Consider the following 119,397-nt stretch of genomic DNA (forward strand, 5'->3'; position numbering starts at 1 on the left):
CCAAAATTTGCCCTTTCTGAAACAAGACACCAACTGAAACCTTTGAAATAGGCACTTCTTCTGATTTGACAATGCAGTTCTCCAGCCAGGTAATGTGTGCAAAAATGCAAATGTACATCAATATGTGTGTATTAGTGAAACTAACATACATGAATACACAAAATTGCTTTGCAAAAATGTGTTACATTAGGCCAAAATTGCAAACAAATGTGCTTATTAGGAGGAATTCTCTGGTGAATTTTCACAAGGACTTCTTAAAAAATAATAATCCACAAGCTGGTGTGGAGATGTGGGTAACTGAACTAAAATGCAGTGGAGGTGAAATGGAGAAACTGAAATTAGCAGATTTATCCATCCCCACTTTGGCGGTGAGCAGGAGTGTAGTTGCACATAGACTTGCAAGTGTGGGTACAAAAACAAGGAAATACAGACAGTCTTTTTGACAAACCCTTTACTGAAATCCATATGTTACAATTAATGGTGTTTTACATTTCTCATCTTCTAAAATCACATCTTTGGAGAGAGAAAAAGAACACAGCTTAATTTTAGAGGCTTCTTCAACTTCTTGAAGGTGTGGATGAGAAACAAATGATTGAACATGTTTGAGAGCAGGATTCTGTGCTTTCTGGACACAGTTAAGGCAAAGAACCTCTCTTCCCATTCTTGAATTCCGCAGGTGGGAAGAGACTGTGGCGGCAGCAGCAGCAAGCTGCATAAATGGCAGCACAGGTTTGATGGATGTCTTATAAAAGGCTCATAGAATGCAGGAAAGTCAGATTTAACGATAGACTCTCTTCTGAACATCTTTGGGGTTCTGGCAGGCAAAGGCGCATTCTTCACTCAACACACCGAGGCGGGGCTTCTTCCTAAGCTGATTTGCCACATACAAAGCACAGTCCAGCAATGCCATCAGGAAGGTTCATCCGGAAGGTTCATTACCCTCCCTTGCTTAAAGTCTGAAATGACTATTGCCTACATCTGCAGTAGCTTGATACCTGAAGTAGCTTGATACCTGAGAACAGAAATCACCCCAAGTTAGTTCAGCAGACCCAGGATATCTGGATCAATTTCTCATGGAAGGCTTTAGCAGACATATCACAGCAGAGGTTGTGGTTCTATAATAGAACCATAAAGGCCTTTTGATCGTTTATCAGAAGCATCAGCTAGCATCCTTCGCATTGTATTAATTGGGCTAAAGATAGAAACCCGCTTAATGTGAAAAGCAACATTCCTTGGGGAAAGGAGTAACCTTTCTGTAATTTTTTGAAACTTGTATTGCACAGGGCCTTCATACCATAGGCAAACTCTGTTAAGTATGTTTCTGACTTTTGGAGAGAGGACAATGGCTGGATAAATGTTTTCCTATGAATATGCAGATCTCTCCCACATCACTCTTCCCGGATAAAAAGTGAGAGCGAAGACAAGCATGACTAAACATTACATCTGAATTGGGAATTGTGATCTGAAGCCAATATTTCTTCTTGGCTTGCCATGCATGGGTCATTTGGCACCACAGTCCCCAGGTCAGATGTAACACTAAGCCAAGGGGGGGGGGGCGGGGGGGGTTGCTTCTACTAGCTGCTAGGGAGAAGCATAGCAGAAGTGCTCTGTGTATTAACAGTAAACCATGACTTAGCATGATGTGAAAATTCAGCGACAGAACTATGAATGTCAACACTTCTTATAGGCCAAAGACTGGAGCGCTGGAGATGGTCTGCCCCACATATATCAGGAGCTGGAGTCAGTGGCTGTTGGTAGTGGTTGATGGGGCAACACTGCTTGCCCGACTTCCCACCATTGTCATTGCTGTGGCTTATCAGGAGGGGGAGTGGCAAGGCTGGCACAGTGCAAATGGAGTCGTGGATCTGGTGCTCCCACTGGTGCATTTCCACCATGCCAAGCTCACTTGGCATGCCCAGTGGATGGGAGGTCAGGAAAGCAGTGCTCCAGGACCAACTACTACTATCTATATGAATGCCTTTCTCAACCTTGGGTCCCCAGATGTTGTTGACTACAACTCCCATCATCACCGGCCATGCTGGCTATGAATGATAGAAGTTGTAGTCCAACAACTCCTAGGGACCAAGGCTGGTCTATATGGATTTCCCAAAGGGAGTGGTGAGGGCAAGAGAGGGGTAGGTTTGGAAGCAACCATGTGGGGGCAAAACTTGTGATTTTTACTACCAAATTCAAATTTGCTTCAGTTTTCCAGCTTCCCATCACTGGAAAACTGAAGCAAATTTGGATTCACTGGTAAAAAATGTATTTCTTGCATTCTGTTTTTAAATGTATGCTTATTTAAAGCTGAAATTTAAGAGGATTGTGTGAAGACACACACTATGCCTTAAGCCACTGCATAAGGATATTGGGAGCCCAAGAGGCCACTGGAAGTTTCATTTCTGAGCACCATCTATGTACAACCCTTCTAAAAAGCTATCTGCTATTGACAGTACAGTTTCATTGGATATACCACCCGGTGTCTGGAATCAGAGTAGCAGCACATTTAATGTTCACCCAAGGTATAGATTTGCTTGATAAAAATCAATACATCTTTTTCCAAGCCTCGCCTTCGACATGTGCAAAATGGTCTCATATACACAGAACTGTGGGTGCCCAATTGCTGTTATTATTTCAGCCAAAGAATCTCAGAAATGATCATCAAAGGAAATCCTGCCAGAGTCCTGTTTCCTTACTTATTTTGATTTCTGCGCTCGGCATACTAAGAACGAGACGAGGAATCCGAGGAACATCACGCTGCCGGCAATGATGAGCACCGCTTCCAACAGATGCAGAAGCTTGATCTTATTGGTCACTTTCTCTCGGAAAAACTCAGCTTTCTTATCATCAATAATGGCCGTCTGGAGGAAGACGAGGGAGACCAAGAGCAACATTATTCCACACAGAAGTCCACAAGCAGTTTCCTCCCTACATGTGGGAACTGCAATGTCAAGTTATTTCCATCTTGGATCTACGAAAAGGAACCTGCTCACATCCCTGATTACACCCAGTTCCATTGCATAAAAATAATAATAAATGGAATGGTGAAAGGAGGGGGAGGAACAACAACCAGCTGATTGTCACATCTTCAGAAGCCCCTTTCAAAGTGCTACCTAAGGCCTGCAAACCTGCTCGTGGCCATCAGGCTTTTATCTGCCCCACACTTGGCATCATGATGGGCGGGTTTGCTCAGTGAATACAGCATTGCGGGACAACTGGGGAGGCTCAGTGGGCCTATAGAGACTCATTTGTTGGAGATTCCCCACCCAGGAGTGGGTGCAAGAAGAGAGTCAGGGACTTAAGTGGTTATCCATACATTGCTCAACATGTTTTACCAACACATGCTGCACAGAGTGCAGTGGAAGATAAATGTCACATCTATCTATCTTATTGATTGAAGTTATTCCTTTGGGAATGTGGTTTCCAGGAGGTCTCCCATCTGGGCAATGACCCAGACTCACACCTACTCAGTCAACAAAGTGATGGTCTCAAGGCCACACCCTGGGAACCCAGGTGCTTTACAGCAGTGTTGGCCTTCAGGCGCTTTTGGGACTTTCAGCTAGTATGGCCAAGGGTTAAGGATCATGTCATTCAGCAATTTCTGAAGGGGACCAGATAGATAAGACAGACAGACAGACAAGACAGCTGGCATAGCCAAACACAGAGGAGAAGGCTGTGGTAAACATCTCTAATAGGGTAGCTGGTTTACAACACAAAGCATTCAAAAAAGATGAGCCCCTGAAGGGAAGGGACACCATCCAAGATTGTGCCACTTCAGTTCACCCAGTGGTGTCGGGATACGGAAGGTTGGATTGGAGAGGGTTAATGGAGCCAGGATGACGTCAGGCCAGGCATGGCCAAACTTGGCCCTCCAGATGTTTTGGGACTACAGTTCCCATCATCCCTGACCACTGGTCTTGTTAGCTAGGGATGATGGGAGTTGTAATCCCAAAACATCTGGAGGGCCATGTTTGGCCATGCCTGCTTTAGGCATTTCTCATGCAGTGAAGTTTGCAAGGCACATCTTCCATCTGGGAAGCAACAGAAAAGTGGCCCAAGGCGACACTTGAAGATAATGACTCAGACTTATTTGCCCATCTATCCAGCCATATTGCAAGCAAGTCTAAGCAGAAAACACAGGAGAAAGAATTTTGGGAAGAGGCTTTACTCAGAGAGAAACACCGGAGAGTGTCCTTGGGAGCAGCTACTGCTCCTCTGGGGATCTGATGGGGAGCAGGTGGATTTGCTGTCGCCAGTGCCTCAGCTGCAAATAACTTCCAATATGAAAAACTAAATTCCACCACTGCTGCACCCATGGAACTCGTCAACACTAAAGAAGTAGGACAAGCATAATATATAGATTAACTGTGATAGAAAGGAAGTCTTCAAATCTTGGCCAACATTTTTAAAGGGGTAGGAATAGCTAGTTACAACAGTACTTATATAACTAATGAAGAGCAACATAGAAGAACAACAAACAGAATTTACCTCATTCAGCCACAAAATAGGAAAGAGAAATGGCAACTTGATCTGTTTTAGGACGCTGAAATAAAACATATGAAAATATAATTAGAATGAAAAAGGGGACAAAGATCCGTAAGTCAGAATAGCATTTATGCAGCAGTTTTTGCATGTTCAACAGGAATAAACCTAAAAAGAACTACATACATCCTGATATGTTCAGATGATCACATCTTATGAAGCAGTCTTTAATAATAATTAAAAGCCCACACACATACCCTTTTCACAGTGTGAGCCATCAAACCATAAAAACTCTAATCTTAGTGTCCGAGGCTGGTAACCATAGTTCCCTGCTTTGGACAGAAGAGGAGGCTATGGTTCCAGAGGTTTCTTGGTTTGATTGATTGTGCTGCGAAGGGAGGAGCAAAGGTCCTGTCACCAGGCAAAAGACTCATTCATCTCTCTAATAAACCAAATTATTAAATTATTTGCATACATATATGGCTATGATCATTGGAACCAGCCCAGTATGAACCAGCCCTAAAGAGAATGATCTGTATTTCCTATTGCATTTTAGACCATATTGTCCCTATTGTGTGCTGTCCTAAGGATAGACCTGAATATTCTTCAAGGCAGCATGGAAGAAAAGAACTGTATGACTTGTCACAAATTTCCACACATTTTTCACCAAGTTAAAACCTAAAAAAAAAGATTCTCCCAAAATTTCACTTCAGCATGTCTGGTGGGAAGCTACAGATGTCCAGAGCACATGTGATGCTTTTCCTTTTGTTTTCCTCAAAATGATGTTGCATTAAGCAGGAATAGAAGTTCTTTCTGAAGTTTCATCTTCAGTAGAAAATCTAAAGCAGCAGGAGCCAATTGGGTGCCCTACAGATGTTGCTGGACTCCAACTCCCATCAGCCCCTGCTGCCATCACAGGATGGACGTGCTTTGGTTTGTGTATTGCTTCAGAAAGTGCAACTTCAGCAAGTCTGGCTTTAACTGGAAACTGTATCTGATTTCTCTCCATTCCTATTCAAGCCAATAATATTGACTTGAATACTGTGTATTCTTCAGAAAGGAGTGAAGTACCAGGAAACTTCTGTCTTTTTCCTTGTCATCTAAACTCTACCTTAGATTGCAGGGGACCTGGGATAGAGTTGGGTCCAGTTATGTCACGCTACAAATTGGAATTAACTGTCCAGACATACAATGAGTGATAATTTCTACTGTATCCATAACATGTTGAGGAACGAAGTGTCCACCCCTGAAAATGATCAGGTCCAAGTATGCAGAGGGACTTACAAACCCAACACTGAGAATTTACGGAGAAGCACATGCACCACTTTTTAATTCAATTAAAACAGCAACTTACGTAATTTTTGTAGAAGGCCTCACCAACAAATTGATTTGCAGTCTTTTGGCAAACTGCAGTGTAAACCCTGTGGTCTAAAAAACACAACACAAATAAATATGAAGTGCCATGAACAATTGATGCCGAGGGGGCGGGGGGGGCGGACACTAGTAATTAGCAGCATTAAAATACAGTGACATGTTTTTATTTGGATCCAAAATTAGAGCATTTCCTATTATAAGAGTAGCTGAACAGGAAATGGCCAAAGTTACATGATTTATCTTTAGCTGCAACTAGACATTGGCAATCACAGCTCCACTGCAATTTCAGATTTCCCTAGTTGCTCATTTTTCCAATCTTAGGTCTGGTTTTTCACATTTCCACAGCTTTTTGAAACTCTCATGAATGTTTGTCAGCATTTATGTGCAAATTTATCTTAAACTACATGTCTGTATGCAATTTCCCCAACTATAATGCGTCCTTAAGATGTTTTTGGCAATATATGCATTGATATGTAGACTTAATTGTCGTATATGCATTTCTGTAGACAATACTTGGCGAGATAACTGCATTGCAAAAATCTGGAGAAGAGCTATGAAGAATTTTGAAGGACTGTGTTTCAATCCACTTTTTCTTTTGGGAAGAGTGAAGTCCTAGCTGCAGCACCTTGAACAGAGGCTATTTATCATGATTCCACATGAGTTACATCAAAGTAGCTAGGTTCTTGTTTGACCTGAGGGTTATAGTCAAACCTCCCAGGGCTAAATGCCTCCAAACCTGCACTCACTTGCTCCCCACCCCCACCCCACATGCCCCTGTGCAGTGCTGGGTGGGGGAACACAGGCAGCGAACCCCCCATCCCATCTGCATTGCTGGCCTGGAAGTGCTGTGACAGGGAGGAGGGCTGCCATGCCTGGTCCAGCTTGCAGGACATGGGCTTGCCCGCCCCACACAAGAGGAGGTGTGCATGAGCCCACAGTGCAAAATTCGGCCCTAAAGTGATGGCAGCCAATTTTAAGACATTTCGCTTTAAGATTTGTATCAGGCTTTTGTTCAATATGGGAAGGACTTTGTGTGCAGGTCCAATCTCTGGCACTGCCAGTTAGGGCTTGAAATATTCCGCACCTGGAACCACGGAGAGCTGCACACAGGCGGCATAGTCAGGACTGAGCTAGATGTCTCACTTGGTCTAAAGCAGCTTCCTATGTTCTTTGATATCAAGAAATGGGGCAGGGGAGGCAGGGGAGACCTTCTAAGAGTGGAGAATAACTCTCCGTCATCTCACATGGCTGAAGCAAACTAGGCCCTGCCCAGCTTCAGAAACATCTGGCAACAACAGGTCCCTCAGGGAGCTTTTCCTGAGGCAAACACTCTGGCCACTCTTTCACGAACCCCAAAAGTTAATCCCAAGATCACATGCAGTATCCATAAGTTACAAGCTGCTACTGCACCAGAGCGCTGGTGCCAAGATCCTGTGTGACAAGACAGAAGATGCTGGGATCCCACCTCAGCCCCTTTGTGGGGCTACATTTAAGTTATGTTTAAGTTATGCATGAAAAGGATATCAGTCTGAGCTCTACTGCAAGCCAAATCCTAGTTTCTCTAAATGACAGAACTGAGGCACTTAGGGAGGGAGAGCGAGCGAAAGGGTACAGTGTAATTACTTACTGGCTCTACATCCAAAAAGGTCATATGCTCAGGTGGATTTGGGTGTAAGCCTTCAACGCCTTGAGCAATTTCTTCACTTGCATAGAGGAAGTGGGGGAGTGTGACATATACAGGTTTTCCTGTGGAGGAAGAGGAGAAAAAACATCAGTACAATCCCACGGCTTCTTCTCTTTCTAGCACCTAGCATGCTAAAAACCATGCTACTCAGCCTATATGGGGAAAACTACATCTGTTCCAGGGGCCACCACCAAACAGCACCCTATGCAGCAGCATGCCAGGGGCTCAGAATGGAACTGAAGGCCATTTTCTTCATGCTTGCAGCTGCCAGAGTGCCAACAGTGGTCAGGTTAATTGGGTAAGAGGTGGAGGGGGCTCAAAGGTATGCAGGTAGTGAGGAAAGAAAAGGCAGAAGTCCTTGAGTTATTCTCATTTTTAAAAACTGAGTTGGAAAATGATTTTGGACTCACAGTAAGCATTGTGGCAAGTATAATGACATCTCTACTTAAATTGCACAAGACGTTGCATTGTGCAACAGTGACAATTTAGATGTACATTAATTTATACTGTAAAAAAAACATGATGCAACCACAGATGATAAACCTTTGACATTCAACCACAATTCAGGTCTGTTTTGCCCCCACCACACGATCAGATATAAGTTTTGAATGTGTAGTGCCAGTATAGCTCAGGATGCTAACATGGCATAACATCAAAAATTATTTGCAAATTATTTTCATCTCACCTTTTCTCCAGTGGGAGTCCAGGCACACCTGCAATTCTTATGAGTAATGTTGTACAGGTTGTTGTATATGCAAGCAAAACTTTTACAATGTGGAATTCTGCTCCGTGTACACATGCACACACCTATATGTAGATGTATGAATGTGTGTACATTTTAAGTATTAAAAGTTTGTGTACAGTGAATGAAATCTGTTGCCTTTTAAATGATAAAAACAAAACTCTCACAAGTATTTCAGTTCTCTTTTTTCAATTTACCCCATTGTTGAATTTTACTCAGCTTTACTTTATAAAGCCTCAATCACAACGTGCCCTCGCAAGTGAGTTCAGATGCAGCCCTTAATAGATTTACTCTTAATAGATCAACTCCATTTTAGCAGTATTGCTATAGAGAAAGGGCTGTTGGTTCCCTTTTGAATCTAATGGGACAACTTAAGACATGACTTAAGCCCCAATGAAATCAGTGAGAACTCAGTGCAAGTAACATAATTTGGACCCAATACAGAGCCTTGCCCCTGGCGCCTCCGTTCTCACCAAAGAGCTGTTAGTTGGACAACAGAGGGCACAGCCTTATGGCACGACCACTTCCCAAGTTCATATTGTCCAGACCTCCAAATCTTTATATTAACCACTCCAGTAGCTTGCTCATCTCAAATTGCAGGCAGATACCTTGTTTGCAAGAACTGATGTCCAGTGCCCCAGCTAATGTGCAATTCAGGGATATCTCTTTCTCTGTGCAGAAGCAGATGTTGTCAGGATTGACAAGAGGAGATGCAAAAGCACCTGGAGGGACAATGAAGCGATAGAGTGGGATGTCCTTCACAGTCTGTTCACTGTCAAAGTTGCTGTAGATGGATCTGGATATGAAGTGGGACAGGAAGGTAGTGTCTTAATTTAGGAGCAAACATACAGGCACCTGTAATTTCATAATTTCTATTATCCTAATCTGCTATCCATATACTTCCCATACATTTGGTGGCTATCTGCAAAATTAAAATACGAGCCAGAGATTTCAACCTGCCCATTATTTTCAAGCTGTGCCCATTACTTTCAATGTGTTTTCAACACCTCTCCAAACGCATGAGGTGACCAAAACAAGCCTGAACACATTTGAAGAGCTAATTTAAATTTGCAAGCCTTATGGATGATTTTCCTCCTGGGAAGGCCTGAAGAAATATTGCTTCAGTAGTACTACCTCACAGCAGTTTTTGATACAGTGGGACCAAAAATTTGACAGGCTGCCATAAAAAATAACTGGTGGAAAGAATGGCACCAGAGGAGTTAACACACTAGTTTTCCATATGGGTAAATAGTAACTTTGGGGGACGGTTTCTATTGGCAAATAGCACTGTAGTTGTGTGATTTGGGGCATTCTGTGCCTGCCTTTAACTTAAAAAAATGTGGAAGAATTTGGTCATTGATCTCTCATATGATGCCCAAATTTGGCCCAAACAATGCAGAAGCTTTGCCAGATCAATGTTGGTTCTCTTCAGTGTTACCCCAAGCTGACTATAAGCCAGATTTTTTTAATATAAAAAACAAAAACAAACTTTTAATCATTATATCCTTCCTAACTCAAGCATAGAAAAGGACTTTATGATGGTCTTTACCTGCAAATATCAGAAGAAAATAGGTCAAGTCTTGCAGTCTTTTGGACAAAAGGGGGAAAGGAAGCCCCATCTGCAAATAGAATGAGAAATATCATATAAATTCCCAGCTTGCGCTCAGGTTTGCACAACACACATGTAAGTGCAGAACTCAGCTGCCAGTTCACTTGTGGTCATCTATCTCATCTGGCCAATTTTCGCAACTGGATTAAGAGACACTGCAAACAGACGTTTCAGAGGAAGGCAAGAAAAGCATACATCCGACATCTTCCCATGGCTTTTAACGTTAGAGTGCAAGATATGAAGCTTTTTAATGGTACTTTTAAAAATATTGTCTGAGTTAATTTGGAAACCACCCATTGGCTGACCTGAAGCCAAGATACAAAAAGTCATCTAAGGTTACACAGAGTCCATGGCAAAGAAGAAACCATTCCTTGGATTTAAACAAACACCACCCACATCTTGTTGACTAGCAAGTGAGGCTGATTCCACATCTCAGCCATCCCAGATATCAGGGAAGCAGGATAATGAACAGACCAGTTCGCATGTTATTGTAATGATTAGGGGTGACAGATATTTTCTTATTTTTCTACTCCACTGCCTTGGGGGGGGGGGGGCAGGAGGGGAGACACCCAATGACTGGAGACATGGATCATAAAAAGTAGGCGAGATACATTCTGTCCACATAGGTAGGATCTTTCTAATAATTTAAATGGGTTTGTGCTCTCCAGATATTGTGGACCACAGCTCCCATCATCCCAGGCTATCGGCCATGCTGGCTGGCCAACATCTGAAGGTTACCATGACGACCTCTTGTTTAAATATGAGCACACATCCCAGCAAAACTGCAGTGCTTACTGCTTAAAATGCTGACCAGCCTGCTTTTGTGTATCGCACTGAGCTATTGTTCAAAACCCCAAATGACAAAATGGTGAAAGGAGTGCAGAGGTATGTTGTCACTGTTTTTCTCACCAGCTGTTTAAAAATATCAAGCTTTGGTCTGCAAATCCTGAGGGCCTGAAGGAACAATCAGACTTCCCTCAGGTCCTCTCCCAGGGGATTTAAACAGCCCCCGACACCCAGCTCTTCTGCGTCAGATCAACCCACCCACCCACTCCATTAATTTCGTATTTCACTTAATGAATTGGCCTTGCTATGGGTGGTGCGGTCGCCATATTAGCGGGGCCAGGTAGGAATTTGTCTATCAGGCGAACTGGCTATGGCCTGGAGGTTTTGCTTACCTCATAGCAATCATCACAACTTTGGTGGTTTAGGCACTGGGTAACCTTAGTCCTGGTTGGAGGAGGGGTTGTACCCTTGCTCCCCCCCCAAAAAAAAAATAGGGTATCCCGTTAAAGGGATCAGTGAAGGAGTTGCTTCTGTCCATATGCCCTGACAGGGTCTTTGGGCCTCAGCAGTGATCCTTGTGGGGATCCCTCTGTTTGATGTAAGTCATAGGAATTCCCACTATTGGGTTGACCCTGGTGTCATTTCTGGCAGGCGGGTGGGAAATAAATGGTTACCCATTGCCTATCCCAAGTCTCTTGATCTGTAGTCAATACAATTGTGGCCTGACTTCAACTCTTGTGTCTTTTGCTGGCATTTTATTTGAGGGGAAAGTGTGCGGCCTGGGCCTGCACTTAAATGGTCACAGGATAGGAACTAAAAAGACCTGTGGTAAGAGAACTCGCAACCTCCTGGTGTGTGTTTGAGAAAAGCAAGTAAAGAGTGCTTGGAAATCATTCACTGAGCACAGCTACCAATTTCAAATGGTAACACCATGCAGAATGACAGAAGGGACTGTGCTACCTTCTTACCACCCAAAGCCACCCTTATTGTAGGATATGGGGAGAGCAACAGCAATTGCTCATATCTGCAAACGTTTTCAGTCATGCTATTTAGTGGCTTGAAAATAGACTGAGGAGGGAAATCAAATGTACACCGACAAAATTGGAGGAAAGGCTATCATGACGCAACATGCACCTACAGCAAAACAATCTACAGTAGAATAAGAAAACTGATGTCACCTGATAATGCTAGGTTAATTTATTGGTGCCAGTTCAGGAACTAAGGCTGGGTAATTTAGAAACCCCAAATAGGTGGAGTTCAGCCAAATAGAAATTTCATAAGCATTCCTAGATGACTCATTCCTTTAAGTGAATGGGACTTTACTACCTCATTGAACTAGACTTGTGGGTACTTGTTTGACTGGAGCATTAACAACTCATAATTGGTGCCAACAGTAAGAACAATTACCATTCTCTAGGTCAGAAGTACTCTGAACCAATTCCAAGGGTAAGTAGTGTTCCTGTTTGTGATTGTTGAAATAAATGAGCTGCAGAGGTAGCACCACCTTTTTTGATCACATCTAAATCTGAATATTCTCTGTGATTTCACAGCAGAGCTATGGCTGCCAGCCCCATGGCATAAGGAGCACTGTCTCCATTGACTAATAACAAACACACACTCCTTCAATTCCCACAGGCTTCCATGGCCTGCAGGGAACAGACAGCCAGTGCATCTGGCTGAAGGACAAACACAGGGAGGAAGAGACAAGCTCAAGCAAGGTAATGATTCTCTTGGCAGAGTGGTTCCTGCCCAGGAAGACCTTTCAAAGCTTTCACCCCAGGCTTTGTGTACTACTTAGTATTATTTGTTATATTTTTCCTACTTGCCCTGCACCAGCGAGTCTCAGGGCAGGCCACAGCACATTAGGGACTCAGCTACACCGCTGCAAATAAAACATTTTAAAGGTGCTGTAATGTACAGTATACAAATGTGACACTAGAAGGCGACAGTGAGCTGTGCAAGATTCAATGTATTTTTTAAATGTCTTAAAATAAAGCATTTTCACAGCATTTTTATGTGTGTGTAGTTTCCACCAAAAACACAATGCAAACAGCAGTGCAGAATACAAATTAAAAAACCCTTCTGATACAGTTGTTTGTTTTCTGTGCTCATCAATGCACTCGAATTGGTCACCAGGGGAAGGCCCTACCAGCACTATTTTTTGTGCCCCTAAATCCAAAGTTGTAGAAGAGCGCTCCTGTGTCCGTCCCCCCCACCCATGGGCCTTATTTTCAAGCAAACCTCTTCAGGGTGTGGAGCATCAGTTTGTCATGCACAGCACTGTGGGAACAGGCAGATCTGCTGCTCCGCCTTCTATCTACAGAGATCCGCAGTGCAGCCCACAAATAACCCCATGGATATGACAATGCATTTGCAGGACAGAGTCTGTCTTTGCAAGGTGCATGACATGTAGGAATGTGCTTGGTGGCAACCTGGGACAGATCCATATCAAAGAACCATTAAGTGTACTGACAATGCAGAACACTTGTGCTCTTAGCCCTCTGGCTCAAGATTTTTAGTAAGAAACTGGTCCTAAATATCAGTAGTTTACACCAACCCACGCTTACTTACCTGTGCCGTTGATCATAGCACAACCTCCGGGCCAGTATGGAAGGGTGCTTTAAAAGAAAAAAAGGGGGATGATACAGGTCAGGTGACAAAACTTCAAAGAAAGATCCATTTTGCTATACATTTTTCTACATTAATATAGGAGTCAGATTCAGGCCACAGTGCTTTCGTTCTAGAAGGATTCTCTGACGCAATCCAAGGCCTGATTCATTTATGCAGTTTCCTAACCCAGAGTCTAGGGCTGCTACAGGATTCACAAGCCTGGCTTGCACTGGCAGGTGTCAGCCATGTCAAGCATGGACAACCCGTGTCATGCCTCAGGCACAGCTAAATGGAAAGGAGCCGTGCATGTTGGAGAGCTCAGTCAGTAGAGCATGAGATGCTTAATTATTTCTCCATTGCCCTCTACACTACTTGCTCTTTCAAGAACTGTGAAACCAGCCTAAGTGAAACATTTAACAAAACAGAACTGCCCAAACCAGTGCATTAGAACGGTGGGTGCTGTGCTATATACACACATTGCATTTGAAGGACCTGCCTCTATGAGCCAAAGGTAGGAATGGCTTTGAAGGTCTACAAAACTCACCTCTCTCAAGAACACTAGTGCAAAAATCAAGGCTTGGCTTTAGTGTGCTGTTGATCCACAAAATTACAATCTCATCTGTATCCCTCCCTCCAAAAAAAGAACTCAGGAAGGCGTACATAGGACATTTGATTTTATATTTAAAACCATCTTGTGAGGTAGCCTATGCTGAGAAGAAGTGATCCCCTTAAAGTTAATTTTTGCTCCAGAACCTTGGTGGTGGCAAGTTTCATTCTCCTCCATAGCTTCAAGGCAGGGAGGCAGATGGACCCAAAGACAATAATCTTGGCCCTGTGTCTGCTCATAAAGCCAACAGAAAATATTTATCCTGAACTAGTGTTTTCTGCAGTGGAGTAGTTTTAAGCCTAGGAATCTCCTGTGTTCCATCTTTCTGCACTGAAATAACAATCTGAGAAGAACCTGCTGGATCTGGCCCAAGGTCAGCATCCTGTTTTCCCAACCGGATGCCCATGGGAAGCCTGAAAGAAGGACTTGGGCACAACAGCACCCTCCCTGCAAGGGCCATTCAGAAGCATCCTGCCTCCAACAGTCGAGGCAGCACATGGCTTCATCCCCAGTATCCAATCCTCTTTCAAAGCCACCCAAATCGGTGGCCATCACTGCCTCCTGGGGAGGAAATTCCATATTTCAACCATGTGCTGTGTGAGAAAGTGAGAAAGTCCTTTATTCTACCCTGAATTTTCTAACAGGTGGCTGTAAAAGCATGCAGAGACACAGACGTTTGCAACAGCAAAGTGAGAAAGGATCCACAGTACATGATTACGATCTTTTACAAAGCATTAAAAAAAAGCTATGTACATTTTTCAGATATACATTACGTTTTTTCTTTATAAGTCTCGATGAGTGCTGTCTTGCTTGTGTCATTTTTCCCATTGTGGATTCTATAAAGGCCGTCCAATGTCTCATTATACTTGGGAGAGGAGAGAAAATACACAATTTTCAGTGCAAACGGGTTTGATAATGAAGGTAAATCCCAGGGTTCTTTTCTATGTTCAAATAAATGTACACCATTCCTCATTTCATGCTTCTTAGCAATCAGTTTATTTCTCTTGCAGAGATACCATACCATTCTAAAGTATGGATTTGCCAAAACGGAAGGCAAGAAAAGTAGATATATCAGCAATATATCTATTTAAAATGGGTTAGACACCACCAAGAATTTGCATCTTTTAAAAATAACCCAAAGTGAGATACTGAAATACTAATGTTCAATTTAAAGCCTCAACAGGATGAGACAGAAATGAAAATCACTCTATTCATTTCACAAGGGTGGGCACTAATGGAACTTGACCACCTGCTCCTTTTGCATCAGAATTAGCCAATGGGGTGGTGCCGGACTACAACTCCCAACATGCTGGCTGAGGCTGATGGGAACTGTGGTCTGGAGAGGCCAGGCTGGGTACATGATCACTGTTTAGTTCAGCGGGGGTGGAATGAGGCAATATGGTGGCCTGTGGAAAGACAATCTTTGCCGCTGTCCCCAGCAATGGCGGAACAAGGCCCTAAGGAGCAGGTTTGCTACTTTAAGGCTGAGAAAGAGCAAGCTCAGCCGAGGAAGACACAGCTGAGTTGTTTCACACTCCCCTCCCCTTCTTCGACCCTAGCCTCTCCTTTTCCCCAGCCTGGTTGTAAGATCTGATTTCTAAGGGCCTTTCCATTCTCCCCCAGCACCAAGACAAGTGGTTTATTTCCATTTTGAGACACATACGTACAGGAAGGAATACGCCAACCACCCTTTCAACTCCTGGAAGTGGAATTTTCTTCAAGAAAGGATCTTCATAGCCCCAGAGTATTTCTTTCACAGTTCTGTTTTGAAGGAATTGGGACTTCGATGACTTCACCCAAATGTCCAACAACGCTTGTATGAAGCCACTTTGATACAAAGCAGGTGCAGCCTGAGACAAACACAAACACATATACAGTCATAACTCGGGTTGAATATGCTTCATGTTGAGCGCGTTCGAGTTGCACTCCGTGGCAACCCGGAAGTAACGGAGCATGTTATTTCCGGGTTTCGCTGCTCGTGCATGCGTAGATGCTCAAAATGATGTCGCTCGCATGCGCAGAAGCAGCGAATCACAACCCGTGCTTGCGCAGACGTGCCGTCGCTAGTTACGTTTGCTTCTTGATGCAAACAGGGCTCTGGAACGGATCCCGTTCGCATCCCGAGGTACCACTGTATTCCCTCTGACTAACCTTCTTGCATTCAGGTTGTGACCAAGATGCCTCCCCTCTTTTTTGGGGGGGGGGGAGGCTGCAATAACCCAGCCAGAGACCAGGCAATGAAAACTTTTGAACATTAGTGATAAGCATTGTGGTTGATTGGAATCAGAGCAGTGACATGGTTCAAGTTTTGGTGCACTGTCTGCTGTATTTCATTTTGGAAGGAAATCTTGAAGCACTCCCCAATGTTTTAAAAGCCCACCATGTACAAAAAGAACTAGAAACCTGCCCTAGTCTTCTAGGGGAAAAAATATATGGATTTTTAAACACACACACAAATCGAAGATCCTTCCAACTTCTGATTCTACAATGAATCTAATTGCTTGACATGATTTCATGCTATTAAGTATGACAGAATATGGTGGTTGTCTACATTTGGGATATCTATTCTGTGGGAAGGAAAGAGGAAACTGAGGTTTAAGACTCTAAGTGTGGAGCCACATGATAAACAGCTTCACAGTTCTCTTCCATTTGCTACAGAATTTATTTATAGGCTGTACAGTGGTGTTGTTGTTGTTTAGTCGTTTTGTCATGTCCGACTCTTCGTGACCCCATGGACCAGAGCACGCCAGGCATTTCTGTCTTCCACTGCCTCCCGCAGTTTGTACAGTGGTACCTCGGGTTAAGTACTTAATTCGTTCCGGAGGTCCGTTCTTAACCTGAAACTGTTCTTAACCTGAAGCACCACTTTAGTTAATGGGGCCTTCTGCTGCCGCCACACCACCGGAGCCCGATTTCTGTTCTTATCCTGAAGCAAAGTTCTTAACCTGAAGCACTATTTCTGGGTTAGCGGAGTCTGTAACCGGAAGCGTATGTAACCTGAGGTACCACTGTATTATGAAAGCTGCTCATCATTCAGACAACGAAGGGACAGGAGGAAACTTCTATTTTGGCAACTGCAAGGCCAGCTGCAAACTTACCCTGGCTTCTCTAAAGAGCATATTCTTAGGGCCTCACAAAATTACAAATTCCAGGATTCTTTAAGGGGAAGCTGCTAGAGTCAAGATGCAATAAAAGGCTGCATCAAAACTAGGCTCATTCTCACCTGGGTCAAAGACCCAGTTTGGCTGGAAGCCTCAATGGTGCTCCTTGGGGGGCTTCATCTGGGATAGCCCCCCCGCCCCGGTAGCTACAGCTCTGCGGAAAGGTGCATAAATCCCACCTTTTCTCCAAGAATTCTAGCCAGTATGATTCTCCCCCCACACTCCCTTGTGTCACCACAACAACCTGAGAGATTGGTGAGGCTGGGAAATGGCAACTGGCCTAAGGCCACCAAGTGAGCTTCGTAGATGAGTGGGGAATTCAGCCTTGGTCTCCCCACTCCTGATACAGAACCCCCCCCCCCCATCCTGGCTCTCCCAACTATAATGGAGAGCCCACAACACCTTTCATTTCTGCCCCTAAAAATAGAATGGAGCATTATAATTCCTGAAGGGATATTTATGGTAACTATTGGAGAAGGGAGAGACAGCCAATCGATGGAGCAACTGCACCACAGTTGACAATCCAATCTTACCTATGACACTTAGCTACTACTTTCTCAGCCTCAGAAGAGAGAGGAGAGGGGAGGGGCCTATTACAGGGATGCTCAAGATTTCTGAGATAATTCCAAGCCCTTCACATAACTATATTCATCTAATCATCAATAACTATGCAGCTTTATCATCAGTTCATGAAGAAGAAGAAGAAGAAGAGTAGTAGTTTGGATTTGATATCCCGCCTTTCACTCCCTTTAAGGAGTCTCAAAGCGGCTCACATTCTCCTTTCCCTTCCTCCCCCACAACAAACACTCTGTGAGGTGAGTGGGGCTGAGAGACTTCAAAGAAGTGTGACTGGCCCAAGGTCACCCAGCAGCTGCATGTGGAGGAGCGGAGATGCAAACCCGGTTCACCAGATTACGAGTCCACCGCTCTTAACCACTACACCACACTGGCTCTGTGAAAAGTAGTCTCATTAGATCAAGATAATCACCAGATCTCTAACCGCAAATTCTAATCTGGGAAAATGAAAGCTATTCCCAGCCCTACCTGTTTTAGCAGTCAACTCTGGAAGAAATTAGCGCTACTGTGGCGCAATCGGAGGGTTTAAGGAGGGTGAAACACTCTTCCCGTATAAAGAAACAAACAATTCAAATTGATGCAAACATGCAGTGTATCGTTCTACAAATCAGGCCCCAAGGGGGTTTGGCAATGTGCTTTTCTTAAGAGCTACAGTCTCAGTAGGGCTGGATGGCTCTGGAGATGCCTCACTCTGGCACTAATTGGCACCATTGTTAGTAGCCTTGTCATAGAAGCCAAGTATAGGCTGGGCAAGGGATTTGCAAAAGGTTCGCCATCCCCAGCGGCCAAGGCAAAGAGGGCTCAAGCAGCAGAGCATGGCTACAATCACGCAAACTCCACACAGTGCCTTTTCTGTGGTGGAAAAAGAAAACAAAAAGACAACCACACTATTTCTAAACTGATTTAATTTTGTAGCTGGAGGACAACTTTTGTCCTCATTACTCAACCTGTGCATTTGGAAAGATGCATGTGTGAGAAAAAGGCAATCTGAAGATGAGAAAGTTTGAATGTTACATAATTAGGTAATTTGCCTGGCTTACGTACCACAACGGCAAGGTTGACTATTGTGAAAGTGTCGTTTTCTGGCCCAACTGAGAGATCAGGCTGAAAGAGAGCAATATTTGGCTGGTAGAAAGACACTGTGGAGTCGTTATGTTGAGTGATGTTTTCTTTCGGCAAATAGCGCACCCTTAGAAATCAAAGAAGAAATTTAACTGCAAAAGCTGAATTGAAAAAAATGCCGATTTAGCACCAGCCAGCTGAATCAGCATTTCTTCCCAGTGCCAGAGCATTCCCTCCACCCCAACACTCTTAACATCTTTAGGGTTCCTTTGGGTATAAGTTTGCATCGCAGTGCTTTGTTCAAAAAATATATAGGTGGTATCCAACTAAGTTTTACTCCGAATAGACCCACTGAAAGTAATGAACATGACTTATTTTTATTATTGATTATTGGTTAATTTCAATGAGTCTGCTCTGAGTTAAACTTAGTTGAATATCACCTCATGACAACACAGACATCACCTCCAAAAAGTGCTCCTATGCTTTATTTTTATTCTTACCCCGTTACGGTAAAGAACCTTTGTTACAAGTGGGGAGCAGCAGGCAGTGAGAAAATAAAGCCGAGCAATGCATATTTAAGGCCGCATTAAATTTGCCCTCATAATGAGTTTTATATAGTAATCCTGAACATGTATCTGTGCATAAATCCAGCTCAAGTCAATACTTTCAGAAGAGTTCCCCCCAAAAAAATTTACATAAGAGCAGAAGAGCCTGCTGGATCAGGCCAGTGGCTCATCTAGGCCAGCATTCTGCACTCACAGGAGCCAACCAGGTGTCTGTGGGATACCAGGGAGCAGAACATGAGCACAAGAGACCTCTCCCCTCCTGTCGTTTCCAGCAACTGGTATTCAACAGCATTGCTGCAGAGCCCAGGCATCTTGGCTAGTAGCCACCAATAGTCCTCTCCTCCAGGAATTTGAATAATCCTCTTTCAAAGCCATCCAAGTTGGTGGCCACCACTGCCTCCTGGGGGAAGACGGTCCATAATTTACCGTATTTTTCGCCCTATAGGACGCACTTTTTCCCCTCCAAAAATGAAGGGGAAATCTGGGTGCGTCCTATGGGGCGAATGCAGGCTTCGCGGACCTCTCCGCAAACAGCAGGAGCGCTCCCGCTGCTGGCGGAGAGGTGCCTGCATGCGGAAGCCTGCGCGCGCTGAGCTCAGCGCGCCCAGGCTTCGCGGACCTCTCCGCTAGCAGCGGGAGCCAGCACTGGGCTCCCACGGCTTGCAGAGAGCTGCCTGTTTGGGGGCTGGGGTCGGGGGAAGCTCGGGCTTCCCCAACCCCGCGCCTGGGGGGGAAATAATTTTTTTCCTTTATTTCCCCCCCAAAAAACTAGGTGCGCCTTATGGGACGGTGCGTCCTATAGGGCGAAAAATACGGTATGTGCTGCGGGAAGAAGTCATTTCTTTTACCTATTCTAAGTCATAGGTTGGGTGCAGGGTTTTTGTTGTTCTGAGGTGGTCGAGGGGTGCTGCACTTGTTTTACTTTACAAATCATCTCTTCAGTGACCTGAACTGTTCAGCCTTCCCACCCACTTGCACTTCCTGCCACCTCCCCAGTGCACCAGCCAGTCTGTCCCATAAGCAGGGGAAGGCAGAGGTGCCAGCTACTGTGCACCTGACTGCTGGGCTTCATTATTATTGTTATTGTTATTTTTAAAGTGAAGAGGAAGGTTTGTTCTCCTTCAAAACAAAGATGAAAATGGTGCAATGGAGGTTGGTGGCCAAACTCAGTTTCCCCAACTAAAGCTCAGGGAAGGCAACGAAAAGTAGTTCCTCTCATGGAGATTAAAAATAAATAAATCAGGAAGTGAAGGCTGCTTGGGAGTCTGAATGAGTGTTTAATAGAAAGATAGCCACCTCACAAAGGCAGGGTAAACTCAGTCCTGAACCCAGCAAGATTATTGTACAGTGGTTCCCCGCAAGACAAATGCCTCGCAAGACAGAAAACCCGCTAGACGAAAGGGTTTTCCGTTTTGGAGGTGCTTCGCAGGACGAATTTGCTATGGGCTTGCTTTGCAAGACGAAAATGTCTTGCGATTCCTGGGGTTTTTTTCCTGCTCCCCACCCCCTTTTTCTAAGGCACTAAGCTGCTAATAGCCTTTTAGCAGCTAATCCGCTAATCCCTTAAGACTTTAATAGCCGCTAATAGCCGCTAAACCGCTAATAGCGCTAATCTGCTAATCCACTAATAGGGTTGCTTCGCAAGACGAAAAAACCGCTAAACGAAGAGACTCGCGGAACGGATTCTTTTCGTCTTGCGAGGCACCACTGTAAATAAATCAGGAAATGAAGGCTGCTTGGGAGTCTGAATGAGTGTTTAATAGAAAGATAGCCACCTCACAAAGACAGGGTAAACTCAGTCCTGAACCCAGCAAGATTATCATATTTTTCACTCCATAAGACGCACCAGATCATAAGGCGCACCTAGTTTTGGGAGGAGGAAAACAAGAAAAAAAATATTCTGAATCCCAGAAGCCAGAACAGCAAGAGGGATCTGGCTTCTGGGATAGCCGTGCCAAGCCTCTCCCGGGTAGCGGGGTGAAGACTCCCCCTGCCTGAAGAGGCTGCACGTGGCTAAAGCAGAAGCCAGGAGAGGCGTTTTGTTGAAGGGGCGCTGCACAGCTCTCCCTCTCTGCGCAGCGCCTCTCCTTCGCAGGAAAGGTGCTGCAAAGAGAGGGAGAACTGCGCAGTGCCCCTTCAGCTAAGCGGGAGAAGGAACAGAAGGAGCCTCTTCTGTTCCTCCTCCGGCTTTGCAGAACAGGCGTGTCGCTGAAGGGGCACTGCACAGTTTTCCCTCTCTGCGCAGCCCTTCTTCAGCAAAGTGGGAGGAGGGGCTCCGTTCCTCCTCCCGCTTCGCTGAAGGGGCGCTGCGCAGCTCGCTCTCTCTGCACAGCGCCATTCACTCCATAAGATGCACTCACATTTCCCATTACTTTTTAAGACGAAAAATGTGTCTTATGGAGCGAAAAATACGGTATTAGGAAAAACACAGGGGGTGGGATGGGTGACTCATTTTTCACAGAAGACTTTTGTGTAATTGGAGAAGAGGTTTTTGGCACAACACTAGAACCAGCAGATTTGGAATAATCAGGTCTGCCCACCAACCCACCCTCAAAAAAGAACAGAAGGAGAAACACATTTAACACAAAAAACTTTGCCTACCTGTAAGTGTAAGGCCCTTTCTGCTTGAGTATTGGATGTGATCCATTTTCCATCACTTCTTTTGGGTTTTGCACATCAAAGAACCAAAATTGCCTATAGACTGGACTCCCGGGTACAAGCCAGTTCTCATATGCAATTGTACCATTTTCAAGGACTGTTTCCTGGAAGAAGAAAAGAGCAAGGAGAAAAGGAGGAGTGTTGTGTGCTGTGCTCCCTCCAATCAGGCTAATACAGTAGTGTGAACCTTCACACATTTCAACCTGATGTAAAAAAAAGAGTTACTTAAAAAAAAAAGACACAAGAATTGGAAAATACATTATAAAAGTAGATTATAATTGCTGATTAATACATCTTAAGAAACATTTTAACTAAGTGTTCCATTTATCAGTGCAGATTTAAACTGTGTTTCTTTTTATTCCAGGTCAATATGTAGGTGTGAGAAGGGGAGAAAGGGGGTGGGGAGCTTCTAGTGAAGTCAAGACAAAATATTTCAACTACTACATTAAGGAATAGTGGCCTTAAAATTATCTTATTTGATATGCAGTAGGAATTGTGGTGGTTCTAGCAAGATTCTCCTTCAACATTTCCTAAAATAGTGCTCATCAATGACAAATAGCTGTTCTAGGACTGGTCTTTCCCAAATGGACACCCCACCAATCTTCTGTTGCTTATAACTTTTGTATTTTAGATCCCAGGAAATTCAGGTCAAACTATTATCCTTCTGAAGGATCAAACCTGCAAAATTTCAGTCCTATTTTATATCTATTCACTGCTCCCCCTCCTGACACCATCTTTTCTGACCTGTATATAGCTGGTTTCATTTCTTCATCCCAATAGAAAAATCGGTTTCCATTCAGAACTCATTTGTCTGAACTACCATTATTTTTTTCAAAACAACTGGAAAAAAGGAAGGATTTTCACATGTCTTTTCAAAGTTTGCAAAAGAGCAACTTTTGAGCAAGTCCTCATAAGGCTCCTGTGGGAAATTGCTTCATCTTTTTGCCAAGGACTTAACCTTCACTCCAAAATATGCAGCAAAGGATTGTGTCTGTACAGCAGGCATACACTGCACTGAGCTGAACTTCAGCTATTCAGGGTCAGGCAGTGCACTTTGTGTGTGTTTCCCAATGCTGTCAAAACATGCTAAGCAAATGCCACAACTCCATCGAATGCTGGAACCACTGCACTTCAGAGTCCATAGTCCCTTTACAGAGAGCCAGACAGAAAGGAAATGCAAGATGCATTGGGGGGGGGGGGGAGGTAGCAGAACCTGATAAAGAAGGCAACCCATTTTTGTTATTTAAAAAGCTTTGTCATAGGATCTGCCTGAAGCGCTCCAGAAGGCCAAATCCTGATGGCAATAGACTTGCTCGTTCATGTACTCTCTTACAAACTCGTGTCACCCTGACTCAACGTTTGCAGCTTTTCAACACTGAGCAGGTCCCAGGAGGCCAGGGATTATGTGGAGCACTGGGAAAGAGGAGGATAAGTTGAAATGAAAAGTCAGGAATCTACTGGGGAAAGGTCAACATGCTTTGTCTGGGACTTTGGATAAGGCCTTCAGAGGGGAAAAGGCCATCTTTACATGACCTATGAGACACAAACATACAGAAAGTTCACTAGCACTAACTGCGGCTAAACAGCTGACAGCCGTTTTCTCCTATTGCTCATCCCATGTTAAGAGGGTACAGTTAATTCCTTGAGTGGGAAGTCAGGCTGTTTGGTAAACACATCTGGCAGCCTGATTTGGGCCACAACTGGAAGGGATGGAGCAACAGTCACCCCGATGGAAATTCAACATTCAGAACCAGCCTATAGCAAAGGTCTCCTTGCCCTTTCCAGAACAACCCTTAATCTCCACAAACAGATTAAAAGGGTGTTAACAGCATCAACATGAAGCAATAAAAAGCCAGGGTGCACATGCTAGCACTTGCCATTCTGATCATATCCCTGAAATATACATCAAAGAAAATGCTCCCCACTCCCCTGCGTTGTGAGGTTGGACAGGAAATTCAAGCCTTCTGTCATTTTATTTAGAGAATTCTGTGACGGTATTCCTGAGACGCAGGTCTCCCACTTCAAGGTGCAGGTGGGACCTCAGGTTTTCCCTATGATCCACACAGAGAAAAGCAGCCTGTTAGGAAGAACAACTTTCTCCTAGAGCTTTTTCCTATGAAAAAGGCATCTAGATTTGCATGGGGAAACCTGCAATAAGAAGCATCTCATTTACACCATGCACCCTCAGGGAGAGTTTATATTATATTCTTATCAAATTACTCTTCTAGAACTTGGGGACATCCAATGAAACTGAATTCAATTTTTTTTTTTAAAAGCATAGTGGCTATTCTGCTTCATCTCCTGGCTGATGTAAAGAAAAGTTGGGACTAGTCCTACACTGGCCTACCAGGGAAGGAAACACATTTCAAGATGCAGAAGGAAGGCAAGAGGAAGACCAGCCTAGAGAGACCCACCTTCTCAAAGCACTCTTTGTGTCAACCGTCCACTGATGTTGCACAGTGTGTCATTCCTATTCTACAGAGAGACATCATCTTTTCCTTAGCGGTCAGCTTAGAAGCCTTGTTGGAGTCAGAGAACTCGGGGTGGGTGTGCAAGGCAAGTCAGAAACCAAGCAAGAGGGAGGAAGCACCCAAGATGCAAGAGAACATTCCACCCGTGAATACGGAACCAATGAACCTGCCTTAAATAGAGCCAGACCAATGGACGAGTCAGTGTTTCCTGCACTGACTGGCAACAACTCTCTGGGGTATCAGACAAGAGGCTTACACAGTCTGACCCAGAGACCTTCTGCTCTCCAGCACTGAAGGTTGGCCTTTGAATGAGTTGGTAAAGTTAGCAACATCCTCATTAATTCTGAGCACTCTTAAAGCAGGATAAATATAAAGGCTGGATCACATTCAATGCATCACATTGTGTGTGTGTCTGTATCTGCACATACACATGCAGCTCCTGTGTATCCTATTTTTCCTCTTTTTTCTTGAAACAGTGAAACTGTGGCAGAGGTAAGTGGGCGAGAGAGACTATTGTGTTCTTGCAATTCCTGGCAAAAGGGCTTTGAATATTCTGCAAGACCAAGCATTTTTTTGTGGGAAGAAAAAAAAAAGTAAAACAAGATTGTTACTTTCTACTTGGAAGTTACTTATATGCCATTTTAAAATAACCTGCTAGTAGTGATGGCTATTGCCTGAAACACTTTGAGGCTTGCATTCCTGTGGCTACGCTAAATGTTGTCAGTCTCTCATATGCAATAGAATTCTCAAAGAGAAATAAACTAGGATTGTTAGGCTAAACCTGGGATGGGGAACTTGTGACACTCCAGGTTTTGCTGAACTTCCCATCAGACCCAGCCAGCAAGCCCAGTGGTCAGGGATGAGGGGACCTGCAGTGCAGCAACACCCAGAGGGCAACAGCTTTCCCTTCCCTGAGCCAAAATGGCACCCAGTGCCAGAAAGAGGGCTTGTTCTAAAATTAATTTAGATGAGCATTCTGGGCGCCTTCCTTTATTTACTCAGCACTGCCAGAAGCAACTCCAGTTCACTGTACATCTAGTTAATGACCTACACATGAGGTTTTTTTAGCCTGCAGGGGAAATCCTACTGCAGCAGTCAAAAGTGGGGGATGGGTGAGAAATTTTATTCGGTTCACATTCAAATGTAGATCTATCAAATTTGCACTTGCCAAAACCATATGAAAACTGCCATCTTTCAAAATTTGCACTTACAAGTTTTGCAGTGGATTTCTCCAACCACACAATATTTACAAAAATGCATATTTTAGGGGAAAGTGTGCTAATGTAAAAGTGAAAGTAATAGTATACAAAAATGCATTATATATTTGGGGGAATGTGTACGTTAGTCAAAATTGCATGCAAAAATGTGTTGCTTATGAGAAATTTATACTAAAATGCTGGCAAATTTCCCAGATTGTTTTCTATTTTTTAAAAGTTGGCAATTGTTCAACCATGTTCACTTGGTGTATTTCTACCACACATGTAGCCATTCTTCACAGGTGAGGAGTCAGATATGTTCCAAAAATGTTTCTGAAGATCTTTCAACATTGCCAAAAATTGCCTCCAGTTTTCGACAGTGTCTTGCAAAAATGTACATTTAACCTATAACTGATTGTTGCTCCACATCAGTTGCTTTTGTAAAATGAACTATATTGCAATGTGAAACAGCAGCAAAGTTGTGCACGGTGCTCAAACGCTCCTACAGCAATCCTGTCATGCCGCAAATGAAGCAAGCCAAAGTCTGGCTTGTTGTGTCATCTGAATCTGGGCTCATGATTGGTAAGTCAAAAACAAACCTTGGCTACTGCTCACAGTTTGGAGAGAAATGAGCCAAGAGCCCAGATTCAGTCTGTGGCTTCTTTCATCTGCAACATTACAGCAGCACTGCAAGAACTTCACAATAAACTGTGGCTTGTTTTACACTAGTTCAATGTGACATTTGTTCTGGGCTGCATAGTAGCACTTGACTCAGTGCCAGACAGATGTATGCAAGACTTCGCAGAGGTCCAGAGAGGCCCAGGCCACTTTCAATCCTTAAGGTATCTTGCCACAATAAAAATAAGAAACAATGACTCGTGACTTTAGTGTAATTTTACTGATGTTAGCCACCCTGAGCCTGGCTCTGGCCAGGGAGGGCGGGGTATAAATAAATTTTATGATGATGATGATGATGATGATGATGATGAAGACAGAATAAAACTGCAAAAAGAAGACTGGGAGACATACTAGCTAAGAGAATAATTCTGCCTTCTACCAAATCACATCTCTTATTTGCTATAATTTGCAGCTCAAAGCTGAGAGACCGTGTCACATTTTGGTCCAATGCACATAAAAACAAGTTGCAAAATGATCAAATGCCAAAACATTAACAAGTGTCTACATTTGAGGTCCACTTTTGAGCTTGAGGCCCTGGTCAATTAGCCCTCCTGCTGGCCACTCTCCCTGAATTGGCCCTGGATCTAAACCCCAGAGCCTAGGACTTGCCGATCAGAAGGTTGGCGGTTCGAATCCCCGGGACGGGGTGAGCTCCCGTTGCTCGGTCCCTGCAGTTTGAAAGCACGTCAAAGTGCAAGTAGATAAATAGGTACCGCTCCAGCGGGAAGGTAAATGGCATTTCTGTGCGCTGCTCTGGTTTTGCCAGAAGTGGCTTAGTCCTGCTGGCCACATGACCCGGAAGCTGTACGCCGGCTCCCTCAGCCAATTAAGCAAGATGAGCGCCACAACCACAGAGTCGTTTGCGACTGGACCTAATGGTCAGGGGTCCCTTTACCTTTACACACCCCTAACAGAAGCAAATATGGAGATGAAATGGAAGAAGAAGTGGGGAATCACCCACAATTCCATTATATAGAACTACACATGACATTATTTCTTGGATCAGGAGTCTGAGGCAGGACACTCATGAGCTGCTTTTTCTCACTTTTGTAGAACAGAGATTAGTTAACTGTTACAAGTTTTGGTAAGGGCATCTCAACTACACCCCCCCCTCCCCAGTTAAACTGAGTAACCCAAGTCAGTTACGCAACGCAAGTCATTATCTCAGAATAGCTTGCAGTCATTTTATTTATCTAGCCAAGGGCAAAGTCAGGCCACTTTTTCAAATCAGTAGATAGCAGTGTGCAGAATAAGTTTTCATAAAGAACTGCATTCTTTGCAAAACAAAAAACTCACCAGATACTGCCTATCAGATATGAAAATCAAGAAACTGACCCGAGAGTGCTATGGATAATATTGCTTGTTATGTCTTGTTTCCTTTAGAGTGGGGCACTTAAACATTAGTGTCAGTATAGTGACGAAAGGGCTTGGGCCGTGTTGTCCCTGGTAATCCGTAAAGCTAGTCAATCTTCAGCAAGCCACTATTTAAAGGTCAGAAGAGGAGGCCAAAACTGATAAAATAGCACCACACATTGCAATACTATTGGTATGCCTTCCAGTAGTGCTAAAGAATTATCTAGACTGACAATAAAAATTTGGCTACTTGGCTGCTCATTCTGGAGTAAGCAATTCAAGGAAATATGACAAAAATGCCACATTAAAAAGCCCCTTTTGCCAACCCATTTCTAAACGAGAACACAGGAACTCCATCCATCTAGTTTAAAACCTTTGTGCCAATTCCACTTAGCAATCTCCTTCCCTACTTCCAAAACCCCAAACAAGCCCGTTTCAGTTTCCTTTACATTTTCTTGCCACCAGCCTCCGAAACTTAAGCTGGTTAAAGAAAATTACCCCTTACTGGGAAGCTTAATTGCAGTTCAGCCTCTTAAATAATAGAGATATGGGCACACCTTAGTTTCTTGGATGATACTCTATACACACCTGGACATTTCAGGTTGCCCTGGAGTCCTACGCTTTAATTTGAAGCTTCTGTTCACAACCACCAGCCTGCTATATTGCATTTGTTTAAACGCAGTCAAGTATTGCAAAGTCTCGGAGGACAGTGTTGCTACCAGAGTTTCCCCAACACAGATTCTCAGAACAAGGATGAAGGCTGGACATTGAACACTTTAATGCAGTGGTTTTCAACCAATGTACCTTGGCACCCTGGGGTGCCTTGAAGGTCGGTCAGGAGTGTCACAGGCAATACTGGCCTCTGTCCCTCTTTCCTTCCCTCCCTTCTCCAATGCCCTCTTGCGTCTCTGCCTCCCAAAGGCTTGCACAGCAACCCTGGCTATAAGCTCAGCAGGCAATTGGTGCCTCTGGGAGGTGCCTCTCTTTAGGGTGGGGGGGGGGTGCAGCTCAGAGACCAGGGATGGAAGCAGGAGCTGCCCGAAGGACTCCCAAGGAGAAGGGAGAGGAGAGGAGGCTGAGAGAACATCCCACAAGGAAGGGTGTTTGGAAAAGGGTGAGAGGCTGCCAGCTCTGCAGGCAAGGGCTGACACAACTGGGCTCCTGAGCCCCACAGGGCTGCCACAGAAATAATGCAGTTGGTCAAGGGAGCCGTGGACTCAAAGAGGTTGAAAACCTCCGCTTTAATGTATGTAGCTCTATCAGCATGTGTGATGCTTTACAGAGCATACAAATGCAAAGAGTCCAATTCCTGCTCTGCGAAGCTTGCAATCTATATTTAGACATTTCCAAGATGGCGCAGAACATCTAAGCAGAAAGCACACAGGCAGATGAAGATGGGGGACTGGGTGGAAGGGGAGGTGGGGGCAGAAAATCTGACACATTAGCAAAGCTGTGTTTCATCGGCGCACAAAAATCACAGGAAACAAGAATACTACGGTGGAGCCACAGATGACTTAAGGAAGTTCTATGCTGAAGAGACCTCAGCTTCCTTTGGTAGAAAAGCTGATGTCCTACAAATAGTTCAAAGATTTCCCCTAAAAATACTGGTCAGGATTCAACAAGTCCCATCAGGGGAAGCCCTGTGCAATGGCATCTGCTTGAGCAATGGGGTTGCCTCCTCTCCTCACACCATGTCCTGCTGTGTCCCTGAAATTGACTTGGAGGGTTGGGGAACCCCCGGAACAGAACACAATGGGAGGAAAGCTGGGATAGTTCCATCTGACAAGCAAAAATGCTTACCCTGGCAGAAAGAGCACCTTAGGACAAAGTTGAATTCTTCCCTTTGAACTTTTTTTAAAAAACAAAACAAAACCCAAAGTAATTTAAATTGCAAATACAAGAAAGCCCCAGTAGAACACAATTTCATCAGTGTTTGGGCAACACTTCAAAAGTATTGACTGAGTGACTGTTCAAGAGCACAAACACAATCAGCCAAGAGATCTGTACAATGCTGCCAATCCACTTCTGAGTCCTAACACCGAAAGACTGCTCTTCATGTGGGTCACAGTAAATATTTTAAAATGTGCTCTTTGTGGGTGTGTTCAGGTCCTAAGGTCTACTTTTTTCCAAGCACTGTGGCTCCCTGCTCATACCAACTCTATTTCTCACATGCAGTGCCAAACATTTTATATGGAACCCCAGTATCTAAATGTGGAAGAGATATAATGCAGTTTTTGGATTGGCAATGGTATAAATCTTAAATGGATGATTCCAGACCCCATAAGCACCACTGTCATATTACAGAGGTCCAACTGGCCTCAACTAGAAGTCAGGTGTTTAGTGTCATGGTCAGGATCAGCCTGGCAGGTCAACTTTGACATGTGGGAGGGATCGCCCACCTGTCAGTCATGTGATATCATCATTGTGTGGCAAGATTGGCATGTGGATGGGACCCTCACCACAGCACTTGGGGAAGACTGATACTTGCAAAAGCAGTTCTTTTTCTACTTTCCTGGGGAGCTACATGCAGTAAAACTGAGCAGAACTTAACCCTTTTTCAATACATGCCTCCTAGGGAAAGGAGAACGATAAACCATTCCACACAGTCCAGCCTCCCCAAAACAGTTCTAAGGAGATGGTACTTCTCCTTTCTGCAATGATGTATGCTTGCTTTCATCAGTCGCCCCTTCCCAGAGACCAGGTGCATGCAGTTAAAAGCAAGCAGACCCGGGGGGGGGGGGTTGCTGCTTCCTTTGGCTGTGTACATTTTTCCCAAAGATGGCTTGGCCAAATTATGCAGGGCTAAACCATCACCTGTAGACTACTAAGCTGTTTAAATTTTGCTGGGATCAGACACCCACAACAGTGCAGAATTGAGCCCCACACTCCCACCCACCAGATGATATCACAAGTGATGTCAACTGATTGACAGGTGTGCGTGGTTTGGGTGAAATGACCTGATCCATGGCTCCCCCCCTGCTTTAATCGACTGTGCATAAGTCATTCTGAGAGCCTTCTTGGCTAAAAAGCAGGCAGCAAATGCTCTAAACAATATTAAAAACAGGTAAACATAAAATATCATGTGGATGCTTCAAAGAAACTTTAATGCTTGAAGAGCACTAATCCCACAACATCCACCCTCTGGGAGCACCCGGTGTGTTTCAACAACAAAAAACATTAAACAAGTAACTAACCTGCTGAGTAACGCCCAGCTTCCTGGGAAGTGTTCTAGGAAACATATAGTTCATATGGAGATGTAGCCAAGCTTGTTGGGCGTAACAATCACTTTGCATGAACTGAGAATGCATCCCAGAATCATCCTCCTCCTCCTCTTCCTCCTCTGAGAAGACTAGTAATTATAGGCAAACCCCTTTGATATTGTCATTGGAGGAACTCCAAGCAGTTTAGGGTAAGCCCAAGGTTTTTTTTAACCCATTTTTTAAAAGCCCATTTGGAAACCACTGTTCAAAGAAATGTATTTCATATCAGGAAGACAAACATACATCAATAGCAACAATATTCTAGCCTGCAGCCTGAATTTAGCTTTCTAAAATTTTAGGATGCCTCAATGCTTTAAAAAAAATATCCATGACATTGGAACTCATTTTGCTCTAAGAGCAAAAAGAGTAATAGAAACCAAAAGTTCTTTATTGGAAAAACACTTTAGTAATAATTCTGCCGCAGCTAATATTGAGCAAAAACCCATTTTATATAGTATCCCACCAGCTGATTCCATTTTCTTGGAGTGAAACCCATTTTATCTGTATTTAAAGTCACGTTCCCTAGCTTTTATGACAGTGTTGGAACCAACCACGGAGCATTGTGCCATAAAGATTAGCTACCGATAAAAAGATAAGTGTTATAAAATGTTGGCTCTTGAACAAGATACCAGAGAAATTCAGCACACAGCAGTACATAAACATGCACTTTACAGTGGGTTTTTTTGGGGGGAGGGGATAGTTTTTAAATTGACTATAAACTCCACCCCCTAAGATCTCACATGGCTTGTTGTAACCGGGTATCAAAAATTTCAAGCAAACCACTTTTCAAATGTCATCTACAGCGCCATAGGTGCCAATTCCCTGGGGCTCTGGATGCCTAAGCACCCACAAAATTCCCCATGAAGGGGCTGGGCACCCACAAATTTCAGGGCCAGGGCCATGCATGCTGCACGGCAGCCACGACCCAGGGCACCTACAGTCACAGGGTCAAGCTGGCACTCCGGTACAGTGCCGATAAAATGGGTCAATGCAGGCAGGAAGAAGAAAATGAAAACTAGCAGATCCCAGATTCAAATAAAGCTTCTGTTCTGTCAGTGTCTTTAGCAACATGGAATAATGCTTTATAAGGCTGTTAAATGATGATTGAGAAAGCATGTTGCTGTTGGCAACTAATATATATTTAAACACTCCATGTGATATCTAGCTGAGACCATCCACCAGCAGAATGGACTTCCCCTGGTGAAAGAGGACTCTCCTTCCTCTCTTCCCTATTGAAGCCCCTTGTGTCCTTCTAAAATCAGCTCTGTAGGGGTAGCAGACCCTCCAGAAAAGGTTATGGAAAAGATGTGGGGAGCAGATAGGAAGGCAAGTCTCATTGCACAAGTGGACTTTAACTCTCAGCATTCAATGATCACCCCAAGTATTTAGTGTTCAAAGAAAGTAGCTGTATGCTCACAGATTTGAGATGTATATTATTAGTGGGGGGGAGGAGTCAAATTAACTTCCTCAATAAAGTGCTCTTGTTAACATACAATTGAATGTTAGGCTGTAGTGTGTACAGTGAACATCTAAACCTTGGTGAACACTGAAATTCACATGTGAATAAATGCCAACAATCCCAAATGAATTTCTCCAAGGACCAAAAATAAAACATAAATTCCTCAGTTTGATCTGCACTGATCTGGTGCCAACCAGAATTCAGTGACAGTCAACATTTATCATGACGTCTGAGTTTCTGAACATAAGCAGAGATTGTCAGAGTTGACATATGCATGCCAACATTCAGTAGGGTGGGGTGTTGGGTTGGGGGTTAGGAATATGCCCAGAAGAAAGTTGTGCGGAAAGTTTCGTCATGTCAGCCTGAAACTCCAAATTTCATTAAATGCATTCCAAATTCATACCAAAGAGCATGGAATGGGATATTAAAGTTTTGATTTTCCGAGCTGAATTTTCTCAGAAGTCATTTTTATATTGTTTTCTTTCACCCTCCTCAAGAAAAAGGGCCACTTCTCACTGTTTCCACATGCCACAAAATGCCCCAGAATGACACTACATGGTGGGCTCCACTTGCAAGGAACTGTTGAATTTCTGCTCTATCTGGATAGATTTGGTAAAATGGTCTCCCAACCCTCTACCCTATCCACAAATAGAGTGCTGAAGTCATTTAAAATGAAGCAAGTAATTGCAATTCAGTATTCTCTCTCTCTCTCCCTCCCTCCCTCATTCATAGGTGTAGATTGATTTGGGGAAAGTTCCTTTATCTGAATATCACAAGTTACATTGGCTGTCATTACAGGACACCGCCCCCCCCCCCCCAAGGCATCGCTGGATTGGAAAGATGAGAGGACTTCAAGCTGGAAACCCAAAGTCCACACGCTAAAGCAGAATGCATAACAAGGGCATAGAATTGGGACACTTCTGCATGCTTCTCAATCATGGAATTCATTGTAGTATTGGAACAGGGGTTACTCTTTTCACACGTAAACCCACTTTTGTTTTAGGTGTGTTTGGGGGATGGATGGCACTGTAATAAGGAGACCAAAGAGGGAATTAAAACAATAGCAAAACATACAGGATTTCTAGAAGCTCATTACCTTTTTTACTGTCTTCTCAACAAAATAGTTTCCAAGTGGTATCAAGGCACCGCCAAGGATGGCTAGAATTGCTCCAATGACTGCTCCACTCAGCAAACCACAGTTCAGCAAACCGCCCATCCTTCTGGTCTGCAATTTCTTCCACCTCTGGGAGCTCTTACAACTTTGTCGTCCAGGAACACATGCACCCCTCTCGGCAGCAGCAGCCTCTAACACAGCAAGGTCCTAAATGAGCTTTCAAAAGAGATCAAAGTACAAAGTACAGTATGAGCAACAGCTGGAGATATCACCCAACACACTCACATCAATCTAACCATTAAAAAAAATTGTTGCACACACAGACACACACACTTAATCGTTTTCTTGCAGGTTGTAGCAGAGAATTCAGTTATGCACCCTTTCGCTTTTATTATTACATTTCGCAACACAGATAAGTACTCAAGCACAGCAAATACTCATGCATACTCATGTGCCGATTGTTGACTACTTAGTCCTAAGCCCTCTCTCCACACAGGAAATTCTGTACCCAAAACTGGAGCAAGAAGCGTCAGAAAAATGGATCAAAAGATTGGTCTAAGGGGGCCAGGTTCACCTGTGGTCACTCAACACTCAACCTGCGGCTGAACATGGGGGACCAACAACACTGAAAAGGCACCGTGCTTAATAAAGCATTTAAAGCTCCAGTTTGAACTATGGTAGCATAACCTGCACACACAATTCTTCATCAATTGCTGCATTCTTCAGCAGGTCTGTATTAATTATTTAATAAATTTATACATGGTGCTGGTGGAGACTCTTGAGAGTCCCTTGGACTGCAAGAAGATCAAACCTATCCATTCTGAAGGAAATCAGCCCTGAGTGCTGACTGGAAGGACAGGTCCTGAAGCTGAGGCTTCAATACTTTGGCCACCTCATGAGAAGACTCCCTGGAAAAGACCCTGATGTTGGGAAAGATGGAGGGCACAAGGAGAAGGGGACGAAAGAAGACGAGATGGCTGAACAGTGTTCTGGAAACTACGAACATGAGTTTGTCCAAACTGCGGGAGGCAGTGGAAGACAGGAGTGCCTGGCATGCTCTGGTCCACGGGGTCACGAAGAGTCAGACACAACTAAACAACAACAACAACAAATTTATACACAACCATTCATCCAAGGATCACAGTATAAAGAATACAATAACAAACAAAGCAATACCCAACAATAAAAATATGGTTTAAAAGACCATAGATTGTTGAATAAGCCAAAGGCCTGGTAGGAGAGGAATGTTTTTGCATGGTGCCTAAAGATAGGTCACAAAGGCACCAGCTGAGCCTCCCTGGGGAGAGGATTCCACAATCAGGGAGCCACTTCACAAAAGGCCTATTCTCTTGTTGCCGCCCCCCCCCCCCCCGGACATCTCATGGAAAGAGCACACTAAGAAGGGCCTCAGATTATGAGTTCAGGGTCTGGGTCAGTTCATACGGGAACACACAGAAGCAGATATCTGCATGCTAATTTTCAAGATTACAGTTGAGAGTTTTTTCCACAGGTGTAATGTTGCTTCCTGGCAAGAACAGAGCACCAAAATGTCTGCTGCAGAGTCAGAGGAGTTAAAATCTATTTTTAAAGTTAATTTCAAGATTCAAATGCCGCACTGGAGATTATGATTATATACACTCCAAACTGTACTTGTGTAGCTTGAGATGCAGGGACATAATTCTACAAAGAGGTTTATGATAGAATCATAGAAACATAGAATTATAGCGTTGGAAGGGACCCTGAGGGTTATGTAGTGCAAGCCCCTGCAACACAGGAATCTCATTTAAAACATCCATGGCAGATGGCCATCTGACCTCTGCTTAAAAACCTCCAAGGAAAGAGAGTCCACCACCTCTTGTGGGAGTCAGCTCCACTGTCAAACAGGTCTTACTGTCAAAAACTTATTCCTGATGTTTAGTCAGAATTTCCATTCTTGTAACTTGATGCCACTGGTTCTGTTCCTAGTTCTCCAGAGCAGCAGGAAACAAGCTTGCTCCATCTTCCATGTGATAGCCCTTGAGATATTTGAAGATGGCTATCATATCTCCTCTCAGTCTCCTCTTTTCCAGGCTAAACATGCCCAGCTCCTTCAACTGTTCCTTATAAGGTTGGTTTCCAGACCCTTGATCATCTTGGTTGCCCTTCTTAAATTGTGGTGCCCAGAATTGGGCACAGTATTTCAGGTGTGGTCTGACCAGGGCAGAAAAGAGTGGCACTATTACTTTCCTTGATCTGGACACTATACTTCTGTTAATACAGCCTAGAATAGGATTAGCTTTTTTTTGCTGCTGCATCACACTGATGACTCATGTTCAGCTTGTGGTCCACCAAGACCTCTAGACCCTTTTCACATGCACTACAGGTGCCCCTTCTGTGCCACACCTTTGTTATCTTAATGACTAGATGCTGGATTTAGAAGGCAGTCTCAGGCATGCAGCCTAACCACTCTCCTAAAATCAAAACAGCAGTGGCAGATTGTGGGGGTCTCAAATTTCAGCAGCGCCCTGTGTGGTGCCAAAATTTGGGGGCCCCGTCTGCCTCTCACCTTCCTTGCTAAATCAGAGTTCCATGCCCAGTGCAATCAAACCACTGATGACAGCGTAGTGCAGATGGGACCCCGGCTGCACCCAGCAATTCCAACACAGGCAACAGCAGATGAACGCAGCAGACAAGTCACTGTAAGGACCACTTGTGAAGTGGGGATATGGAGAAAGGAGAGGAGAGTCCCGTCCTGTCCCCCAGTGTTGACCTCCATGCAGTCACCCAAACATGTGAATGAAGTCTTCATCCAGTTGGACAGTGGGTGAACCCACAGTTATATGTGCGCAAGGCCCCCGTTGGATCATCATGTAAAAGTTAGGTACAGCAGGTGTGATCTCAGTTCTCCTCCTTATAAGTGCACACCTCATAATAACTACTTATTTGGGTCCATGTTGTGAGATGCTTAAGCAGCAATTTGATAGATTAGGGAAAGAAGTCTCTATCCACTGTTCATTTTTTAGAAAAGGTCATCCTAACTTCAGGAGAAGGAAACACCTTTTCCATATTTGTCTGCCCAACACTCTCCTGAACCTGCATGGTAATATACCGGCAAACCACCTCTTGAAAAACATATTAGTGCTAGCAGATAATCTTCTTTTCAGCTACATAATGCAGGGCAGCCTGCTCTGAACTACTGTCAAGTTTTTGCAACAAGCTATTTAGCAAAGTCTGCCAACTACTGAAAGTTCTATCCACCACTGTAACTGTAAAAAAACAGCCAGTCAAGACTCATCCTTCAAGTTACACAATGTTGATTAATGTTTCACAATAGTTCAATGTATTCAGATAGTAACAAGGTTATTGATAACTGCAGTTGAGGGTCAATAAGAGACCATTAGTGATTGAGCTACTGACAACACAGATTACTGTTACAAGGAGATTAAAGAAACAATTCAAAAAATAGACAACCACTGGGGTAAAACTCACAAGTATGCAAACCTTGGAAGGTTTCAGAAGATCTTACAGAAAAGTAAGGAAAGAAAGTAAGGAAGCTTTCAGTACAGTCTCTGTATTTCCATACAGAATTCTTGTGACAAAGTCCAGAGAATCCTACATGATTTTCTATCTGGACAGATATTCATTTAGCTGCCACAGCGCTATGGGGTCCCTGCCAATCATTTGAGCCAGAGAGCATATTGCAGAAGGCTTGTGCAAACCTCATGTTTCACAATATTTATGCATTAGTTTTACTCAAGAAGCTGCAGTCATCTCTCCCCTCATTAGTGACATGCTGCAGACATCCTTGGTAGAATTTCAGGGACACCTTCTCTGTCCCTTGGCTCTGTTTAATAGGTACACTTGGAAATTGAAGCCTTGTAGGGTCTGATTAGATGAGGACTCCTGTACGGCTAAAAGAATTGTACAGGTGGCGCCCACCCCTTTTGACAAGTGACACCTATCTATTCTTTGAGTAGATCTATAGCTTAGTGGCAGTATGCATGCTTTGCACGCAGAAGGTCACAGATTAAATACCTAGCATATCTTCCAGCCCTAGGTAGGAGACCTGCTGCCAGTCAGTGTATGAAATATGGGGTTGCGTGGACCAAAGGTCTGGCTCCTTAGGAGGCAGCTTCCTCTGTTCCTAAAAACCGTGTCTTCCTTTGCACCTGAGAAAGCCAAGTACATCAGGCAGCAACAAAGGGCTAAAATGATATCTGTATACACCTTGAGTTTATTTGTTTTTCTTATAATAAGTTAAGTATAAACAAGTTGAGGTGTTGCCATTTTATATGTGAAAATTACAGCAGCACTAAATGGAGTATTTAGAAAGGTTCCAAATTCTGAGCAACAACAAAAGAGTTTCCAACCCTTCCATTCAAGTTTTGGATTCAAAATCAAAGAGCTCCAGACTTCTGGGCATATCTTGCTTTAGCAAACAAATATGATCTCTCAGTTGCCAAATGGTCAGTAACAAAATGCCAGCACACATAAGCTGCCCAAAACTGAACCCAAATATCCCAGGATATTAAATACAAGTACTCAAATAAAATTGCCAAGCATTTCTTGAGTATTCAGGGAATAATCCAAACTCAGAGAAGAATTCCCTCGGCACAGAAGGTGGGGGAGTCTTTAACTGTATTTCTCCAATTGTCTAAAATCATAAAGGAACCAAGGATAAACACATAGAACAAGCCTACCGAAGCTGCTTAAATAGCCAGATGCCTTCTAAATAATGCAGAGAAACAATTTTTCCAATATATGAAATATCCTAGAAGTTGCCACAAATACTGAATATGTTTAAACAACTTCTAAACACCAGCATAAGAAACTCCTTACCTCTAGAGAGAGGAGACCCCTCCTTTTAAAGGAGTTTGAGAGAAACTTTGTCAAGAGAACAAATGCATATCCTTACTAAAGACAAAAATAAAATCCATTAACTCATGGGGTAGATGGCTGATTTGACTTCTCCATTTATTGCCAGAAGATGCTCTGAACGTGCATTGCCATTTAATGGCTATTTATACCAGCGAAAAAAGCTTTACTGTCAGTGTTGCTTTTTGCAAGGAGGGGGCTGAATTGGTGATCCAAGTAAGGCAAGGGCCAGGGTGAGAGAAGGGAAACTCCTAAAGCAGACCAGTTGTCCCTGTAAGAAGCGTCACACCCAAGGCTGCTTCCCTCTCACACAGTATAGTAAGATGTTCCACTTTCATGTCCCTTTCAGACAGTTTCTAGAGCTTTGTAAACATTTCTGTAAGGCCATTGTTTTGCTAGCTAAACAGAGCATCCTGCAGGCAACCACAGTGCTATCTCAACTCCTTCTTTTGTCACATAAATGTAATCAAATTCCTCCAGAGTGAAAGAGCCAAAAAGGAAATAAGCTATTGTATCCATCTGGCTGCTCAGTTAATTTAGCTAGTCACATGCTTTTGCCCCCCACAGAAAGTTTGAACATGACAGCACAGGCTTCCGTTCTGGAGAAAATGAGATTCCCCCATTTTTAAAAGTTTTGGACAGAAAAGAATGTTTTTAAAAAGCACGGTAGCAATGGGGGACGGAATGGTGAACGTTTCTAGGAGCTGAGGGAGGAAACCAGCTTCTTGAAGTCACCTGGGCTGGCAAATGGCACGTGAGTTGCTACGCAATGCAACATAGTTTGTGTGCCTTGAAGGCTATCCAGTTTGTGCAAAATGCATCCTAGTGGGCACAACTGTTCAAACTCAGACATACTATTGGCATTGAACAAACTGCACCTGCTGCCAAATTATTTCAAAGCCCAAGACAAGGTGCTGATGTGGATATATAAAACCTGCAACATCTTGGGACCTAAATATCTGAAGGAGCACTTCCTTTCGTATCGACTTGCCCATGAGTTAAGATTCCTCTGGATACATAAACTTTGGGATGCGAACGCGACAAACCCAGAAGTATTTTTCCGGGTTTCACAGGCGCGCATGTGCAGAAGTGCTTTACGCTCCACACGCATGTGCAGAAGCGGTCCTCTAGTTGCGAATTCCTTGGGATGAGACCAGACCTCTGGAACAGATCCCATTTGTAACCGGGGGTATTCACAAGGATTTTAAAAGATGTATCACCAAATGTTGCCGAATTCTGGAGAATTGGATTTAAGATTGGAAAAGTGAGAAGCCAAAATTTACAGATTTGGCTACCCTAACATGGACAGGCTTCCTTTGTGGTGGCTCCCTGTCTTTGGATCCTCCACCCACCTGCAAGGAGTGTTGTGTGCAGATTATGCTGCCCTTTCACAGGCAGATAAAGGTGCAGCTACCTTCCCCATGGCTTCAGGAGGGGTTGAGGTTTTGTCTTAGAGAAAGCACTTCTGCTTATGCAAGGCAGGAAAGAGCACTCTCTTTATGCTGACCTCTCTCCTACTTAACCTCTTTGATTCCAAGGAAATGGAAACTATTTGGAAAGAATAGGTTGTGGCACAAAGTTGGGTGTGTGTGACAATATCAGCACATCAGGTGTCTTAACTTGGGCACTTATCTGTAACGAAAACCATCATTGGATAGAAACACACCGGGGGGAAAGAGAAACACCTGCAAGAATAAGAAGTGTTGATGCTGGAAGAACCCTTTGAGCAGATGTAGCCATTGTGGTGGCCCACCAGAAGTTGCTGGACTCTAAGTCCCATTGGCCACAACCAGCATGTTCAAAGATTATGGGACTGGTAGTCCACAGCAACTGGAAAGCACAGTGTTGAAAACCCGTAAGAGTCCACAAGAGGATAGGGCCATACATACAAAGTCATTTCTCTCTAGTCAGATTCTACTTTACTTTGCATAGTTCCTTTATTTTAAAAAATCCCACTGCAATATGCCTAAAATATTTCCAGGTCATTGTTTTCCTGCAGTGACCCTCCCATATGCAAAAGAAATGTTGAATACAAGGGATTGACTCTGCCCTCCCTAGGTTTACGCTTTCCTGTGAGTGAAAATGCTTTTTAAGATGGTAATCTAGCTGCATCGTTCAAATTACATCTTTTAAATTTACTATGTAGTTATAAGGAAGAAAGCCTGGAGAGAGAATAAAACAAGAAACAAGGGGAAAACTTTGCATTGCTCAATCATAGATTTCAAAATGGTACTAACTTTGTAGCAGGCATGTTTAGAATTGCAGCATCACAGATTCACAAAGATAGAAAAGACTGCCACTTGTTCATACACTCATTAGCTTTAGAAATTAATTAGATGAAGTCATTTAGCTCAATCGGATTAGAAACATTAGAAACAAATTAAAACTTAGAATTTGAATGCATCTATCGGCACTTGTTGACCTCTTAGAGTAATTTAAAAAACATTAATGCATACATGATTACCTTCAGGCCCAAATCCAAACAATATTTTGACATAAAAAATACACCTATTCCTAAATATCAAGAGCAGCACATAAAGTTATATGTACGTTCACGTGCACACAAGTTAACATTTTCTCTTAGGAGTCCTCACATGTGAAGTTTCCTTTCATTAGAAATTTAGCTTTCTAGATGAGTTTTGACACCTATCTCCCAGTCCACATAGCCCCTTGGCATCTAAGACCACTACAAAGCTTATCCATTAGTTGAGGGCCTGCACCATCTTTGCCTGAAGATGCCAACAAACCTGGATGAAGAATGGATGAACTTCTCTCTCTCAATAGCCCTGCCAAAAGGAGTTGTAGAGTTGCAGAAAAGCTTGCCGAGCCCTTATTCACAGAGAAATTAGGTTGCTGTAGCAACCCTATAGCAACCTAGGACACCACAAGACTGCCCAGTTCTCCAAGAGTCCGTTGATCTTTCATCAGCCTCAGTAGGGACAAAAAAAGGCAAGTTGCAGAGACTTGAATGCCTGAGTGGCTTAATAGTCTCCAGAGATCAAGACTTACTGCCAGAAGTCAGGACAGTAAACCCTTTCCCCTACTTTTCACAACAAGCACCGACCACAGCAGGGGTGGTGGTGGAATAAGACAAACTCACACTGCATCCAGTTCTCTTCTTCCAGTACAGTGGCCTTTAACCAAAAGGCAAGGTATCAAGTATATATTGGATTGGACAATCCAGGAGAACAGGTTTGAATGAAGAAATTGCACTAATCACACTCAACAATTATGTGGCACTTTTGGTCTACAAAACTCTTCACAGATATTAACCTTAATACTTCACTAATCCTCTCCAATATACATGGGAGGTAAACAAAGAGGGAAGGTACAATATTTATTTCCACACTCAGTATACTAAAGCCTGCTCAGGTTACCACTTGAGAGAGAGGGGAAGACTGAGAGCACAAGACACACGGGAAAGCAAGGTTGCTGTACTGAAAAGTTGGCTTGGTAATAGTCTGAAGCTTAAGAACTTTACACAAAATTAACACGGCTGCCATCCCTCCAGTTCCCTGGTGGTCCATTACCAACCGAGTCAAGGCTTTCCCCCACCCAGTCAGTCTTCCTTAGTGTTAGCGTACAATTGCTACTTCAATCCAGAGAACTGTGATCTCTCCTGCACCTCCCAAGAGGTTTAGGCGGTCTGATAACTCTAGGGTCCCTTGAAATCACTTGGATATATGGCTGAAGGGCACGGCTTTAGAATCATAGAATCATAGAGTTGGAAGAGACCACAAGGGCCATCGAGTCCAACCCCCTGCCAAGCAGGAAACACTATCAGAGCACTCCTGACATATCAAGCCTCTGCTTAAAGACCTCCAAAGAAGGAGACTCCACCACACTCCTTGGCAGCAAATTCCACTGTCGAACAGCTCTTACTGTCAGGAAGTTCTTCCTAATGTTTAGGTGGAATCTTCTTTCTTGTAGTTTGGATCCGTTGCTCCATGTCCGCTTCTCTGGAGCAGCAGAAAACAACCTTTCTCCCTCCTCTATGTGACATCCTTTTATATATTTGAACATGGCTATCATATCACCCCTCATATCACCCCTTAACCTCCTCTTCTCCAGGCTAAACATGCCCAGCTCCCTTAGCCGTTCCTCATAAGGCATCATTTCCAGGCCTTTGACCATTTTGGTTGCCCTCCTCTGGACACGTTCCAGTTTGTCAGTGTCCTTCTTGAACTGTGGTGCCCAGAACTGGACACAGTACTCCAGGTGAGGTCTGACCAGAGCAGAATACAGTGGCACTATTACTTCCCTTGATCTAGATGCTATACTCCTATTGATGCAGCCCAGAATTGCATTGGCTTTTTTAGCTGCCGCATCACACTGTTGGCTCATGTCAAGTTTGTGGTCAACCAAGACTCCTAGATCCTTTTCACATGTACTGCTCTCAAGCCAGGTGTCACCCATCTTGTATTTGTGCCTCTCATTTTTTTTGCCCAAGTGCAATACTTTACATTTCTCCCTGTTAAAGTTCATCTTGTTTGTTTTGGCCCAGTTCTCTAATCTGTCAAGGTCGTTTTGAAGTGTGATCCTGTCCTCTAGGCTGTTAGCCACCCCTCCCAGTTTAGTGTCATCTGCAAATTTGATCAGGATGCCCTTGAGTCCATCATCCAAGTCGTTGATAAAGACTTGGCAACTCTAGTTCTTCATGGGACAGTAAGTTTCAGAAGGCAGCACTGGGAAGCTATTTTGACACCCTATTGGAGTTGTCTTTGGTCCTCCTCAGGGTACCATTTTGTCTACTATGAAGCCTCTAGGCCAGCTTGAGGGCCACCTTCCTAAGTCTAGATGCTAGTGAAGAGCAGAAGCAAATGTGGACAGAGAAACAAATGTGAAATTTAGGCTACTTTCTAGCCTAAACACATACTTCTCTCTATCCAGAACAGCAAGACTTATCAGAATTCAAGGACACATCACAGCCATACAAAAGCACAAGTTGTAAAGCCGGACCAGCAAGGGTTGTGGTTGTGGCTGTGGGATTGCTCAGAGCCAAACTGCAGCCCTATCTTTCAGTTCCCGAGCCTGATATTCCCCACCCATGAGATTCCTCTAGGTCACATAGTTTGAAATATCCAGCCAACAGTATGCTGATTATTTCCAATGCCATTTCCCTTTTCACTGGATTTGGATGGAGCAGTGAAGTCCCTGAAGATGTGCCAGAATCACTCATGCTCCAAACAACTGAGGTAAACTGAGGTTATCACACCTTGATAACACACGGATTAGATGACTGCAATGCACTCTTTGTGGGACTGCCCTTCAAGAAAGTTCCAAAGCTTCAATTAACATACCTTTCCTCTCCAGCAACTGCTTTGGCTTCCAGTATGTCTCATACAGAGGACTCACCTAGACTTACTTTTGTGTTGCAATTCTAGGCACAGGTCCAGACTTTAAAGCTCCATGTCTGAGTGGAGTGGGGCTTTTTACCCCTCCCAGTGCTCTCCCCAGGAAAACCTATGTTTTACCACTGTATCACAGACCTGTACCTGGAAAGCGTAGTACAAAAGGAAGTCTGGGTGACCCCTGAGTCAGTTCACTGGGTCCATCTAGCATGCCATTGTCTATTCCAGGCATCCCCAACTTGTGGCCCTCCAGATGTTTTGGCCTACAACTCCCATGATCCCTAGCTAACAGGTCAGGGATGATGGGAATTGTAGTCCAAAACATCTGGAGGGCTGAAGGTTGGGGATGCCTGGTCTATACTGACCAGCAGTGGTTTTTCCAGGTTTTCAGACAAGGTTCTCTTCCAGCCCCACCTGGGGGTTGAACTTGGGACTTTCTGCAGGAACATGTGCAGAGAAGGGCAACCAAGATGATGGGATCTGGAAATCAAGTCTTATAAGAAGCATTTGAAGGAGCTGGATATGTTCAGCCTGGACAAGATTAGACTGAGAAGGAATAGAATAGCCAAGGGCTGTCACATGGAAGACAGAACAAGCTGGTCTTCTCCTACTCTAGAAGATAGGACTCGAACCAATAGCTTCAAGTTACAAGAAAAGAGATTCCAACTAAATATACAGAAAATATTTCTGACAGTAGGAGCTGTTTGACAGTGGAACCGTCTCCCTCAGGGGGTGGTGGACTCTCCTTCCTTGGAGGTTTTAAGCAGAGGTTGGGTGGCCATTAGTTGAGGATGCTGTAGCTGAGATTCCTGCATTGCAGGGGGTTGGACTAGATGACCCTTGGAGCTCCTTCCTATTCCATGATTCTTGCCTTGCCTTTAGTCTCTTTTTTTTGGGGGGGGGGGGAGATCCTGCTTATTGTTTCACCTTGTTGTTTATTGTAAACCACTTCGTAAATTAAAATTTTGAAAATCAGTTTAAAAACAACTAGACGAATTGAGTACCACCACATTTTGTAGCTCTATAATGCTGCTGGAAAACATTTGTCTTCCTTTTCAAAATGGACATATTCCAGAAATATCAAGGAAAACAAAAGGATAAGATACAAGGCTGGCATATTTTAAAAAAGACCTCTATCCACCTGAGATGCCTAATATAGCAGATGGTTGGTACAGCATTTATTCCTTTTAGGCACTTTGTTCATTTGTCATAAAACAGCAGTGCAGAACTTCTCCCCTGTGGGCCTAATTAGTCTGCCATTGAGTTGGTGAGAGTTTTGGGAAAACCCCACCCCCCGTCATACAATAGATGTTATGATTGGCATAAGATGCAAAGACATTACTTATTAAAAAGGGGGTTGCAAGTACTATCAATCAGCTGATCTGCACCACCTGCAAAGAACGGTGTAGAGTACCCTGTGTAGCTCTTTGGGAGCACTGACAAATCAGGAGATGGTCAGGACTTGCAGAAAGCCCCACACAAAGCTTTGAAGCCCCAATGATCAACAGATTGTTGGGCCTTCAAAGTGCCACACGCCATGCATAGTTTAATTTCGAGTCACCCTTGTAAAATTCATTCAGCATCAGATTGACAGGTGGGGCTGTCAATCTTTGCCCATGGGCAACAGGAGAGATAAGGATCTTGCCCACAGGCCAGATATAATATTCCACCTTGCCAAGCAAACGCATGTGTTACATGTAAGCAAATGGTTGAGCAACCATGGAAATCATTCAAGAACCATTTCCTACAAACCCACAGCCAAGCTAGACTGGGCACCTTCAAAACAAAATTTGCAGCCACTTACCCTTTAAACAGTTCCACTAAAGCTTCATTACTATTATTTTTTCTAAATATGGGGATGGAAGGAAATTGGTACTTTAAAAACAAGAAGGAGCATCCACAATTTCAGCAAAGGCAATAATAAGTCAGGAGTGCTCACAATGGTAAAATTAGCAATTTTTCATTGTCAAAGATATTACAAAGTTGTAGAAAAGTCTATTTTAAGTGTCAAAACAGTATGCCGGGTCCATGAGCAGTGAGCATAGGTTCTTCTGGTCCAGCTGTTCCTTCCCAGATGTTCACTTAACCAGAGAACCTTTTTGATGTTTCTCTCTCTTTTCCATTTCCATTCCCATTACAGTGTGTTGTATCTAACCCGAGTCACCTTGTTTGCGCAAGGACAGTCACTTGTACAACAGAATGTCCCTTCCCTTCCCCATGCTCTCCCTATAAATCCTCAAATCTGTTCCAGATAATTGAGGGAAGGGACATTCCATGGTGTAAATGCCTTGCACAAACAGGGGAACTTCATTGGATAGAACCAATGCTTATATGTCACCCAAAGGTTCTCCAGGCAGCTTCCAATGCTAATGCAGGATCTGAAACCACTGAAAAAAGAGAGCAGAAAACCATATGCAGCAAATAAAACCAGGAACACCAAAATATCATATACCTTAAGAATTCCAAGAACACCCAAAAGATCTTCAAATATTACTATAAAATGTTTCAAGATAGAAGACTAGAAAAGGTCTTCACCATAAGTGCTAGTCTTGGAAGTTAATTGCACAGCCTACCACTGCAAAGATCCTCTTCTCTAATTGCCACCAGCCACATGTCCTTTGGTGAGAGCATCCAGAGAGGCCACACAGGTGTGCGTGGGAGGAGGTGATCCTTTAGGCAACTGGGTCCCAAGCCAACTCTCTGTTTACAGAGAGAACATTACCACTGTCTCAAGTAAACACTCTCCCTTCCCCTCCTTACAGTATCCTCTTAAGAACCCACCAGCAAGATTGTCTCCAGTCCTCTTCCTTTTCTCCACCGGAGGAGAACTGTGGAGCTGCTGCTTCCTTCAAGGAGGCTGATTCAGTTTTGCCTGGAGACTCTGGTCCACAACAGCACTGAGAGACAAGGAAAGAGGAGACACACCTGCTCAGACCAGATGAGCAGGCTGAAGCAGCACACTTGCTAGCCACTCACCTACCTGCTGAACAGCTGCCAAAGGAAGAGATTTCTGCCTAGAGTGATAAGATCTGATGGGAGCAAAGGATGCATCATAAGAGGAAATGGAAGGAAGGAAGGCACAGCAACACAGAGAAATGTCTTGACAGAGACACTGTACGATCCTCTCTCAGCCTGGCTGGCACACAATCTGCTCTCTTCTGCCCTTTTTTAAGCATTCAGTTAAAATGCAACTGAAGATGAGACTGTTTGGGAAAAGGGGGTGTCATTATTCAACTTCACTTTTTGAAATTATATGGGGGGGGGGGGGAATGAGATGAAAGCATAATGAACTGACTGCTCCAGACCTTAAGGTCTTGTAGCCTGCTTGCGGTGTGACAAGCAAGCGCTCCCTGTAATTACATCCCTGTTCCCAAACAGACACACCCTCTCAGGAAGCAGTGGTTACAGCCACACTTTTGCAATGGCATCGGAGTGGGGAGAAGCAAGCATGCCAGCAAAGCAAAGCTGGCTCAGCAAGAGAGCAAGAGAGACTTTTAAAGAAAGCAAAGTCACAAGATCCCTTGGCTCTAGAGGGAGTTTCCTCTTTTTTTAAAAAAAGGAAAAGGGACATAAAGCTTTTCTCTCTAGTTAGGGTTTTATGTATGATACACCATCACCCCACTCAACCTTATTTCATACATGCTATCACAGCTGCCCAAATCTGCACAGTTGCCCTTCTGAAATTCTGTTTCCAATTTTAAACACACCAATTTTGCTTCCGCAAATAAGGGTGCCAAACTGGAAACAGCTGGGGTAGGTTGAAAGACAACAACACCCTAGCTCAAGAGACCTCTTAGGAACCCAAAGAACATGGATTTGCAGTGGTGCAGCCAGCTCAGGGACTTGTCAGGCCGTCATGTCTAAAGCCATAACAAACATGCTCAACAATTACTCAGATCATGAGAACACAAGAGTTCTGCTTGGTCAGAGAAAAGGCAGTTCAGCACCCTGTTTCCTACATTGGACAAAGAACAGCTAAACCCAGGATACCAAATAAACACCATTATATTTCTATCACGGTTGCATACACGGTTGTCTGAAAGTCAGTGTTGCAAAGTTAATACGACTGCTTGGCAATATTGTGATTTTTTAACATTAACGCTATGCTATGCTGCATTTAACAGACTGACACCTTTTCCCCTACAAACTTGCCTAAATCTGGAGAACAGAATTTAAACTTGGGGGAAAATGAGAAACTGGGAAACATCAAAATTGACACATTTTCCCATCCCTAGTGATTACCCAGTATGGACACACAAGTTGTGTGACTCACCAATCTGAAGGCAGCCCACCAGTCATGTGCTTTATGACCAGCCAGGGCTTGTAAGCTATATCTCATATTGTGATTATATCACAAACAACTGGCAGGTCATTAAATGTTGATGCTTCACAAGGTCCAGATGGGTGCATAATGAAGACTCCACAGACTGTAGGGCTATGGACCAGGAAATGGTAACTACTAAAAAAAATCCACTTCCGTAGGAGCCAACTCCTATGGTCTGAGGTCCCTTCACCCGCCAATAAAATATTTGAGAGGGCAGTCCCAAGTTGATGGGCACTGCCATCCAAATGGCATGCATGCGTCATGTCTTGTGATGGATTATGTTGCTCCCCCCCAAATATTTTATTCAAGTTGGCACCCCTGTCCACTTCTGTAGGTTCAGGGGAGAGGAACTATTTCCTAGCCCCATGGTATCTCTGCTGTGTTCTCTGTTTTTATATTGTTCTAATCACCCACCTCTATTTTTTTTCTATTTAAAGGAAGTTGACTGTTTCTGAAAACATCAGAGAAGCAATGAACTGTCCGAAAACTGTGAGAAGACCTGTTACTGCCTTCCCTTTGAGATATGAAGCAAACAGGACAATGAATTCATTTCAAACAGGATAAAGGGAGCATATAAAGGTCAGCACTAGTTTCCAGAAACAGCTGGCAACCAAGAAAGGGGTCTACTTGCAGTCACACCTCTAGAGTGCTCACCCCAAGAAAGCTGACCTAACCTTATCACCTTTAAAAACCTTGTGTCTCGTGATTTTATACAATTGGTATGCTTTTCCAATTTACTTCAGCTTTGTTTTTATGCTATTTTAACATTTGTTACTTCAACTGCCTGGATTTATTAGCTACTTTAAATGCATCTCTGCTGAAAGGCAGGATAAAACTTAAACTTTGCTTCAAATGGAATGAACTTAATTCAGTGGTATAGGGACGACCAACCTGTGGGATGTATCTGACCCCCTAAAAAAATAGGCAAAGGCTCCCCCAAGCTTGTCATTTAAAAATAGTTTTATTCTGAAAAAGATTAATATTTCTGGAGATCCCTCATAGTGATACCAAAAGTGTTTTGCAGGGCCCCCAAATTGTCTCTTACAAAACAAAACAATGAGCAATAAAATGGCTTAAAATACTGTTGAATAGCTGATAAGATCTTCTGGAAGGCAGCTTTGAGAACAGCAGTTCTTGCCATGCCTGTTTCTATTCCCTGGCCACACCAACATATCGTGGGGTGTTAGGGAAAGAGTAGTACCTCTGGCAGGGGACACGTTCCCCACCCCGGATTCAGCTCTCACCTGTGGTTCTGAGAAGCTGTCAGCAGGCCACACCCCGGGAAGTTGCTTCTACTGGCCAGCTAAACCAGGTGAGGGTAGCTGATGGGTCTAAAACCCGGGGTGACTTCCCCCTGCATGCAAATAAAGGCTCTGGTGGATTGAGCGGAGGAGACCAATAGTGGGTCCAACAGTCAAGAAGGTGGTTTCTGAATGTGATGTAGAAGAAATTGAGGGGCAGATGCGGCTTGTCTGCCTGAGAAGGCAGCCCAGGGACATCTTCAGGAGAAGAAAGGACTGAGGAGTAAACCCTACGCAAATCCAAAGTGGAGTGCCTAAGATGGTTGAGTGGCGCCTTGCACGCTTCCTTCTGGCAAGTCCTTCAGCCAAGCTGGTGCCAACATCTTGCTCTGCTTTCCTTTGGACCACATCAGTGAGGCTGAGGGGGGTGGGGTATCGTGTGGGCAGCCCAGGACCTCCATGCCCAGCCTTGCGCCCCAAAGGAGGTCACTTTGGTGCTGCTATCACTTCATTCACCTCAAGACAGACAAATCCCAACAACTTATGATGTTGCAGCCCTTAGTCCCCCAAACATGCTAGCTACCTGTGCTTTGATAAAATAATGGTCATCAGTACAGAAATTTGATCATCTTGTGCTTTTATCTTGTATTTTTATGCTGTGAACCGCCCTGAGATTTATGGGTGAAGGGCAGTGTACAAATTTAATAAATCAATAAAAATCAATAAAAATTTAAAGGCATCTACCTAATTTGCATTTTTCAAAACAAGATGCAAACCGAAAGGAAGCCATTTAAAATTCACACAGCTCTGAATTTTGCAATGCAGCTCTTCAGCCAAACAATGCATTAAAAATGTGCATACTGAGGTAATAATAACAATAATAAATTTTATTTATATCCCACCCTCCCCAGCCGAAGCCAGGCTCAGGGCGGCTAACAACAATAAAATAATACAACATTCTAAAATCATTTCATTATAAAATTAATTCAAATCAAATTGATGGCAACCATTGGGCTAGAGTTCTGTGAAGATTGCCAAAGGTGGGAGTCAGGCTGTGCCCTTGGCCAAATGCCTGGTGGAACAGCTCTGTCTCGCAGGGCCTGCGGAAAGATGTCAAGTCCCGCAGGGCCCTAGTCTCTTGTGACAGAGCGTTCCACCAGATCGGAGCCACAGCCAAAAAAGCCCTGGCTCTAGTTGAGGCCAGCCTAACTTCTCTGTGGCCTGGGACCTTCGAGATGTTTTTGTTTGAAGACCAAGTTACTCTGTGGGACATACCAGGAGAGGCGGTCCCGTAGGTACGAGGGTCCTAGGCCGTATAGGGTTTTAAAGGTTAAAACCAGCACCTTAAACCTGATCCTGTACTCCACTGGGAGCCAGTGCAGCTGGTATAGCACCGGGTGAATGTTATCTCACAGCGAGGACCCCGTAAGGAGTCTCGCCGTGGCATTCTGCACCCGCTGGAGTTTCTGGGTCAGTCTCAAGGGCAGCCCCATGTAGAGCGAGTTACAATAATAAAGTCTGGAGGTGACCGTCGTGTGGATCACAGTGGCTAGGTCAGGGCGAGAGAGGTAAGGAGCCAACTGCTTAGCTTGGCGGAGATGAAAAAATGCCACCTTTGTTATAGCTGCAATCTGCGCCTCCATGGAAAGGGAGGTGTCGAAGATTACACCCACACTCTTGACGGATGGTGCTGGCACTAACTGCGCCCCTGCAAGAGATGGGAGTTGCTCCCCCCCCAATCTCATATCGTCCCGACCCAGCCAAAGGACCTCTGTCTTTGAAGGATTTAACTTCAACCTGCTCCCACATAACCATCCAGCCACAGCTTCCAAACATCTGATCAGTGTGTCTGGGGCTGAGTCAGGATAGCCATCCATCAACAGATAGAGTTGGGTGTCATCAGCATACTGGTGGCAGCCCAGCCCAAAACTCCGGACAAGCTGGGTGAGGGGGCGCATAAAGATGTTGAAAAGCATCGGGGAGAGTATTGCACCCTGAGGAACTCCACACACCAAGGAGTGGCGTGATGACAGTTCCCCCCCCCCAAGCGCCACCCTCTGTCCCCAACCAGAGAGAAACGAGTGCAGCCATTGAAGGACTGTGACCTGGATCCCCACGTCGGCAAGGCAGTGGTCCAGGAGTTCGTGATCGACCATGTCGAAGGCTGCTGACAGGTGTAGAAGAGTCAGCAGCTCCGCCCCGCCTCGATCCAGCTCCCTAGGGAGATCGTCTGTTAGGGCAACCAGGGCCGTCTCGGTCCCATGACCAGTGCGGAATCCGGACTGGAATGAATCCAGAGCCGATGTTTCATCCAGAAACCCACCAAGCTGTTCAGCAACCACTCTCTCAATCACCTTACCCAGGAACAGAAGATTTGAAATCAGGCGGTAATTGGGTAGATCTAAGGGATCTAATGATGTTTTCTTTAAGAGCGGGCGCACCACTGCCTCCTTCAGTTCCCCTGGGAATGTCCCGGTGCCAAGGGACAAATTGATGATATCCCCTGGGAGGCCCACACCTTGTCTGGACACGCTCTAATCAGCCAAGACGGGCACGGGTCAAGAGGACAGGTGGTGGGCTTTCCAGCTCGGAGGAGTCTGTCTACATCAGCTGGGGATATCCGGTCAAAGTGGTCCAATACTGGACCCGAGCTACAGTGTGCATAGCCATGTACATATTAGTGAAAACATACATGCAACACTGCACAAAATTGGGGAGCATAGCTTTGCAAAAATTGTATGCATTTGGCATACAAATATTAGGAGAAACTCACACTGAAATAATGAAATTTCATGAAAACTTTTTTAAAAATCAATTTGCAAAGCTGATGCAGAAATGTGGAAAACTGAAGACTAGAAAAATGAGAAATTGACCTATTTGCCCATCCCCAGTCAAGAGCAGGCAGGGTAGGCTTCTAGCCCTCCCATATCAAGTGCTAATAGAGCCAGCATTTTTTTTAAAATAAAAATAATCCGTTCTATGGGAAAACGTTCTGAATATGCAAGACACGTTTCTACATGCAACCTATTCCTGTTGAATCCAAGTTGCCACAGAATAGCCCAAAGTGAAAACAAACAAGGCCATTCCCACAGAGTTCCCACCAGCAGATATGGGATTTTAGGCAACGTTCAGACCACATTCCCTTAATAGTCTGGAGAACCTGTATTTCTTACAGACACTGCTTTGACACACTTGAGTGGCTACAAGGGATGGTGGATAAATTCAAATCGGGTTTTATTTACAGGCAAACCTACCTAATGTGCACATTCCAAAACAATAGGCAAACTGAATCTCTTTAAATTTGCCCTTCTCCAAGGCAGTTCTCCAGACATGCACACAAAAATACATCATGTTTTGCAAAAATACGAAGATTAGAGCAAAGTTGCATACCAAAATGTTTACAGGATGAAAACTGCTCTAAAATGCTGGTGAATCTTCCAGAGAACTTTAAAAAAATAAATGGATGTGGAAACGTGAAAAGGCTGTATTTGAGACTGGAAAGGTAAGAAAACAAAAGAAAGCAAACTAGTAGATTTGCCCATTCCTACTGGATACAGGAGCAAGTTAAAGAGGGCAAGTACTATGTCTTCAGCAAGAAGGAAGAGCTGTTTACCTGTGTTGGCAAAAGGAAGAACCTTTTCCCCCAAGCTGATTTCTTTAACATAGACCATAATGACAGATATGTTATCAACCACAGCTATTCAACACACGTGTTTTTATTGGGGGTATTGAACAGCCTTTGAACTTTGGCTGGAGTCATGTGCCATTGCATGGCAAGAATCGGTGCCTGAGGCAGCTTTTCTCCCCATCCAGATTTCATTCCGTATTCTGTCCATTAGACCATATAAAGTTATGTTACTTTAAACTGTGAATTGCTTTCAGCACAGACAAGCAGTATTAGACCATATAAAGTTATGTTACTTTAAATTGTGAATTGCTTTCAGCACAGACAAGCAGCATAATGAATCAGGCAAAGAAAAAGAAATGCTTTGACTAGGTCTCTAAGAGCAGAGGCCCATCTAGTCCAGCATCCTGTTCTAACAGAGGCCAGCAGAGGCCAACGGGAAGCTCAACAGTCTTTCTCCTACTTGTGGACCACAGCAACGGGTATTTGGAGACACGGGACCTCTGACAGTGAAGGGAGGACATAGCCAATGTGACTAGCCTTATCCCCACTTAACATTTTCCTTCCCAGAAAATGCTTCCACAGCTAAAACAATTTGTAGTAACCTAAAGAGATCATAAGGAGAAACCCATTCAGCAGTCCCTCGGTTGACAGTATGCCCACGCTGCAAGGCCCTTTTCACTTTGTCAGAATTTGGAGCTCATTGGGGAAGCAGAAACACCGTCGATGTTTTCTTGAAGTGGCAATGAATGATAATCGGAGGACATGCCAAGATTTCTCAAGAGGTCATTGAGACATGTTGACTTGGCTCTTCTTAATCATCAAATTCCAAGCATGTGACAGAAAGCAACACAGAGGCATTATTGCTTGTTATTAAAAGCTCAGAAGAAAAAGGAACAGATTCAATGAGGTCTGCAGAAAATCAAACCGCATTCTTTATCAGGCGCCTGAAGACTTATAAGAAAAACATTCAGATAAGTGCTGGCGCGATAAGGCCTCTTAACAACATTCATCTTTAAGAAATCATGGAGCAATAGGTCCAAGTATCCAAGTAAAGTTACTGGTAATGAATGCATAGTTAAATCTACAAATTTTCATGGACTTGCACCATCCTCAAGATAAGGAGGGAGACCTCCAACTCTCTGCTCTTCCTGGTCACCTGGAGCAAATTCTCACCACTGCAGGTGACTAGGTTAACTGCCTGTTTTTTTTATGGGCTAAAGTAATGCCAATCTAAATATGATAATTTTCCTTGCAATCCAGCCACCACACAATTGGCTGAAGTGATTTGGGTACAATATTTGCTGCCCTCACTGCAAGATTCCCCATCTTTTGGATTGTTTCATACATCACACGGACACGGCAAAACCTTTGTTAGCCAACAAGCCTCTGCTTGTCGGAAACTCCCCGTTTCCTCCTCATGCGCCCATGCAGTGCACGTACATACAGAAGAGGCTTTTTTGTGTGCTTGCAACATCGTTTTACCGCCCACACTTTACAGGCACCCTTAAGGAAACCAACCTAGGCTGTAAAACAGTCCTCAAATATGGAGAAGAGCACACTCACCATTATACAAGTGTGAAAACATGTATGATGTGCATAGATAATTTCTGAAGAAAACAAGATGGAAAGAGTGAGCTGGATCTTATTTCCATTTTGACACATGAGCAAGTGGGGAAAGCCAGTCAAAAAGCCAGAAGCATTTTCTTACCCCTTTCATGTCCTCTGGCATAGTCATAAGTTCAGAAATTTGCAAAATGAAAACCGGATGGAGAGGAAAGGGTAGAAGCAGAAAGCCAATGCTTCTTGAACGAGAAAATGTGCTAAGTGGGACAATAACATTGAGGAACACGTCCCCACCCCTAACATTCTTGGTCTAGCAAAATTTGATCTCATGAAATAATACTATATCAGACGAAGCGAGAAGGCAAGAGAGAGATTCTGTCAGGGGGAGAATACAGCCCAGAAACTATTTAGTCTTTTGTTAAACAGCTAAACCAAAAACCGAAAGAAAACCACCAAATGCCAAAACTCAATAAGCAGCAGCTAATGAAACAGAACACTTATTCCCTAAATGTTTACTTAATAAACTTGGCTGGAAAAGCTTCTGCAATCTAATGTGCAGAAAGAAGATGCATACAATATATCACCAGGGAAACCCAGCCAGATAGGCGGGGTATAAATATAATATTATTATTAATTATTATTATTATTATTATTATTATTATTATTATTATTATTATTTGTTCAAAACATCAAACCGTCTTAGGCAAGTGGACAGGTCACTACACCTCACCCCTCTTCTGCAGATGCTTAGTACACAAATGCAGAGCTCAGGAAATCATATCACCTCCAGCAGATCTTACATATTTCTCCCAGAAATAGGCACCCTCCAGCCCAAGGGAATACTTCATTCAGCAATAAAGTTCAAAGCCTTCATTGCTCACACAATCTACATGAATATCTACTACAAAACAAGACTGTCTCACCAACTCTCCAGCCCTCGCTGAGAGATCGATCAAATCTCCAAACAGGTTAATGGTCTGGTCAGAACATGTGAACAGTGTCTTAGGTCCCCTCTTGCTTGGTCCTTTCTCTTTCCCCCCTCATGCACCACATTGGTGATATAAGCCCTTCAGGTCTATTTGTTGACCAATGAAATTGCTAGGAATGTGACACATGACATGCAGTTCTGGTTCAGACAGATAATGCCAGGCATATCAGCTAACAGAAATCATCCTTGCTCATCTGGAAGTTCCTTCACTCTTAGGTAATAATCAGGTTCAGCAGAAGTCCTCTATTTCAGATAATTTCAGGCAGTTATGCAAACATTTATATAAGTTTGGCAGAACCTGTTACCTAACTAAAGTATTTATGGACCCAAATGAAGAAAACATGATAGGTATGCGTCCATCACAAACTAAAAGTGACAGCTGACCCCCTTTCACCATAAGTCGTGCCCCATTTTAGGATTCCTCTCCCCTCTTATGACACCCCCAAAAAGATTCCCTTGAATGGTATGGCTTTGGAGGGGTTTTGCCCCCAACGTGGGTTTGGAGGTGAGCTTTTACCCTCCATTCAACTGTCATCTCAACCCTGCGCAATAGGTATAGGCTTTGAGACCCCAGATTATTTGCATTTCTAATTAAAACTAACCATTGCATTTCAGCCCATTTGATAACTTATGTTAAATCCCAATGTGGATTGATCCAAAAGCATCTATTCAATTAGAGTCATTTAATAAGCATGTGAGTGGATGGCGGAGAAGCTATGACTCCCTATAAGTGTAGAAAACATTCCACGTAAATGGAAACCTATGAGATGCACTATCACACACACACACACACACACACACACCACTCCTTTGTTGTCATGGAGAGGCTGGATGAAGTGATGAGAGGCACCAGCTGGGGAATCCCAAAGGGAATGCCCAGGGGGAAAAGGCTCAGAGCCAAGGGATTGGTGGTGGGATGACAATGAATGGTCAGAGGGAGAAGAGGGAGCAGACTAGGAGGAGGAGGTGTCAGAAGCTGAAGAGGTAACAGGGTTTAGTGAGCAGGAAGACACTGTGGCAGAGAGCAGTCCGGAATCAGAAGCTGGAGAGGAGGGGGCAAAGAGGCAAAGATGAGGCAGGTTGCTGAAGAAGCCAGGCGGTCTTCTCCTGCTGCTGTGACAAGCTCCCCTCCCCACTAGTCTCCTAGAACACACAGAAAAATGATGGCGGTGGAGCAAAGAGTCAAGCAAAGGAGCTTTAGGCTTCTGGGGAAGGAACCAGGGAAGGAGCCTTAGGGAGCACTGGGAAGGCAGAAACCTTCTGTCCTTGCAGCTGCCTCATTGAGTTGCTGGGATCACTAGGCCTGCACTGTTTTGGTTAACTTCATTGACACTGTGTTTCTCTTTGATTAATCTACCATTGACTCCAGCTCCTGACATTTGCAAACCTTTAAACTCCTAAAGCAAGAGCACAAATGTTTAAAGAAATATATTAGACACATACACAAGTTTAGAAACAAAAAAATAACCTGTTTACTAGGCCTATGGAACAGAAAATACTAGAGCTGTGCCCCTTTCCCTGATCCAATGAGAGATGCAGATCACCACAACCTAACCTGGGGAACACCTGAGCTGAATTTTATTAGGGGCAGAGCTAATTAGGCTTATTAAAACCCTGCACCTCCTCCCAACATCCTGACCATGGAAGGCAGGAGAGTTCTGTTTTGCAAACTGTGAGGTTAATTGAAGTCACTTCTCCTTACAGCGGTTTCACTTCCTGTTTTCTTTCTCCAGCTTGAGATCCTCTTTAGAAATAAAAGTTTCCAGTAAAAAAAAATTCTTTTGGGGTCTACAATTACTACCCACAGTGATCTGTGGAGTCAGCTACTCCTGTTATTTTTCTAGTTTGCATGCCCTCTCACTTACAGTGTTACCCATCACCACCAATACATCCCCCTCTATCCTTTATTTTATAGAGTTAGCATCCTTGGATACTGAACTATCTCCATTCTGACAGGTTTCTGTTTTACCACAGAGCCACCATGAAGAAGACCTCACTTCATGTTCCCGCCATGCAAGGTCTGCAAGCAAGGCCTCTGCAGCTGATCATAGGGCTCAGATTGGGGGAAAATTCTCCACCAACCATCCAAAACATTATTGGCTATTACAGAAGTTATATAATTCCCCAAAGGGATGTAGTGAATTAGTTTTAAAACACCGAACAATGTAATGGGCTACATCCAAGTATGGCTGTGACCCAACAAGTTGTTGCTATACAGTGGTACCTCGGGTTAAGAACTTAATTCGTTCCGAAAGTCTGTTCTTAACCTGAAACTGTTCTTAACCTGAGGTACCACTTTAGCTAATGGGGCCTCCCGCTGCCGCCGTGCGGTTTCTGTTCTCATCCTGAAGCAAAGTTCTTAACCAGAGGTACAATTTCTGGGTTAGCGGAGTCTAACTTGAAGCGTCTGTAACCCAAGGGTACCACTGTATAAGATTTTAAACTGCAGGCTTCCTTATAAAAAATAATTTGGGACAAATTTCCCATGACATATTCTGCCCTCTGGAACATATGATAACATAAAACAATAGACCCAGGTTCTTGGAAGCTGACAGATATGGTTCCTGGCAACCCTGAAACTGGAAGAAGGTCAGAATATTCAGTCCATTAAATAGAAGGGAACTGCTGTCTTACAAACTTTTGCAGGGACAAAACAAAGCACTGGGGTGGAATCCTAACAGTTCCTAGAGTACACAACGTCATGTCCATTAAGCAATCTGTATTAAACCATAATCGCCCCAAGGACTCCACAACTTACAAGGACAAAAGGTCTTCAAATGCTATTGCAAACGTGCGCCCCAATGGCCTTCTCAACAGAGAAATGCAGGAATACAGAAGTTCATAAAAAGAGAAACACTAAACAACCAGCATGCAGAATGGGCAACAATACAACACCCCTCTCATATTTTTAAATGTTTTTACATTCCATTTTAATACATAAACATTGGAAAGGGAAATGTGAACAATGTGCTTCACTGGCCCTAAGTCAGCCTTTTGAAAGAGAGAGATTAAACTGAATTTTTGAAGCAGGTATAACTGTCTCCCTTGCAGCATTTATGTGCCATGGTCATGCTGGATGGAACTGATGGAAGTTTTGGTCCCAATACATCTGAGGGGCTCCAAGTTAGCCAAAACAACCACCTACAACTAGCAAACTACACATTATAACAAGATCCCCTGATGCCACCAACCTGCAACTCTAGTGTGATCTAGGGCTGAGCTGTAGGTTGTCTAGTAAGTTGTAGCCTCTCTTTTCCCCTGCAGTCAGCACCTCATGAAGCTCAGAATAAGGGTGGTACATCTCTATATTTATTGAGGTGCTAAGGGCTAATGATACCCACAATCTTCCCATTAAATGTAGCTAGAAATGGGCAAATGTGTCCATTTTTGTTTCTCTCAGTTTCTCATTCCCCCCCCCCCCAATTTTACGTTCAGTTCTCCACAATTCCATATCAGTTAGTGATACTACTTTTGTTTAAAGTGTGACTCTGTAGGGGGGAATACCAGCAGTTTATTCCAAATTTCTACCTGTATACACATGATATTTTGCCCAATGCATACATTTTTGCAAACCAATGCTAGTTAGTCAAATAGATTTGTCTTACTTAAAGTAATGCATGCATTTTTATGCACACTTTAATGTAGTACACAGGGACACGGGTGGCGCTGTGGGCAAAACCTCAGCGCCTAGGATTTGCCGATCGCATGGTCGGCGGTTCGAATCCCCGCGGCAGGGTGAGCTCCCGTCGTTCGGTCCCAGCGCCTGCCAACCTAGCAGTTCGAAAGCACCCCCGGGTGCAAGTAGATAAATAGGGACCGCTTACCAGTGGGAAGGTAAACAGCGTTCCGTGTGCTGCGCTGGCTCACCAGATGCAGCTTTGTCACGCTGGCCACGTGACCCGGAAGTGTCTGCGGACAGCGCTGGCTCCCGGCCTATAGAGTGAGATGAGCGCACAACCCTAGAGTCTGGCAAGACTGGCCCATACGGGCAGGGGTACCTTTACCTTTAATGTAGTACAGGCATTTGTGTGCACATCACTTGGCTGAAGAACTACATTGCAAAATTAGAAGAAGTGCAAATTTCTCCCTCATCTGCACACATAGCTGCCCCTTAGCCAATGGAAACGGGTCAGGAGTTTTAATGTCTTCCATTATGTGCCTTTGGACAAGACAGGAAAATACTCAGGAACAGCTAAGGAATGCCAAGATCAAAGACTCAGCTAGATTGGTAAAGAAAAAGTAATGTATATGTGTTGTGTATGTGATATAACATTGTGCCACCAGATGGTGCTGTGGAGTCCGGTTTTTCTCTACCCGTTTTCCCTGTTTAAATTTACAACGCATTTAACTGAAATGCTTCTTTGATGTGTCTGGATCCAGCCCAGGATGGCTAATGACAGTGACAGCCAGCTTGTTATCATCCCCAGAGATGGCAACATTAGAAAAAGTCACTGATTCCTGTTTAAGCATTTGGAAACTTCCTCGTTCCCCCCCCCCCTTCACCATCCCAAAAAACTTCAAAGGCTTTTTCTCCACTCTGTCAATGTAAGGGTTTAATCGCTGGGATCTCTTGCATGTGAATGCTAAAGACTGTAATCCAACTGATGTGTTTATAGAAGCAAAATAATTAAACTCACCTCATCAGCCACCAGAGTACCAAGGTCTTTTTTTTCCACGAGAAGACTTCCTTGACTAAGTTGGGTGAGTTATGTACCAATTCTTCTGTAAGACAACACCATCCAGCCCTATCTAAGAAGCACCTGACTATTGAACTGATAAGGAACTTATTGGTAAGAGAACTGACTTAAGACCAAGGCTGAAGAAAAGCGAGAGGCTTGCAGTCACAGTTACAGGCAGCCAACATACAAATGTACAGTGACTTTGGACTTGACACAGTAAGATTGAATACTATTTATTTTATGGAGCTTAAAACAATTTTTTAAAATCTTCAAGTAATCATATAAATATGAGAGGTGCCATAGTATTGCAGGCAGTTAACCAAATTTGCATAGGCTTCATTTACAGTCAATTGACTGAACAACAATCGTGGAAATATTCAAATAGCTTGTTGTGCTCAGTCTATTTTGAACTATAAAACCTACTGGACACAAAGACCAAGACCCCAGCCTTTTCTTTTCACTCTTTTGCAGGACTCTTGTGCCCTTCTACAACTTTTCAACTTATATTTGTGGCTGAAAATCTCTACAGCCTTACCTTGGAGTGAGAACTACTGAACTCAGTTGTGTTTACTTCAAAGTAGATGTTCATAGGATTGCACTGCAAATCTCAATGCAAAGAAAGAACGTCACCTACTGAATCTTGTATCGTTCAGTGAACTGTCAAAGTCATTGAAGCCCTGCTGGAAAGTAGGGTGACTATCCTGCCGACTACCTCCAGTCTAAAATCTCTTCCCATTCCTCTTCAGGTGGCCTGGGGCAGGTGGGAGGAGAGATCTTACTGCACAGTGAAAACTATGGCTGTAAGACGAATTCCTAAGAAACCTTGAGCATTGTGCTAGAAGGCACTTGGAGGACAATGGAAGCCTTTGAAATAACTAATCAATCACTCTCCTTGCCACCATCCTTGCTGATACGGAACAGAGAAAGAATAGACCTTGAAGAAAGAGAACAGAGAAATAACTGCCACATTTTCCTGTTTAATCATGATACATGGCTTAAGCCACATTTACAGGGTGGAGTGCAGATGGTTTCATGGGGCCTGGAACTGCAGCCTATTAGAGGGTCTTGAGATATGGCTTCTGAACACAAAGAAAGCTGCTTGTCACCAGGTGCTTGGCGTCAGCACGTTCCCTGCATCTGCATCAAGTTCAGAATGGCACAACAGGATACCTCCCTTAAACAAATCAGTATGAAGTAGGCAGGAGTAGATCTTCCCAAAAAAAGCTGTCAGCAGAGGGAGAATTAACCTGCCACTACATTCAAATTTCAGTGTATTTTAAATGTAGACTCTTCAATATATATATATATATATATATTGTGTGTGTGTGTGTGTGTGTGTGTGTGTGTGTGTGTGTCATATCATTTCAATTGTTACCTTCTTACCAAAGTATAAAATCCATCACTAAAGTTTTGGTTCAATGTGGTGACCACACCTAGTCGCCTGTGGAGTGTTGTTAAAAGGTTTCACACACACCCTTCGATTTAGGGAATAAACAGATGGGAGAAATTCCAAAATGCATGATGCACATTGACTTTCATCTTCCTCTCTTGCTGAGAACAGAAAGCTGAAGTAGAAGGACAAACAGAACACCGCTGTGCCTAACCACACTTCTAGTTGGTTGGGTGTGTAACAATTAGGAGAGGCTTTAACCTGCACCTGCACACAAGCAGAACCCAACTGCTGAGAAAACCTGACGTGTGGCAGGGGCCCAACACAGGAGAAGACTCATCTCCTTGGACTCCCCACCACCAACCGAGGCTGAACACCACCTGAGACCAGCAGTACAAAACAGTTTCCCCAAGCAAGGGAATCCAGGATGGTGGCTGTGTAAATGCAGTGAACCCATCCATCATAAGCTCAGGTTGTATATATGTCAGGGAAGAGTTAGAAGCATTTGTGTGGTGATCTGAAGAGGACAACGACCAGTCCTGACAATATATATGTGTCATGTATCATAAAGACACCATAGTCTGCATTATACCTCATTACAAAGCAAACACGAACCATGGGTAAGCACCTGGAACTGCTAGAATCTTGCACCACTCAAACACCGGGTTGGATGCAACAGTATGTTATTCTCACTAATAAATGCATTTTATGCACACTTGGCTTGGCTTGCACTTTTACAGAGGAAGAGCGAATGTCAAAGAATGGCTGCATTTCAGTTAGCATATTGTTTCAGAAAATGTGAATTAGGTAGGCTAATCTTTAAAGGGGAACTGAATCAACTTCCCTGCCATCCCTAATGATATCCTTGTGGCCCCAAAATGCCAATGAAGAAAATGATGGCACTCAGAACGGGGATAAGACGACAGGCCAGAAACAAGTCTTGCAGTCCAGTGCAGGAGAAGTCCACCCCAAGCACAAGAGGGTGCATTGTCAGTGCCTACCTGGTCTGTTGCAGTGGCTCCAACAGAATTGGGGAAAACCAGAAGCCTGCCCCCTTTCTCCCCAGTAGGATGGGTCCCCACCTGAGCAGCCATTATGTTCTGTATACAGGTTTGATATTAATGCCTACACGCAGAGAGAAAGGTATTTCAGCGCAAGAATTTTATAAGTTAACCTGTACACAAGTTCGGAAACCTTATCCAGCACTTATCCATGCAGAACACCATGCAGTTTAGACGCCTGAGAGAGAGTCCTCATTGGCAACAGCTGGGTAGCATTTTAAGGCTCGGTTGTTTGTTCCAATAAATCTTTAAATTATACAGAAATTGAATATGCTCATTTAGCAGGCCTTAGAATATGGTCAGGAAAAGTCCTGCAACATCTTGGATTGCATCCAAAGGAGAGAATTTTGTTTGGTAGAGACAGAGTCCTTTTGAATAGGGAAAACAGAAACAAACACAGTGAAATAAGTAGGGTTTAACCACTGCTTTTCTGTGGGGGTCCTCAAGGGTACGCAGTACCAGCACCTCTTTTTCTAGAAGAAAAGCACTGTGTTTAACATTTGAGCCATGTGCCTGCTGTCAGTCACAGATCTCCCATCAAAGGACTTCATCCACAGCCACTCTTGCTAGCTAGCGGTAGATGCAACCTTACTGTATGCTTGTGAAACGTGGACCACTTATAAACACCATCTCCAACTCCATGAAAGATTCCATCAACGGTGTCTCCAAAAAGTTTTACACATCACCTGGGAAGACAGGCGAACTAATGCCAGTGTACTAGAAGAAGCAAAGATCACCAGTGTCGAAGCAGCAATCCTTCAACATCAACATCATTGGACTTGTCATGTTGTGTGGATGCCTGATTATCGTCTTCCAAAGCAACTACTCTATTCCGAACTTAAAAATGGAAAGTGTAATGCTGATGGTCAACAAAAGAAGTTTAAAGACTCTCTCAAGGCAAATCTAAAAAAATGTAGGATAAACACTGACAACTGGGAAACACTGATCTGCGAGTGCTCCAATTGGAGAACAGCCTTTACCAAAGGTGTCATGGGTTTTGAAGACGCTCAAACTCAGGATGAAAGGGAAAAACGAACTAAGAGGAAGGCACGTTTGGCAAAACCTGGTCAACTCCCGCCCAGAAACCCATGTCCCCTCTGTGGAAGGACGTGTGGATCCAGAATTGGCCTCCACAGTCACTTACGGACTCACTTTTAAAACCGAGTTTACGGAAGACAAATCTTATTCAGCTAAATGATCGCAGAAGAAGAAGAGATGCATCCGAGCAGAGGCGTACCAATTTACTAGTCCCACCCCTACGTCTTCAGCCCATAACCCCACAGAGTACAGCAGCTCCCCAGACATTTGGAACTGTGGTTCCTACTGTTGGCCATTCTGCCTGGAGCTGACAGGAGCTGAGGTCCAACAACATCCAACCAGAGAGGCTGCAGGAGTCTGGTTTCTTGAAGACCAAGCCAGGAAAAGCTTTGCTGGCTTTCTGTACTTCAGGCTGCTGTTGAGTTTAAAAAGTGGGCAATTGTATTTCTGCAGATTGATGTTTATTCCAATTCAGCGGTAAACAGTGGGTTTTCCTGGGGAAAGCAGTGGGGCAAACTGAAAAGCGATCAGAACTGTACCTAGAAAGCACGGGGAAACAGGAAGTGCTGATTTCCTCCTTTTACACCTTGTTCCCAGGCCCCTGGCTGTTTAAAAAAGCTGGAGAACTTGATTTAGGTAGTCTTGCAGAAGCTGCTTAAAATTTTATTCATTTTATTTTATTAAAATTGTATACCACCCTCCATCCGTAGATCTCAACATGAATCACACCATAAAATTACAATATAAAACGGCACTTGAAGTCATATTTAGTTTGACTCACAGCACTGCCTTCTGGATCCACCACCTCTTGTCATTCAGCAAGGAAACAGCAGTCTGCTTTTGAAAAAAAAGCTTTGCCTTTCCATTCCCGAATGAAGGCCATTCATTCTCTCCACACACACACACCCCATGCAAAATGTGCACATTCCGCTGCAAGAGAGTGACGTCTTTCAAGGCTGCTTCTTGAGGGGGAAAGCAAAACTTGAAAACTGAAAAGGGTTTCACAGTTAGTAAGGCCACGTGTCTCTTCCCCTGTACTCCCAATGCCTCATTATCATTTTTCCCCCAAACCAGAAGTGAAGGCATTTGCTTGGCCTGTCATTTAACAAGAAGCTAATGTTTTGCAGCTGGCTGGAGCAGAGCTTGCCTGACTCGAACGGCATGAACTCCCACATAAGCTGGCCTCCTTCCTGCCCACAGAAACTCATTTTATTTGCACTGGAGCCTCAGAGGGCTCAAACCATACACATCATTTCCCACCTTGTGATGTGTTTTCCAAAGGTGTGGCAGCACAGCCCTGGCTCCTTTCAAGCCACTTCATGGGCGGCGTTCATCTTTCACACCCACTGGCCCTCTCAACAGAGTTCTCCCATCCACATGTTCAGTCACCTAAGCATATCAAAAGTGCTTTTCTTTTCTTTATCTTTGACCACAGCATCACATTTGCTGCTCTTGCACACAAAATATGCTAGTGTCAACCACAAGCCTACAAGCATTGCCCAGGCATGCGAAGAAAACTCCCCAACTTACATTGCCTACAAATGCCAAGTTTCACAATGATGTTCCATCCCTCCTGACCTTGTGGGTTAATAAAGAAATGCTCCGGACATTCAGGGTTCTTACACAGGCCAACCATCTAAGGACCAGAGTTTCCCCATCCAAATAAACATGACGAGAAGGGACACCTAGGTTCACCACAGGAGTCTTAACCCTTCCCAGATCACTTCACCTACAGTTATTATCAGAGCTTTTTTTTTCTTCAGACAGAACTCGACAGAACTGAATTCTGGCCCCTCTCAGGTGGGCACCATTGCCATTCTAAGAGAACGGGGGGGGGGGGTGTCACAGTGAGTTCCGGCACCTCTTTTTCTAGAAAAATAGCACTGGATATTATGCTCCCAATCTTGCTTTGTGTTAATGGGTACAACAGCGTTCAAAGCTGAGCTATACGATTTGAGTTCAAGGGTTCTCCCCAACAGTAGAATTGCCAAATTTTGTCTAAAGTGAAATTAAGAGAATATGAACACTCCCTTCACACCATAAAAAAAAAATCTAATGGCCTTTGATAGAGCTCTCTTCCTGAATTTGTCCAATCCCCCTGTAAGCGTCCGTGAAATCCACGAAGACCTGTACATCTGCAGAAATGGGGACAAAGTTCCAATTCCTTAGACTGGAAGTTCACTAGAGTACACTGAATGTTAACAGGAGAAGCACATGACAAGCAAGATTAAGGATGACTCAGGCTCATAAATCAAAGCTTGAATTGCATCTTAATTCCTCTTTTTTGTTTACCATTGCAGCTTCAAAAACCTTCTGTTTTGTTCCTCTTGTTCTCCTAGTTACATCTTGCATTTTCTTATCCCTTCCTGTAACTAGTGGCCCGGTTAGGGCAAATCAGTCAGGACTAGGGGGGAGGCACGACCAAAATAACTACTGGAAAGTCTCAGGCAGATAATCGTTAAATCGTATCGACAGGCACCGTTCTCAGGAAGTCCGCTGTACCAGAAGTATATTGCATAAGCCTTTTAATAAGTTTCTTGCATTTATGGAGCGGTTTTCCTCCCATCCGTGACACAGCTCATGTGCTGATCAAGAAAAGAAAAACCAGGAAAAGGTGTTCAGCAAACATTTTTTCTCTCCCTTCCCACCACATGTTGTTCAAGAGACACAGCTGTTTTACATGGTATTTCTGCTTATTTGCGAGCTTAACACTCCCCTGATAACTTTGCAGATTTTGATAAAGGGACTTAGAAGCAGCCTCTAAGGGGTAAACTGTCTGCAAATGTACATATTAAAGAGTCCCAGGGCTTTTCTGTCCCTGCCCAACCTCAGTCTTCATGATGGGGGGGAATTACATTTAGAACGTTCTCAAGCTTAATATCAATTTGCTAATGGAATAAAGAAAGAGCAGGTGAGGAGGTCTTACACCCCCATTACAACTTCTCATAGGAGCCAACTCTTAAGGCCAAGGTCCCTTCAGCCCCCAATAAAATATCCGAGGGAGCCAGGCCTGCCCCCACCCACAATATTTTATTCAATATTCAGTATTATTCAATATTTTATTTGTGCACCTCTGCAACTTCTCCAGTCTCAGCTGTTCCCTCCCTAAAGAAACTTTTCTAAAGGAAAGGAGACTGTAATGAGGACTGTCTCGGTAAGTCTATTTCATTTTCTCCTTTTTTTCCAATTCTATGTCCTGTTATTAACATTTCCGCTTTAGTTTGAGGGTGGGTGAAATTTGCATGAAACTGTGTCCTTTACTCATAAAAGGCACATTTTTAAATGCCCTTTTGCCTAGCAATTTTTCCTAATGTAATCCATTTTTACAAGCGCCTTTCACATTTTCCCCTAGTACACGTTTCTATTTATTACTTAGGGGTTTTTTGCACTTATATCTTTCCAACAACCCTGTGAGGTAGGTTAGGCTGAGAGTGAGTTTCATGGCTGAGTGGGGATGTGAACCCCGTTCTCCCAGGTACTAATCTGACACTCTAACCACTATACAACACTGCTCTGTTTTCATACACACTCTGGGGTCAGGGAACTCAAAGGATTACTGCATTTCAGGTCACTTATTGCTTCAGAAGCATGAATTTGGTAGGTTCACATTAAAAGGCAAACGGAATCAGATTTACCCCCCCCCCCCACATCTAGTGGCAAGTTGACCACTCTAATCCCTATACCTCATTTGATAAGCTCATGAAAACTAACATTTAGTGACATTTAACCTTGTTACTTTATGCAGGCCTATAGACAATTATCAGTTACTTTGCGGCACACACACAGGATTGTAGCCACATAAATTCTACTCAGAGTAGACCCACTGGAATTAATAGACATTACTAATTTATGCCAATTAATTTAAAGAGGTCTACTTGGAACCCTTGGAATTTATCTCAGATGCACATCTAAAAATAAAAGAGCTTGTGAAATTGCTCTCCAGCCACTTTGTCTTTTAACTAGATAAAAAGCAAAAGTTACTCAAGACAGATTTTTCCCAGTAAAATTTGAGAACAAACAACTGCCTCTTTGATGAACTCTCCCCAAGATTTCTGACATGTGTGAGAGTGTGTGTCAACCACCACTGTGTCCAGACAATACTATGAAATTGTATTATGGAAACAAGATGTGGGCATGATACCCACACAAGCACAGCAAAAGCAGAACAAAACTTAGGGGAAAGTGGGGAGGGGACCCAAAACTATACTGTTCTTAAACCAATGGCAACATCTACTAAGAAGAAAAAAGTGTCACAGAAGCCTCCTGGAAAACGTTCACCAAACAGTTTGCCAGATGTTACTGCTCAAAAATAGCATGAAGCTTTGAATAAATCACTCTTGTTAAGCTTTACTTTTAACAGAGATTTACTAAAGCATTAGCATTCAAAGAGATAAATCAATTACTTTGGCCTACTTAATAAATTTCAAAATCATACACCAAACAATGCTTGTTTTAATATATTATTAATAGCTGGTATTTTCCTAAAATGCCATTTCCCCTCTATGTGGAGAGATGTACTTTTCCAGACCTTGCATCACAGTAAGTACCTACCTTACCTCAGGCCTAGCAGGACATGAAATGCACATATCACTCTTTCAATCACCAGACTACTACAGCTCGCCTAGTAGCTGTGTCCTAAAAGTTTCTTTCTCAAGTACTTAACCTCCTCCATCTGGGTCAAATGCTAATCAAGCTTTACTCAGCTGCACTTCCAAGAAATCTACAGAAAGATCAAACTCTGCAACAACTTGAGCACATCAGCTGGCTTCTCTGTTTTTTTCTGCTTACAGAGAAATGTTTAAGGCTGCAGGCCTAATCCTGCTTACCTGGGAGTAAGCCCCATTGAATTTAATAAAAGTTTTGCCTGAGTAGACATGGTTAGGGTTACAGCCTAAACCAGTAAAGCAGATGTGAGGAAACTTTGATGATGGGAGGGCCCAGTTTCCCCACACTTGCAGTAGAGCATGGTTAGCTAAATCAAGGGTGGCCAGGTCCAGGTCCCCAGGTGCCATAGGAAGTAGAATTTCACCAGGCGGAGTTTTCAAATACTGGAGAAAAACAGACCAACCCACGCTGAGTGCAACTTCCCCCTCTGTGTAACTCTTAAACCTGATTCTCTTGTGCCTGTTAGTCACTTGGTGACTTCAGTATCAAGTGATGATTTGTGTGTGAGAGAGTGAGAAAGTGAATGACTCCTCAGAAATCTAACCCCATATATGAAACTTTTTCTGGTGAGAAAAAGAAATGAAGTGCTGATAAGGTAAAGGTACCCGTGCCCGTACGGGCCAGTCTTGACAGACTCTAGGGTTGTGCGCCCATCTCACTCAAAGAGGCCGGTGGCCAGCGCTGTCCGAAGAAACTTCCGGGTCACGTGGCCAGCGTGACATCGCTGCTCTGGCGAGCCAGAGCCGCACACGGAAACACCGTTTACCTTCCCACTATAAAGCGGTACCTATTTATCTACTTGCACCCGGGGGTGCTTTCGAACCAGTGGCGTAGCGTGGGTTGTCAGCACCCGGGGCAAGGCAAGTAATTTGCGCCCCCTAACCCGGGGCAAGGCAAGTAATTTGTGCCCCCTAACCTGGGGCAAGGCAAGTAATTTGCGCCCCCCCCCGCTGCACTGTCCCTCCCCCAGATAGTCCCTCGCTCTCTCTCCGCACTACACCACACGCCTGGCACACCCCCCCACAGTGGGCGGCGACCCGGCGGCTCGGATCGGATTTGCACAGCCAGCACTGCAGTGAGAGAGAGTGAGTAAGCCAGGTAGGGGCAGAGAGCTGCGAGTGCGAGCGCCCCCCCCCCCCAGATGTTGCACCCGGTGCGGCCGGCCCCCCCTGCACCCCCCACGCTACGCCACTGTTTCGAACTGCTAGGTTGGCAGGCGCTGGGACCGAGCTACGGGAGCGCACCCTGCCGCGGGGATTCGAACCGCCGACCTGACGATCGGCAAGTCCTAGGCGCTGAGGTTTTACCCACAGCGCCACCCGCGTCCCGAAGTGCTGATACCCATATCTTAATAAAAGTGCAGTGCACAAAATGGCTACCTGGGCAACAAAATAAGAGGAGACAGCACCATTGCACACAAAAACCTCTGCCTCCCATCATCTCAAAGTACGATGCTGTGGTCCATGCATTTTGTCAGAGAAGCTGCTGGTACCTGTGGAGCAGAGACCAGGGACCATATTTTTCATTCCCAATACAAATTTGTAACCTGCCCCCTCCACTCTCTCTCTCGTACACATATAGGAGCCAACTCCTAAGGGCTAAGGTCCCTTCATCCCCACCCCCATAAAATATTTGAGGGGGGCAAGTTAATGGGCACTGCCATCCAAATGATGTGTCTGTGTTACGTCATGTGATCATGTGGGGTGGGGCTTGCCTGCCCCCCCCATATTTTATTCAAGTTGGCGCCCCTGCACACACACACACATACCATGATCAAATTACACGCAGATAATCTACACGCAGATAATGAGTCCCACTGGGAGTGGTCATTAGGAGGCTGGGGACAAGGTGCTCTCAATCTGCTGATGACACTCAGCTCTGTCTCTCCATAACATCTGAATCAGCAGAGGCTGTGCAGTCCTTGGATCAGGGCCTTGGCCACAGTGGTGAGATGTATGAGGAGAAACAAGCTGAGCTTGAATCCTGGCAAGACAGAGGCACAGGGGGTGAGTAGCTCCCATGCCCGAGACGGTGGTCAACTGCCTACCCTGGGGGGGCTGCACTCCCTTTGAAGGACCAGGTTTGCATCCTGGGTCCTTCCATAGCAGTCAACGTTTCCCTTTTTTAAAGGGCAATTCCCTTATTCCGAATAGGATTCCTCACAAGAAAAGGGAAAAGTTGACAACTATGGGTCCTTCTGGAGCCAGCACTGTCACTGGAGGCCCCGGTAGCAAGATATAAGGTAACATCTAACAGTCTTTCCAATATTTCTTTTCAACTTGTAGCATCTGTTAATATTTAGTTTTCAAACCCCACTATGACTAGGGATGGGCAAATTTATTCATTTTAGTTTATTTCAGTTTCTTATTTTCCACTCTTAAGTTCCGTTCTCCACATTTCCACATCAGTTTGCAAAAAAATTTTTTTGAAAATTCATCAACATTTTTGATGATTCATCAACATCTACAAAAATATATATTTCTATATGCCATTTCTGCTAATACTGCATAAATGTTTTTACAAAGTTTCCTCCCCCAAATATAATGCATCTTTGCAGGCGATTTTCACTAATGTATGCATTTCTGTACACGCTTTACTTTATTCACACCATTCACACACATTACTTGACAGGAGAACTGTATTGCAAAATTCAGACCAACATGAATTTTGAAAGTTTCCTGTGTATCAGTTAGTACAAATGAAGCAGGTTTTCCTTTAAATGTGGACTGAACCAAACCAATCTCCCTTCCCTACCTGTGACGATGATTGCTGTAATTCCTCCCACTGGCAGTAGCACGTTTTATGTTCTGTGTTCTTTTCATGCGCAGGAAGTCTATTTATGAATGTATTTGTTTATGCGATTTATATCCTGTCCTTCCTCCCGAAGGAGTTTAGTACCTAGTTTACACAGTGTATTTTCTCCCACAGTTAAGGAATACGGTCGCACGCCACGCCACCCTCCAAGCGGTGTGATACTCCAGGGGTTCCTGGCGCTTTCCCAGGACTCGTGTTTCCTTTTGATTTGATAGAATTGATTTGATTTATTGCATTTCTACGCTGCTTTGCATTCAAATGAATATTTTGGAATGAGGGGCAGTGGAGGCTGTGGTGCCTTTATGATACATGGTTTATTTACACATATATACAACCTGGGCCTATGATGGAGGGCCTCACAGCATCAAGACCCCAAAAATGTATTGTTTTCACATAGCCACAGCCTTGGATTCAAGCAGAAATAAGCCATTGTTCTGCCTCTCTGGTTTTCCAACTTGCTGCTTTGTTTCGCGGTCCCATTCCTGCAAAACTCCCCTTCAAACTCTGGCTTTGTCTGTTCAGGGAGGGGGGGACCCACCCATTTGCTGTCTTCCAATGAGCTTTTGTTCTCTTAGTGGCCCGTCACCCAGGCAATCACCTACCTCAGCACAGGAAGCCAGCCTATCTTATATTTTAACACTTCTGGGTCCAGGGGTTAGAAGGGTCTCAACTCTCCCACCCCCGCCCCCAATAACAGTATCCTTCATTCTTTTTGCCACGATACTAAGTTGTTTATAATTCATTTCAGATGTAGAAAACAGTGCAGCCCTCATTTGACATTCCAAGTCTCTTGGTATCTTTTCTTTTTTTCCCACTGCCATGTTTTGACATTGATTTTGCAAGCTTCTACATTTCTTCAAAAGTCAGGACCACATATAGAACAATATTTTTATGGATACACTCTCTTCTGTTTTTAGGGAAGCTTTTAATGTTTAATAAATTATTGTATTTTAATATTCTGTTGGAAGCCGCCCAGAGTGGCTGGAGAAACCCAGCCAGATGGGCAGGGTATAAATAATAAATTATTATTATTAAATTATTATGATAGGCCAAAAGCCTGGATCTTTATAAATACATATTTGTTATGGCATAAGCTCCTGTGTCCTCTTCAATGGATGTATAAGATACAGTCCACTCTCCATCAAAGTGTTCTCCACAAAAGCTTAAGCTCTAGTGAATGGGCTTGCTTTCAACGTGTCATGAGATATGTTGCTGGTTTTGCTGCAAGAAACTGACACAGCAAATTTTCTGGAAACTAAAATGGCACAAACTCAGCTTTTTTTTCTAAAGCATTACACTGGAGTCACAAACCTGATGCATTCAGGAACTTTCCTTCATCATTAGTTGCCACAGGCATGGCCTCTGTATTAACATGATTGCTTTTATGCATCTTCTTCCTTAGTTAACTTATTGCTTGAGCCAAACTGCAGAAGAGCATTGCATGATTTGAAAACCCAAAGGAATGGTTTGGGTTGCTTTTTGTATAAACACACTTTCTCTAATGATTATGAGACACCCCCCCCCCCTTCCAGCTATGCACGAGTAACTCTAGGACTAAATAGTCATGAAAAATCATGTCACATAGGCTGCCACTCACTCTGGCTCCACCTGCTGTTGACCTCCTGCCTTACATTCTACCTACTCCATTGGACACCAGCCGCCAAAGGTGGGTTTGTACTCTTAAACTAGGACTTATGGTTTGAGAGAGTGGGAAAGGTTAAATCTTTATATGTGCTTTATAAGCACATTTTGAAGTCCTGCGGATGCTGCCCCCCCCCCCATTTTTCCAAGGTGCTACACGAACCTCCATGCCACGTGGCCCCTCCACCTCTCCCACCCAGTAAGCAACACCAGCCCAGCTCATGGGAAACTAGTGCAGCTGTTCCACTGCACTCAGTGAGCTGCTTCTGGAGCTGCTTCTGGTTCTCAAGACCAAGCACTATCATCACCCCAGTGCGACTCCCCTTCCCCAGCAGTAAAACATACAACAAAAATAAATGAAACAGCTGTCTATCTGCTGGCCTTCAATGACACCCAGATTTGGGTGCCCGAGGCAGCTGCCTCACTCAGCCTAATAGTAGTTAGTATGATAACATGATGGGATCCCAAGTCCCTGTGTATTTTCTGCACTCATCTCTGTGCTTTATTACCCAAAATGATATTACTGTTATGTACATGGATGGTGGATTATTATGAACTGGATTGGGGGCTGGTTCTGTTCTGATGTTAGGCAGCCAGAAGATGGCTTTTTGCCATGATCCCATGGATACATATGTATGAAATCTGTTTAAAGGGTATATTGATGTATGGGCTTTCATTATGTGGCAGCAAATTTAGGTCTGCATCTCTCTCTCTCTCTCTCTCTCTCTCTCATTGTCATTGTAAGAGAACAAAGGAGGTAATAATAATAATAATAATAATAATAATAATAATAATAATAATAATAATATTTATACCCCGTCCATCTGGCTGGGTTTCCCCAGCCACTCTGGGTGGCTTCCAACAAAATATTAAAATACAATAAATATTAAAAGCTTCCCTAACCAGGGTTGCCTTCAGATGTCTTCTAAAAGTCAGATAGTTGTTTATTTCCTTGACACCTGATGGGAGGGCATTCCACAGGGTGGTCGCCATTACCCAGAAGGCCCTCTGCCTGGTTCCCTGTGTCTTCACTTCTCGCAGTGAGGGAAATGCCAGAAGGCTCTCAGCGCTGGACCTCAGAGTCCGGGCTGAATGATGGGGGTGGAGACGGTCCTTCAGGTATACAGGTATTCATGGTGAGTTCCAGCACCCTTTTTTCTAGAAAAATAGCACAGACTCTCTCTCTCTCTCCCTTTCTCTCTCACTGTGAGTGTGTACACACCCACCCACGCTTGACAGCACTCTACAGCTGATTTCGGATCTCTGTGTACACTTGACAACATATTATAGTGGATTTTGGATCTGTGTTGAGCGTACTTATATAATACATGTGCTATATTATGCATATGAATAAACAGTAACCTGGCATGTGCTTCCAACATGCGTGTTTCAGTAACATATTATATTTTTAGGTCTGAAATAGCCAAGGTGGTGCCCTTCATATGCTGATAGATTGTAACTACCAACATCCCTAAGAACGTCTGGACAGCACCTCATTGGCTATCCCTCTTCTAGGTGCACATAAGGTGGTGAGATGCAAAAGAGGACACCAGAACAAGCTGCATTTTCTGACATTTTACATTTCACTCAGCTACTAAAGGTCTCCTCTTTTGCATATCACCACTTTAGGTGCACACTTTAAAAAATGTATACTACGAAATGCAGGACTTTGCAGCTTACACTTGCTTGAAAGTAAATCCTGCTTGATACCATAGGACTTACCTCTGAGTAGAAGTGCAGATTGTGATGTAACAGAGCTAGTGTAGCATAGCTGGTAGGGCCACAATCCTATATACAAGGTGGGGGAAACCGTGAGTCCTCCAGATGTTATTCATTTATTCATTTCAACAGTTTATATGCCACTTCATTACAACAGTGGTGTGCAGAAACTCAACACAATAAAGATAATGTCATTGACCTACAACTCCCATCTTCCCCAGAAAACATTATCACATTCTGGGAAGTCTCATTTACCTTTTGCCTACCTGAAGGTTTTTAGGAGGAGTCTCCTTATGCCTCAGAGCCACAGAGAAGATTCTGCTTTAATATGGTTCCCATTCTGCCCTGAGGAAAGGGAGGAGAGACACATACTAACAAAGGCTAAGCTCTTCACTGGGTTGCTGAAGTGTGGAGAAATTCCTAGAAACCTCCGCAGAGGAAAGATCAATAACAATTCCAACAATTACATGCATGATCTAGTTCAGGCATAGGCAAACTTGGCCCTCCAGATGTTTTGGGACTACAACTGCCATCATCCCTGACCACTGGTCCTGTTGGGGATGATGGGAGTTGTAGTCCCAGAACATCTGGAGGGCCGAGTTTGCCTATGACTGATCTAGTTGTATTCCTTACAGCAAGGGCTACCAAGCTTTGGGGGACAGTGGGCATGTTTGCAACGGGACAGACTATTATGGGCACCAGAAACACGGAGACGGCAGCCAGGCACACTCCAAAGCCTAATCCAGATGTTTTCAACTTTTTTGCGTCCATGGTTCCCTTGACCAACTGCATTCTTTTTGCGTCACCCCTGTGGGGTTCAGGAGCCCAGTTATGTCACTCCTTGCCTGCCTAGTAGCCTCTCACCCTTTTTCGAATGTCCTCCCTTGTGGTGTGTTCCATCAGCCTTCTCTCCTCTCCCTTCTCCTTGGGAGTCCTCTGGGCAACTGCTGCTGCCGTCCCTGGTCTCTGAGCTGCCCACCCTGCCCCAAAGAGAGGTTCCTCTCCTTCACCTGCATTACTTATAGCCAGGGCTGCTACAAGAAACAGCTGTGCAAGCCTTGGGGAGGCAAGAGGGCATCAGAGGAGGGAGGGAAAGAGGGACAGAGCCCCCCCCACCATACCCCTTTTTTTTAAAAGTCACATTTCCGCAGGGGAGGGGACCAGGCAAATGCCAGTGAAGGACTCTGTGGGTGCACTTGCGCCACCACACTGGCAATCCCTGCCTTCCAATAATCGTGAAAGGTAAGTCGATATGATTATTGCAGATGCGGGTGAGTGAGGCAGCTTTCCTGAGGTAGCAGCTTGCCTTTGGCCACCTACTAAGTTGATGGTGGAGGTAAGAGTTGAACCAGGGCTGCGTCCAGCCCCCAGTGTCCCCATTTGCACCTCTTCCTAGAGCAGAAGAATATCTTTTATAATTTAATAATTTAATTTAACCCTAACCCTTGCAAAAGTTTTATGAAGACATCAAGCACAATCTCTAAAAGCACCCTAAATGGAAACTGTATGCAGCCATAGCAGGCACTGAGATGAGGTAAGCAGAGCAGATCCATTCTGGCTCCTGGAAATCCATGTATGCAGAGACCATCCAATGTTGTTACTACATCTCCCATCATTCCTGAACGTTGGCCATGCTTGCTGAGGCTGATGGGAGTTGAAGTCCATGACATCTGGCACCATATTATCTTTGTTGTTGTTGTTTAGTCATTTAGTCTTGTCCAACTCTTCGTGACCCCATGAACCAGAGCACGCCAGGCACTCCTGTCTTCCACTGCCTCCCGCAGTTTGGTCAAACTCACGCTGGTAGCTTCGAGAACACTGTGCTGTCCAACCATCTCGTCTTCTGTCATCCCCTTCTCCTTGTGCCCTCCATCTTTCCCAACAACAGGGTCTTTTCCAGGGGGTCTTCCCTTCTCATGAGGGGGCAAAAGTACTGGAGCCTCAGCTTCAGGACCTGTCCTTCCAGTGAGCACTCAGAGCTGATTTCCTTCAGAATGGAGAGGTCTTGCAGTCCATGGGACTCATAATTCAAAAGCATCAATTCTTCGGCGATCAGCCTTCTTGATGGTCCAGCTCTCACTTCCATACATCACTACTGGGAAAACCATAGCTTTAACTATATGGACCTTTGTCGGCAAGGTGATGTCTCTGGTTTTTAAGATGCTGTCTAGGTTTGTCATTGCTTTTCTCCCAAGAAGCAGGTGTCTTTTAATTTCGTGACAGCTGTCACCATCTGCAGTGATCATGGAACCCAAGAACGAAAAATCTCTCACTGCCTCCATTTCTTCCACTTCTATTTGTCAGGACACCTCCTGAGTGTCCTGAGCCAAGTGACCATGATCTTCGTTTTTAATGTTGAGACCGTATTATCTACCCCTGTTCTAATGCTTTGCATCTGCAGTCTGGTCACAGGAAGCCACTCTAACCCACACACACCCAGAAAAACCAACAGGCTCCAAATTTTATTGTGTACAGGAAAAGAAAAATAGCCCTTTGGGGGGTGGTTTTCTGAGCCCATTTCAGAATTAAGAATTCTCCCAGCACTAACAATAGAGAGAAACTGTAAATGTGTGGTGTGAAAAACCAGTATTTTTAAGTGCCTCTGGACTAATCTGCTCAGGTTGTATATGGAGATTTAAACATCTGAATACTGTTCCACCAGGGATGGCCCACACCATCTCCTGCCTGAGGTGAAATGCGAAGGTGCCCCCCCCCCTTGTAGCCTCACATATTGTGGTCATGTGGCAAGAGTGAAATTTTGCTGGAAGCTGCAGCTGCTGCCACTGCCACCAATACCATAAAACTCTGGCACTGCCCCATGGGATCCTGCCACCCAAGGCAAACTGCTTTGCCTCATGAGCGAACTGGCCCTGTGTTCCATATAGGGCATACAGAAAAATAGCATACAGAAGAACTGAATACCAAAAAAACCCCACAAAAAAACCAAGTCTGGAAGAAGGTGGACTGAATACTTCTCTGTGGCAAGCTATGTACTTCCTGTGAGAATGACCCGAAACTGATTAAGCATGAAGTAATACATTCCATAAAAAGCCATCACCCACCATCATTAGGACAGCCAAAGCCCCCACCCACCTTTGTCCATAAGCCCTCTTCTTTGGGGAGGTATGCGTGTAAATAGGAAGTAATGACAATGTTAGGAAATTGCCTCAGGTTAATAGCCTGCATGCTTTTATAGAACAAATGTTATTTTCACCACCTAATGTAAGTCGAAGTGCAGAGACTCTGCAAAAACACTATCAACGTGTTGGCTGTAGTAAGCAAACAAAAGGGAACAAGCTCAAGTTAACCATGCCCATTCAGCAGTCAGAAAATTCTGATCTAATACATATAATGCTTTAGGGTTAATTCATGGGAACTTTTTCTGACACACACCTTTACAGAGAGTAAACCCTTTTGCGTTGAGTGGTAACACAGCCATGTTATCACACCAGAACCAGTGGTTTCTAACTTGGCCAGGGGGTGGGGCTCAAACAGCTGATCAACCTTTCTGTTCACTTTGTAGTAATGGATGCGCTGCTCCCCTCAGATCTGAAGGCAGCCCAACTATTTCTCCATCTTGACAAGAACTTCTGTCTGATTTTTATGTGAAGTGCTACCAGCCTTATCCCTATTCAGGTACTTTGCCTCCACATGTGGAGGAGGAGGAGAAGCTCCTACTGGCTCTGCCCCAATGTTGCTGCCACAGAGCCCCCAGGCAAGGCCCCCATGTGGGAGAAGGCAGCCACAGGCACACTGTGTGAGCTTTGGCTGGCAGTGCACTGGCTTCTGGGCCAGACCAGTGGGGCTTCCTATAGGGGAGCTGCAGCACCCGCCCCTTTTGTGTCTTGTCCTGGGCACTGACGATCGACACTACACACTGAGTGGATAGGCTCCCGTGCCATCTTGATGGGCTTAGCATATGCATGGAGCCAAGTCCAGTGTGAAGGAGGAGGTCTGTAAGATACTGTGGCCTTAGATCAAAGCATGTATCCAAAGCAGTACCCTCCAGATGTTGGACTGGAACTACCATCAGTCTCAACCAACACTGACCATGCTGACTGGGGCTGGTGGGAGCTGGGATCCAACAACATTGGGAGAAGACCACATTGGCTACCACAGTCTAGAGCAATATTGCTCATATAACCAGGATCTGATACAAAGCATGCCAGAAATCCAAGTTTAGAAGGTTGGTGGCCCATGTAGTACTGGAAACATTAGAGGGGGGCAGAGCTTCAAAGCTCCAGGCTGAGTTGGGTTTATTTATAATTGCGATGGAAAACTGATGGACCACATGTCTGATCACTAGACATGTGAGTTGGAGTACAACAACATCTCTCTCTCTCTCTACATATATATATATAATTTGCATTTTTAATACAGAACAAAACACACACCTCCCACATCCCCTTCCCTACATCCACCAATTGTTCAACTTTCATTTCAATCACAACATACAACTGAATACCTAGTGACTCCCCTTCCATCCTTTTCCTGGTTTCTTTACTTTTCTACTAGTTTCCAAATTTGTCATCTTCAAATTTCTTCCTCTGTTAAATTCTACTAGCTCCCATTCTGCTGGATTTACTCAAGGCCTGTTACGTTATTTACATTCTTATACTGGTTCTTACTGGTACTTCCCTTTTCCTCCTATCAAATATTCTTATTTTCCCTCCTACTACTTCCAAATTCTCCCGCTCAGTACACCCCAATTCTTTCCCCTGTTCTCCCTCCAACCAAATCATAAGATGTCTCAGTTGGTAGGCTTTGTAATATAAAACCAAGTTGGGAATCCCCCATCCTCCATCTTGGATCCTATGATACCTATATCTACCTGCCGTCCTTGGTTTCTTGGATGCAAAAACAAACCTATCAATTTTTCCCTTGCCACCCTTTCAATATTTGTTCCACTATGTGCCAGGATGATGCATAAAAAAGATACATTAATCTGGATAATAAAAACATTTTAACTAATGCAATTCTTGTACTAATTGATTCCTTCCTTTTCTCCCATATTTTCAACTTTGACTGAATACCGCTCCAAGGCTTTTTATAATTATATTCAAATATTTTCTTTACATTTTAGTTATCCTTACCCCTAAAGATTTTACCATCTTATTTGCTATAGGAATACCCAATAATTTAGAGGCTTCTAGTTGAATTTTAGGTTTCACCTTTAAACACATCATTGATGATTTATTAAAATTAACTTTTAACCCTGATACTTTGAAAATCCTTGCAAAATTCTTTTTAATGGCACCATTGTGGTCCCCAGGTCCCTAACCATCACCATCATGTCATCCGCATACATTGTCAATAATTCCCCCTCTGTTCTCCCTTTCCCTTGGATTTCAAATCCTTTAATCTCATTATTCTTTTTGAGTTTAATTGCTAATGGTTCCAGTGCTTAAATAAAGAGCATCCTTGCTTTGAAAGTGGGCATCCTTGCTTTGTAACACTTAAACAAAAATATTATGAATTTGAAGGGAAAGGAGGGAAAATATTGGCAAATAAAATTAAGAATTATAAGGTAAGGAAAAATATTAGAGCTATTAGAGATAATAAAGGGTAATTGGAAAAAGATCCTAAGAAAATATTGGAGACCTTTTTAGGTTTCTGTAATAGATTGTATGCAAATAAAGGAATTAAAGACAAAGAGCTGGATCAATTTTGTGAAGGATTGGAGCTCCCAGAATTAAATGAAGAAAATAGAAGGGAATTGGATAAGGATATATCAGAGGAGGAAGTTAGCTCAGCAATCAACTCTATGAATGTGCAATTGGCACCAGGACTGGATGGGTTCAATGTGGTGTTCTATAGGCATTATAAGGATATAATTGTTGCCACATATGACTGTACTGTGTTGATGAACCCTACTCAGCTTATTTTGCTAATGCATTACCTGTTGAGAATGGGTCACACCCACTCTGATATGATCTTCTATTCTTTGAACTGGAACTTGTTTTCTGCTTGACACACCCATATCCTGAATGAGGATCTGACCTCACTTTGTAGATAATATGTGTCTGTGTATTGATCAAATGATGGATCTCCATGAAATATACTCGGAGTTAAGAGTGGATTTCATGCTCTTTATTCAGCTCCTAGTGGTGAGGAGGAATGGAAGTTCCCCCAGAATGTCTGCCTTATATACGTTATTTACACAATGGGCCCCATGTGATTGGCTAATTCTGGGATTCTCCTGTAGGCCAAACAGGTTGTGGATTCCCTTCCACCTGGAGCTGGATTGAGTGGCTCCTGTGGACCAATCAGACTGCTGCATTCTGGATCCTATTGTTCTAGGACCAATCAGACTGCTGCATTTTGAATCTAGGACCAATCAGACTGCTGCATTTTGAATCTAGGACCAATCAGACTGCTGCCTTTTGGATCCTATTCAACTCACTCCAGCTGCAAAAAAACCATCTGTAAGTGTTGGCACTATCCTACAAAAACTTATGCTTTGGTATATTTGTTAGTCTTAAGAATCTATGGGTGCTTTGTGATGGGCATTTACTGTTTATTGTTGGATCAGTGCTCACCACATAGACAATTTTTTGCAGTGTCCATGATGGATAAATGTAAAAGGGGTTCCTAGACTGGATGAATCCTTCACAGAAACCCCAAAGAAAAGGGTGCAGACTCCAAGTGAAATAATAGGCCTTTATTGAATATAAATGTATTCAATAATACATAAATCAGAAAGCTGCTGCCAAGAACCATATCCAAAGCAATGATCCTTATTCACTCCCAGATTACACATGTAAATTCTATTCACCAAACAAAGGGTCACAACAATCTTCCCATAGCAGTTGTAACTCAGTATCATCATCCTGAACCAACTAAAATCATTTAGCTCTTCAGATAAGCCCTTATCATATCATATGATTATATATAACCATTTTCCAGTATTTTTCTTTATTAATACTTTTTTGCTTTGCCTCCCTCTTCCTCCTGCCTGAAAGCTATGAGCTCTGGGCTCATCCCACCTCTGGGCTCATTCATGGCTGTCTGTACCTAGTTCATCAAAATCCCATCAAATGTGCCGAATTTAGCGGGGGCCTTGGCCTAATCAGGGGCCCAGCCCCAGTAAGTGAGCAAAGGGTATTGCTACAGTCCTAGCCACAAATATGCCATTCTATTTTTTCTTTTTAAAGTTCCTCAGAGGGGTGGGCCTCATGTATTTTGGACAGGAAACACATTATTCCTGTATCTAAGCATTCGGGGAGGCATAATGCAATGTTAATTGTTTTTAGGGATAAGTGGTAAGCTTTTGTTTTCATCTGAAGCTGCAATGCAACACTTGTGGGAGAAGGTCCCCTTGAGAGGAAATGTTTCCGTCATGTTCATTGTCATGGTAGATGGGGCCAGGGATGTCCATTTTAGCAGGACTGGAGCAAAGCCAAAGTGGTGGCACTGGCACCCTGGGACAGCTGCCAGGGCTCACTGTTGATGCTTGCCTGACTCTCCCTTGAAATATACAGATATGAACTCCAAACATTGCCATTCAGCTGGCTCTTTCTTCTCTCTTCATTTCCCTCAGGGTCTCTGATGTAGCACTAACTTGGGGAGTTGTGGGAAATAAAAGGGGTGGCTAAACACCCTTTAGTGAAGCTTTAAACTATGCCACTGCAACCAGGTAATCTCATCTGGGTTCACCGCCAGAGGAAGCGGGTCCATCAGAGGATGCGTAACGCTTTCTTAGATCTCGAGCTGACCCTCCACAGGCCATGGGCTCCACGGCAGAGCATCAGCCTTACCTGCGGAGGTCACAGGTTGAATGTTTCCTGCCTGAAATCTTAAGAGAGTAGCTGTCAGTCATTGAAGACAATCCTGAGCTGCTGAGGCAGATAGGACAATTGTCTAGCTCATTATATGGCAGCTTCATCTATTCTTAACCAGGCAGGAGTAAAATGGGAAACCACCTTTGGCAGGGGAGAATCCTGAAAAGGGATCTGTTTCAGCAATTCAAGGCTGTGTGTTACGCTGTTGCCTTGAAAATAATTTGCTTGCGGACAGTGTGAGTCACTGACAAGGATGCCCGCGAGGGATAAGCAAGACCAGGCTTGACCAAACTACCAGCTTCACCTTCCCACGTCAGCTTACAAGAGCTGCCAGGAGTCTATGGCCAACAATACCAGAATGGTCCAATGGGTCCCAGCTGTAATTAACTACATGCCAGCAGGAAGGCAGAACTCATTGTTCCTGGCTTGAGGAAGGTGTGGCAGGGATAGAGAGAGAGCAGTTTAATGCCAGACAATGGAGAAGGCACACCTTTCTTGAGGTTTTTGTGGCCCTGGACATGGGCGAGGGAGAAACAATAATACTTGGCACCATTCAAAGTGTTTCACATGCACTTCTTAGGAATCCCTGCAAAAGCCCCATAGATTATCCCTATTAAATATGGGAGGCTGGAACTGCTTTATGAAAGCACTTTATGAAACCACCTGCTAAGTTCACAACAAGGTGAGGTCTGAATCAAAATTTCATGGGTCATACAGCTGGCAGCTACCATATGCTTGCTCTGAGAAGGTTTGCCAAGACATGAGCACGATCCAGATCCAGTTGCAGTAGTGAGTTTCCCTGTTTATTTACTAATAAAACCATTTCTATGCCATCCTGCCACAAAATATCATGGCTATTTGCAATATTCAAACATAAAACACCATTTCAACAACAACAACAAAAAAGTACAGGTCATTAGGTCTGCTGACACAAAACGGTATTCAAAAGGCACCTGAAAGTCAAAGGGGAGGCAGCCTGCCCAATCTCTGCCACAAGAGTGTTCCACAACATGTGAACAACGTTGTGAATTGCCCAAACTCTATCTGAGGCCAGTTGGGCCTCCGCAACAGGAGGAACCACTAACAGTGCACCTCTGGATGCTGAGGTGGTCTTTAAGGTAGCCTTGGCCCAAGTTGTTCAGGGCTCTGTAGAGCAACACAAGAACCTCAAATATGGCCCAGGAGCATAAAGGAAGGGCCCAATCCTTTCTATTGCCTGGGCAAAAAGTGGGAAGGGATTTCCCTCCCCCCCCCCCCAAATTGAGGGCCTTCGGGGAGCTACATGACAGTAGTGGGCAGGGACACTTCCACAGCAGTGCAAGTGGGGTGCAAGGGGGCAGTGTCTCAGCCTCTCACACCACTTGGATTGCTAGCTTTCATTTTTAAAAAAGCATGTTTCTAGCATTTGTGGAACCTGAGATATGAGGGGAAATGTATAGGCACTATTCTTCTCTTCTTCTTTTCTGTAAAATATTAGCCTGTGTTACCCTTGCAGTGTATTACTGACCTTCCCACAGGGGAAAAAATCCCATGGATGCATCTCTCTCTCTCTCTCTCTTTTTTCCTCTTGTACCCTTCCCACATGCATTCCTACACATTCACACACAGTGCGTGCCCTCCAACATTTCTCTGATGAAAATAGGGACATCCTAAGGGAAAGCAGGACATTCCAGGATCAAATCAGAAACCAGGATGGCTTCTCTAAATCAGGGACATCCCTGGAAAATAGGGACACTTGGAAGGTCTGATAGCATTCACAGAAATCCATGCTCACACAAAGCCATGTTCACACGTGTGTGTGTGTGTGTAGTGATCTTTGTGGAGATGCCAACATAGTATTTTCCTATGTTTCTATAGATGCTGTAAGCCACCCAGAGTGGCTCGGGGAACCCAGACAGATGGGCGGGGTATAAATAATGAAATATTTATTATTAATATTATGTGGGAAAGGAAGGGTTAATCCATTCCTACTAACTGTAGTCTCCTCAGAGCTCCCCCCACCATTCATGTGGCAATTAAATTTGAAAACAATTGCCATGAATATTCAAGCCTAATTGCCACCCTGAAGGGGGTGGGCAGCGGAGGGTCACAATGCATATGAAAGAAGGTGTAATACCACCTTCCCATAATACCACCCATGCTCTGCCCTGATCCAAATGATCTGCATTGAAATTAGGTTTAAGATCAGCTTCCAATGGAGAAGTCTCATTGCTGTGCCCGGAGCAAGCCAAGAAGGGGAGTCTGTAGGCTGGATGGTGGGTGGCTGGCAGCTGTATAAGCCACATCCAGCCCCCAGGACAGAAGAAAACATAAATGTAAAGATGAAAGAACCTCTTTAGATATGGAGAGCAATGAATGAGCTATGCCTAAACAGCATACTTAGAAATATTTGTGCCCATTTTCCCTCATGTTATTGGAGGAAAGGTAAGAAGAGGAAAGGCTGTGTTCTTATTGTTCCATTTTGTGTACCAAAGTACGGTGGGGGGACTGATGGATTGCACAGCCTTAGGTGCTACAATGGGAATGGGTGTATTCCGGAAGTAGATGTTCTTTACACGGCCCTTTCCCACCGCCCTCTTGTAAATACACCAGTTAACTGCAATCTTGTCTGAAGGCTTACACCCAGACCTGCCGCAAATACAATGCAAAGGCAAGCCTAGGAGGATAAATGCCAGCTACCTTGAAGCAACAGGAAAGGCTCATTTCCCTCCTCTCAAAATAAGACTGGAAAACGTATCTCAGGAGCAGCACAGCAGCTAATGGTTAAGGCCCAGCCTTGATCATCTGGTCCAAAAGTTAGTGGCTTTTTTCCTCCATAAATGTCCTCAAAGCTATATGAGGAGCTCCATTCAGAACCTTTGCCACAAATTGCCCTAAATTTTATGTGTAAACCAGAGTTATAGTTTTTTTTTTTTTTAAGTTGTTGACTAAGGTCACTTCCAAGCAGCCTGTTTATGGAATATTCCTGCTGGTTAGTTTGCACAAATTTGCAGGGAGGTTAAACAACATTGGGTATTTATTGAGTGTTCCTTCTGTTTGTGAGGAGGTTATATGATAAGGCATCAAACAATCATTGCTCCATAATTTCCAGAGCATTTCCCCCTTCTCTTTCCTCTTTGTGAAATGTCAGAGTGTGGGGTCGGGGAGGGGGGCAGTTTTGCTGTGTAAGATGCCAAATCAATCTTAACTGAATGAACTGAATTTGTTGGCATGAGATTGAACCCAAACCTTAAAATAGTGACTGCCTGGAAGCACCCTAAATGCAGGGTTTCTGTGCATGTGTCTGCCTTTGGATTGCTAGACAAACTTCAGGGGATCCAGAACATGGCAGCAAGTTTGCAGACTGGTCAGTATGAAATTATTGTGACAGTACTTGGACATTTTCATTGGCTTCAGTCACAGGTGGCTGGTGCCCATCAGAACTGGTAGGGCATAAAGCAGAAAGATGGAGCTAGAGTCAGTGACAGGCAAAGCCAACTAATTCTAATGTTGTCCCCATTTTCATAGAATCATAAAATTGGAGAGTGGAAGAGACCCCAAGGGTCATCTAGTCCAACCTCAGGAATCTCAACTAGATCATACATGGCAAATAGCCGTCCAACCTTTGCTTAAAAACCTCCAAGGAAGGAGAGTCTATCACCCCTTGTAGGACTCCGTACCACTGTCCAACAGCTCTTACTGTCTGAAAGTCATTCCTGATGTTTAGTTGGAATCTCCTTTATTGTAACTTGAATCCATTGGTTCTGGTCCTAACCTCATGAGCAGGAGAAAACAAGCTTGCACCATCTTCCATGTGAGAGCCGTTGAGATATTTGAAGATGGCTATCTTATCTCCTTATCAGACAAATTGCCTCAACCATTTCTCATAAGGCTTGTTTTCCAGAACCGTCATCTTGGTCACCCTCTGCACACATTCCAATTTGTCAAAATCCTTCTTAAATTGTGATGCCCAGAACTAGACACAGTGTTCCAGGTGTGGTTTGAACAAGGCAGAATAGAGTGGTACTATTACTTCCCTTGAACTGGATGCTTCTGTTGATGGTGTTTAGAATAACATTAGCTTTTTCCCCCCCTGCTGCATCATGTTAAGCTTGTGGTCTACCAAGACCCCTAGATCCTTTTCACATGTACTGCTAGTAAGCCAGGTGTCCCCCATCTTATAATTGTGCAGCTGGTTCTTCCTGCCTAAGTGTAAAACCTTACATTTGTCCCTACTGAAATTCATTTTGTTAGTTTTGCCGGGCTCTTAAATCTGTTAAGGTCATCTTGAATCCCAATTCTGTCCTCTGTGGCATTGGCACTCCCTCCCAGTTTGGTGTCATCTGCAAATTCAATAGGCAGCCCCTTGATACCCTCACACTAGTTATTTATAAAGCTGTTGAACAACAACGGGTCCAAGGTGGAACCCTGCGGCACCCCACTTGTCACTTGTTTCCGGGATGACGAGGAACCATTGATTAGCCAGTTCCACCCTCTGGGCTGGTTATAAGAAAAAGGCAAGCATGTGGGGTCTGAATGAGGCCAGAATGACGTTGGTGTGGCAGTGCCCTATTGCCCTAATGAATCAGCCTCTTGACTTGCGTGCTTACCTGAACTTTTGTAGAGGCCTGCCCACCTGTCCCTTTTAATATCAACTCTCATGAACTGAATGAATTTAGGCCTATTGTCCCAGGAGAAGCTGCATGATCAAGAGTGGGAAGAATCCATAAATGAAAGCCTGGCTAAATCCAGATGGTTACAGGAATTAAGACAGCAAGAGGTTCGTTTCAGGGAGTTGCATCTCATATACATAATGCTTTGACCTATTTCCACAATAGCAACTACTGCTGCAGGAGTGAAACCAAAATACAAATAGGATTCTTGAAGATATTAATTAGATAAGGTGGAGAGAATATTCTGGGCATGTGATACTCTCTTCAGATTACTGTCTGGGTACTGAGATGACTGCTACTAGCAACTACAACTGGCTATATCATGCAGTGGGTATGTTCATGGACTGTAAACTGGAAAAAGGGATGGCCAAATCTGTCAATTTCACTTTATCTCCATTTCTCATTTTTCCAATCCTAAATTCTGTTCTCCGCATTTCCACACCAGTTTGCAATGTTTTCTCTTTCATTTTTAAATATATTTGTTAGAAAAGTCCTTTTGAAAATTACCAGAATTTGATGCAAATTTCTTCCACTTAATGAATTTTTTTGCATTTTTGTCCAATATGCACTTTTTAGCAAGCAATTGTCCCTAATAATGCATTTTTGGTATGTTATTTTAGTAATATATGCATTTTATGCACACCTTATTTGGCTGGAGAAGTGCACTGCATATTTTGGAGAAATATGAATTTTGAAGATGACTCCGTTTCGGTTTGCTCATTGTTTCAGAAAGTCCAAATTAGATAAGTTTGCCTTTAAATGCAAACGGAATTGAATCCCTGCACTCAATCCCTAGCTGTAAATTCCCAATTCAAATTTCACATCAATTGTAAATTGAACACTCAGATTCTTACTAAGTACACAATATGAGAGTAACAAAATTAGCATGTTGTTGTTCTTTAAAAATTAAATACTAGTTAGAGGTGGTCAGTAGTCATCCCCACAATATGAAGGGAGAAGATGTTTAAGTTGTCCTTCTCCTGGTGAGATATGAGGATAAACCTTGCCACTGGTGCCGTATCATGCAGGGAGGGAATATTTATTACTAAAATGAGGTGAAGATAGCGACAAGGAAGCCTGCTTGTCTTTGAGGTCTGCCATCTGTTCTAGTTAAATTTGTTTTTTAATAGTTCTAGTTGCCTCAGCAGTGTTAATTGTAACATACAGGCAAGGAGTGTATCAGTTTTATCTGTTTTACTTCTATGTGGGTTTAATGGCCATATATTTTAATTGGAGAGGTGATGGGAAACGCTTAAGGAACGCTTAACCACCCATCTTGCCTGAAGGATACGCTGCAGTTTTGACACTTTCATCATGATTAACATGCTAGCACAGACCTACAGTGCTTCAAACAAGTCTTCCAGGACTCCATTGCCAAATTTAATACAGAAGTTTATGCTGAACTTTGACTCAACAGCTGGAGCAAGGAAGGCAGTGAGTGGTATCTGCAAAGCAATTGTGGCAAAAGGTACTTAACCTGTTTTATATGGACAGCCTTGATCCTTTACATTGGCGAGTGTGCAAGGAATAGGGCTGGAGGTGCCTTATTCAAAATAAGAGGATTTGCTACATACTCCTTTAATGAAAGGTTAGCTAACTAGTCAGTTGATCTGGATTTATTAGGAGCCGATACGTATGTTCCCAGGCAAACACCAACTTATTCCATATAATGAAACATCAACTGTGTGTAATAATAAACTTGGCACAACAGACTTGGCCACAACAGAGACTGAAACTCCCTCACTATGGGAAGTTTTATGCAACCAGTGTCTCCTGTCTAAACAAACAGTAAATCTTTAGCAGAATGAACACATTGGAAAAAGAAGTTTCAGGTTTGAATGCCATAAATGGTACATTGGCCAGGTTAGTGGAGACAACAAATTATCACTGTATCACCACAGCAAAGACCTACCAGCCAAGAAACTGAAGTTAGTGAAGTTTTGAAGGTACATCAAGATGAGGATGGGTCTGAGCTCAGTAAGTCCCTATGAAATACAGTAGCAAAACAATTAAATGATATCTATCAAGATCTGAACTTGAACTCGGAAACTTGCTTTCACATCAGTATGAATGCTCAAGAGATGGGCTTGGAGGAGTCGCTTTCCATTCTTAACCTAACCCCTCTGGATCCAAGGCTATAGACAGGAGCGGAGTAAAGTGACCACCCACTTGCTACCTTCCAAGGAAATGATCTCAGCCCTTCACCTAATCTGATTTGTTCAAGCCCCAATCAGGTGTGTTTTGATGGAACTTTGGGGATTTCAGATTGACACACCTCATTTCCTGCCCTACAGTGAAGACTGGAGGGAAAAGCAGCAAATGGTGGAAGAATAAACATACTTGGAAAGGAACTGAACAAGGGGGAAAGTTCAAATTCCAATGGTGATTCTTCTAGGAAGAGGGCCCCAGATGATCTCGCGGTGATCATTCGTAACAGGCCAGTGAAGAAATCCAGCAGAATAATGAAAACAGAATCTGAACTGATGAATGGAATAAATTTTGGTTTCTAATTCATATGTTTGCTGACAGAGAGCTGTTATTCAAATTAAAAGATTGCTCAAATAACCCACCCACCCAATGGCAAGTTGTACCAACTAAAGAAAGAAAATTGCAATCTGGAAAAGGCAACTTGAGAGAAAAGAGCAGGAGATTTTTGAGCCATAAGTCTCCTGAATTTGTTACCCATCCTAATAATATCCAGATATGCTCCAACAGAAAAGAAGGGAAGATTTGTGAGATGATAGATAGATAGAGATAGATAGATAGATAGATAGATGATAGATAGATAGAGATATAGATATATATTGAAATATATATGGGTTTTTGATAATTTTATATATAAAAAACTTAACCATACTTGATGTTCCTGGTTTCGGATCTTCCCCGGCAGTTTCACCATCTCTGCGTACTCCATCAGTTTCATCTGCCATTCTTCTTTTTTTGGTATTTCTCCTTCCATCTCTGGGCTAGTAGCATTCTCGCTGCTGTTGTTGCATACATAAAAAGTCTTTTTATCTTCTCTTGGTAACTCTTCACCTATTATACCTAGTAAGAAGGCTTCTGGTTTTTTAACAAATGTATTTTTAAACATTTTCTTTAGTTCATTATATAACATTTGCCAGAAAGCCTTTACCAATGTACATGTCCACCACATATGATAAAAAGTAACCTTCTTCTCTTTACATTTCCAACACAATTTTGAACTTGTTTTGTACGTTTCAGCAATTTTACCAGTGATATATCATTTTCACATAGTTTTCTTTCAATGAACAGCATGCAGTAAACTTTATTTCTTCTTTCCATAGCTTTTCCCAAGATGAAAGTTGGATATTATATCCAAAATCTCTAGCCCAATGTATCATCACTGCCTTGCCTTCTTCATCTTTTGTATGCCATTCTAAAAGTAATTTGTACATTTTTGGTAACACTTTGACATTATTTTCCAACAGATCTATTTCAAACCTCAATCTCATTGTATCAAAACCATTTTTATCAACCTTAAACACATCATTTAATGGGTGATACTGAGGCCAGTCCATTAACTAATATCTTTAACCCCCCCCCCCATTTTAATTGGTTTCCTACCTCTTTTAACAAATCTCTATAGGTGGCCCACTTGCCTCTCATATTTCCTTTTTTTACCGAAATTGCTTCCAATGGAGAGAGCCACTATGGTGTTCTCCATTCTAATAAGTTCTTATACCTATCCCATACCTTGTAGATCAATTTTCTTATCAAATGGTGCAGGAATCCTTTATGTACTTTCATTTTATCACACCACAAATATGCGTGCCACCCAAATCTATTATCGTGACCTTCCAGGTCTAGTAAATCTGTATTTTTTAACAAAATCCATTCCCGCAACCAGCAGAGGCAGGATGCTTCATAATATAACTTCAGATCTGGCAGGGGAAAGCCCCCTCTTTCAATAATAATAATAATAATAATAATAATAATAATAATAATAATAATAATTAATATCTTTATTGTCATTGCCCCCTTCGGGGACAACGAAATTACTTTAGAATAAATTAGTAATTTATATTTTATTATTGGTTTCTTCCTCTGCCAGATAAATCTAGATATTACTTTCTGCCATTTGTTATATTGATCCAAATGCAAGTTTTGGAAGAAGTATGCCCAGGTTAGAAGCCCTACACTCCTACCCTGCTAGCAATTTATTTTCCAGAAATCAAAGGGATTATCCATTAACAAATGCCCAGGCCTAGGGATATTTATAGAAAAGCAAATTATTATGCCTTCGGCTGTCCTTTAAGACTGATTAGTAAATATCAAGAAAGGTCTTACTGTTCTTTCCTGGAACCGTGTGGGTTGAAGTAATGAAAAGGCAGTCAATGATTTTATTTGTATTATTCAACAATTTTATATAATATGTTTGCAAGAGACTTGCAATATTTGTTTGACTGTCACAGAAAGCTGCCCTGGCCTGCATGGTGGCAGGAGATGCTGCAGAAACCAGCACAGCCTAGCAGAAGGCTGCACCAGCCTACACGAAGTTGGGAGACATGTGTGATGTCATGTGATGCATTTCGCACATATGATGTCATACATGCACTACATGTGCTGGGCCTCCTCAACCTTGGGGGCAACCTGACAACCTGATGAATATCTTGTGTGCACACATCCACAAACCTGATATTCATTTTTTAGAAGACCAGTAACATGTTTGCTAGTCCCATAATACTGTGGTGCCTCGCAAGACGAAAAGAATCCGTTCCGCGAGTCTCTTCGTCTAGCGGTTTTTTCGTTTTGCGAGGCAACCCTATTAGCGGATTAGCGGATTAGCGCTATTAGCGGTTAGCGGCTATTAGCGGCTATTAAAGGCTTAAGGGATTAGCGGATTAGCTGCTAAAAGGCTATTAGCAGCTTAGTGCCTTAGAAAAAGGGGGTGGGGAGCGAAAAAAAATCGCAAGAATCGCAAGACATTTTCGTCTTGCGAAGCAAGCCCATAGAGAAATTCGTCCTGCGAAGCACCTCTGAAAACGGAAAACCCTTTCGTCTAGCGGGTTTTCCGTCTTGCGAGGCATTCGTCTTGCGGGGCACCACTTTATACAGTTACAGATGCTTAGGCCCTTAATGGCTCTGGGCGAAGCATATTCTTCAACTTTCCCCTTTTATAAGGTGGTGTTAAATTTGAGCCACAGGGTTATCGTTAAAAAGGGCTTAATAGGTGTGAAGTACTTGGAAAGTTATATAACTGCATAGCCTGCAATCCAACACACACTTACTTGGGAGTAAGCCCCACTGAACTCAATGAGGCTTGCTTTTCAGAGTAGGCATGATTTATGATTGCAACGCACTGTTGATTAAAATGTGAATTGATGTGGGGATTAAAATTAAGTTTTTAAAGAAAAAGGTTAAAGGGGCCAAAACTCCTTTAGGGTGGAGGTGTTTTGTCGCAGGACACAAAATGTTCCTGTGACAGGAAATTCATGTTAAGCAATTGAGAAAGGCTCTCTAAGACTTCGTTCAGCTTCCTGAGTCCTCATTTCACCAAGAGCTTCAGGAGCCAGTTTTCCTACTCATACCCCAGAGAGATGGGGAAGCTCTTCCTCCTCTCCTCAAACCCACAAGTCAGATTTTTTGAGCTCTCAAAAGAGCCACAAAGGAAAACAGGGAGCAACAAGGGATTGATGGTGGTCCCCCCCCCCCGCAATTACTAAATTCACTTCTCCACATTCCACATCAATTCATGGTGTGTTTTTTTATTTAAAAAAGGAAGTCCTCAGTAATAATTATAAGAATCTTGTGCATATTTCTTTTAATATACACATCTTCGCAAGCAATTCTCACTGATATAATTTATTTATTTCATAAATTTGCACACACAAAAACCTCAAAGCGGCGTACCAGGGGTGAAACAGCAAGCTCAAGAAAAAAAATCACAACCATGCTTTAAGACATACAAAAGTCAAAATACTAAAACAAATGAAAATTACCTCAGCTTTCTAAGCACCTGGGTAGGCCTGTCCAAACAGGACTGATTTTAGCAGGCAGCAAAAAGAGTACAGTGACGGCACCAGCTAGATCTTAATAGGGAGGGAGTTCCACAGTTGATGCAGTGCCACACTAAATGATCCCGTTCTTACAAATGCTGAAAGGGTATTCTGTGGCATCTGCAGTCGTGCCTGTTCTGCGGATTGAAGCGGTCAACTGGGCACATGCAGAGTAAGGCGATCTTGTAGGGCTTTGTATGCTAATAGTAACACTGTGAAATTGGCCCTGTAGCAAATTGGCAACCAGTGCAGCTCTTTGATCCCTACTTCCTACGCACACGTGTTACTCACAAGGCCTCACTCCTGTCAGCAATTGTGCTGCTGCATTCTGCACTAACTGAAGCTTCTGGACTCAAAACGAGTTGCACCTGGTAAAAGGCAAAACTCTTTTAGGATGAAGGTCTTTTGTATCAGCGTCTTTCGAGCCAGTGTGGTGTAGTGGTTAAGAGCGGTGGACTCGTAACCTGGTGAACAGGGTTCGCTTCCCCGCTCCTCCACATGCAGCTGCTGGGTGACCTTGGGCCAGTCACACTTCTCTGAAGTCTTTCAGCCTCACTCACCTCACAGAGTGTTTGTTGTAGGGGAGGAAGGGAACAGGAGATTGTCAGCCGCTTTGAGACTCCTTAAGGAGAGTGAAAGGCGGGATATTAAATCCAAACTCCCCTTCTTCTTCTCCTCTCAGGACAATGTTCCTGCCTAGAGCTGAGCCCACAGATAATGTTGCAAGATTTGGAGCCGGGCAGCATCTAATGGTTAGCTGCATTCTGTTTTTGCATTAGCGTAGGAAGTAGGGATCAGGTGAGAGTTGCACAGAGGAGAGTTTCTGCAAGCTTCTCTATGGTAAACACATAACCACACATAAATCCCTTTGCTTTATTAGAGCAGGAATGTTGTGGTGCAAGGAGGAAGGGCAATAGCACAGCACCTGTTTTGCAAACAGAAGGTCCTAGGTTCAAACCCAGCCTGAAATCCTTGAAAGCCACTGCCAGCTGTTGCTGTTGGCATCCCTCTGTCTTGAGAGACAATGGAGCGTGCCTCTGGGGGTGAAGTCAAACCAGAAACCAAAGTGACTTCCCCGGGGCACAAGCCTGGGCAGCGGGTATGGAGGTCCTAGGCTGCCCAGACAGCAAGACTCCCTTCTCGGCCTCACTGATGTGCTCCAAAGGAAAGCAGAGTAATCTGTTTGGCACCAGCTTGCCTGTAGCAGGCGTACCAACCGTCTTAGGGACTCCACTCCAGATTTGTGTAGGGTTTACTCCATGGCCTTTTCTTTTCCCAAAGATTTCCTCAAGGCAGCAGAGAGATAGGGATGGGGTATATTCACAATGAGGGGAACTCATGATGTGAACGTTCTGAATTCAAAAAGTCTGACACCGGGTTGAGCTGGGCCCATACCCCTCTGAACGGAAATATGCAGTTCAGACATTCTTAAAGAAGGCTGTGCGGTATTCTGTTCATCTTCTTTTGCTGTCCTTCGATTCTGGGTGACAACATACACCATCAGCAGAAAATGTACCCCTAGAGGCCCAGAAATACATTCTAGCCTTGGAATGTAAATGTTGTTGGCACTGTGGTCCCTGAAAATTATAGGTACAAAATAGCTTTAAGTAGTGCGCGCATGTGCGAGTGCACACACACACATATATATTCTGCACTGTTGTTTTACTATAAGTGTGCAATCTTCCTGTTTAAAAGACTGTGGAAAGCAAATCCTGTTGCAACTTGCAAGCATCGATATTCAGTTCAATCACCTAATGGATTGAGGAACAAATTTATGGAACATTCTGTATCAGGCATTGCCCCATCTACCCACGCAGTGATTCTTGGAAAGAGCATGTTGCATTGCCCCAGATGCTGATCACTATTAACATTTCCTTCAAAATGGAAACTTTGCACTGTTTGCCACCCATTGTGATGGCCTGGGACCCGGGTTCAGACTCAGAGCCAGAGGAGTCTCAGTTCGCACTGGATCCTTTGCCTCAGGCGGCAGCTGAACCTAGTCTGGGGCCTGATTCTGAAGAGCCCCAGTCTGCACAGGTTCCCCTGCAACAGGCACCAGCTGGGCCGAGTCCGGGGCCTGAGCCAGCCCTGGCTCCAGATGCCGGGATGACCTCGTTGCCTCCAGCTGGGCCATCACTTACAGCTGCTCCACTACCGGTTGGGTCAGGAGAGGCTGAGGCGGCCTCTGGGTCTAGTAACCCACCAACATCTCCCGAGCTGCAGAGACTCAGATCTGAGAGAAGGAGAGACCTGAGTACTCACAGGAGGAGTGCTCGTCTTCAGGCGAGACAGGGGGTGAGTCACTGGGGAATCAGGACCAGCTGTTACCCTGACAGAGATAAAAGGCTGTTGGACCCTGCCTCAGGTTGCGGGAGCAGCGTTGCTGTTTGCCAGAACCTGCCTGTGAACCTGTGCCTGACCTTGCCTGGTTTTCTGCCTCGTGTCCTGCCTTGGCCCTATCAGACTGACTCCTCACAGACCCCTTGGATTCGGGACCGGACCTGGACCGTGTTGCTTGGGTTAACCCCGGGCCTGGCACACCCATTAGCTTTTGCTGTGTACCTTATGTAGTTGCAGCCTTAGGGCTTAGCTAGAAATGAGGAGAATCATTTGCCCTGGGAGGAATACTCCAGATTTTCACCGGAATTAGCAGGACAGAGTGCACACCCCCTCTGTCTACTCTGAAATAAATCCTTTAGAATTCAATGGGACTTACTCCCAAGTTGGATTGCAATCTTCACCCTTTACCTCCGACAGCTCAAGTATAAAACAGAGGGCCAGATCCTTACTTCTCTCACTGACAAGCACCAACTTTGGCAGGTAGGTGGGGCAACCCACCTGGCAGTCATCTGACATCATAAAGGCATCAGGTAAAGGTAAAGGGTAAAGGGACCCCTGACCATTAGGTCCAGTCGTGACCAACTCTGGGGTTGCAGCACTCATCTCACTTTATTGGCCGAGGGAGCCAGCGTACAGCTTCCGGGTCATGTGGCCAGGAGGACTAAGCCGCTTCTGGCGAACCAGAGCAGTGCATGGAAACACCGTTTACCTTCCCGCCGGAGCTGTACCTATTTATCTACTTGCACTTCATGCTTTTGAACTGCTAGGTTGGCAGGAGCAGGGACCGAGCAACGGGAGCTCACCCCGTCATTGCAGGGATTCGAACCGCCAACCTTCTGATCGGCAAGTCCTAGGCTCTGTGGTTTAACCCACAGCGCCACCCGTGTCCCAAGGCATCAGGTAATTGACAGCAATTCCCAGATGCCTGGCACCCAGCACTGCTCAAAGGCTGTGCAAGCCCTGTGCTCAGTGCTTGGGAAGGGCAGAGCTCTGCACAAGCCTTCCCTACCTTGACGTGCTCTGCACCTGATACCAGGTGGCTCAAATGAAAAGACACGGCAGACCAAATGGTGTGGAGGTTTTCCACATTCCAAGTTAGATATAGTTGTGTGGGCTGCCCGCTGTTCTTGTTTCAAAAAACAATATGAACATTTTGATTGAATGCAGAAGCACTTTGCTCAGATAATCTTTGTATTGCAAAATGCATATATGTCAGTGATCCGGCTGCAGACAGTGTGTCAGTTTCCGCAGCAATTATCTGCAGCTGTTTATCCTGCCATCTAGTGCACAACAGCAGTATTTTGAATCAGATCTTCAGATCATTTAATGACAGATTTAAGTTATACAGTACAATTAAGTTGGGTTTGGTGCACTTGCGTAAGAGACCAACTAATGAAACGAAACATGGATGAATGTGGTAAGAAAAGAGCTGGGAAAGTGGGGATGATGGTGAGGCTGTAGAACTGCACTACAAACAAATTAGGATGAAGCCTGACTAAACCTGGAAGAGCTCTGACTTTGTTTTTCATGGAGATAGGGACTGTCTCTAATTCTTTTTTTTTAAAAAAGACTCTTCTTTTAAGCAAGGCCACAGTAAAAATAGGAAGCTGCTTTAAACTGAGGTAAGCCATCAGTAAAGTCATCCAGGACTGGGCCAAAACAAACAAGATGAATTTTAACAGGGAGAAATGTAAAGTATTGCACTTGGGCAAAAAAAATGAGAGGCACAAATACAAGATGGGTGACACCTGGCTTGAGAGCAGTACATGGGAAAAGGATCTAGGAGTCTTGGTTGACCACAAACTTGACATGAGCCAACAGTGTGACGCGGCAGCTAAAAAAGCCAATGCAATTCTGGGCTGCATCAATAGGAGTATAGCATCTAGATCAAGGGAAGTAATAGTGCCACTGTATTCTGCTCTGGTCAGACCTCACCTGGAGTACTGTGTCCAGTTCTGGGCACCACAGTTCAAGAAGGACACTGACAAACTGGAACGTGTCCAGAGGAGGGCAACCAAAATGTTCAAAGGCCTGGAAATGATGCCTTATGAGGAACGGCTAAGGGAGCTGGGCATGTTTAGCCTGGAGAAGAGGAGGTTAAGGGGTGATATGATAGCCATGTTCAAATATATAAAAGGATGTCACATAGAGGAGGGAGAAAGGTTGTTTTCTGCTGCTCCAGAGAAGCGGACACGGAGCAATGGATCCAAACTACAAGAAAGAAGATTCCACCTAAACATTAGGAAGAACTTCCTGACAGTAAGAGCTGTTCGAGAGTGGAATTTGCTGCCAAGGAGTGTGGTGGAGTCTCCTTCTTTGGAGGTCTTTAAGCAGAAGCTTGACAACCATATGTCAGGAGTGCTCTGATGGTGTTTCCTGCTTGGCAGGGGGTTGGACTCGATGGCCCTTGTGGTCTCTTTCAACTCTATGATTCTATGATTCTATGACTGTGGAGGATGCTTGGCAAATTTAATCTTTGTGAATTCTCATCCAGATTGATGTGCAAAGGTAGGGCTGCCATACGCCTGGAATTTCCTGGACACAGCTGGGTTTCAGTCATCGGAAACAATGTCCAGCCATAAATTGCTCAAATGTCCGGATTTTCACTTATTGAAGGAGGGCAACCCTGGACAAATGTGCATACCAGAACTTTGTTACATACTGTTCTAACCCAGTTCTTGACCCAAATGAGCTCTCAAAATGCATTTGAAAATGTGTATTTTGAGAGAAAGCAACATAGAAAAACACAGTCTCGGGGGCTTCCAACACTTGGGGCTCGTGGGCACATTTGCAAACCAGAGAGCATGTTGTGGGCATCATGCTCACTCTGCAACCACACATTCCCACTCTCTCGCCTCTCCCAAAATTAGGCTTGAAGAAAGCTGAGGTTCTAATGCTGTTGGGCCAAATCTGCCGTGTCAGAGCCTTGCAGGGCTCCTGAAAAGAATGTGGCAAAGGCAGGAGACCAGGGGAGTGACCCAGGAGAGGGGACCAGTCATGCCACCCACAAGGCAGGAGCCAGGGGAGGAGGGAGAGTCAGGGCAGCCCAAGGCAGAGGAAGACGCGCAGGATGTAGCTGAGGAAGAAGGGACAGTTCAGGCAACGGATGGGTCAGTAGATCCCCCACCTTCCCCCACCCCACAGTCTCCTGGAACCAGGAGGGGCTTGAAAAAGGCAGAGCAGCAATGACTTCCATGCAGGAAACGTCTCAGGTGGTGGGCAAGGAGCCCATCGGAAGAGGGTATATAAGCCAAAGGAGCAGAGGGGCCCCACTGTTGCTGCAACTGCTCCATAGGGCCCAGACCTGCGGACCACAGGCGAGAAGCAGGCATGCGCCGTGTGAATCTGGAGCACCACGGAAGCTGCTGCAAAGGTTTCTCTTGCCAATAGACAGTAAAATATCAGGCGTGTGCTTCTTCTTTATCTGGGATGGGCCGTGACATGCCATCCCACAGGCACTCTATCCTAAATGATGACATCCCAGGACCTCCAGGCCCATACTGTCATTTCAATTTGCTTAAAGTGAAGCCATGGAAAGATTTTCCAGTGTTCTGCTTTCAGTGAAAACCACTGAGTTCGCACCTGTGGCTCAAAATGGCTTTTGGTGCACCAGTCACCAAATGCAAATGGAAGAGAAGAGAGTCATCATTTCAAAATGACATTTGTTGTATAGGGTTTGGGGGGGGCAGGGTTGTATGGTGTTTTAGATTTGCATGTTTCAAAGATGATAAATGTTGGGTTTTTTAAAAAAATGGTATCCAGATAATACACCAGCATTTCTGATCAGGCACCATGTCTACAAAAAAACCCAGAAACATTTGTTCCCAAAGTTTGCCATGTGAAATGACAGGGTGAGTGAGAGTAACGGGGGGGGGGGGGAGCTCTTTTGTGACTGACAGGATTAACTTCTAATCAGAGGAAATAATTTTACTGGGGCTCTTTAACTGCAGAAGTTTGGGGCAAAGTTGTTGAAGCAATGTATCACTTTGGACTCAGCTAGATTGATAAAGAAAAGGCATTTTATGTGCGATATAACACTGTGACACCAGGTGGCGATGTGAAGTCCCGTCTTTCCCTACTGGATTTCCCTGTGTGAGTTTACAACGCGTTTAACTGAATTGCTTCTTTGACGTGGTCCAAATCCAGCCTTGTTCTTGTCTGTTTTGTGCTCTTTGCTAGCTCTGCTCATGGTTTGGGTAGCACTGGGCTTTCCAGTCCTCCTGCCTGGGTGCAACAGGCTCACATTTCTGCTCCTGTCAAATCTGCAATTTAGTTTATGTGATTTTTGGTGCCAGCTGAGCAGAACACAATCCTGAAGCTGTTTTGTTGCACTCATCTTAACTCTCTGGTCCCTGCACTCCTATTTCTGAAATATTGCAGGTTACTCTTCCGGCGCATCTCTTCATTGAATGCCACGTTCATCACAGAAACCCTTTTTCTCCCCCAAAAAACACAGGGAGAGAAGGGATACCCCCAAAATCCACTTTAAAGCACCCACCACAGCCCCCTTTCATCTCTTTGGCAGGATTTTTTTTTTACATAGGGGCACTTCTTGGATGTATATTACTATACAAATTGCTAACAAACAATAGGGAAGATTAAGTGAGTCCTTTTTCAACCATCTCCAAATTGTAAAAGCTGCCCTTGTGAGAAAAATCACTACAGTTATCTTTCTGAGATTTGACAGGATCCATCTCCTCCAAAGAGGCAAATTTCATTAGTTTCTGCCAAAAATAAAAGAATAATAAATGTATAGACAATTCATGGAACAAAAAACCCTGGACCTATTTCTCAGACATTTGGATGGATGGAAAGGCTACTGTGCCTGCAAAGTCTATCTAACACTCTAAAAGGGGGGAGGGGTATAGTTGTTTCTAGATTTCCCTGTAGTGCATAGGGAAGTCACCAAACTTTGCTTTTCGAAACTAGGATTTGGATGTGGAGTGAAACTAAACCAGGCAGCTTCTGAAGCACCAGACCACATTGGCTGTTTTCTGAAGAATTTAGGTCCAAACCAAATCTTGTGGTCCGTTTGTAATTTTGAAAAATAAATGAAGCCCCCAAATATGCTTATCACTGCATTGTGCTTTCAAACAATGCAAATAAGGATGCAAAACCTCACTGGCGTAGGATGACTGGAAGCAAGGCATGGGCAATTGCCACTCACAGAACAGGCTGCTTGTACGCTGCTGGGGTTCCAGGTCTCCATTCCTGTGCAAAGGCCCAGCTCATGCTCTTGTTATGCACTGAATATTGCCTTCTATTGACAGCAGTGGCTAAGAGGGTCACTCTGATCCTAAACTTCTCCTGCCTTGTGGGACATCTTCAGGAGAAGAAAAGGCTAAGGAGTAAACCCTACAGAAATGCAAGACGCATTGTACGCCTCCTTCTGGCGACTCCTGCAGCCAAGCTGGTGCCAAACAGATTACTCTGCTTTCCTTTGGACCACTTCAGTGAGGCCAAGAGGGGGGTTGTGTCATCTGGGCAGCCCAGGACCCCCAGACACACTGCCCAGGCTTATGTCCCAGGGAGGTCACTTCAGTGCTACTGACCCAGTGGTTTGACCTCACCCCAGAGGCACACTCCATTGCTTCTTGAGACAGTGGAATGCCAACAATGTCAAGTATAGGTGTTGGACCAATGACGTTGTCACTTTCCCACATGAATACCACCTTTTCTCCTTCTGGATGAGATTTGCAAGAGAAACAACTGCCTCATTCGCCACATGCATGCAGAGCAGCATGGGCAGGAAGAGTTTTGGGGGAAGACAGAGCTCCCACCCTGTTGTTGTGTAGCCTTCTGCCATAACTGCGAAGTTTAATGAACTGGCCTCATTGAACAGGGAGATACCAATGGAGTTGGTTTGCCTGCTGACAGAGAGTGCTATTCCCCCCTCAATAGCAAAGGACACAACCAGACAAAGGGACACTCCAATCACTTTAAAGGTCCCACTGACTTCTGTGGTCTGACAGTTGTTGTTGTCATTAGTGAACCATCCAAGTATGTATATGACATTAAATTCTCCAAAACACAAATCCCTGCCCCAAAGAGCTTACAATAAAGAACCAGTATGGTGCAGTATAAAGGGACGCGGGTGGCGCTGTGGGTTAAAGCCTCAGCACCTAGGACTTGCCGATCGAAAGGTCGGTGGTTCGAATCCCCGCGGCGGGGTGCGCTCCCGTCGTTCGGTCCCAGCGCCTGCCAACCTAGCAGTTCGAAAGCACCCCCGGGGGCAAGTAGATAAATAGGGACCGCTTACCAGCGGGAAGGTAAACGGCGTTCCGTGTGCTGCGCTGGCTCGCCAGATGCAGCTTGTCACGCTGGCCACGTGACCCGGAAGTGTCTTCGGACAGCGCTGGCTCCCGGCCTATAGAGTGAGATGAGCGCACAACCCTAGAGTCTGGCAAGACTGGCCCGTACAGGCAGGGGTACCTTTACCTTTTTATGGTGCAGTAGCTCTAGCGTTCGACTTCGGTAGGGGTGGCCCAGGTTCAAATCTCAGCTCAGTTATGAATTGCATTGGGGCGATTTTCAGCCAGATATTATTCCTGCTCAGTCAAACCTGCCTCATGAGGTTGTTGTGAAGAGTACTTTTGGAAAAGGTAAGCCTGCTGTGTCATGGAATAAAAACACGGCTGAATAAAAAGCAAACAATGTGGGGGTTATAAAGCCAAAAAGGGAGGGCAAGGATAAAAAGGCATGGAGGTGAACACATTCAGCTACATGTTCTTCAGCTTCATGTAAATTGTTTAAAACTTCTGTGTTTTGATGTTATAAGCTGCCCTTAGATAAATCAGCAGCAACAGCAGCATCTGACATGGTCCCTGATTTTCTCATTCTGTTAAGCATGTGCCTAACTGTTTTGCTCAATGGGAATAAAAAATACTGCTTTACTTTGGTTGCACCATATTTGCCCCCTCCCCTTTGAAATTGCTCTGCACTACAAGCCCCGCTGGTGTCACACAAACACAGAGTCATTGCATTCGTTGCTGTGCTTTTTACACATGCTTTTCCAAAGGTAAAGCAGCATTGTGATACATTTACATGTCTGACATCATAGCAAGCTGACTTCATGGGCATCTACAAAATCCCTTCTGTCCTGTCCTCTGAGACATGTGACAGACCAGAAGCCGCTCTTTGGAGTGAAGGCAGCCAGCAGAAAGAAGGCTGACTAGGAAATAACTAAGCTCCATTGTAACACTTCTGCACTAGGCTCCTTGTGATTAGATATCACCAGCTTGCTTGGACAATAAGCTAATAATTTAGCTCCACAGTTATGGGCAGTGGAGTCAGCTCTGAGTCTAAAGAATCAGCCAAAAGGTCACGGGAACTTGAAAAAAGACTCCAAGAAGATGCCGTGAGAGATGCCAGGACAGTCAAGTTGCTCTTGTTGGGTAAATATGTGTCATTTCATTCATGAAACAGCTACATTAACCTTTGCATGAATGGGAGATGTTGTTTGACAGTCAGAAGTGTTCTGAGCTCTCACTTTGGGCATGCCACTTATTTTAATCATGAAATCGAATGATAGAGACTGATAGAACTGGAAATGAGTGGTTTTTGTTTTCAGATATTTGCTGCAAGTCACAAGCCACTCACCAGCCTGGAGATGATCCAGACACTCAGACCAACAATGGAGATATTTGTGGGGATGCAGCCTTCAAGGGTGCGCTCCCTTGTTGGATCTGCATGCGCAGAATGGACGTGGATGCACAATCCATATCAGCGAGTGTGACACTGGGGGTGGCATTCAACTAGGTTTTACTCAGAGTACACCCACCGAGTTTAATTGTCCTTTACTTAGTCATGTGCCAACTTAGGGTGAAACTGAGTTGAATAGCATCCTTGGCAATGCACATGGAAGATGTCTATTGAAAACCCCCACTTGTGGTATAAATGTGCATTTCCTCCTGCATCGCAATGGGCCAAACACATGACAGTGCATGGATGATTCTGGGACAGGGCCATAGAGTTCAGTTCCGGAGAACGTTCAGAGTAGACGGCCCCTGTAGCCTTGATATGATATAAATCAGACAAAGAATGTGCACCCAGGAAAAGAAACATGTCTCAATAAATCTAAAGAGACTTGCTTGCAGATCATGTTAGCCAAATTGTAGCTGCTGATTTATACGGTTTCCTGGGATATGAAAATGTGAATTTGTGAATAGAACAAATTGTGAAAAGTATACTGTCTGGATAATTATCTGATAGTAAAACTGTCTGCTTTGGGGGGGAATATATAGCATATCACCTAAAATACATTCTAAAAAGTTAAAAGCTAGCACTTGTAAATGTTTTTAATGGTTTCTCTGATTAATAATAATTTTAAAAAACACCAGATGCTACTGGTTAGTTTTATAGTTTTATAAAGCTGTTACAACTTGTTGAATCAAACACTTAACAGATGATATAGTGAGGGGAAAGGCACGTTCTGCCTGCAGCTTAAAAAATCTTCAGCTCAAAATATTTTGCTCAAAAGCTGCTAACTGCAATCCTGGAAATCTTTATAGACATGTTCAGCCAGGAAGCATTCAGGCTGGAGCTCCATGGAAATGAATGGGAATGCCACATGAGGATCAGAGTAGTGTTTGTTGATGTTTCAGTAACTTCAGCTGATCTTGGGTCATTTACAAAAAAATTATTATTTTTTGCTGCATTTCACTCTGATTATCTTATTGCTATTTCTTCTTAATGAGTGCATATTTCCAAGCAAGGGTTTGGTACTTTTATGCCCATATACTAAGGATGTGTGGAAACCTTGTTGTAAATTTCACTAGTCTTAGACCTTTTGCTTCTTTAGAATTCCCAATCAGATTTGCCTTGAAATGTTTGCTTTGTGTGAACCTTGGTGGGATGGGAGAGGGGTGTATTCTGTGCCAGAGAAAAATGGGTTTGTTGGGCTATTGAAACTCTTCTTGCGTCCTGTGAAATTTCTTTCATTTTTTGTTAGAGTAAGAACCTCCAGATTTGGGGGTAACTCTGGGACACTTTGTAGATGATAATTATATTTCCTTTAGAAAATTTGTGGTTGCTTCTGATTTTTTTCTCCTGTATTTTTTTACTTTGTGGTGGGTGGACACCAAAGAAATCATACTCAGTTTTCAATATTGCTTGCTAGGTACGATCTCAAAGCCAATTTATTCTCCAATAGTTTCACAAGGATTATCCTGAGCTTAATGCAGAAGGATGATTATCACACTCCCATGTCTTATTTTACCACCGTATTAAGGACCAGATGTCAGTATTGATCCTGTAGCAGCAATAAAGCACCAGGGAGAAAAGATCAATGACTATTGACTAAGAGTCCTGGTATACGTAAGGAAAACAGTACACTGTTTATATTGCTTCTAGTTCAGAATTTATGAAAGGGGTCATTTGTAGCTGTATTAATTTCTGTCATTAGCATTTTTTATTTTTTATTTTACCAGATAGGTTGGGGTTTTCCCCCTGCAAAATTTAGGGAGTCTAATTCGCCAGCAACCCATTGTCTATGGAAGACATGACTCTGAGGATGGAATCGCACCCCAGGGATTTGAATAGAATTATCACAGCTACCACATGGGAGCTTGACATTTGATGTTTCTTTCAGGCAGCTCACGCAGACCCTTTTCATCACACCAAAATGACGCCTGTCAGTGGAAAGGGGAATTTGCCTGTGGAATATTTATTGCCATAAAAAAAGTGGAGTGATTCCATCCTGAACTTCTGGAGCAAAAGATAAGGAGGAACTATACAGCTGTCATTTTATGGTTCCCTAAATTTTACAGGACAGACAGCTGCTTCCTTATCACAACCTGAAGTTTGGTTGACAGGTGCAGCAGAATCAGGTGGTAGAATCCAGACTCTACCATTCCAGGTTGCAACATCATTTTTTAACCCTCCTACAAAATGAGGCTTGTTTGTTTTCTAATCCCTACAGCTAAAACAGGGGTGGAGAACCACATTCTCTCATAGAGAACTCTTGGGGGCCACTTTCCCAAAGGTGGACAGAGACCAAGGCAAAAGTGGGTGGAGCTAGAGGCAAATGTGGGCGGAGTGACAGAGGTGAATCTTCCCCTTGCACTCTAGGCCACATTCCACCCACACTAAGCTGTGGCCCTTCCCCACTGCGCACTGAGAATTCCCCACTGTTTCGTTGTTGCATTTATTTCAGTTCTTTCAGCTCGTTTATAACTTCCCCAATTTAATTCAAGGATGTACATGTGTGCATCAACTGAGCTCTGCAAAATTAAAATTGTAATAAAGGTGAGTGTACATATGGCTGTAACAAGATTCTTCCTCTGTGGTGCTTTGGCAAATGTGGAGTGCCTCGGCACGCCAGAAGTGCACAAAAAGTAGCTGGACATGAGCATAATCATTCACTCTGTTCTTCTTCGGAGGGACTGCTCTGCAGTCTCCTGCCTTGAGGTGAGGTGTGTGTCCAGCTGGGAAACAACCTTCCCAGTAATTGCTCCAATGCTGTAGAAATCCATTTCCTGGGAATCCCATTTATCTCCATTACTTCCTGTTCTGCACTGCAGATGGTACCCAGCAGTTGGCAGAAGACATAATGTCCTCTCCTATTGGCCATTGGGAATTTAAATTTTTTTGCCTGCCTGAATTTGGCCAATCATAGGCAGGCCTGGAGATGGGCTTCTGGGGAACGGACCTGATTGGTCCAGAGTCAGAGTCTTCACTCAGGTCTGCTTAAATTCAACTAAAATTTGGCTTAAATTCAACCTGCCTCCTCTCCTCAGTGCCACAGTTGTCATGTGATCTCCCACCCACACCCTTCCCTCTTTGCTTGTAATGCACCCTCTCATCAAAGGGTGGTTTTTTGCTACAACCTTGATATTCTTCAGCCGCCATATTTTGGAGCCAGGGGGGATTCCCCTCCCTCCCGCCCACAGACTTATTGCCTCGTTCTGCAGGTTTTGCCTCCCTCATTGCAATTGTCACAACTTGGGCAGGGTAAGCATTGGTATGATCCTTAGCCGAGGAAGGAGCGGAGCTTGTATGCCTCTGCCACCCCTCCAGGCTGTAGGGTATCCTGCTAAAGGAATCCTAGGGGAGGTAGTTCTGTCCAAATGCCCAGGCGGGGGCTGAGGGCCATAGCATTTGCTAGCGAGGTGATCCAGTCAAGATTGCACCTACCTGATGTATGTCATAGGCTAACCTCATCCCAGGACTGAGCCCAAGAAATCTTCTGGCAGGTGGGCTGGATGATATGGGAGATACCCAGTTCCTCAGCCAAACAAACCTCCATCTGTAATTGTTAAAACTGTAGCCTGATTTGAACCAAAACAAGTGTCAGTGTGTCCTTTATTGCTGCAGACACAGCATTTGATGCCCTTTGGGGCTCATGCCACCTGTTCACGCAATCTCAGAGCACATTCAAGAGCTTTGACACACAACCTGGGAATTACCAACATAAGACTTACTGTAGTTTAGCGTTGCCATTCAGATGCCCAGGAAAGGGCTTCATTTGCTTACAATTTTTGCTGTGATTCTTCAGCCTTCCCTGTACTTTGCATGTATACGATGCTCATGTGCTCTTTCTGCTCCACAGTAAAAACATTGTGCCTAATGGCATTTGTGTTTATTCAGAAATGCATTTGGGAAATAGCAGGGAGCAATTCTGAATTTGCAAGTCCCAGATGCAAAACTTTTGTTGACAAAGTTGTCATTATTTATACAAACTTGGCAGGCAGGAACTTTGCATAATCATGGAACCTGCTGCTTGTGTTTCTCTCTCTCTCTCATATCGTGGGTTTTAGGGATCACTTTCCATATATTTGGTCATTTGTCATGATTCATTTGCTTGAGTTAGGGCAAGCTACATATTACACGCAAATTCATGTCATGAAGCTCAGCCTTTTAAAATGAATGAATAAATAAAAGGTAACCTCAGCAGCTTCATATTTGGAGTGAAGCCATTTTTCTACTCAGTGCCTCCCTTTCACCCCTCAAGCTGCTCTCACCATCACCGCCATCGGATCAGAAATATGCTCACTCCTGTAAACACATGCCTGGAACTCATGGCGAGGAAATAAAGCTGGAGAGATGGAATGGGCTGGCAGGGAAAGGGTTAAGCATCACTTGACTTCCCCCCAGCTCAAAATCTCAGCCTCCAAAAGGTTTTTCATTTAAAAAGAAATAATACCGTTTCTTTGTTACATACATTTTTGTAACATGGATCATTTGTCCCTTTATCACTCACAGTTGACTGTTGCTAACTTGCTGAAACCTGTTTTCAACAATATTTTTTGAGACTGTTCCATTCTAACTCATGAGGATGCAGGGCTGAAAACGTTTTGGAGGTCATCCGCCCCAGTCTCCTTTCCCTACGACTTTAAACTAAGTGGGTCCTGAGATTGGGTCCCTTCCACTAAGAGTGAGGTCTCACATACATGCTGCAGTCCTTGAGTGATGGCTTGCTGTGTTTGAAAGCAGCAGTGTGGATGAACACCACCTACAGAACTCCCATATTGCATCTCATTCAGCCATTTCCGGTGGAGGCAATTCTGCCAGAAATTAATAAGTGATGAAACACTGGATTGTATCTGACTAACTCATACTCAGAGTAGACCCAATGAAATCAATGGACTTAATTTCGTCATGACTAACAACCCATAAAGTACATGTATGTGCAGGTGAGTCCTAAGTTTGTGCTTGTAAGTGAATACACTGGCAGCATCAATTTCTTGGTGCTTTACAGAGTGCCATAAACTGAGATCTATCAGTGAGAGATTGAGAGTGAATGGTCATCAATAAGCAGATGACACCCCGCTCAATCTCTCTGTTCCATCTGAATTGAAGGAGGTGGCTAAGCTGTTAGACCATTTCTAAGATGTGGTGATAAGCTGGACTTGGGCCAATAAACTGAAATGGAATCCTAAAAGACACAAGTGTAAGGGTTAGTTTTCTAGTCCAGGAGGTGGGGAGACAGCCTGTTCTCGATTAGGATTGCACCTCCCTGAAGGAGCAGGTCAGTAGCTTGGGGATAGTCCCTAGAGACTCAGTTGGCCTTGGTGAGTGGGAGTGTCTTTTTCCAGCTCTGGTTGGTTTGCCAGCAGTGGTCTCTTTTGAACAGAAATGACTTGGCAGCTGTACTCCATGCTCTGGTAACTTCCAGATTGGCTGGCATTCCACCTAGATGTCCTCTGCCTCCAAATTTAAAAATGACATGGCTGCCAGTTCATTTCTGGGCCTTTAGCACTACCCTAGTGCTAAGGGTAGTGTTTAAAGCCCTAAACCATTTAGGCCCCAATATCTGAAAGACCATCTCCTTCCCTACAGTTTAATATCAGCAGAAGAGGTCCTTCTGTCTTATAAACTTGGGTGGGGTGACCTGGGAAAGGGCTTTCTTTTTGGCAACCCCTAAGTTGTGGAACTAGTTTTCCTCAAATGCTGAAGATGCACCTCTTTATCCTGACTTTTGAAACATGAGATATCTCCCAAGGAGACCATCTAAACAGGAAATAATAGGGGAGACAATGTACAGTAGTACTGGAAGGTACTGTCATGGTAGCCTCCAGGTGTTGTTGGACTACAACTCCCATCTTCCCTCACCTTTCGCCATCATGGTTGGAGCTGATGGGGCTTGAAGTTCATCAATATCTGGAGGGTATTTTTTGGACTACTCTGACATTCCTAAACTAGAATAGAAGGAATTTCCTCTTTTCCACTGCAGTTCACAAGATCTCTTAATACATATGCTAAATAAAAATGTGCTCAAGATTTTGCATTAATGTCAGATTTATTTATTTTGTTAAAGAAAGAAATCTGTACTTAAAATGAAATCCTTAAACCTGGATTGCCACATATGTCTAAAGACTTGGGGAGTCTATGGTGGAAAATGTTTAGATGTGATTATCTGAGATTTCTGGCTCATAATATGTGACAATTTAGGTTGAAGAAAATGAGAAATCGTTGCCGTACTTTTTGATTCTTCAGCTCCATAAAACTGCCCTTGCAATGGTTTCTCTGCTCAATCATTCTCTGTTTTGACTGCTTATGGCTGTCTTTTCAGCTACTGCAACATATAAATATATATATATCACTAATATTAAAGTGGGGTTTTTTTTGGGGGGGGGGGTCGGTCTGACAGTGCAGTGAAAGCCTTTCCATTTGATCCTTATCTACATCCACCCCCACAATCATATCAGAAGAAATCTAGGGAGTAGTAAAATAAAGACGCTTAGATTTCTGGTCCAGCAGGTCTGCACTTTCCCCATACATTCGCCCTGTAAGATCAAAGACTTTTATTTGATGCTTATCAGAGCTTGATATGCTCACAGTGGCTTCCATAAACTGAGTACTTTTGTTTGGAGTAGCTAAATGTGTTGTAGCTACAAATCAGCATGTTTCTAGAGGCAACCCAAACTCCTCTAGGGTTTGCTAAATACCCTGGTCCATAAACAAATGTCCCCAAACCATGGCTAGCGCAAGTTGCCCATTTGGCTAAAGCACATGCACTGCTTGAGGGACACACACAAAAGCCTTTGTTGGACCAACATGTGCTGGTGAAACAGAATGCCTCTTTTCCAAGTAGAAGTGTTTTTTTATTTTAAAAAAACAAGCAAACAAACCCACCACTTTTGCATATTTTTATGTGCTTTTCCCCTCCATCACTTACTTTCTTTGTCTCGTTTTCCCACTTGGCTCCTTTTTAACGACATTAAATGTGACCAATATGTGCATGTTCTTTGTCTGCAGGAGCTGGAGAATCAGGGAAGAGCACTATTGTGAAACAAATGAAGTAGGTGCATCAATATTCATGTCACATTGGGTAGCGCAAAGTGCTACATGAAGCACAATGCCAAAGGGCGTGAGGTGGGGGAAACAAACAAATCAAGCTTGACAATCTAATCCTAACAGATACTGTACATGGGGATGTAAAAAACCAATCCTTTATACCTCATTCACTAACCTGATGTTTTACCCAATATATCAATATGTGCTTGGCCTCTTCTATCTGAAGCCAAGGATACCAGTTTAAAGACAGAGGGACTGCTAATATAGGTATTAGGGTGGAAGGGAGAGATGCCACATACACAAACACACACCACACCCTTTCCTAAAAGCTTTGCAGTTATTTCCTGCCATTGAAAGTCATATTCACTGCTCAATGTATTTATCAACAAAAACAAATATGCCTTTTTCTTACATTGGCAGGACTTTCCGATGTGTTCAATGGCATATTAGTTCACATCTGAACATTGTAATGCTTGTTCTCATTAAAGCACATGGAAATATGCATATAAGTACATCCTTCCCTTGGATTATTTTTTTAAAGGAGTGGCACAGGGCCAGGAAGTGTGCAGGTATCAGCAGCGGCGGAGCTTCATGCTCTGGCACTGGAGGGCGGAGAGCAGGCGGGGGTGGGGCTGGCGCACATCTTGGGACCGTGGCACACCACCTGTGGGGGCGTGGCACCCAGCGCAGGCGGGGGGCAGCCGCGATGGCACCCCACTGGGATCGCACTGCCAGGGGAGGTGTGCTCCCCTGCACTCCTCTTCCTCCACCAGTGGGTATCAGGGCTGGGGCTGGATGATGTGGTTCTGCTCAGCACTTTTCTTCTAGGGATAAAAGGTGCCAGTACTGAGTAGTACCCTTGAGTACCTCCAGAAAGCAAGCCCTGGTCCTGCTGACTTTAAGCATGGGCAGGGCTCGTGTTCCTCCCCAGTGACAGGTGTGCCAGATGTCATTGCTTAGAGCAGGGGTAGCCAATGTGGTGCCCTCCAGATGTTGATCGAACACAACTTGAATCTGCCACAGCCAGCATGACCATTGGTTGGAGATGGTGAGATTTGTAGGCCAACAACATCTGGAAGGCTGTTCCTTAGATAATGGGACATTCAAAACTGATTATGTTGCCATGTCTATGACTGCCAGTCTCCCCCCAGTTCCCGTTCTTAGAATCCTGCCCTCTCACCTTCTTCTTATTTTAGATTATTGTGAGATTTGTCTCCTTCTTTGCTTCCTAGGATCATCCATAAAGATGGCTATACAGAGCAGGAATGCAGAGAGTATAGATCTGTGGTTTACAGCAATATGCTACAATCCATTCTGGCTATCGTCAAGGCAATGTCCACATTAGGAATTGAATATGGGAACTCAGAAAGCAAAGTGAGTATAATGTCTCTCTCAACTAGTATTATTTTGTCTCTGAACCAGTGTCACCCCAGGACACCAGTTTTGAATTCTCACATCAGAATCTCAAGATGCTCTAACATGGGAAGATTGCAGCCTTGCTCTCCTCCTGCACAAACTTTTCTTTTTTCTTTTCTTTTCATTTTTTTGGTCTTTCACAGCAGTGCCATAATTCAGTTCACCTCTGGGAAGCACAGCTGCCATTCTGTTGAATAAGGTCTGTTTCAGTTTATTGGCCCTCATCCAGTCATTCAAGCACATTCTCCCATTCACAAGCTTGCCTGAGACTTCTGCCCAGACAGTAACAGCCTCAGGGTCACCAAGTGACCATTGCTCTGAAAAAACCTTAATTCTCATATGTATATATTTCTGTATATGAGAGCAAAGAATCTCATAGTTCTTGTGCAGACCTTTATTCTTATGCAATATGCAAGAGTTAGGGTTAGACACGGGCAGACATGACCCAACCCCTTCAAATGAAAATGTGAAGAAGTTGTGGCTTTGAACAGACCTCATATTATTGTAGCAGAGGTAAGACATCAGTGAGAGATTTCCTTATCCTTTTCAACACTGTCTTGAACATAATTTCAATTATTCACATAATTGTGGCTGTCAGTTTAATCTGAAAGGCCCACAAGCCATTCAGATAATGAGTCAGAGCTGTACAAAAAGAAAAAAGAAATGCTAGGAAAGTATTGTCGCTTGCAGTCACAAGGTGACAGAGTACTTTTAGTGACCTCATAGATTTAGACGCAGAACTGCAAAGGGTGGCATTAAGCAAACCTGGTAATTGCCATGACCTTTCTTCAAAACAACTGAGGAACAGAGGTTCACAGCAGTCATGAATAAGGCTGACAAGATGTTGTGTTGACTGCCAGCTTGGATGGCTTTAAAAGAGAATTAGACAAATCCATGGAGGTCTGGTCTACCAGTGACTACAAGGCCTGACGACTATACTCTGCCTTCACTGATGGTGGCAGCATCCTCTGAACACCAGCCACCCGGAATCACAAGTGGGGGGAAGCTTGCAGGCTTCCCATGGGCTGCTGTGAGAACAGGGTGCTGAACTAAATGGACTTTGGCACAACCCAGCTGTGCTGTTATCTTCTTATAAGTTTATGTATGCCAAGACAGGCACCAGGGTGGGCTGTGGCCCAGAGCCACATATAGACCACTGTTTTTCTGTGACCCCTTATTTATCCTCCCTGCTGCTCTTCTGAACCTGAGAAGACCAACAGAAGCAAGAGGTAGTGCTGTGTCCCGGAAGAACAACAAAACCACAATGATATCTTATTATATCTAAAGATAACAAAAGCAAAAAATGAGCTTCTGCATTTGAAATTCCCTGATGAAGGAACTGATAAATGTGTTGGATGTTTAACTTTTCTCCCTGCCCTTTTGCATCCTGCTTCCCTCTCCCCACCTCCCCATATTCCTAATATGGTAGATCATTTTTCATTACTTAAAAAATAAAGTATCAGCTCCAATGGTCAAGCCTGATTCACAGAAATCTCGTTTCAGGAAGATGAAAGGCAGCTTTTGGCAATTGCAGATTCCATGGAAGATGGCACCATGTCTTCTGAACTGGCTGGGATCATCAAACGTTTGTGGAAGGATTCAGGGATTCAGGCCTGCTTTGAAAGAGCATCAGAGTACCAACTCAATGACTCAGCTGCCTAGTAAGGGACCAGTTTACAACTGAATTCTGTAATCCTAAACCGTGTGTGTGCGTGTGTTTAATGCCTGTTGCTTTTCATAATAATATGCTTAGAAGTTACGTAATTGATTCCGCCTTCAGGGTGCTGGCTCTATATTTATGGTATTAAGCAATTGTTATGATGCAATTAAACTAGCATAAGCACAACAGAATTACACTATTAATTATCCTTGTAAACCACCCTCCAAACATCCCAGTTTTCAGTTATCAACCGCACTCTTCTTTCCTTCAACAACAACTCCTCTTTCTTCATCTTCCTCACATTGTATGTGCCTGTGGAAGGCAGCTAAAGATGACACCTAGCGCAGGAATCACAAATCAAATTGTACCTATAACCTCTCTCTCCCTCCCTCCCTCTCCCTCTCCCTCTCTCTCTCTCTCTCTCTCTCTCTCTCTCTCTCTCTCATGTATGTGTGTGTTTGTGTGTGTGTGTTACTGAATACATGTATCTCTGTATCTTTGAGACCAATTCCATTATGGTTAATGCTACTATTTTGCAGTTCAATTTTTTATTGCTTATGGCCAAAGGCCTTTACAGTTGCAAACATTCAAACAGGCCGAAAGGCATACAACACGAGCCAATGCTGAAATACCAATGTTGTGAATAGAATCCAAATTGCATGAGAAGACTTCTGCTCACACGGTGGGACTTCACTTTGCTCCTCCCCCTTGCAGCCCCCTGCATGTCTCCCAAAATCTTCTCCAGAGCATCCCCCAACCCTCCTCACTTGGGAGTGCACAGGGGACGGCAGAGGGAAGGAGAGGAAGGTAGAGTCTTCTTGCCTGGACAGAAGTCTATTCTCCTTGGGAATGACCAGGTTTGATACAAGCCAGTGAATACTGAACACAGTAAATAAACTGCAGAATCGAATTAAATAATAATAATGAGGAGGAGGAGGCAATGTGAGAAGGGATATGAAAAACAAAGAATAAAAAGCAGTAAAAAAAATATTTTTGACATGACTTTGCAACTGATTGTTAAACCTTTCTGAAGAGAAGTCTCCTAACAACTCTCAAAACCATTAACAAACCACATTTCCCAGGATGCTTTGGGGGAAGCTATCACCATTTAAAGTGGTATGGCACTGTTTTAAATGGAGAGTGCAGATGGGGCCAGTAACTCAGAAACAGATTGGATTTTTTTTTTTAATGCACAGGTGCAAGGTGGATCCTGGGATTATTACACACCCCTGGCATGAATGTGTATTTTCTATACGTGACTTTCCCCAAAACTTTTGTCATGTAGAACCATCCAGTTGGATGCAGATTTGGTTTCTTCTTTCTCCTTGTGCCCTATTTATGGCTGGCTTGTATTGGCCTACCCTTATCCCCCAGGCCATGGCTGCCCCAGCCTCACCTCCTCATGCACAAGAGTGTCCCTGTTTCCACCTTGCAGGAAAATGGAGCTGCAATGCTTTATCACTCTCTCTCTTTCTGATTCTGTAGCTATCTCAATGATCTGGAGAGGATAACAGCTCCTGGCTATGTCCCAAACGAGCAAGATGTCCTTCGCTCACGAGTAAAGACAACAGGAATTATTGAGACACAGTTTTCATTCAAAGATTTGCACTTTAGGTATGAAAGCTGTTCTTCTTTGTTTCTTCCTAAGTATGATAGATATGCATGTGGTTTGAGATTAGAGGCCAAAGCAGTCTACCTGATTCAGGCTGCTGGATTTCTGACATTTTAAACAGCTTAAAGGGCAGTTGGAGGCTTTGGTATGGCTATGGTCTTTGGTATGGCTATGGTCAATCTGAGCCTCCCCACATCCAATGTTCTACCAGGAAATCTTGCAGTTTCCCCAGCTGTATTGTATTCATTTTGTAAATGCTCTCTCTCTATTCCACCTATGGAAACTTTACAGCTGTACACAGTCAGCTTCCATGATGTTGGCAGGAAAAAAAAATAGTAATAGAATTAAAACTGTGGGTTGCGGCACATGGGCTACTGAATTCGGAAAGTCTCTGAATCTCCGGCTGTTCTCTTCTCAGCTGCTTTACATATTATGGTTGAGCTGCTCAGATTACTTTACATCGGGCCAGTCATGTGGATCAGTTCAAGATGCAGATAGGTGATTTTTCTCCAAACTGTTGGAGGATTTAGCTGGTAGGATTTGATGTAACATGGTGGAAACTGCCCAATTCATGAACTAAGATGCTGCACATAAACAGCTCACATAGTCTCAGTTAGCTTATTTGTGGTAGGGAACAATTTAAAAGTCCGTGCTCAGGAGAAACTCAAACCATTATTGGAACTGCAGGCTTCCTGCTGCCTGCCGTACCCTTGCAGCTAGCTCATTTCGTCCCAGTCTTACCTCTGTACTTGTCCATAACTTGCAACTGTTCATGTACACCTGTGCAGCCTGGTGTCATGTGCAAATCCACTCCCTCCCATCCCCTCTGATTTTTGCCTGGTAAGCTCCATGGAGCAAACTGTTTTGCCTGCTGTATCCATCATGCTGTGTGAGAGGCATGTTGGATTTCATGCAGAACATATCAATTCCAATTCTAATATTTGAAAAGTGGTTCTTGTTGGAGGTGGAAGCAAATAAATATTTGTGAAATGCTTTGCATGCTATTTACAAATCTAGGCAAGCAAATAGCAAAGAAACAACAAACTGACATGCAAGAGGCATGGATTGGTTTGACAAAAGCTCCACATTTGAGTTTCCATAGCACTTCACATAGATGATTTGTGATCAGGAGTCCCATATTGGAAATAGAAGGATTTCTTGGCTCACTGTGTACAGTGGTACCTCGGGTTAAGAACTTAATTCGTTCTGGAGGTCCATTCTTAACCTGAAACTGTTCTTAACCTGAGGTACCACTTTAGCTAATGGGGCCTCCCGCTGCCGCCGCGCCGCCAGAGCACAATTTCTGTTCTCATCCTGAAGCAAAGTTCTTAACCCGAGGTACTATTTCTGGGTTGGCGGAGTCTGCAACCTGAAGCGTCTGTAACCTGAAGCATCTGTAACCTGAGGTACCACTGTATACAATACTTCTCATGCAGACACCACACAGCAAATCTCTGAGACTTGTAGTGATGAAAGAATCCTGACACACACACACACCCCCCCACATGCCCAACATAACTAGTGTCAGAGATGCAGTGAATGGACGTACATGTTTATCTTTTGTTTCATTTCCTAGGATGTTTGATGTGGGAGGACAAAGATCTGAGAGGAAAAAGTGGATTCATTGCTTTGAAGGAGTTACTTGCATAATATTCTGTGCAGCTTTAAGTGCTTATGACATGGTCCTGGTGGAAGATGAAGAAGTGGTGAGTCAGAACAGCAAATGTGGGGGGCAGGGGGGGCAAGGGAGTTGCAATTTGTGGAAAGCATTTAAGGTAACCTTGCATGGTTCCTTAAGAACATTATTCACATAACCCCAACCCACTGAATTCCTATTTCGTTGATTAAAAAAGAACATTGGACTTTGCATGTCACCAGGTAATGGGGCCTAATAGCCACATTTCCCTGCCTTGTACAGAACCGAATGCATGAGAGTCTTCACCTGTTCAACAGCATCTGTAACCACAAGTACTTTGCAACCACTTCTATTGTGCTCTTCCTAAATAAGAAGGATCTCTTCCGAGAAAAAATATTGAAAGTTCATCTCAGTGTCTGCTTTCCAGAATATGATGGTAAGTTTAGAACCTGTGCTCCTCCAGATGTTGTTGAACTCTCATCAGCCCTAGCCAGCAGGAGCAAGAATCTGGGATGATGGGAGTTGCAGTCCAGCAACATCTGGAGGGCCACAGGTGAGCCAGTGCTGGCTTACACACCCCACTTCTTTGGTTTCTGAAGATTGCTCATGAGGAACATAGTCCCCGGATTGAAATGATTTCCCACCACAGCATTAAGATACATGTTCTTGAGACTGCTTTCTTAAGCCCTTGGTAAAGGTAAAGGGACCCCTGACCATTAGGTCCAGTCGTGACTGACTCTGGGGTTGTGGCGCTCATCTCGCTTTATTGGCCGAGGGAGCCGGCAGACAGGTTCCGGGTCACGTGGCCAGCATGACTAAGCCGCTTCTGGCGAACCAGAGCAGCGGATGGAAACGCTGTTACCTTTCTGCCGGAGCGGTACCTATTTATCTACTTGCACTTTGACGTGCTTTCGAACTGCTAGGTTGGCAGGAGCAGGGACCGAACAATGGGAGCTCACCCCGTCACGGGGAATCGAACCGCAAGTCCTAGGCTCTGTGGCAAGTCCTAGGCTCTGTGGTTTAACCCACAGCACCAAAAGACTAGGCTGTGTCCAGCTTGGTGAGTCCAGCTGTGTGGGCCATCTCTGGACACAGTTGTGCATTTTCATGACTCCCATAAGAATAACGATTAAAAGAATGCAAAGGGATAGTTTTGGGAAAGGGAAATATTTTTTTAATCTTACTCATTGTTCATTACTTTTCTATATGAATGAAAAAGGGATTCCTTGCATGCAGTAAAGGAGAATTGTAGACAGTTACATGTGCACTGAAGATTTCATGCACGCCATACTTTTTGTTTGGGGAGGAGGTCAGAGGTCAGTGGAGGCTGAACTCGACAGATTGTGCGCCAAGGGAAGGGAAAGGGCTATTTCTAACAAATTAATTAGTATGGCATTTTACTGACAGTTCCTTCTGTCTTCCTCTGACTAGGATCAAACACATTTGAAGATGCAGGAAATTACATCAAGAACCAATTCTTAGATCTGAATTTAAGAAAAGAGGACAAGGAGATCTACTCCCACATGACCTGTGCCACCGATACGCAGAATGTTAAGTTTGTGTTTGATGCTGTGACAGATATAATCATCAAAGAGAACCTGAAGGACTGTGGGCTCTTTTAGCTCCTCACCCTGGGCCACCTTCATCCTGCTGTTTCTCTCTTTCTGGTTAAGGATGCCATACATTCCTGAAAGTAAGCTTTCATTGCAACCTCTTGGGCTTACTTTTGAGTAGGGATGGATGGATCCGTCTGCTACTAGTTTGTGTCAGTTCCCCGTGTGTGTTCATAAGTCTCCTTTATCCCATTTCTCAAAGAATGTGATTTTTTTTAAAAAAATTGAAAGTTCAAAAATATGTATTTGAACAAGATACATATTTAAATACATCATCTATCTCAAATGCACACCTTTCTAATCACATATAATCCTAAAATATGCTCTTTGAGCATTTTTCAGCTGACCTAGCAAAACTCAGAGAACTGAGAAATCTGAAGGATATTTACATTGTGGTCTATGGATTAATCTGGAAGGTAGGTTGATTTGCTTAAATATGTGAGCTAGAATTTTTTTCTTCCATCCCTAAAAGGTAATGGTAAAGGTACCCCTGACCGTTAGGTCCAGTTGCGGACGACTCTAGGGTTGCATGCTCATCCTGCTCTATAGGCCACAGGAGCCGGCGTTTGTCCGTAGACAGCTTCCGGGTCATGTGGCCAGCATGACTAAGTCGCTTCTGGCAAACCAGAGCAGTGCACAGAAACACCATTTACCTTCCTGCTGGAGTGGTACCTATTTCTCTACTTGCACTTTGATGTGTTTTCAAACTGCTAGGTTGGCAGGAGCAGGGACCGAGCAACTGGAGATCACCCTGTCGCGGGGATTCAAACCACTGACCTTCTGATCGGCAAGCCCTAGGCTCTGTGGTTTAGACCACAGCGCCACCCGCGTCCCACTTCCTCCATCCTTACTTTGAAGTAAACATGCATTGGTCTGAGCTGCAAAAGCAAAAAGAGAGAAGTAGACAGAATATTGTAAATATTAGTCCTTTTTGACTTGCTAAAATGTTTGTGTCAAATCACAATTTAACACAGCCAAATTGGGTAGAGTAACTTCATTGCAGGCACAATGTTCTCCCTCCCTTCTAATTTAATCTTCCACAATTCTTTCGATCTTACTGAGAATTTTTGTTTGCCTGTACCCTTCTGCAATCTGAAATTCTAAACTTTTCCATTGGCAAATTTGCTTACAGTGCCACAAATCTCTATCTAAAATGTTGACACGGAGTTGTGATTGGCATTGCTTCATGGGTGTCGATTAACTGGTGCTACAAGCTTTATGATAAGTTGTGGGGAAGCAAAATACAGTGGTGCCCCGCAAGACGAATGCCTCGCAAGACGGAAAACCCGCTAGACGAAAGGGTTTTCCATTTTGGAGGTGCTTCGCAGGACGAATTTCTCTATGGGCTTGCTTTGCAAGACGAAAATGTCTTGCGATTCCTGGGTTTTTTTTTCCACTCCCCACCCCCTTTTTCTAAGGCACTAAACTGCTAATAGCCTTTTAGCAGCTAATCCGCTAATCCCTTAAGCCTTTAATAGCCGCTAATAGCCGCTAAACCGCTAAGAGCGCTAATCCGCTAATCTGCTAATGGGC

The 119,397-nt window shown here is 43.9% G+C and overlaps 2 protein-coding genes across 15 annotated transcripts; one reads left to right on the forward strand and one right to left on the reverse strand.

The window, feature by feature from the left end:
* Positions 1 to 434: 434 nt before the first annotated feature.
* Positions 435 to 68,245, reverse strand: CD36 (CD36 molecule (CD36 blood group)). Of its 9 annotated transcripts, none has more exons than XM_083399890.1 (16): positions 68,114 to 68,137; positions 46,432 to 46,547; positions 45,455 to 46,037; positions 33,428 to 33,661; positions 21,858 to 22,018; positions 18,673 to 18,817; positions 15,559 to 15,741; positions 14,665 to 14,756; positions 13,246 to 13,292; positions 9,829 to 9,898; positions 8,888 to 9,075; positions 7,481 to 7,599; positions 5,834 to 5,907; positions 4,486 to 4,540; positions 2,694 to 2,858; positions 435 to 1,012 (listed from the first exon to the last, which is right to left on the reverse strand). In XM_083399890.1, the coding sequence occupies exons 4-15, from the start codon at positions 33,545 to 33,547 to the stop codon at positions 2,694 to 2,696; spliced, it is 1,419 nt and encodes a 472-aa protein (XP_083256016.1). In that variant the 5' UTR covers positions 33,548 to 33,661; positions 45,455 to 46,037; positions 46,432 to 46,547; positions 68,114 to 68,137; the 3' UTR covers positions 435 to 1,012. The 9 variants fall into 9 exon arrangements, with proteins under 9 accessions (XP_083256016.1, XP_083256014.1, XP_083256010.1 ...); XM_083399888.1 differs by lacking the exon at positions 68,114 to 68,137 and adding an exon at positions 55,330 to 55,440; XM_083399884.1 differs by lacking the exons at positions 45,455 to 46,037; positions 68,114 to 68,137 and adding an exon at positions 55,330 to 55,447.
* Positions 68,246 to 70,120: 1,875 nt separating this feature from the next.
* On the forward strand, positions 70,121 to 119,102 carry LOC310658166 (guanine nucleotide-binding protein G(t) subunit alpha-3). 6 transcript variants are annotated; one of them, XM_083399985.1, is made up of 9 exons: positions 70,122 to 70,233; positions 70,381 to 70,454; positions 109,892 to 109,931; positions 111,160 to 111,301; positions 112,847 to 113,004; positions 114,489 to 114,617; positions 116,192 to 116,321; positions 116,534 to 116,687; positions 117,683 to 119,102. In XM_083399985.1, the coding sequence occupies exons 2-9, from the start codon at positions 70,415 to 70,417 to the stop codon at positions 117,871 to 117,873; spliced, it is 984 nt and encodes a 327-aa protein (XP_083256111.1). In that variant the 5' UTR covers positions 70,122 to 70,233; positions 70,381 to 70,414; the 3' UTR covers positions 117,874 to 119,102. The 6 variants fall into 6 exon arrangements, with proteins under 6 accessions (XP_083256109.1, XP_083256111.1, XP_083256112.1 ...); XM_083399987.1 differs by having other exon boundaries at positions 70,163 to 70,233; positions 70,381 to 70,469; positions 109,889 to 109,931; XM_083399983.1 differs by having other exon boundaries at positions 70,121 to 70,454.
* The last annotated feature ends 295 nt before the right edge of the window (positions 119,103 to 119,397 follow it).

This window comes from Podarcis tiliguerta (assembly GCF_965153285.1).
Source record: "Podarcis tiliguerta genome assembly, chromosome: 10".
Taxonomy (NCBI): Eukaryota; Metazoa; Chordata; class Lepidosauria; order Squamata; family Lacertidae; genus Podarcis; species Podarcis tiliguerta.

Coding starts and splice junctions, on each gene's coding strand:
- LOC310658166 (XM_083399983.1), top strand. CDS start 70,247: ATGCCCGAGACGGTGGTCAACTGCCTACCCTGGGGGGGCTGCACTCCC. Junction 70,455..109,891: donor CACTGTCACTGGAGGCCCCG/GTAGCAAGATAT, acceptor TGTCTGCAGGAG/CTGGAGAATCAGGGAAGAGC. Junction 116,688..117,682: donor CTGCTTTCCAGAATATGATG/GTAAGTTTAGAA, acceptor TCCTCTGACTAG/GATCAAACACATTTGAAGAT.
- CD36 (XM_083399886.1), bottom strand. CDS start 33,547: ATGGGCGGTTTGCTGAACTGTGGTTTGCTGAGTGGAGCAGTCATTGGA. Junction 22,019..33,427: donor TTGAGAAGACAGTAAAAAAG/GTAATGAGCTTC, acceptor TTCTTCTTCCAG/GAAACAGTCCTTGAAAATGG. Junction 4,541..5,833: donor AGGCCTTCTACAAAAATTAC/GTAAGTTGCTGT, acceptor GTTTTATTTCAG/CGTCCTAAAACAGATCAAGT.